This window comes from Panthera onca, chromosome F2 (assembly GCF_046562875.1).
Source record: "Panthera onca isolate mPanOnc1 chromosome F2, mPanOnc1 haplotype 2, whole genome shotgun sequence".
Lineage (NCBI taxonomy): Eukaryota > Metazoa > Chordata > Mammalia > Carnivora > Felidae > Panthera > Panthera onca.
This window is the reverse complement of record NC_138356.1, coordinates 66,632,675-66,776,853: the sequence shown is the minus strand read 5'-3', so window position 1 is coordinate 66,776,853 and position 144,179 is coordinate 66,632,675. Positions and strand designations below refer to the sequence as shown.

General features: G+C 39.5%; 3 protein-coding genes and 1 pseudogene across 10 annotated transcripts in view; 3 read left to right on the top strand and 1 right to left on the bottom strand.

Moving 5' to 3' along the window:
- Positions 1–22,976: 22,976 nt before the first annotated feature.
- Positions 22,977–42,597, bottom strand: NTAQ1 (N-terminal glutamine amidase 1). 4 transcript variants are annotated; one of them, XM_078441966.1, is made up of 8 exons: positions 42,246–42,357; positions 40,675–40,746; positions 39,428–39,501; positions 36,768–36,867; positions 35,635–35,685; positions 29,292–29,440; positions 28,523–28,647; positions 22,977–23,928 (listed from the first exon to the last, which is right to left on the bottom strand). In XM_078441966.1, exons 3-8 carry the CDS (start codon positions 39,499–39,501, stop codon positions 23,819–23,821), a joined length of 609 nt encoding a protein of 202 aa, XP_078298092.1. In that variant the 5' UTR covers positions 40,675–40,746; positions 42,246–42,357; the 3' UTR covers positions 22,977–23,818. The 4 variants fall into 4 exon arrangements, with proteins under 4 accessions (XP_078298092.1, XP_060467245.1, XP_060467244.1 ...); XM_060611262.2 differs by lacking the exon at positions 40,675–40,746 and having other exon boundaries at positions 42,246–42,597; XM_060611261.2 differs by lacking the exons at positions 39,428–39,501; positions 40,675–40,746 and having other exon boundaries at positions 42,246–42,445.
- Positions 42,598–52,743: 10,146 nt separating this feature from the next.
- On the top strand, positions 52,744–121,370 carry ATAD2 (ATPase family AAA domain containing 2). Of its 2 annotated transcripts, XM_060611251.2 has the most exons (29): positions 52,744–53,301; positions 63,733–63,881; positions 68,339–68,388; positions 69,739–69,904; positions 70,243–70,345; positions 70,681–70,768; positions 72,200–72,370; positions 72,987–73,104; positions 78,890–78,997; positions 82,144–82,252; positions 82,476–82,591; positions 91,367–91,541; positions 92,380–92,468; positions 98,215–98,374; positions 99,364–99,454; positions 100,142–100,456; positions 100,833–100,965; positions 101,311–101,497; positions 102,457–102,642; positions 109,495–109,630; positions 110,650–110,846; positions 111,394–111,553; positions 114,228–114,350; positions 114,476–114,619; positions 116,884–117,279; positions 118,877–119,010; positions 119,855–119,983; positions 120,722–120,773; positions 121,220–121,370. In XM_060611251.2, the coding sequence occupies exons 1-28, from the start codon at positions 53,134–53,136 to the stop codon at positions 120,764–120,766; spliced, it is 4,146 nt and encodes a 1,381-aa protein (XP_060467234.1). In that variant the 5' UTR covers positions 52,744–53,133; the 3' UTR covers positions 120,767–120,773; positions 121,220–121,370. The 2 variants fall into 2 exon arrangements, with proteins under 2 accessions (XP_060467234.1, XP_060467235.1); XM_060611252.3 differs by lacking the exon at positions 52,744–53,301 and adding an exon at positions 56,500–56,586 and having other exon boundaries at positions 120,722–121,370.
- Positions 85,037–86,837, top strand: LOC132664476 (phosphatidylinositol N-acetylglucosaminyltransferase subunit P pseudogene; annotated as a pseudogene).
- Positions 121,371–139,398: 18,028 nt separating the features above from the next.
- ZHX1 (zinc fingers and homeoboxes 1) overlaps positions 139,399–144,179 on the top strand; it is a 24,304-nt gene continuing 19,523 nt past the window's right edge. For 2 of the 4 annotated variants that reach the window (XR_009603696.3, XR_009603695.3), the window contains exon 1: positions 139,399–139,759. The gene's annotated coding sequence lies outside the window, so the exon portion shown is untranslated. The remainder of the gene's footprint in view (positions 139,760–144,179) is intronic. The other 2 variants (XM_078441779.2, XM_060611248.3) reach the window with 1 other exon arrangement.

Here is a 144,179-nt window from a genome sequence, read left to right as displayed (position 1 = left end):
TATGACCTATTAACCTCTTCTTGAGGAGGCTTCTAAGAGAGAGTTTCTTGGAAGTCCTACTGCCTTGTAGAGCATAGTTTGAAAAATACTGCCCTGACCTGTAGCCTTTAATCTTTGGTAAGAAACCATCTGACGTTTTTCTTACAAAACTATGCTTACTAACTGGAAAGTTGAAAGCAAAAAATAAATAAGAAAAAAAAACTCCTTGGCACAAAAACAGACACTCAGGTCAATGGAACAGAATACAGAACCCAGAAAGGGGCCCACAAACGTATGGCCAACTAATCGCTGACAAAGCAGGAAAGAATATCCAGTGAAATAAAGACAGTCTCTTCAGCAAATGGTGCTGAGAAAACTGGACAGCAACATGCAGAAAAATGAACCTGGACCACTTCTTACACCATACTCAAAAATACACTCAAAATGGACGAAAGACCTAAATGTACAGGAAGCCATCAAAATCCTAGAGAAGAGAGCAGGCAAAAACCTCTTTGACCTCGGCCACAGCAACTTTGTACTTAACACATCTCTGGAGGCAAGGGAAACAAAAGCAAAAATGAACTCTTGGGACCTCATCAAAATAAAAAGCTTCTGCACAGCGAAGGAAACAATTAGCAAAACTAAAAAGCAACCGACGGAATGGGAGAAGATATTTGCAACGACATATCAGATAAAGGGTTAGTATCCAAAATTTATAGAGAACTTCTCAAACTCAACACCCAAAAAACAAAGATTCCAGTGAAGAAATGGGCAAAAGACATGAAGAGACACTTCTCCAAAGAAGACATCCAGATGACCAACCGACACATGGAAAACATGCTCAACATCTCTCATCATCAGGGAAATACAAATCAAAACCACAATGAGATACCACCTCACACCTGTCAGAATGGCTAACATTAACAACTCAGGCAACAACGGATGTTGGCGAGGATGCGGAGAAAGAGGATCTCTTTTGCACTGCTGGTGGGAATGCAAACTGGTGCAGCCACTCTGGAAAACAGTATGGAGGTTCCTCAAAAATTAAAAATAGAACTACCCTACGACCCAGCAATTGCACTAGTAGGTATTTATCCAAGGGATACAGGTATGCTGTTTCAAAGGGACACATGCACCCCAATGTTTATATCAGCACTACCAACAATAGCCAAAGTATGGAAAGAGCCCAAACGCCCATCGATGGATGAATGGATAAAGAAGATGTGGTATAGATATATACAATGGAGTATTACTTGGCAATCAAAAAGAATGAAATCTTGCCATTTGCAACTACATGGATGGAACTAGAGGGTGTTATGCTAAGTGAAATTAGTCAGTCAGAAAAAGACAAATATGACTTCACTCATATGAGGACTTTAAGATACAAAACAGATGAACATAAGACGAGGGAAGCAAAATAATATAAAAACAGGGAGGGGGACAAAACAGAAGCGATTCTTAAATATGAAGAACTGAGGGTTGCTGGAGGGGTTGTGGAGGGGGGATGGGCAAAATGGGTAAGGGGCTTCAGGAATCTACTCCCGAAATCATTGTTGCACCATGTGTTAACTAACTTGGATGTAAATTATGAAAAATAAAGTATTAGATTTTTTAAAATAATAAAAAAGTTTTAAAAACTTAAAAAACTCCTTTTCAGGGATACATGCACTGAAAAGAACTATTTCACCAGTTACATTTCCTCATAAGTGATATTTAAGAAAATGGACATGTTGAGTTCTCCACCAATTTTTCTGCTCACCATTATGCCTCCTCTCCGTCTTCTGCTTCTGACAATCCAATCAGGGTCTCCCTCCAAGGTAAGTTACTCTCATGTCCCATGTCAAGATGCCAGGAGAATCTCTTTTTTGTTCCCCAAGGTCATGCACTCAATTGCCTACTCTTCTTTCTTCTGCCCTCTATCTCTTGCTCTATCTCTTCAACAAATCCTCATGGAGCATCTAGTCTCTGAAAGACACAGTTCTGGCTGGTCTTGGGTACAAAATTACCAAGACCATAGCTCCTGCCTTTTATGAGTGTATACTAGAGTCTACTAGCCAGACTCTAGTAGCAAAGCCAGCTATGTTAAAAAACAAAACAGGGGCGCCTGGGTGGCTCAGTCGGTTAAGTGGCCGACTTATGCTCAGGTCACGATCTCGCGGTCCGTGAGTTCGAGCCCCGCGTCGGGCTCTGTGCTGACAGCTCAGAGCCTGGAGCCTGTTTCGGATTCTGTGTCTCTCTCTCTCTCTGCCCCTCCCCTGTTCATGCTCTGTCTCTCTCTGTCTCAAAAATAAATAAACGTTAAAAAAAATTAAAAAAAAAAAAAAAAAAACAAGCAAAAACAGGGAGGCATTATAGCAAATACTAAACATGGCCTAGCAGACAATAAGATCAGGAACCCGGTGGGCTCAGGAGACCTGGATCAAAACCCTAGATTTGCTACAGATTTGATGTGTGAACTTGAACAAGTGAAATCACTTCTCTGGGCCTAGATAGTGTCATCTGTAAACTGCCTTAGGTTGGATTCCCCCAAAGTAGACCTTGAGCCAGGGATTAGGGTGTAAGTGGTTTATCTGAGAGGGGATCTTGGGAAGCACCAGCAAGGAGTGGGGAGGTGAGTCAGGAGAGGCAAGGAAGCAGGTTTCTGAGCAGGTGCCAAGCAGGTATGCCACGTGGGCAGCTGGAGACCAACTCTGCTGGGGACCCCAGGAGACCCGCAGCACCTCACGCAAGAATGGTAGCCTCTGAGGAACGAGAAAGTCGAAGCATTCCTCCACCAACTCCCGCACATCAGCTGCTACAGCCTACTCCGGGGCATATGAACTCTTCCACACTTCCGGCCAAGCCTGTTAGCACCAGGGAAAGCCTCTTGTGGAGGCTTACGTGCCTCCCTTAGTAAAGAAGACTAAGGGGGAGCTGGGTACTACAGGCGAGGTGGGGATTGGCAGCATCTGCCGTGCCTTCCAGAAGAACTGTTCAGGCAGACAAGTGATAGACCACGAAAGCCCTGAGCAGAGTTCCTGGCAGAAGCATTGAATGAACCAGAATGTAAAAATAGGGATAAAGGACCTCCTCGATGACCCATCCTTGCATGAGAACATGCTAACCGTGTTATTCTCTCCTTGCTTCCTTTTCAACCTTCCACTAGTACAAACCCTACCAAATCCTCAGGAAGAAACTGCCCAGATCCATCCTCCCACGTCCACAGCACCGTCCCTAGTCCTGACGCCATTAGTTTGTCTGCAGAAGTCTCTCCCCCCCGGGCTCCCCTCTCCCTCCTCTGCCAACCCCAACCTGCCAACTACAGTCAAAGGACACTTGCGCAAAACGCTGGTTTTCCCACAGCCTTTTCCTGCTCAAGAGCTTGCCACCACAGCCTCTTCAACAGGATTAAACCCTAAAGCTCATCTTGTGGTTCGAGGCTCTCTAGTAGTCAAGGCACCCCACGTGCCCAAGATAGGCCACCCCATTACTTCCTCAGGTTCTCAATTCTAGAATTCACCCCACTTCTCCAAGAACAGTGCCCTAATTTTGCCTTTGGATTTCTTCTAATGTACCTGCATTCATTTTATGAGGTATAATTCTGGAGTCAGACCCTGAGTCCAATCACATTCCTCCACGTATTAACTGTGCTACTTTGGGCAAGTTTCCCATGTCTGTTGCCTCATCTGAAAAATGGGGATAATAACAATTCCTACTTCATAGGCGTGTTGTAAAGATAATAACTTTATGCACTACAGGTAGCTTTCAGCAATGCCGGGTACAAAATGAGTGCCCAGTAAATGTTAGCTATCATTATGGCTTTCCTCTAGGTGTCAAGATTCTTAAAACAAGAAAACTACTGAGATTTTTTTCTCTTTGCGTGAGCTCATGGGCCTCCTGAGCCTTTCTGTACCCAAAGTGCAGCTCAAAGCCACATACGGCCCAGAAACACATGCCTTACCAGCACCCAAACGGCTCCTTAGCTGCTTAGCGACCTCACCTGCACTTGAGGCGGCAAAATCAAAGGTTAGAGCTGTAGACCAGAAGGCTAAGAGCTGTATAACGGAAGAACACTCGGGGCTTGTTTCCTCATTCCTCAGGCTCTCCTCGTGCAAGCACTACCTTCGAGCTCTCTAAGGATGCACCACACATCCTGATTTTTCCAGCTATTGGTTAAAGCAACTTTCACTACAGAGAGTACCTGAAGCTACTACCTGTTAAAAGTTATGTTTGTTTAACAAGACAAAACAAAAGTTACGTGGGTAAACGTGTGAGGGGAAAGTTGTGTGGGATTTTTAATGTTTATTTATTTTTGAGAGACAGAGAGGAACAGAGCATGAGCGGGAGGAGGGGCAGAGAGAGAGGGAGACACAGAATCCGAAGCAGGCTGCAGGCTCTGAGCTGTCAGCACAGAGCCCGATGCAGGGCTTGAACCCATAAACCGCGAGATCATGACCAGAGCCAAAGTCAACACTTAACCAACTGAGCCACCCAGGCACCACCTTTTTTTTTTTTTAATTTTAAATCTATTTCTAACAAGCAATATATTCAGAGAGATAACAACTCTTAAAAACAGAAAAGGGTACACGATGAAGTTTCCCTCACTGCCTGACCCAGCCACCTGGTTGTCCTCTCCACAGGCAACCAATATTATCAGTTTCTTTTGGACACTGGATATTCTTGTAGATAATCTGTACAAATACTAGCAAATACATATGTATTTTTCTCTCATAATACACATCGTTTCCTTTGCTTTTTAAACTTGACTTTACTAAATAAGTACTGCAAAGAATATAAGTTCATATAAAATAATATGGGGCACCCGAGTGGCTTAGTTGGTTGAGCGTGCAACTTCGGCACAGGGGCATGATCTCACAGTTCGTGGGTTCAAGCCCCATATCGGGCTATGCACTGACAGTGCAGAGCCTACCTGGGATTCTCGCTCTCTCCCTCTCTCTCTGTTCCTCCCCCACTTGTGCTCTCTTTCTCTCTCAAAATAAATAAACAAAAAATAAATAAATAAAAACATCACCACTCAGCTTAAAGAACAAGTTCCTCATTGATTCTCCCAGCTTCATAATATTTTCCTCTGCAGCGGCATTATAATTCATTCCATCAGTCCCCAGCAAACGAACAAGCCTACAGGTGGTTTCCAATCTTGCATTGTTATCCACATGCCACAATGAATAACTTTGTTTATCCGTCTCTTACATAAGTGCAGTATACCTGGAAGATAAATTCCCACCTGAGAATTACCTAAGTCAAAAAGTATATTCATGGGTCATTTTTAAAGATAAATATCCGGGGGCACCTGGGTGGCTCAGTTGGTTGGTATCAGCTCAGGTCACGATCTCACATTTTGTGAGATCGAGTCCCGCATCAGGCTCTGCGCTGACAGTATGGAGGCTGCTTGGGATTCTCTGTCTCCCTCTCTCTGTGCCCCTCCCTCCCCCACACACTCTTTCTCTCTCAAACTAAATAAATATTTATATATATATATAATTAATATAATATAATAATTAATAATATAATTAATATATTATTATATTATTATAATATTATATTATTATAATATATAATTATATTGATATAATATTAATTATTATTAATATAATTAATTAATATAATATGTTAATATATTATATATATTAATATTAATATATTATTATAATATATATATATGCATATATATATATATATCCGTGTATATATATATATATATATATATATATATATATATCCAAAGATGCCAGAACAGCATGGAAGTTTTTTTTTGCAACTCACATCCATGAAATACAGCCAGATCAACACTAAACCATCCTGCACACCTAGAAAACTGATTTTAGGATTAACACAACAATCTGCACAACCTGAACCACAGAACTCAGCAGGTACTCAGCGCAGAGAGGTGAACTGGGGAGAGAGAAGCCGCGGAGGGCAGGGAGCTGTTTTTGCCTACGGAGAGAGGATGAAGATGGGGGGGGGGGGGGAGGATATGGGAAAAGCACCCCCCCCCCCAAAAGCAGCTGGAGAGAAAGTGGAAAAGTGGAAACAGCCACAGGGACTGAACTAAAAAGGGAGAAAGGAGAAAGGAGAAAGGAGAGGGTGTAAATTCCATTAAGACTCTATAAACAGGGAGAAGGCAGAATTTGAAACTCTGCAGCTCGATACCTGGTGGTGCTCTGGTGGGAAGGGTGAATCCCCAGGAGCAGAGTGGGGTCCGGGAGGTCCTTGGGCCACATGGGGACAAGCGGTTCCACTGCTGGAAAGACATTTAGTAGAGGCTGTGCAGCCACCCGGTACCAGCAGACCCGAGAACCACATTCGCTGGTGCTGGAACAAAGTCATTAAGGGTGAAGCCCGGTGCCAGATGCGTGTTGTGATTTTCCATAATCCCTGAAACGCTGCCACTACACGATCGTGTGAACGTTTTCTGGGGCGGGCTGGCACCCGGCCGCAGTCTCTGGGCATCGGCAGCGGCACAGTCCCGCGAACGTTCCTGGGTGCGGCCGGCATCCGGCCGGTGCTGGTGAGACCCTCCCGCAGAGGATCTGAGCGGGGTCAAAGCCGTGGTCCCTCAGAAGTGAGGGGTCGGGAAACACAGCCGCGTCTGAAATAAAACTCAGGAGGGAGGTGCTGCCTGGCAACCTGACGGCTTGGTCACAGACGGTGTAAAAGCAGGGAATGGGTGGAAGCCAGAGAAGAAGGATGGGTGTGCGATTGCTGGTCAGGGAGAGTTCCAATACTAGAGACTGACGCCATTTTCACCCCTCCCACGCATGTGCATACACACCTACAAGCGCCAGAACAATCTACCCCAGTAAGCTAAGCAGAGCCATCTAGTAGAGAACAGAGCCGTTAAGCTAAGGCCTGCCCAACTGGGCCAATCTCGTTTTTCAGGAACACCACAAATCTCCCCTGCTTAGTTTATGGACTATAACGCGCTTCACAGACTTCCAGGGGAAAATGATGTAATTTCTATCATATTTCAGTCTGTTCGCTGGTCCATCTATTCAATATTCCTTCATTTTTCCTTTTTCATTTCTTTTTCTTGAATACAAAAATAGAAAAAATTTATTTTTATTTTCAATTTTTATTAAAAATATTTTTATTTTTTTCTACTATATTTTTAATTTTTTTGTAAATTTTTCAAATTTTATTTCACTTCCATCATTTCATTCTATTTCATTGTATTCATTTTCAATGTATTCATTCAAATTTTCAAACATTTTCCTTTTTTTTCTTTTTCTAGTTTTTCTTTATTTTTCCTCCCCCCCCCCTTTTTTTCTCTCATCTATCAAGCTCCTTTCAATAACGAGACCAAAACACACATAGGATCTAGGATCGTGTAACTGATTTCTGTGTGTGTGTGTTGTTTTTAATTTTCTAATTTTAATTTTTTTATCTGTATTTTTATCTTATTAATTCCTTTTCTTCCTTCTAATTGATGAAATGAAGGAATTCATTTCAAAAGAAAGAGCAGGAAGAAACAACAGCCAGGGACTTAATCAACACAGATACAAGCAAGGTGTCTGAACTAGAATTTAGAACCACGATAATAAGAACACTAGCCTGGGTCAAAAATAGATTAGAATCCTTTATGTGGAGATAAAAGAAGTAAAACCTAGTGGGGATGAAATAAAAAATGCTATAACTGAGCTGCAATCTTGAATGGATGCCATGGTGGCAAGGATGGATAAGGCAGAACAGTAAATCAGCAATATAGAGGAGAAATTTAAGGAGACTAATGAAGCACAAAAAAATGAGGGAGACTAAGGCAAAAGAGCACAATTTAAGAATTAGAGAAATGAGTGACTCGTTAAAAAGGAACATCAGAATCATAGCGGTCCTAGAAGATGAAGAGAGAGAAAAAGGGGTAGAAGGGTTATATGAGCAAATCATAGCTGAAAACTTTCCTAACCTGGGGAAAGACACAGATATCAAAATCCAGGAAGCACAGAGGACTCCAATAAGATTCAACAAAAACCAACCATCAGCAAGGCATTATCATAGTCAAATTCACAAAATACTCAAGCAAGGAAAGAATCATGAAAGCAGCAAGGGAAAAAAAGTCCTTAACCTACAAGGGAAGACAGATCAGGTTTGCAGCAGACCTATCCCCAGACACTTGGCAAGCCAGAAAGGAGTGGCAGGATATATTCAATGTGCCGAATGAGAAAAATATGCAGCCAAGAATTCTTTATCCATCAAGGCTATCATTCAAAATAGAAGGAGAGATCAAAAGTTTCCCAGACAAATTAAAGGAGTTCGTGACCACAAAACCAGCCCTGCAAGAAATTTTAAGGGGGACTCTCTGAGGAGAGAAAAGACAAAAGAACAAACAAAAAAACAAAAAAAACAAAAAGCAACAAAGACTAGAAAGGACCAGAGAACACCACCAGAAACTCCAACTCTACAAGAAACATAATGGCAATAAATTCATATCTTTCAGTACTCACGCTACACATCAATGGACTAAATGCTCCAATCAAAAGACATAGGGTAACAGAATGGATTAAAAAAACAAGATCCATCTAAATGTTGTTTACAAGAGACCTGCTTTAGACCTAAAGACACCTTCAGATTGAAAGTAAGGGGATGGAGAACCATCTATCATGCTAATGGTCAACAAAGAAAGCCAGAGTAGCCATACTTATACCAGACAATCCAGACTTTAAAATAAAGACTGTAACAAGAGATGAAGAAGGGAATTATATCATAATTAAGGGGTCTATCCACCAAGACCTAACAATTGTAAACATTTATGCTCCAAATGTGTGAGCACCCAAATATATAAATCAATTAAGCACAAACATAAAGAAATTCATTAATAATAATATCATAATACTAGAAGACTTCAACACCCCACTTACAACAATGGACAGATCATCGAAACAGAAAACCAACAAGGAAACAATGGCTTTGACACACTGAACCAGGTGGACTCAACAGATATACTCAGAACATTTCATCCTAAAGCAGCGGAATACACATTCTTCTCCAGTACACATGGAACATTCTCCAGAATAGATCACATATTGGGACACAAATCAGCCCTCAACAAGTACAAAAAGATTGAGATCATACCATTCATATTTTCAGACCACAATGCTATGAAACTTGAAATCAACCACAAGAAAAAATTTGGCAAGATAACAAATACTTGGAGACTAAAGAACATTCTACTAAAGAATGAATGGGCCAACCAAGAAGTTAAAGAGGAAATTAAAAAGTACATGGAAGCCAATGAAAATGATAACAGCACAGCCCAAAACCTCTGGGACACAGTAAAGGTGGTCATAAGAGGGAAGTATATAGCAATCCAGGCCTTCCAAAAGAAGGAATAAAGGTCTCAGATACAAAACCTAACCTTACACCTTAAAAGGCTGGAAAAAGAACAACAAATAAAACCCAAAACCATCAGAAGACAGGAAATAATAAAGAATAGAGCAGAAATCAATGCTATCAAAACCAGAAAAAAAAAAAAAAAAAAAAAAAAAAAAACAATAGAACAGATCAATAAAACCAGAATCTGGTTCTTTGAAAGAATTAACAAATTCATAAACCACTAGTCAGTTTGATCAAAAAGAAAAAGGAAAGGACCCAAATAAATAAAATCAAGAATGAAAGAGGAGAGATCACAACCAACAGAGCAGAAAGAAAAACAATAATAAGAGAATATTATGAGCAATTATACACCAATAAAATGGGCAATCTGGAAGAAATGAACAAATTCCTAGAAACATATAAACTACCAAAACTGAAACAGGAAGAAATAGAAAATTTGAACAGACCCATAACTGGTCAAGAAATCAAATTAGTAACCAAAAATCTCCCAAAACACAAGAGTCCAGGGACAGAATTCCAGGGGAATTCTACCAAACATTTAAGGAAGAGCTAATACGTATTCTCTTGAAGCTGTCCCAAAAATAGAAATGGAAGGAAAACTTCCAAACTCTTTCTATGAAGACAGCATTACCTTGATTCCAAAACCAGACAAAGACCCCACTAAAAAGGAGAACTATAGACCAATTTCCCTGATGAACATGGAGGCAAAAATCCTCAACAAAATATTAGCCAACCAGATCCAATAATATGTTAAAAAAAATTATTCACCACAACCAAGTGGGATTTATACCTGGATTGCAAGGCTGGTTCAATATCCACAAAATAATCATTCTGATACATCAGATCAATAAAAGAAACGATAAGAACCACAAGATCTTCTCAATAGATGCAGAGAAAGCATTTGACAAAATACAGCATCCTTTCTTGATAAAAACCCTTAAGAAAGTAGGGATAGAAGGATCATACCTCAAGATCATAAAATCCATATATGAAAGACCCAACACTAATATCATCCTCAATGAGGAAAAACTGACAGCTTTCCTCCTAAGGTCAGGAACAAGACAGGGATGTCCACTCTCACCACTGTTATTCAACACAGTATTGGAAGTCTTAGCCTCTGCACTCAGACAACACAGAGAAATAAAAGGCATCCAAATCGGCCAGGAGGAGGTCATACTTTCACTCTTCGCAGATGACATGATACTCTATATGGAAAACCCAAAAGATTCCACAAAAAAACTTCTAGAATTGATTCATGAATTCAGCAAAGTTGCAGGATATAAAATCAATGCACAGAAATCGATTGCATTCCTATACACCAATAATGAAGCGACAGAAAGGGAAATCAAGGAATCAATCCCATTTACAATTGCACCAAAACCCATAAAATACCTAGAAATAAATCTAACCAAAGAGGTGAAAAATCTATACACTGAAAAATATAGAAAGCTTATGAAAGAAACTGAAGAAGACAAAAAAATGGAAAAATATTCCATGCTCCTGGATAGGAAGAACAAATATCATTAAAATGTCCATACTACCCAAAACAATCCACATATTCAATGCAATCCCTATCAAAATAACACCAGCATTCTTCACAGAGCAGAAACAAACAATCCTAAAATTTGTATGGACTCAGAAAAGACCCCGGGGCGCCTGGGTGGCTCAGTCCCAGGTTGAGCATCCACCTTCGGCTCAGTGATCTCACAGTCTGTGGGTTCAAGCCCCGCGTCGGGCTCTGTGCTGACAGCTCAGAGCCTGGAGCCTGCTTCCGATCCTGTGTCTCCCTCCCTCTCTGCTCCTCCCCCACTCTCACTTTGTCTCACTCTGTCTCTCAAAAATAAATAAATGTAAAAAAAAATTAAAAAAAAAAAAAAAGAAAGAAAAGACCCCAAATAGCCAAAGCAATCTTGAAAACGAAAACCGAACAGGAGGCATCACAATCCCAGACTTCAAGCTGTATTACAAAGCTGTAATCATCAAGACAGTATGGTACTGGCACAAGAACAGACACTCAGATAAAAGGAACAAAACAGAGAACCCAGTAAGGGACCCACAAACATATGGACAACTAATCTTTAACAAAGCAGGAAAGAATATTCAATGGAATAGACAGTCCCTTCAGCAAGTGGTGCTGAGAAACTGGACAGCAACATGTAGAAAAATGAACCTGAACCATTTTCTTACACAATACACAAAAATACACTCAAAACGGATGAAAGACCTAAATGTACAGGAAGCCATCAAAATCCTAGAGGTGAAAGTAGGCAAAAACCTCTCTGACCTTGGCCACAGCAACTTCTTACTCAACACATCTCCGGAGGCAAGGGAAACAATAGCAAAAATGAACTATTGGGACCTCATCAAAATAAAAAGCTTCTGCACAGCGAAGGAAACAATCAGCAAAACTAAAAGGCAACCAACGGAATGGGAGAAGATATTTGCAACGACATATCAGATAAAGGGTTAGTATCCAAAATCTATAGAGAACTTCTCAAACTCAACACCCAAAAAACAGATTCCAGTGAAGAAATGGGCAAAAGACATGAATAGACACTTCTCCAAAGAAGACATCCAGATGACCAACGGACACATGAAAAAATTCTCAACATCTCTCATCATCAGGGAAATACAAATCAAAACCACACTGAGATACCACCTCACACCTGTCAGGATGGCCAAAATGAACAACTCAGGCAACAACAGATGTTGGAGAGGATGCACTTTTGCATGGCTGGTGGGTGTGCAAACGTGTGCAGCCACTCTGGGAAACAGTGTGGAGGTTCCTCAAAAATTAAAAATAGAACTACCCTACGACCCAGCAATTGCACTAGTAGGTATTTATCCAAGGGATAGAGGTGTGCTGTTTCGAAGGGACACATGCACCCCAATGTTTATATCAGCACTATCAACAATAGCCAAAGTATGGAAAGAGCCCAAACGCCCATCGATGGATGAATGGATAAAGAAGATGTGGTATAGATATATACAATGGAGTATTACTTGGCAATCAAAAAGAATGAAATCTTGCCATTTGCAACTACATGGGTGGAACTAGAGGTTATTATGCTAAGTGAAATTAGTCAATCAGAGAAAAGACAAATATCGTATGACTTCACTCATATGAGGACTTTAAGATACAAAATAGATGAACATAAGGGAAGGGAAATAAACATAATATAAAAACAGGGAGGGGGAAAAACATGAGACTCTTAAATATGGAGAACAAACAGAGGGTTACTGGAGGGGTTGTGGGAGGGGGGGATGGGCTAAATGGGGAAGGGGCATTAAAAAATCTACCCCTGAAATCATTGTTGTACTACATGTGAACTAACTTGGATGTAAATTTAAAAAATTAATTAAATAAATAAATATATATCCATCCAGATTACCCTCCATAGAGGTTGAACCAAATTGATTTAAGCTTCCATGATGCACAGAAGTCCAATAGATGGCAAAGTCATTTAAGTGACAGAGCTAAGAGAATGGGAAAGTAAAAGAATCACTTTAAAATGACATTAAGAGGGCGCCTGGGTGGCTCGGTCGGTTAAGTGTCCGACTTCGGCTCAGATCATGATCTTACGGTCCGTGGGTTCGAGCCCCGCGTCGGGCTCTGTGCTGACAGCTCAGAGCCTGGAGCCTGTTTCAGATTCTGTGTCTCCTCTCTCTGTGACCCTCCCCCGTTCATGTTCTGTCTCTCTCTGTCTCAAAAATAAATAAACGTTAAAAAAAATTTTAAAAAAAAAAGAAAAGAAAAAAAATAAAATAACATTAAGAAAAAATATATACTGCACATACTAGCCATGCAACGTGTTAGTTAACAATTTAAAACACTTTACCTTTCAGAGTATGAAACATTCTTTGTATCTCTGTCTCTGTCACACACACACATAATCTCAGAAAGTAACCTTCTTAAGCGCAGCATCCAAGTCCCAGAGATGTTAAGTGGCTTCCCCAAGGTAACACAGCAAGTGAGGAACAAAAAGCACAGCTGTACTGGGGACTACGAAGTGAAACCTGATTTTTCTTATACTCTGAGGGCAAGAACTACGCATCCTCTACACCTGGCCTTAAAGAGACCACACACAGCTGTGCACCCTGTGGGCCTTGAGTGGGAAGTGACTTCTCTATCGCCCATGGTTCTAGAAACAGTGTGTGCCAGAACAGTGTGAGTGTACTAACATTTTGTCCCTCAATTTTTTTCCAATGTTCTTCCCAGAAATTGCTCTAAAACACCAGGTCCCCATGGAAACCTCAGGAAAGACTGCCTGTTGACTCTAAGTGAAATTCAGCTACAACTGCTCCCTTGATAACAAATGGATGTTATTAAAAGCCTGGCCCCAACAGACGCCTGCCATAGCTCACAGCCAAAGTCCCATTCTTCTTGGCTGAGAGGGTGAATGAGATGGTCCATTCTGGTGTCAGACTGTGTGGTCAGCTCGGAAGAAAGGGGAACTACATCACCTGAACCCCACTTTCACGGTCAGACACAAGACAAGGTGTTTTCCACGTACATTTGTAATAGGCTGGAGTGACAAGCCCACTGAGAATGTGGCTGACGCTAATAAATCACCTCACGACGGTCCTGGCCACCTGCAGAACTCATTGGTGATGCACCGTCCAGACCAAGAAGTGAAAGAGGAAGGCCAGGGCTGAGAGTCTGGGAAAGAAAGCCACGTGGAAAAGGACAGCATCATCTAAAAAGGGAACAGAACGTAGTCAGAGCGAGGAATCCAAACAGCCAGAATTTAGCAGCATTTTTCTGGCATTATCTAGAGACCTGGTGGTTGGGGGGGCTTGACGTTCCTGACTCCATTGATAACAGGAATTGCTCCTTCTTGAAACAGTTGAAGAATACTTGCTGAGTACCTACAGGGTCAGACATGGGAGCGTGAATAAGGCAGAACTAGAGCTTACAGTCTGGTGGAAGGAGATAGGAAACTGGCTTTTAAATAAATATATACACACGGTCATTTGCATTAGTGACAACTGCTATGAAGGAAAGAAGTAATGAAGCAACGTGACCTTGATGGGTCAAGCAACTTGAATTAGCAGACTTGGAGCTAGGACCTAGATGACAGGGAGCAGTCAGCCCAGAGAAGGTACTGGAAAGAAGGGGCAAGTCTGGGCAAACAGAACGTAAGGACCTTCTGGAAGGAATGAGCTCAGCACGCTCTGCAACAGAAACCTCTTGGGGCAGCAGGATGGGGAATGGACCAGGGAGTCATGGAGCTGGAATCACAGAGGCAGCCACAGTCCAGACCACACATGGCCTTGAGGGCCTCAGAAAGGGCAGTGGATTTTATCTTAAGTTCATGTTGAAGCCATTGGAGAGTAGTGGTGGTGATTGCTTGTTGTTTTAAAGCCTGGGAGTGAGATGCTGTGGTTTATATTCTTCTTTTTTTTTTTTTAATATGTATTTATTTCTTCAGAGACAGAGCGTGAATCGAAGAGGGGCAGAGAGAGCGCGAGTCACAGATTCCAAAGCAGGTTCCAGGCTCAGAGCCCGATGTGGGGCTTGAACGCACAAACTGTGAGATCATGACCTGAGCCAAAGTTGGATGCTTAACCGACTGAGCCACCCAGGCGCCCCCTCTGGTTTATATTCTTAAAACACCACTCTGGCTGCTTTGTGGAGAATGTATTACAAGGTGGGAGGGAGACAAGATAAAAAAGCAGGGGGTCTTATTAGGGCTAGTGCCCAAGGTTTCTCCCTGACCTGGATGAAATACCCCCACAGGCCCTCCAGCATTCTTTCCGCCATGTCAATGCTCAAGAAAGATTGTATGAGCCAAGGGACAGATCTAGTCAAAGGGAATAACCCCCAGATCGAAAGCTGAGTCGTGTTAGCCCTGCGGGAGAGGAAGCAGACCTGAAGCACAGGTCTCTGACGTCAGCAGAGCTCTCTTTGGAGGGGTAGAAATGTTTCTTCTGTTCATAAAAGAAGAATTGCACAAGGGCCAGGGACACAGCAGTCTCTCCCTTGACCCCCATCCCAGCTCAGCACTGCCCCATTTCTCTGCTCCCTTTCCCACAGTACTCTGCCTCCTTCCTCCTATTCTCTCCTGATTCCATTCAATTCCTTCCATCCCCATCATGCCACTGAAATTGCTCTGAAGACCTCCATGTTGCCAAAGTCAACGGTCCCCTCAGTCCTCAGCTTACTCGACTGATTGGTAACATCCAATGTCACTGATTCTTCTCTTCCTCTGGAATCACATCTCCTCTGGATTTTCCTTGCTTTCTCCTCCTCCCCCAACCCATCCTTTCTGGTGCCTCCTTGTCTCCTGATGTCTAAATGTAAAAGCCCCCAGGGCTAAATCCCCAGACCTCTTCCCCATCTATACTCAGTGACTCCATGATCTCATAGAGCTCTGTGCCTTTAAATGCCATCTGATGTCTCCCAATTGTATATTCTCAGCCTGAACCTCTCCCCTGAACCCCAGACTCCTTTATCCAACTCTTATTTGACCTCTCCTTAGACATCCAACTGGCATCTCAAATTTAACATGTCCACAATGAAACCCCTGATCTCCCTCCCCCAAACTGCTCCCAAACTCAATAAATAGCATCCATCCTTCCACACATAGTATATGTTCTCTGTCTGTCTTCTCCACCAGAATGTCAGCTCTATGAGCACAGGAGCTTTGTGTTCTTCACTGCTGAATCACAGGGGCAGGAACAGTGCCTGGCACAGAGTAGGAGCTATCTGTTGAACGGATGAAGCATTTCCTCCAGGAAGGCTCCCCACCCCCTTTTAACCGGCTCTTTCTCCCATCATATGTCCACACGGAACTAATGCCTCTCCTTGACATCACGTTGCACATTGCAACTAGTCATTTACGTGATTCTTTGATTGACGTCAGTCTCCACCATCAGCCAGTAGCCTACAGGAAAGTAGGTGCTATTCTGGTTTTGGTTACCAGCATCTAACCTGGAGCCTGGCAGAGAGTGACCTCTCAGTAAGTAAAAATACTAATGAATATTTTTAAATGAATAAATAGGCAATAGAAGCTATTGGTCCTCTCTCCAGAAAAATGTGCTCATATAACCACACACAACGTGTGCTGGGACTCCAGGTTAGGAATTCTTGGTCTTAATCATTTCAGGCTACTGGAACAAAATACTACAGACTGAGCAGCTTAAAAATAACAAGGACTTACTGCTCACAGTTCTAGATACTAGAAGTCCAATCAGGGTGCCTAGATGGCCAGGTAGAGGTCATAGGTTGCACACTTACTGTGTCCTCATATGAGAAGGGGCCAGGGACACTTATGGGATCTCTTTCATAGAAGTGCTAATAATCGAGATCATGAGAGCTCTACCCTCATGAACCAATCATCTCCCAAAGGCCCCCACCTCCTAATACCATCACCTTTGTGGGTTAGGATTTTAACCTATAGGCAGAAGACATGAACAGACACTTTTCCACAGAAGACATCCAGATGGCTAACAGACACATGAAAAGATACTCAATATCACTCATCATCAGTGGTGATCAAATCAAATCCACAATACAAATCAAATCAAAATCACAATGAGATACCACCTTTACACATGTCAGAATAGCTAAAATTAACAACTCAGGAAACAGCACATGTTGGTGAGGATTCGGAGAAAGGAGAACCCTTTGCCCTGATGCTGGGAATCCAAACTGGTGCAGCCAGTTTCAATACTCTGGAAAATAGTATGGAGGTTCCTCAAAAATTAAAAATAGAACTACCCTAGGACCCAGCAATTGCACGAGTAGGTATTTACCAAAGGATAGAAAAATGCTGATTCGAAGGGGCACATGCACCCCAAATGTTTATAGCAGCACTATCAACAATAAGTAGCCAAAGTATGGAAAGAGCCCAAATGTCCATCGACTGATGAATGGATGAAGATGTGGTGTGTGTGTGTGTGTGTGTGTGTATATATATACATATACATATATATATATATATACATATATATACATATACATATATATACATATACATATATATACATATATATGTATATGTATATATATATTTTTTAAATATATATTTTTATATATATTTATACACACACACACACACACACACACACACACAATGGAGTATTGGAGAGCAAAAAGAATGAAATCTTGCCATTTGTAACAACATGGATGGAACTACAGTGTGTTATGCTAAGTGAAATAAGTCAGTCAGAGAAAGACAAATGTATGATTTCACTCCTATGTGGAATTTAAGAAGCAAAACAGATGAACATAGGGGAATAGAAGGAAAAATAAAATGAAAACAGAGAGGGAGACAAACCATACGAGACCCTTAAATACAGAAAACTGAGGGTTGCTGGGTGCAGGGGTGGGATGGGCTAAATGGACGACGGGCATTAAGGAGGACACTTGTTGGGATGAGCACTAGGTGTTACATGTTAAGTGATAAATCACTAAATTCTATTACTGAAGTAAAAAAATAAATATAAATAAATAAAATTCATGAACATGGGGGGGGGGGATATGGATTTGGGGGGAGGGAGAGGGACACAGACGTTCAGACTACAGCACCCTTGCTATGTTACAACAGGCTAAATTTACCCTGTGGTTTCAACCAGTATGAAATACAGGAATATCATCCCTTCTCTCTAAGTTCTTCAGCAGTGGCACACAGGGAAAGAGATCTCTTGACAGAATATTCTAATTAGTTGGGAATACTTTGAATGCTCTCAGAAATGGCACAGACAATGTGTAAACAAGACGGGTGGGGGAGCACAGAGGGACAAAGGGCAAAAGAATACCCCCAGAGCATTCTTGTCATTTCTTCATCAAGAGAAAATGACTCAGGTGATAAAGTTGTGTGTCCCACACCAAATTCAATCTAACCAACTGGCCACAATGTTTTGGGTACACAACTACATACCATTTCATTGACTTTATAATGAACACTGCTAACAGAAACACATGTAGAGAGCCTCAGAAACATACATTTGTTCCTTCAGGAAATGTTTATTGAGCATCCACCACGTGCCTCACACGGCAAGAGAATTTCATACGGGGGACTACTTAGCCCGCCTTGTCCCCTGTGAGCATGGGACACTGGACTGTAATAGCTCCAGTACTCAACCAGGATACTCACTGCAGTTACACCTGGAGAGCTTCTTTATCTCAAGTGTTCTATGGTGACAGGACTTGCTTGCAAAGACCGTTGTTAACTTCCAGAATGAGTACTGTATACTCAACACGTACACCTACATCCAACCACACGGAAGAAGCAGCAGGTGCCAATGAGTCTTCAGCAAGTCCTCGCTAGAGAACTGACGATAACCCCTAACCAGGGGTTACTAAGTGAATAATTGTGGTCCAGGCTCAACTTTTCTTTCTGATCCTAGGGTCTTCATATATTTCCAAATTTTCTGGTTCTATACCACCTGTACTACAACAGACACTTCCTTCCTTAAGGCCCTTTTAAGTAATTACAGGACAGTTCTTCAGTTTGGCTTACATATTTGTTCAAGTGCAATCTTCTAAGTGCCAAGTCTTTACCAAAAGATTTCTGTGGAACAGGCTCCACAAAGGCTGGCTCTCCGCTTACTTGCTAATGAGAGGGGTGTGGCAGCCCTCTGTCCCTTAACATGAGCACTCTGCATCTGTCTTCTTTTAGACAGTTCTGTCTCATTTGTCACGGCCCAAGTTTGCAAGTGGTAGGCATGCAATAGACCTGGAGTAAATGGACGGACGGACGGACGGATGGATGGATGGAGGGAAGATGGAGAGAAGGAGGCAGGGACAGAGGAAGGGAAACTACCTCCTTGTAACTTCTAACTCTGTTCTCCAAAACTTATTGAAGGCAAATGAGTAGGACTTCTTCCCTTAATGGGATGTGTCTGGTACGTCCCAGGCTTCCAACCACAAGTACAAACCCATTATATTTATAGTAATCCCAAACCTTGACGAATTCAACACATCTTCACTAAGTCCAGCTTTTTAGAAAAGCATTCTCCACTAGGAATTTCTGCGACCCATCAGGGGTGCTCACCATTACAAGCGGTGTGTACTCAAGCCCCCACTAGCCTGTGAGTCCCATGTAAGGTCATTTTCTACTTCAAAGTCATGGTGAAACAGGGGTTCAGAGAAGCAGAGCCACAGCCTCAGGCTACATCACACTGCTGCTCCGATGCTCTGAGCCAACCATTGAACCACCAAAATTCCAACCTTTGTCAGACTGCTGATCTCCTTCTGCCCAAGGCCAGGTCCCTCCAAGGTTCCCATGGAGCCATGCTGGGCCCCGATGGACAGTTCCCTCTTTTCACTCCCCAAAGACAGGGCTTTCAAGAGGATGGCGGAGGGAGGGCCAGAGTGCACGGCGAAGGGGGAGCAATGGGGAGGCATGCCTCACATTTTCAACTGCCACCTGAGATCCCTCCAACCTCCAGTCCTCATCATCCAGTCGGAGCCACTTGGCCACGTCTCCCCCACTCAGGTGTTATTCTCAGGAACCTGTTTGTCTCTCATCTAGCAAGGATTGCTTTCAGAGCTCCTAGGCTATCAGACGGTCCCGAACATGTCTGAACCATATATGAGAACAGGGCTCATGTGGCTTCTTTCCCACAAGGCTCGGAACCACACGCAAAACAAGAGGTACTAATGGACATCTGTTTTCAGTGTTCCTGAACATTCTGTGAAGGGCAATAATTCCACACACATTGTAGGACACTTAGAGGGTGGCTTGCACAAGCACACAGAAGATCTGACTCCACACAGAATATCACAATCTCTGACCCAGTCAAAAAATACCCTGTTACAAATGCCTAAATGGGCACTGTATTATTTAGGGAGAGCTAAACTGCTAAGTCAAGACTCGCCAATAATTCTGTGACTTAAAGAAACACCCAAGTTTGTCTCTGTGGATCAGTTCCACAATATACTTTTCAAATAGGCATGAGGCTCAGCTTCATAGGGCATTCAGGAATCCAGTCTGATGGTGCTCTGCTATCCTCAATGGACAGCTTCTGAGATCATTCTAGTCCTCAACCATTCATCAGTAGGGGGGAAAGGTGTGACGGACTGGGTAGGCAGTGTTTCACAAGTCAGCCCCTTACAATCCAATGGTGAGGACCTGATCACGTGGCCACAGCTAGCTGCAAAGGAGACTGGGAACTGCAGTCCCTGGCAAAGCAGCCACACACCAGCTACAACGCTTACTCTAGAACAAGGGACAGCAAATTATAGCCCAACGGTCAAATCCTTGAGTCCCCTGGCTTTATAAACAGAGTTTCACTGAAGCACAGCCAAACATATCCATTCGTTTACATACTGTCTATGGCTGCTTTCCAGTTACAAAGGCAGAGTTGAGCAGTTATGGCAAAGACCTTATGGCATGCAAAGTCTAAAGTATTTGCTATTTGGCCCTTTATAGATATTATTTACTATTCCCTTCTTTAGGAAAAAAAAAAAGGAGCATGCATACTATGGGACAACTAGCAGTCTACACTTTCAAAATTTATCTCGACAACTGTTAGAAAGACACATAGACAAAAAATATTCTGTCAAGCAGTTTTGTCATACCAAAAGACTAAAAACAACTTTAAAAGGACTGGGAAATTATGGGCCGTGCATACCACACAATACAATGCAACCCTTAAAAAGAATGAGGAAGTTCAACATGTACTGATTAGAAAATATCCAAGTGTATTAACTTTAAAAAGTAAAATGCAGAAAAATGTTTAGACTGGTGCCACTTGTGGGGAGGAAAAAAACCAGAACTTAATATATAATACCTACATGCATACATGGGCATAAAAATTCCTGAAAGAATACAAAAGAAACTGAAAATGAGCTGTTTCTGGACAGAGAGATCAGAAGATTGAAGCACAGAGGACTTTTTACTATACACTTTTATATATTTTGAATTTGTACAATGTGCATGCACCACCTATTTTTTTAAACAAAAATTAAACTGAGAAAACCACATACACAAAACAGGTTTTTACTTCCATTGCAAACCAACCCCTCTTCTGAAAGATATAGTCTTGCTTAAAAAACTATCTCCAATCAGATAGTCAGTTCTACTGACCTAGGAGCCATTTTCTATGGTGCTTCCCTGCTCCATCCCATGTCAGATTCTCAGAGATGCCTTATTTCTCTTATTTTCATAGTCAACTTACAAATTCTACAAATTCTTACAAATTCCCCTGTTCTTGAAAGTTCCTCTTTCCAAACACACAGGATTTATCAGTATTTTATTTAGTTCTCTCTCACAGGTTGAGTGTAATGAAAAGCTAATCTGACCTCAGAGAAACATTAAGCATAGAAAGACAAAAATACAGTTCCTGACAGTTTTCAAGAAAAGTCTTGAAAGGGAACTCACCTTTCAGTTAAAACTAATGGCCATCCAACTCACACAAGCTGAAGAGAAAAAGGAATCCACTAGTTTATGTAACTGGGAAGTTCAAAAGTTGTGGCCGACTTGAAGCACAGAAAGATCCAGGCGCTCCGAAATGCCCTCAGGGCTCCTGCTCTGCTCTCAGCTCTGCGGGGCTGCATTCTGCAGTTGGGCCCTTCGGAGGCAGTCAGGATGCCCTAAGCTCCCAGGCCCCTAGTTTAGCACTCCTCAGGGAGAGATTTTTTTCTCTCTCTGGACATCAATACAGCAAATCCAGAGAACACTGTGACAGGTCATTAGACTTGTCCAGAGTGGGCTCCAAGCCTGGCCCCGCTTAAGCTATATACCTGCATTTACAGGCCACAAGGACATGAAATGTACAAAGATGAATTCCCCAAAGGGAGCTGTAGGAGTGAGGAGTGGTAAGTAGAAAAGACAACAAACGTTCTCTATTCCTTCTAACAACTCAAAATTATGACCACTGGACATTTTAACAGGCTTAGAACTGTAAGCCTTGCTCCCAACACTGGCTAGAAGGGGTTTTCAATTTCAAGACAAAGGTGGCTGGGAAGTTTAAACTTACACACACACATTGTCTGATTGGACTGTACTAGACACAACTATGAATACCAGATTGGAAACCTGCTCATAAATTGGCAAACAAAACTAAACAAAACAAAACAAAACAAAACGCTCCAAAAATGCAATTTGTAAATCTGATTACAATCTTTGGTCCCTCTGAAATTCTCTGCTCAAGACAAAGTAGTTCCATCATTTTAGCCACATGCTTTTTAAGTGACCATCGAAAAGTCAAATAAAGATATGTAAGTGCGAGGTCTATAATTGGTTCTAAATTATAAAATAACTTAAGAGGTTGTGTTTGCATTCCTCTTACCAAAGGTTCATTCACTTTCTCCCAGAATCCTCCTGGTCAGCTGTACCAAACGGATACATGACATTTCCTCTGACTGATTCGTGACAACTGAGCTGTCCCTCCACAGCACAAGGCAGAAGATCTACATTAAGTGAAAGTTTCTCAATAAGCAGCAAACTCGTCTAAGACCAAAAACCTAGACATCCTTGCTTTAAGAAATCGCTCATTGTTATAGTAGAATCATAAAGACACGCATGCAAGTTGGTGCTATATGCCATGCCAGTTTAATGCCAAACATCTTTTATGTGGAATTATACGATGAAAGCCAAATTTCCAAAACACCTTCAAGAAGGGAGATTGATGCATGTATTTTAAAGCAATGGTCCCCATCTACAAGTGAGACACTCTTGGTTATCTCAGATCATCAACACAAAATCTTCAAAACAAAATTACTTTTAAATCAATTTTATTTAAAAACATGTATAAATAGGCCAAGTAACACTCAAGCCTGAGAGGGCTGCAGTCTTTTCTGAAGAACATCGTAGTCCAAAAAGACTAATACTTATTGCTGATTCAGCTCACAGTATCAGCCCTCTTCAAGCAGCAGCACAATCACCAGCAAACATTTTATGGGCACCTGCTGGGGGCATTAGAGGTTCATAGAGCAATGAGCCACCGCCCTGCCCTCAAGGAGCTGACAGGGCAATGGGAGAGGAAGGAAACATCCGAAACAGACATGAAATACACGCATCTATATCATAACAGAAGGAATGACTGGCATGAGTGGTCACATGTTTTAACAAATGAGCATTGGAATTTCTTAGCAAATAGACACTGCATCAAGTTTCAATCTGACATATCAAAAAAATTATTATTTTTAAAAGTTTTTTTAATGTTTATTTATTTTTGAGAGAGAGAGAGAAAGAGAGAGAGAGAGAAAAAGCATGAGTGGGGGAGGGGAGGCAGAGAGAGAGAGGGAAACACAGAATCCAAAGCAGGCTCCAGGCTCTGAGCTGTCAGCACAGAGCCCGACGCGGGGCTCAAACTCACGAACCATGAGATCACGACCTAAGCCAAAGTCAGAAGCTTAACCAACTGAGCCACCCAGGCACCCCTCAAAAAAATTATTTATTAATTTTTTTGTTCATTCATGTTTCAACTCAACTGAATTAAAAGAAGAAAATATAATTCCAAGCCAAATGTACCATAGTGTTTGCTGTCCCAAATGAAGAGATGGACTGGACTGTTCATGTCCTAGAATTTCTCCATAGTTTACATCCAGATGTCCCTTTCAGTAGTTCTGACTGCCAAACCGATGTACAAATTCAGACAGGGAGTAGACAGCTCCCCATCCTACCTCAGGATCCATGCTGATAAAATCATTCAGGTTCATTTTGGAATCTAAAAAATACATGAAAGAAATGTTCACTGAAAACACAATTGGTTTATTGGCTTAACAGCAATACAACAACCCAGAAGACCAAAAAAAGGGAAAACTATCCAGATGGAGAAGGGTTCAACATCACTTCTGTGGTATTCTTGTCTCAAATGCATAACCTCAATCTAATTATGACAAAACATCACAGAAACCCAAAGTGAGGGACACTCTACAAATAACTGACTCTTCAAAAGTGGAAAAGTTGTAAAAGGAAAGAAAACAAAACAAAACAAAACAAAACAAAGAAATTGCCAGGGATTGAAGGGGACTGAGGAGACGGGACAACTAAATGTAATATCCTGGGTTATGTTCAAAAGGCTGGAGAAAAACAGGAGCATAATGAAGAGAGAGAGAAATGAAAGGTATTAAATCAGTCCAAAATGGAATGTCTAGACATAAAAAAAATAAAATATGTAAAATGAAAAGAATGTGCTGGATGAAGTTAACAACAAAGTAGTTAATGCAGAAGATAAGAGCAGGATGCCTGGATGGCTCAGTCGGTTAAGCATCTGACTCTCGGTTTTGGCTTGGGTCACGATCTCATGGTTTCATGAGTTCAAGCCCTGTATCAGGCTCTGTGTTGATGGTGCGGAGCCTGTTTGGGATTCTCTCTCCCTCTCCCTCTGCCCCTCTCCCACCCATGCTGTCTCTCTCTAAATAAACAAACTTAAAAATTAAAAAAAAAAAGAACAATGAATTTGCAACAAAATAAAAGAATTATTCAAAATGAAGCGCATACATAAAATGTATGAAAAAAACAACCAGACCTACTGACCTCTGAGAATAATACCAAGCCATCTAACCAATGTGTAGCTGAAGGACACGAACTTAAAAAGGGGTCAGAAAAAATGTGAGGAAATAACGGCCAAATGTTCTCAAATTTGATGAAAACTATAAATCCATCAATCTAAAGATCTTAAAAAAAAACAAAAAACTCAAGTGGAATAAGCCTAAAGGAGACTACACTAGTCCATCATAATCAAATTGCTAAAAACCAGTGATAAAGAGAAAAACCTTAAAAAATATTCAGAGAAAAAAAGACACACTACATTCAGAGTAATGAATAAGAGATCAGAGCCTGTGCATGCAGAAAACAAGAGAGACGTCTTTAAAGAACTGACAGAAGAAAAACATGTAAATCTAGTATACGTTACCCAACACTGTATCTTTAAAAATGAAAGCAAGCACTTAGGATATAGAAAACTAGAAACAGATTCGCTAACACCTTTATAATGAAAAAGCTAAATAAACAACTTTTGTTGAAGTCCTCAGACAGCTAGGAACGCAACTGGAAATAAAGGTAAGACAGGCATCTGTCAGGTGAGATGGGGCGGAAGTTCTTGCTGACCTGGGTAGGTGTCAAACTCCATTAGAGCCCAGTAAGTCTGCGAACTTTTTTAACAAACTACTTTTAAAAAAATCTGTATTTGTTTTCTAAGAGTTTTTCCCCTCCCTCCCTTTTTTTGTTTTGTTTTCTAAGACTTTTTAATGTCATCAGAGAAAAAATGACTACTATCTGCAACCATTCATTGTGTACAAGATCAATGTATAAAAACAAAATTAAAAAAAATTTTTTTTTAATTTTTTTAATGTTTATTTATTTTTGAGACAGAGAGAGACAGAGCATGAATGGGGGAGGGTCAGAGAGAGGGAGACACAGAATCTGAAACAGGCTCCAGGCTCTGAGCTGTCAGCACAGTGCCCGACGCGGGGCTTGAACTCACGGACCTGAGCCAAAGTCGGCCGCTTAACCGACTGGGCCACCCAGGCGCCCCAAAAATAAAAATTTTTTAAAGATCAAGGCAAAACAAATAAACGTCTGCCTCTAATCTCCCCACGAGGCACTACAACATTTCTGTTCGTTTACTTAACACCGGTCCTCCAGCTTGGCTCAAAGTAGCCAGTGTTACCATACATTTGGAAGCGGGAGGATGAGAAGTGTATGTGGACCAGAGGCAGGAAAGGACTTAGAAAGAGAGGGGGAAATTTGGTGTACTCTATAGTTCAGCCTAAGAAAATGTCTTTTAAAACTGAGACATCAGTGGCTAGTGCTGGAACTGACTCTTCAGGGCAAGGCTATATGACCGTGAATTTCAGTTTCCTTCTCCTCAGAAAAAAAAAAGAGATCTTTTCTTTAAAACACATTAAACACGGAGTTGAAAATAGCGGTCTTGGGGTGTGTGGGTGGCTCAGTCAGTTAACCACTCAACTCTTGATTTCAGCTCAGGTCATCTCACAGTTCCTGGGTTCGAGCCCTGCACTCTGCACTGACAGTGTAAAGCCTACTTGGGATTTTCTCTCTCCTCCTTTCTCTGCTCCTCCCCCCATGTACTCTGTCTCAAAATAAATAAACTTAAAAAAAAAAAAAAAAAAGGACAGGGCATCTGGTGGTTCAGTTGGTTAAGCATCCAACTTCGGCTCAGGTCATGATCCCATGGCTCGTGAGTTCGAGCCCCACATCGGGCTGGGTTCTGTGCTGACAGTTCAGAGCCTGGAGCCTGATTCGGATTCTGTGTCTCCCTCTCTCTCTGCCCCCTCCCCTGCTCACGCTCTCTCTATCTCTCTCTAAAAAATAAACAAACATTAAAAAAAATTTTTTTTAAAAGAAAAGAAAACAGCGATCTTGCACACACATGGTCACCGAAATTATTAAACATATTATCCCAATATTCTACATATCAAATGTACTAAACTTTAAGTCATAAGAGTTAATTCCACAACTAAACTCAGGGTTCTGAGTGAAGCTGATATATATTAAAGTACCTAAAACATGCATTAAAATTTGGCACTTTCTTTAAAAAAACATTTTTTTTAACGTTAATTTTTTTCTGAGAGAGACAGAGAGAGTGTGTGCACACACATGAGAGAGGGAGACACAGAATCTGAAGTGGGCTCCAGGCTCCGAGCTGTCACCAGAGCCCGATGTGGGGCTCGAACCCACAAACCGAGAGATCATGACCTGAGCCGCAGTCAGATGCTTAACTGAGCCACATAAACACTCCAAAGTTGGATATTTTCTTGAACCATTTTTTATCCTGATTTTTTATAAAACACTACCAATTAGCTACACGTAAATCTCACTTATCCTAACTTCAAATACATTCCTTTGATAAACACAGGATTTGAAGTAATTAATTTACCACCTGACAGAACATCACGGTGTGGTTAAATTATGACATGAAAAACCAGTCAGTTTACCCCACACTTCAGAGCAGATTCTTTTGTTTCCACCCCAAGTTCAGGAGGTCCCTGATGAACTAACTACACACAAGGCAGAAAGAGACACCACCATCCCCCTCCTCATCCTCCCCAGCTGTGCATCGGAGGCAAAGGGCTCACTTAACCTTAATGCACTTAAATGCATGCATCTATCAAGTGAGGAAATTAAAGTTGGCCTGCGTTGTGGTAAAAATTAAGCTAATACGTAAAGCGACCAGCACAAAATAGCATCTACTGGGCAGCAGTCATCGAAACCGAAAGGAATGACCAGAAGAGGCTCGGGCTGGCGGGCTGGTGTTTACTGAGTGCCTGCCATGGGCTGGCTCTGCGTCGGTGCTCACGTCTAGAAGAGAAACGGGGGGTGGCTGAAGGCACACTGTCCCAGACCACAGCCTATATGACAGGCTGTCCGAGACTAGAAGGAAGACCTGTGATGCCCTCTCCCAACCCAGGAGCGATCCCATTTCTGACGCCCAGACTAGGAAGCAGGCTGGCGGACCAAAAAGCAGCTCTGAGATAAATTTTTAAAATCGTAACAGCCTTTCACAGAGGGCCTCAAACATCAGTTGAATCCTCTTTTGGTGTTCAGATACATCAACTATATTTACTTTCTTCCTTGCTGAGCTCCGAATGCTACTGCCCTATTTTTCTGGCACGCTGCACAGCTGACAAGAGCATTTCACACAGAAGGCTCATCCACGGGACGGGATGGCCTCCGCAAGAAATGGCGACAGTGCGAATTACTTACAATGTTTCAAGCTCGTGCCAACGCCAAACAACAGGAACAGGGTGAAGAACTCTTTATCTCCTTAAATCTCAGAAAATTATTAACTGGACTGATGCCTAAAAGCACATAAAGGAGATGAGTGGTACAAGAAAATCTGCTGGCTCTCCCTTCCTTCTACTGCAGGTCTTATCAGAGAGCCAGGGAAATGACATCTCACATACCGCAAGGATGCCCTAGGGGCTGCTGTCACCTTAACAGAAAACCCCACCAAGGCAAGGTGCTACTAGCTCCAGTGTTGAAGGACAAGCCCACAGACCTCCTGAAGCCCAGCGTCCTGGCAGCAGACCAACCTGCACTCTGGTGGTGTGCAAGTATCATGGTTCTGCTCCTGCACACCTCCCCTCTGCCGTGAGGTCTTGTGCCTTCCAGTCCCGTTCTCTGGGCTTCGATTCCTGAATCTAACAGATACGCACATCTATGCTCCCTCTCATCTTCTTACGACTCAGGGAGTTTCATACAAATACCAACACACAATTTTTGTCCTTGGTTAAGGGGCGATGCTGATGTGCATGGTGACCGGAAACCTCTCTGAGGAGGCACCTTTGGCTCACCTCCAGTTTCGATGCAGGGATATGATGGAGGAGGTTCTCTCCAGTTCCCACTGGAATCTTTCATGTGAGATCGGTCAGAAGCAAAGTTCTTCAAATACGAATCTGCACGGATCACTCGAAATTTCCTGCAAATAAAGCAACATTCATTTACATTAGCAAGGTTTCCCAGTGAAATTCTAACTCAATTTTTATACAGACTCATTTTCAATGACATACACGAAAGTACCCAGGCATTTTTGTACTACCAGTAATACACAAATATAGATGCAGCTTTATAACCTGTTAAAGAAGCCACAAGAAAGGATCAGCTGAAATAAAAAAACTACACAGGCACAGAAATACATCCAGTTGTCTTTATTTACTCGATTGTATGCCAGGGACAAAGGGCATAACCTTTAGGCACCACCATCACAGACCTCTCAATTGTGTCATCATTAAGGCCACACCCCACACACCCACACATACCCACAAACACACACACACACGAGAGAAATCCCCAAACTGGCTTTCAGAAAACACCTTGGATCTCATCACACACATTTTTAAAAGATGTCAACCTTTATATGTTGGACAACCTTTAAAACTTCAAAACACTTTGAATCTTCTGTGTAGCACATCATTTTCAAGTATCAACTCAATAGTGATGTCAAAACAAGTGATCTTTGCGAAACAAATGCCAAAAAAACCCACAAAATCTCACACACACACTCCATACAACTGTCAAGGTTTAACTTCAGAAAGTAGGTAAATCCATCCTAAATCTCCTCACCTTCTAAACTGTGGATGGATGTCCTCATCAGACTTAAATGCATCTTCCACATAAGTGTCAAAAGGACAGGGAAATGGCAGGACAGTGTCAAGATCATAAATGAAGCTCTGTCCACCACTTGAGACATGAAGCAGGACAACATGGTAATCCTAGAAATAAAAGTTGCTGAAGTTAACCAAGTTACTTCACCATCGTGAATACAGTGTTATAGGTTACAGTAATGATGGATTTTATGTTTTATATGTAATATATTTATATATATTTTATATATACCATTTAATGGTTTCATATATATACATATATTTTTATATATATACATATATATAAAACCATTAAAATGGTACATATAAAATATATACATATGAGATATATTATATACAAATATATATAAAACATAAAATGCATTATATATATATGTATATATATATATATATACATATATATATAACCATTAAAAATACAAAACTAACACAGTTCTTCTTATAGTAGCAAAATAAAGCAAATGCTAATCCCTAAAAAAAGACTAAACATCCGGTGATAGGGAACACTTCAATAAGTACTGAAAATGTTCATATATATTAAATGTATACCCTTTGACCTAGCAAGTTTACCTCTAGGAATCCATCCAACAGATAAAATGGCCATATGCATGTAAAGGTATATATGCAAAGAAAATCTCTGCAGCACTGTTTATAATAGTGAAAATTCAGAAACAGTCAAAAGTCCACTAGAGAGAAATAAACCACAACGCAGCTACTAAAAAGATTTAGGTAAATTTATGTAGAAAATGGAAAAAAAGTGGGGGCACCTGGGTGGCTCAGTCAGTTGAGTGTCCGACTTCAGCTTGGGTCATGATCTCACAGTTTGAGTTCAATCCCCATGTCAGGCTCTGTGCTGACAGCTCAGAGCCTGGAGCCTGCTTTGGATTCTGTGTCTCCTTCTCTCTCTGCCCCTCCCCCACTCATGCTCTCTTGTCTCTCAAAAATAAAATAAAAATAATTTTGAAAAAGGGGGGGGGGGGCGGCGCCTGGGTGGCTCAGTCGGTTGAGCGTCCGGCTTTGGCTCAGGTCATGATCTCGCGATCCGTGTGTTCGAGCCCCACGTCGGGCTCTGTGCTGACAGCTCAGAGCCTGGACCCTGTTTCAGATTCTGTGTATCCCTCTCTCTCTGACCCTCCCCCATTCATGCTCTGTCTCTCTCTATCTCAAAAATAAATAAACGTTAAAAAAAATTAAAAAAAAAAAAAAAAGAAAATGGAAAAAAGGGTATGTTACATAGTTGGATAGGAAAAATAAACTGCAAATATGTACTACATATTATTTTTTAAAAGCTATGTGTATACAAAAATAAACTCAAAATGGATGAAAGACCTAAATATAAGACAGGAAACCATCAAAATCCTAGAGGAGAAAAAAAACAGGCAACAACCTCTTTGACCTCAGATGAGCAAGGTTCTTCTTCTTACTAGACATGTCTCTGGGGGCAAGGCAGACAAAAGCAAAAATGAACTATTGGGACCTCATCAAAATAAAAAGCTTCTGCACAGTGAAGGAAACAATCAATAAAACTAAAAGGCAACCAGTGGAATGGGAGAAGATATTTGTAAATGACATATCGGATGAAGGGTTAGTATCCAAAATCTATAAAGAACTTATCCAGCTCAACACCCAAAAAACAAATAATCCACTGAAGAAATGGGCGAAAGACATGAATAGACACTTTTCCAAAGAACACATCCAGATGGCTAACAGATACGTGAAAGAATGCAGATGCTCAACATCACTCACCATCAGGGAAACAGAAATCAAAACCATAATGAGATACCACCTCACACCTGTCAGAATGGCTAAAATTAACAACTCAGGAAACAGCGGATGTTGGCAAGGATGCAGAGAAAGGGGAACCCTTTTGCACTGCTGGTGGCAATCCAAACTGGTACAGTCACTCTGGAAAACAGTATGGATGTTCCTCAAAATATTAAAAATAGGGTTACTCTATGACCCAGCAATTGTACTACTAGGAATTTACCCAAAGGATATAGAAAATGCTGATTTGAAGAGGCACATGTACTCCCATGTTTATAGCAGCACTATCAACAACAGCCAAAGTATGGGAAGAACCCAAATGTCCATCGACTGAGGAATGCATAAAGAAGATATGGTATACATATAAAATGGAGTATTACTTGGTGATCAAAAAGAACGAAATCTTGCCATCTGCAACAATGTAGACAGAACTAGAGGGTATTATGCTAAGGGAAATAAGTTAGAGAAAGATAAATACATGATCTCATTCTTATGTAGAACTTAAGAAACAAAACAGATGAACATAGGAGAAGGGAAAGAAAAATGAGATAAAAACAGAGGGAGGCAAACCATAAGAGACTCTTAAGTACAGAGAACAGGGTTTCTGGAAGGGAGGTTGGTAGGGGGATGGACATTAAGGAGGACACTTGGGATGAGCAGCAGTGTTACATGTAAGAGATAAATCACTAAATTCTACTCCTGAAATCATTACTATACTATATGTTAACTTGGATTTTAATAAAATAAAAAGCTGTGTATATATACACATGTACATTCTGACGTACACATGCATGTATACGCATTGAGGAAAAAGTATGCCAGGATATCCTCCAAACTTAACAAAGGGGATGGCTTGGGCTAGCCTAGAATGGGAAAGAAGGACTATACGATGTTGTTAAATCAACCAAGCCCTAATCTGTAGCCATTTAGGGGAAAGATGAAGACAGCTTCTCCTTTGTGGCTCAGCCATGGTATATCCCTCACTCCCAGACGGCAGGCACTGTCCAACACCAGTTAATGGCTAGAAGGGATGTCAGGGAAGTTATCGAGGGGCAGGAGGGCAGTCTGATGCTCTGAGTCCCTTGAAAGAAAAGCGCTCTCACAGAGAACAGCACTGGGAGATAAAAAGCTCAATCACATTAGTACCACATAAGTAACACCACCTTATATTTCTAGTACTTCGGAGCTTAAAGAGCACTTTCTCAAACGTTGTTTTATCGACCCTATGGAGGGGAGAGGGTGATTAATTAAGACTGGAGATGCTGTGCCATCAAAGCCTAAGAGCTTCCTTTGGCTCCAATGCTATCTTCATAAAGCAGAAATAGCATCAGAAATGGACGCTTCTGCCCTGCACGCCCCTTAATGCATCCTGCCCTCCAGAGAAATAAAGTAGGAGCAACCCACCTTCCAGCCCACACCTGGCTGTGTATGTGTTATTCCCATCCTTCTGCAGCAAACTTTTCCACCTCTCTCCCCATATCCATCCCTCGAGTGCCCGCTCACATGCTCACTTCCCATGAGTCTCCTACTTCCTGCCAGAAGCAGTCTCTGGCCTTGTCCCAAATCTGTTTCTCTCTTGACATCTTCTACCTCATATTACAGGGGTTTTGAAGAGTGCATACTCCCTTTTACTTGTAGTTAACAGTGCTACTGAAATATCAAAGATGCAAAGATGAGAAAGGTAAGTCCTGACCCCGAGGAGTCCGCACAGCAGAGTGTGAAACAGCCAAGTGCTACCGGAGGGACAGTGTGATGATGGCAGACAGCAGGGAGCCTTGCAGGCGAAGACATTCTGGTCAAACTTTGGCCCCTCCCCTTCCTCTTTTATAAAATGGAGCTAAGTGCACTGTCCACCTCAGTGTTGCTGAGACAATTAAGGAGATTATGTAAGTAAAAACTTTTTAAAAGCTAACCAAGAGGTGGGCATCTGGGTGGCTCAGTCGGTTGAGCGTCTGACTCTTGGTTTTGGCTCAGGTCATGATCCCACGGTCATGGGACTGAGCCCCATGTCAGGCTCTATGCTGAGCATGCAGCCTGCTTAAGATTCTCTCTCTCGGGGCGCCTGGGTGGCTCAGTCGGTTAAGCATCCGACTTCGGCTCAGGTCATGATCTCACGGTCCGTGAGTTCGAGCCCCACGTCGGGCTCTCTGCTGACAGCTCGGAGCCTGGAGCCTGTTTCAGATTCTGTGTCTCCCTCTCTCTCTGGCCCTCCCCTGTTCATGCTCTGTCTCTCTCTATCTCAAAAATAAATAAGTATTTAAAAAAAAAAAAAAAAAAAAAAAAAAAGATTCTCTCTCTCTCTCTCCCTCTGCCACCCTCCCCAGCTCTCTCTCTCTCTCAAATTTAAAAAAAAAAAAAAAAATTTATAAAAGCCAACCAAGAAACAGAGGGGAGGGGGGCCCAACAGCCAAGGAAGAGTTTCACTGAGGAAAGGCTGCCACTGTTGAGTCCTGCCTGAGGGGACAGTATTCCAGCAACAAAGTACAGCTTGTGGAAACGTATAAGCAATGAATACCCACAATCTCTCACTTAGTTTGGGTCCACATTCCTACATCCCAGATGGCTGATGAACTTGAGAAGGAAAGTAGGCCTCAACTCCAAGTCGCCTTTATAAGCACAGATGTGGAGTCAAGGAATACAGATCAAGCGGGAGCAGCCTCACTCTCCGAGTTGGGTTCAGCGCTTGCCCAGATGCCCGGAAAAGACCAAGCTGGGCTCAGGGAGGGAAGCCCACATAGAAGGTGATCCGCTTCTTGGGACTGGGTGTCTCCACCCACTCAGGGCCGCCTACCCACTTCCTACAACAAGACAGCCTTGCAGCAAAGATACATCTGCCAGAGGATGTTGGGGGGGGGGGGGGGGGACTTCTTGCAAGAGGAGTCGCCACCCTGGGCTGCCGTGAGATGCTGGGTTAGGGGGACATGACCACAGGCCCTTTCTCTTCAAGTTTGTCTAAAAGGAGAAGACCGTGACTCAAAATCAGCTGAGTGGTTCAGCGATGGAGACGACCTCTAGGGCCGATGGACAGTGTACAACAGGGGTCCTGTAGCCATCGTTGCTAACGAGGGAAGCTAACACTTCTCGAGCACCAGAACCAGACACCATACCCCGTGCCAGGATAATGCTTTACACGCATTATCTCACTTAAAAGACTCCCTACCCCACTAACCAGAGGAGGACACTGCACAAGGAAGGCAAGTAACATGTCCAGCTCACACAGCCACCAGTGGCAGTACTGGGAGTCAACCCCAGTTGGGCCTTAACTGGATTAACTGGGCCAAAACTGGATTTTGGCTTTAATGTTAGAGCAGCAAACCACCCGCTGGTGAAGGAGGCAAGAATGTGAGCTCTGTGAGGCCAGGGATTTTGGCCTATCTTGTGCCTGGCATATAACAGGCACTTAGTAAATACAAGTTAAATAAAGGAAAATGATGCCAATTCGAACAATATCTTATTTTAAATAAGTATCAGAAACAAGCTTTTCTTTTATTTTATCTTCATGTTACTAGCCCCATCAATTCTTCAGGGGATAGGTTAATGTAACACATAGATGTGTACTATAAAGGGCCTGGGCCTAAGACCTAGTCCTGCCACTGATCAGCTAGATAACCTTGAGCTTCTCACTTTGGCCTCTGGGCTCATTTCTTCACCTGAAAAATGAAACGGCTGGAGTAGATCTGGGTTTTTCAAATGCTAGTCATGCATGGTCACTTAGGAGTCTGCTAAGAACACTAACTCCTGAACCCTTCTCTATCTAGATCAACTAAATCAGAAACGTACATTTTTAAAAATTTTGTTTATTTATATTTGAGAGAGACAGAGAGAGACAGCACAAGCAGGGGAGGGGCAGAGAGAGACAGAGACAGAATATGAAGCAGGCTCCAGGATGAGCTGTCAGCACAGAGCCCGATGTGGGGCTCGAACCCATGAGCCAAGAAATCATGCCCTGAGCTGAAGTCAGACACTTAACCGACTGAGCCACCCAGGCGCCCCCAGAAACCTACTGTTTTAACACAATATCCAGATAATTCTAAAGTGCAGCTGAACTAGATATTGCTAAAGTTCCTTCCAGTATAATGAATAAGAGTCTAGGAGACCACAAATATATCTGCCTATAGGGGCGCCTGGGTGGCTCAGTTGATTAAGCATCTGGCTCTGGATTTCAGCTGAGGTCATGATCACATGGTTCATTAAGTTCAAGCGATACACAGAGCTCCTGCTGAAAGTGTGGAGCCTGCCTGGGATTCTCTCTTTCCCCCTCTCTTTGCCCCTTCCTCCCTCCCTCCCTCTCCCTCTCTCTCTCAAAATAAATAAATAAACTTAAAAAAATACATAAATAAAATCTTCCCTATAATAATAAAATTAAATGAAAACATGTCTATAAGTACTACCTTAGACAAAATAACATCTATTCCCAAAAGGTCAATTATTAATAATTATCAGAGCCAGTCTCTAACGCCCTGTCACTTCTGCTTTACCAAACCCCTCAGGGATTACAAGTACTAATGCACCAGAGGCTTCTGTATTGACCATCTTACCCAGATCACAGGTCCATCTCCAGGTCTTGCTTGTTGTTTCCAGATAGGTATCTATAAAATACAATCAATTTCATAAGCCACAACTGCAGTTAAACCACTACTGAATTCTTTAAAGCAATACATAAATTAAAAATATTTCCAAGCAACAAACAATCAAGGTAAAAGAATGAAGAAGAAATCTAAATCCTTCCAAGTGTCTTTAACAATGAAAACGCAAAAAATTAATTATCTGATGTTCTTTGGAAAGCAGAAAGAGGCCTCAACTGGGAATCAGAAGGCCGGCAGATTCAAGTCTTGCTTTCCCATCATTATTCAGGGGACCTCCATGGGTCTCTATTTCCTCATCTATAAAATGGAGCCAACTATCTGAACCCTGCCTACTTCACCATGTTTCTATAGCATCAAATGAAATGATGCTTACAGAAGTGCTTTATGGAGCTCCTGGCTGGCTCAAATGGTAGTACGTATGACTCTTGATCTTGGGGTTGTGAGTTCGAGCCCCACACTGGGTACAGGGATTACTTAAAAAAATCAGATCTTTAAAAAAAAAAAAAAAAGTACTTCACAAAATATTAAGGGCTTCCTTTATTTTTTTAAAGGCTTGCTTTTTTAATACCTCATGTAAGTTTACCATTAGTTTATTTACACTCCAGAGACAAACCTGACAGTATGTGGTTCTAGTCTCAGCAATTTTAAAAGCTCTAACCTAATACCTAAAGGGATTTAATCTATGTAAATATACCATCATCTATTTCTTGACCTACAAATAAGTGATTAAACTTTTCCAATTCAACTGTGCTCTGAAAGGAAAAAATATCTCATTCAAAAATAAATGTTAGGGGCAGATGGGTGGCTGAGCTGGTTAAGGTTCCAACTCTTTATTTCAGCTCAGTCATGATCTCATGCTCATGAGATCAAAGCCCATGCTCAGCACAGAACCTGCTTAAGATTCTGTCTCCCTCTCCTGCTCCTCTCCCCAGCTAGCACTGTCTCTTTCTCTCCAAAAACAAACTTTAAAATCTTGCTGTATTTTATAGAGCAGATTTTAGGACGGTGCTAACCCCATACTATATTGACTTTCTACTGTCATTCTAAATCTCTTGTTCTCTTTCTGCAATCACTCACCAACTTACCATCTTCCTCTCATTAGATATGAAGACAGCGTAGCACTCTTCTAAAGGATACTGGTCATGGTTTTTGATGTATTCACAAAGCTTCCAAATATTTTCTTCACTGAAACAAAAATAATAGTTTGATCAATATAATTAAACAGTAACGCTCCGTGTCATTCAAATTTGAACAGAAGACTGACGAGGACATAAAACAGTTGGAAGAGATTTTAAACACGATTTCATCCAGCAAAGGGCTGATGTTTGAGCCTCCTCTGAAACACCCTCAACAAGGTGTTACCTAACTGTGTGCTGACCTCTCTGCTAACACAGTGCTCATTACCTGCCCCAGCACTGCTCTGCACATGGAGGCATTTTACAACTGATAAAATGCTGCATCAATACTCCACAAGTTTTGGGTCCAGGGACTTGAGATACAAGTGGATTCCACTTATGGAATTTTCTGCCACTTACGAGGTAAGAAACTTTAGACATCTTCACCTGAGTATCTGCTTTTCTCATCTGTAAAATGGGGATAATCACATCACATTATAAACACTTGACAAATCTTAGTTAACACTGGTTCACTGCTCCCCTTAGGAATGGGGCAGGATGAGTGTTCTGGGTAGGTGGGCTTCCGGCTAGAAAAGACCAGGGGCAGCTATGTGATATGCTTAGGAATTCTTTCGGAGGGAGACTCTGTGAGTGGTATTCCCTGCGGCCCTCTGGTACAAGTCAGGCCCTGACTTTTACAAAGTTCTTTCTCATTCTGTGCTGAACCCCATCTTCTTATACTTCTGCCCCAGGTGAATCTCTTTTCTACATGACAGGTCTTCAGATATTTAAAGCAGTAGTCAGAACCACCTAAGTAAATCAATGCCCCGTGCATGAAACCAAGCCATCCTGACGGCCACAGGCACACGCCCACACAGACAAAAACAGTCATTGTTGTCAGTATTCGTAGCTCAGCCTCAGGATTGCTATCTTTTCCTAATGAGCCACACAGCACCTTTGTTCAAAATGAGCTACCTCAGTACTCAGCTCATACTTGTGACTCAATCTGTCAAAGCCTAATTTCCAAACACCTACACCATGCTACCTGAAAATGAAGGCAGGCATGAATGGCACTGATGAATGCCACCATTTTATGGCAATACAAACTTTCGATTCACAGTTTTGACCTTGTCTACCTGTCTCAACGCTCCATACAACTCCATGTAAAGTACTAAAGCTGAGTGTGGTTTTTTTCCTATGATTTTTTCTCTAAAATACCTAAGAAATCTCACAGAAAAAGTAGTGATAGAGGTAAAAACAGGAGATTGCCACCCACTACTTCCATAGGATATGTAGTATGGAATAGCAAAAATGTACTGTTTCGATATGACATAAACCATGTATTAACTAAATTTTCTTAAACCCGGATGTTCTAAGACCAAGTTTTCAGAAGACATTTGTTTGTCCAGCCTGCAGAAATTCTGGAGTTGCTCACAAACATCTTCAAGAGCCTGTGATGTAAAAAGCACTGTGCTAAGTGCTTGGAGGATATAATGATAAACTAGAGCTCACAGACAGTGAGAGGAGACATACAGATCCATAAATAAGCAAGCATCATAGATGGCCATAAAAGATGCATAGAAGAGGGAGTCATTAATTTTGAGGCACACAGGAAGATTGGGGAGGTATAGGTCAGTGGTTTCTCCTTGTTTGTTCCCCCACTCCCAGTCCCAAGGATGGGCAAAGAATTAACACAAAGACTTCGAGAATCCATGTATACCCCAAGAACTGTTGGCAGGCTGAATACGTATACGGCTGGACATACTCTGTCTTTTATTTTTCAAATATGTGTAAATGTTACACGGAGGAAAAAAATTAAATGTTAAGAGTTATTGAACCTATAGTCCTTTTTTATCATCAATTTTTTTTTCAAAAGTACAATTAATATCATGTAGGAGAATCTCAAGAAACATCTGACGCTTAAAAAAGGAGGGCCTTGGGGGCGCCTGGGTGGCTCAGTCGGTTGAGCGTCCGACTTCAGCTCAGGTCACGATCTCACCGACCGTGAGTTCGAGCCCCGCGTCGGGCTCTGGGCTGATGGCTCAGAGCCTGGAGCCTGCTTCCGATTCTGTGTCTCCCTCTCTCTCTGCCCCTCCCCTGTTCATGCTCTGTCTCTCTCTGTCTCAAAAATAAATAAATGTTAAAAAAAAAAAATTTAAAAAGGAGGGCCTTGGGACGCCTGGGTGGGTCGGTCGGTGGAGTATCCGACTTCAGCTCAGGTCATGATCTCTCAGTTCGGGGTTCAAGCTCCGCATCAGGCTCTGTGCTGACAGCTCAGAGCCTGGAGCCTGCTTCGGATTCTGTGTGTGTCTCTCTCTCTCTCTCTCTCTCTCTCTGCTCCTCCCCTGCTCGCACTCTCTCTCTCTTTCAAAAATAAACAAACAGTAAAAAAAATTTTTTTAATTAAATAAATGAAAATAAAAAAGGAGGGCCTTATACTTGGAAATGCTGGGAGTTGCTGTTGGAACAGGAAGAGCGCAGACTGGGTGTGAGCCCTAGCATCCATTTGACTGGTTTTAAAAACGGGCAGAGGGGGGATGGTGATAATAATGTTCCAACCTACTGGATGATTATTTTGGTAGCAGAAAGTCTAACAGAGCAGCATTAAAATAAGATTCTGCAAGGGTTACCGGTGATGGGCTGAGATCAGAGAAGCAGGCAGAAGGAAAGGACCCCTGGGGCACAGCAGGCACTCAGCCAACATCTGAAGAATACAAAACAATCACAACAGAATCAGATGTGCTCTGTAAAGAACATAGTGCCATACAAATATTGGTTACCACTATCAGCATTAAGCTGAGTCTTAACAGATCAGTAACAATTGACAGAAGCTAACTGAAGCAGAGAAGAGGCATTTATTTCAAGGTTTCACGGCAGAACCTACCTGAAAGGTTCTGACAGGGTAGAACACCGGTTCTCAACCAGCGGCAGTTTTGCTCCCCGGGGAACATGTGGCACTATCTGGAGACATTTTTGGTTGTCACAAATTGCGGGAGGGTGCTACAGGCATCTAGTGGGCGGAGGCCAGGGATGCTGCTATACACTCTCCAATACACAGGACAGCCCCCTCACAACATTAGCAAGCTCAAAATGTCGACAAAGCCCTGGCTGAGAAACCCTGGGGTAGAGCCCAGTAGGCAGGTTCAAAATGGGTTTGGAGAAACACATGGTGACCAGATCTTAAAGGACTTGCAATGCTCAGGAGACAAAATCGTCTATGCCTGTATTCCTCGAAATGGGATCAACGAACCAGCGTTAAGATTCCTCCACTGTAGAGTTCACACATCCAGACTCTCTAGAGTGGAGCCCTATGATGTGCATGCTTTACAAGCTCCTAGGCGATCTAGGGCTCATCTGAATTTAGAAAGGCTTTCAGCAGTGTGAAGCCCGCTAAGGTTCAGGACCTGAGGGGATAGGACAGATCTGGGCAGAGGCCTGTAAGGAAGGACCTGAACAGGCCCCTGATAGCCAAGGAGGGCCCGGGGCCAATGGCTAAAGGAACTTAAAGGAGAAATCTACTGAAGAGAAGCCCACCCCCTACCATTCTTCCACCAGATGGCTTCACTCCAATTGTGCCAGACATCTTATTCCTAGAATACTCCCGCACACTTTCTTCCCAGAGCCTTTGCACCAACTGCTCCCCCGCCTGCCATGATTTTCTTCCAAATGCACAAAGCCCCCACCCTTTTTTCCTTCAGATCTCTGCTCAAATACCTCTTTATCAACAATGCTTTCCTTAAATATCCATTATGAAATAGTGAATCACTGTCTCTTACCTAGCTTTATTTTTCTAGTAACACTTAACACCACCCAAATATGGTTTACTTGGCTTTGCTTGCTTTCCCTGAACCAAAACAGAAGAACCATGAGATCTTACCAGGGAATTTGTCTACTCTGTTCATCGCTGTATTCCAAGGGCCTAAAATGGTGCATCACACGATCCAATTGCCTAAAAAACATTTACTGACTGAATACATAAAACAATGAGTGGGCATTAGGGACAAGAACAGGATTCAGGTGAGAGGTAAGACAGAAACAAAGTGCAGTAACTAAGAAGCATGGACTCCTGGGGGTTCCTGAGTGGCTCAGTTGGATAAGTGTCTGACTTTAGCTCAGGTCATGAGATCACTGTTCGTGGGTTCGGGCCCTGCATTGGGCTCTGTGCTGACAGCTTCAAGCCTGCTTCGGATTCTCTGTCTCCCTCTCTCTCTGCCCCTACCCTGCTTGCATGTGCATTTTCTCAAAAATAAATAAATAAATAAATATATATATATATATATATATATACATGGAAGAAGCATGGACTCCTCTATTACAGAAGTTCCAGTTTCAGCACTGTCTCTTGCTAGATGTATGATCTTGGACACAGCCTCTCTGTGGCTCAGTCTTTTCATTAGTAAAATGAGGTAAATGATAAAACCTATCTCCTAGCCATGGAGGGAAACATTTAGCATTGGCCCTGACATGCAGTCAGAGCTGAACGAACGATAAACTCTTGGTAATGGCGGTTTGATGACCAGCTAAAGGAGGGAAAGGTAATTTTAGATGGCCCTAAGATTTCTTTTGCAGAGACTGGAAGTTGGGGAAGAAGTCATTACTCGGGGAAGGTAAGGATAGGTGTGGGAGTGGAAAAGACAAAGGTAGGAGTGCTGATTCAGCCACACAGGTGGCCTAGAATAGGGGTATAGTGTGTGGACTCCAGAGCCAAACCCTGCAGGTAAACCCCCATTCCTTCACTCACAAGATATGTGGCCTTAGGCAAATTAGTTGCGCCCCTCTGTGCCTGGGTGTTCTCATCTTTAAAATAGGGTAACAATAGTAGCTACCTCCTAGGATAATTGTGGGACTCAAATGAATTAGTTTACATAAACAAAACAATGTTTTGGCATGTAGCAAATGCTATGTAAATGTAACGGGTGTGATAACGACAACATGGTGGTTAAGCTCATGGTTTCTGGTTACAAGAAGGCCTGAACTGGATTCCTGGATGCTATTAGCTAACGACCTTGGGAAAGTTATTACAAAATCTCCGTTCTTCCACTCTCTTCCAAAATTAAAATGACTTTCCCATCAGTGTGAAACCACAAAGGCTTGAGCGGAGTAATTTGCAAAGATTCTCTACGCTCCACCCTCCGCCTCCACCTCCCCTTCCAGGCCCCCAAACCCTGAGATCTGCTGAGAAACGGCCAAGCGAAAAGCGCCGGCATTAGTAATGCACCACCGACCCTACCATTCCTGGGAATTCCGCCCACCCCACCCCCACCATCCAAAGTCTACACTCAAGAGACGAGAGCTGCCATTCCCTCTCCCTTCATCCCCCAAGCCAGAAAACCCGCCAGTCGAGGCCCAGAGCCCCCGGGGAGGAGCCGGGAGGAGGCGGGGCCTGGCTGCGACGCCAAGACCCAGAGAGCCAGGGAGACGCCGGGGGCTGCACCCGCGCCCCCTCACCAGTAGCAGCTGTTGTAGACACAGGCGTCCCGCGGGGGGCTGGCCGGCTGGTAGCAGGCGGCTGCAGCGGCGGGGACATCCCCCTCCATGGCAGGCTGGCTTCGGCCAGGGGACAGGCCAGAGGCGGACCCACTGGACCAGCCCCTTGTGCAGGATTCGGGGGAGGAGCCGGCGCAGGCCAGGCCGCGAGGGTTTTCGGGGCGGAGCCCGGGGCAGCTGGTGCAGTTCCCGGGTGGTGGAGCCAAGGTTGGGTAGGCGGAGTCTGGGCGGAGCGAGCGACGCAGGTTCCGGGCGCGCAGTGCTGAGGAGGGAGGTGCAAGTTCCGGGTGGATGGAGCCCGAGGCTACGCGGGTTTTGCAGATACAGGTAGGCGGAGCCCGGGCGGGAAACGCCGAGCTCTTCCGGGGGGGTGGAGCTAGAGCGAAGTGGGAGGATCCCGGGGGCGGGTGGCTGGTGAAAGGCGTGGATATCCAGTGGGCGGATGCCGGGACCCGGAGGATTGTGTAATTCCGGGTAGGCGGGGCCAGAGCAGGTGGGTGGACCAAGGGCGAGCGGCCTTGGGGGAGCTCGGGTCCATAGGGGCGGAGCCGGGCGAGCTCTGGGGGCCGGTAACCCTGAGGATCCGGTCAACTGGGGAGGACAGAGGTCGCCTGCGGGTGTCTTGCAGGAGTCCGGGGAGGGCGTGGAGTTTGCAAATCGCCCTATCCTGAACTCGGCTTCCACAGTGTCCCGGAGGCGTGTGAAACTCTCTTCCAACCCGGGGTTGAGGTTGCCGGCTGTGGAGGAACCAGAGGAGATGCGGAAAAGCAAGTGAAATGAGAGAACCGTGTATGTGAAAAACGAACCTTTAGCAGTTTTATCCTAGAAGCCGCGAAAGCCGGGGGAAGGAGGGGGAGTTAATTCCAAATATGTCCGCATCGGACGGTTTTAGAGAGGAATAGCACCCCCAAATCTCACCGTGTTGTAACATTTGATTTTAATAGAACTATGTGTATTGACTCAGAAGATACGTTGATCCCTTGATAGAGTAAGTTTTAAAAATTTTAAAAAGAATTCCTATGGCATTCATTTTGTGTTAATCATGTTTGCTGGCAATCTGGAAGGAAAGGCACCACATTATTAAAACAGTGTTTATGATGAGTTTATCACTTTATACTTAATAGCCTTCTGAATGGTCTTATATTTGTAATGAACAAATGTAACTGATCAGGGTACTTCCCATTATGAAAACTGAAATTCTTAGTTGGTTTATAGGCCATGTGCAGTCAGGTTTTTCCAGTCTCATGAGTTCAAAAGCCCATACATAAATCCTAAAGACTTTGAGCATAAGTCCTTGGTAAGTCATCAATTTATTGCCTCTCTGCTCTGAATACACCCTTCAATATAGGCTCTATGATAAATAACAGAATTCCTTTAAGCATTTCTCCTTTAAAGTAGGCGCCAAGGTAAGCCTTCTCAGTAAAGTGTGCTGGAGGAAGAAGCTTTCTGCAGTTTCTGGGAGGGTAGAAGAGTTTGTGGAGTGTGGTCCTAAGAACATCCAGTGGAGTCTGCCCCAGCCTTGGGCTCAGGCCTCTGTGACCTTACAGCTTTAGTTTGGCAATAACCTTCCTGCAGCCCTCTTCACACAGAAACCAGTCCCCTCCCCTGTGAGGCCTGCAGGCAGCCACTTGCCCATACTTCTTAGAGAAGCCCTTCATGGCCTATGCACAGTTACCTGTGGCTAGTACGGTCGGTCACATGCTGAGCAATCAGTCCTTCACCAAGCCTCCCTTTTTATGAAACTCAAGACAACAACCCTTCCATTCCCCCTACGCACTCTGAGAGCCTTCTATCCCAGCTGGCTCCCAGAGTACTAAGGTATCCCTACACCACTGGTTGGTGATTGCTCCCTCTACCCTCTTCTCTACTTAAAGGAAGTTGAATTTCAAGAATTAACTATGATAAAAGTGAAACCAAAAGACATAAGGAAACTATGGTACCTAGGGCTGAGGACAAGTACTCAAGAAAGATAAATTTGAAAGGGGTATGCACCCGGTTGGAGAAGGCTTGGGTTGCCTACCAGAGAGCAGAGAAGTCTGAGTAGCTGGGCAAACAATAGAGAAGGGGGTAAAGAAGAGCCAGGAGTCTCTGCTACAATGTGCTTTCTTTATGCTTCTATATGCTTCAAGCTTTCTCTTACAAGTAAGAACTTTTTGATTAAAAATATAGATCATTTTTAAAATTCATGTGATTTCATAGTAGAGACTATCAAAAAGCAATATGGTTTCAGAGGAATAAGGTTCTAATGCTTAGAACTAGATTCTGACCTGTAAACTCCAATGATCTAGATGAGGAAGAAATAAGAGTGCACTCAAAGAACCCAAAACCCAATGAAATAAGGATACCAAAGGGCTGTGTTTTACAGAAAAGGACACAGAACAAAGGAAAGTGTAAGAGGGCCACAGATGTGAAAGGGGAGATCAAGAAGCAGGCAGCACATGATACATTGAGGTTTAACCACAAAAAGAGTTTTTTAAATTGGGGGAGGAGGTATTTTTAATCCTCAATATTAAGAGCTAGAAGAAAAGAAAAAGAAAGATAATACTATCACCTGGGACCTTGTGATAAGGGACCATGTAAGTGAAAGAAAACCAACAGTCTATTTTGATTGTGTTTTCTCTCTTCTTTATCAAAGAAAATGACCCTCAGGCTGTAAAGAATAAGGGAAACAGTGGTGAGAGGAAATTAAAGATAGGTGCAGGGACAGAAAGCACCAATTTGCCTTACAAGGGTTACAACTCTTCAGGGTTACAAATCTTTGGACCCAGATGAGATACATCCCAGCATACTGAAAGCACTCTAGATTATGACCCCAAAGCCTTTATTATGGATCTTGGAGAAAATATGTTGGAGGAGATGACATAAGACTAAATATGAATACTTGCTGTCTTGAGTTTCATAAAAAGGAAAAATATGTATTCCAGATGCTATACTCTGTGAACTTGATGCCTATTCCCAGGATGAATTGTGACCATGAAGAAGAGGTGATAATTTAGGGGCCTTTAGTTAAGGTTTACCAAGCCCATTTCATGCCAAATGGACCTCATCGCATGCTGTTGAAAGAATTAATTGATCATTAGACTAGAATTATAGCATAAACCGTATAATTTGATTCTAACAAAGCAGCTGGCCCAGTATCAGTCATGACTCATTCAGATAGGAGTCAAGGCAGAAAGGCTGTTTATTAGCTAGTTTAATGGGAAGGACACTGAAGTGGCTCTCAGAGTCGAAAGATGAGCTGCAGAAACCAGGGTCTCAAGGGACCGGAAGCAGAATCCACTTCCCCAGGTCTTCTTTCCCCACAGTGTGCTTCTCAGTGCTCGGCTCCATCCTGAGGTGACTTCACTTCCTGCTGTGGGGAGGACGGCCACTGGCAGCCCCGTATTCCTATTTTCCAGGCTTGGCAACCCCAGTGGAAAGAGAAAACTCCCTTTTCCTCATAGCAATCACACAGAGCAACTTGTACCTTTATTTTTTACATTTCTGTGCTGCTCCGACGTTTTTACATGTGCAGTTGACCCTTGAACAACATACGTTTGAACTGCGTGGGTCCACTTATACGCAGTATTTACAGTACCGCAAATGTATTTTCTCTTACGGTTTTCTTAATTAACATTTTCTTTTCTCTTACTTTATCATAAGAATACAGTATATAGTACTATAATAAACAAAATAAGTGTTAACTGTTTATATTATCAATAAATCTTCTGGTCAACAGAAGACAATTAGTAGTTATGTTTTGTAGGAGTCAAAAGTTATATGCAGATTTTTTACTGCACTGGGGTTGGTGCCCCTAAGCCCCATGTTGTCCAACTGTATTACTTTGTAATAACAATTTTTTTAAATAAAGTCTTGGGGTGCCTGGGTGGCTCAGTCAGTTGAGCAACCGACTCTTGATTTCAGCTCAGTTCATGATCCCAGCATCACGGGATCGAGGCCCATATTGGGCTCCACACTTAGCATGGAGCCTGCTTAAGAGTCTCTTCCTCGCCCCCCTTCCATTTTTTTCTCTCTAAAAAATTTAAGTCAATAAATAAAGTCTTAAAAGTCAAATTTTTCAACACAAAGAGCTGCATGGACAGACTATGGTTCATTTAACTTTTCCCCTACTTTTGTATATTTAGTTTTCAGATCCTATTGTAAATAAAGCTGCACTTATCATTTTTGTACATAAATCTTGGTATATGCCTCGGATAACATTATGATGGAGTCTTAGAAGTGGTATTCCTGGGCCAATGGCTTTAAATATTTTCCAGGTCTCTTGATGCATGTCACTATATTGCTTTTATTTTTTTCAATGTTTGTTTATTTAGAGAGAGAGAGAAAGAATGCACACCCAACCCACAAAGTGGGGAGGGGCAGAATGAGAGGGAGAGAGAAAATCCTAAGAAGGCTCCCTGCTGTCAGCGCAGAGCCTGATGGAAGACTCAATCTCACGAACTGTAAGATCATCACCTGAGCCCAAATCAAGAGATGGAGCACCTGGGTGGCTCAGTTGGCTAAGCCAAGTCATGATCTCAGGGTTCATGGGTTCAAGCCCCATGTCAGGCTCTGTGCTGGCAGTCTGCTTGGGATTCTCTCCCTCTGCCCTTACCCTGCTTGTGCTCTCTCTCAAAATAAGTAAATAAACTTAAAAAAAAAAAAAAAGACGCTTGACTGAGCCACCCAGGTGCCCCTATGTTGCTGTTTTGGTTTTAAGAAATAGGCCTAGGGGCGCCTGGGTGGCTTAGGCAGTTGAGCATCTGACTTTGGCTCGGGTCATAACTTGCAGTTCCTGAGCTGGAGTCCTGTGTAGGGCTCTGTGCTGACAGCTTGGAGCCTGGAGCCTGCTTTAGTTTCTGGGTCTCCCTCTCTCTCTCTGCCCCTCCCTGCTCATGCTCTCTCTTTCTCTCAAAAATAAACATTAAAAATTTTTTTTACTAAGAGAAAGAAATACACCTATACTTAAATATCACATTTTTTTACATTGAGTATTATTTTTTTAAAAAGGCCCCTGAAAAAAATAAAATAAAATAAAATAAATAAAATAAAATAAAAAGGCCCCTGGGTGGCACAATCGATTAAGCATCCGACTCCTGATCTTGGCCCAGGTCACGATCTCACGGTTCATGAGTTTGAGCCCGCATCAGGCTATGCGCTGATGGCGCGGAGCCTGCTTAGGATTCTGTCTCTCCTTCTCTCTGCTCCTCCCCTGCTTGCGCTGTCTCTCAAAGTAAATAAATAAACTTAAAAAAGAAATAGGCAGAAAAACCCACCCCTGGAGTTCCCATTGTTATTTTTTCTGATTACTACTTTCCTGTGTTAAAGGGACCATTTCAATATAAAGTGCTAACTAAGGTGGCAATATACAGGGGGAGCTGGAAAGGGGGGGGCACCTCGCCATTAGGGGTGAGGAGCTGGGCTGGGTTGGAACGCAATACTACTATTTACTCACTCATCTTACTTAGAATGGGGTGGGAAGGAGGCAGTAATCCCAGGGCCCTCTGCAAGGCCCAGCCCGTGCCTGTGATGTTAGACTCAGGGCTGTGTACCCCACCTTAAGTGGGAAAACTGAGAAGTTTAAGTATATTCAGGGGACGCTGATAAAGAGAAAAAGTCTGAAAACCACATCACAAAATTATGAGATCTCTTCCCAGCTCACTTCCTGTGCCTGCATACCCGCTCTCCCAACCCTCTATCCCCCAGATCTGAAAGGGGTGTCTCACATGGCCTCCCAATATTCTTTTCGTCAGTGTCCATTGTAGGAAACCACAGGTCAAATTTTACCTTCTGACTCGAAGCCTCTATACCAGACGGAGTTCTTGTTTGCAAATGACAGAAATCATCTCTAGCTAACTGAAACAAGAAATCAAATTTACTGGGAGGATAGGAAAGAGGGAGGTTGGGCAGGGCTTGGAGGAGAGGAAGCACAGCCAGGTCACGCTGATCTAATTCTCCAAAATTCCAAGAATCGGCTGGTTAGGATGCCACCATTAATGCCACTGTCTCTGTACCATCTGCTGCTGCATGAATAATCTCTGCCCTTGCATCTTTGGGTCACTCCTTCAAGAGGCAATGAATGTTTGAGGTGGGAGCCGTCCATTGACTGAGCTGAGGTCACATGCCTGAGTCCTAGTTGCCAGGTTAACAGGGAAATGAAGTATCTGTCCCCGTAGGATTTCCATAAAAGGAGGGGGACCCTAACTAACCCAGACCCACTCAAAATCTCTGAAATAGATGTGGATGTGTCTGTTTAAATTCAGAGTAGTTAAAAAATGGCAAATGGCAACTATGACCCCCCCCCCCACGCTTCTATGTGATTAATGTTTTTTTCTTTTAATAGAAATCAATGAGATTAGCTATTGAATTGGGTAAGGTCACACTTACAACATTACTGAAAGAAATCCCTGTCCAAGTTGGTGTTTACTTTGTAACTTTGTTACCAAAGAACAGAAAGGGACCCACCTATAACCTCATTTGAAAATGAGGTAATGGAATTATGCTTAGCTCTTACCTCAGTCCTCTTTTCTTTCACATGTGAGGTAAAAACACTTGATCCTCTGTAAGCAGTCTGGGGCTGTGGGAAAGAACATGTTTCCACTGCCCCTTTTTTCCTAAATCAAGTAATTCCTTTCTACAATAGCTAAAATTAAAAGGAAAGAAATATCACCTGCCAAAGACCAATTCCAGACCAACCCATAAGTTTTCTAAGGCTGCTGTAACAAATTACTACAAACTAAGTGGCTTTAAAAAGAAAAAGGAAAGAGGGGCACCTGGGTGGCTCAGTTAGTTAAGTGTCTGACCTCAGCTCAGGGCATGACCTTGCAGTTCATGAGTTCGAGACCTGCACTGGGCTCTGTATTGACAGCTTAGAGCCTAGAGCTCTGCTTCGGATTGTGTATTTCCCTCTCTCTGCCCCTCCCCAACTCATACTCTGTCTCTCTGTCTCTCTCTCTCTCTCTCTCAAAAATAAGTAAAACATTTAAAAAAAGAAAAAAAAAAAGAAAACCCAGAAATTAATTCTCAGGAGGCCAGAAGCCTGATATCAAGGTGTCAGAAAGGTTGGTTCCTTCTGGAGGCTCTGGGGGAGAATCTGTTCTGTATCACTCTCCTAGCTTCTGGTGGTTGCTGGAAATCTTTAGCATTCATTGGCTTAGAGATGCATCATTCCAATTTCTATCTCTATCTTCACATTCTCTTCTTCTATGTGTGTGTTTATGTGTCAAACACCCCTTTCCTTTCTCTCACAATGGATACCAGTCACTGTGTTTAGGGTCTACCATAAACCAGGATGATCTCATTTCAAAGTCCTTAATTACATCTGCAAAGACCTTACTTCCATATAAGGTCACATTTACAGGTGTTGGAGTTTAGGGCTTGGACATCTCCTTTTGGGGTACACGGTTCAACTGACTACACCAGCCAAAGGCTGAAGCAAGTGTGGTTATTCTTAATATTGTTGGAGAGAGAATAAAGGAACAGAGAAAAACCTTTAGCTGTCTCTATCTCTTGGTGTTCTAAATTTCTATGCCTTATTTTATTATAAATCTTTTAAATGTTTATTTATTTTTGAGAGAGAGCAGGGGAGGGGCAGATAAAGAGGGAAACAGAATCTCAAGCAGGCTTTGCACTGTCAGCACAGAGAGCCCAATGAGAGGCCCAAACTCACAAACTGTGAGATCATGTCCTGAATTGAAATCAAGAGTCAGACACTTAATGGACTGACCCACCCAAGTGCCCCTTTACTTATTTTAAAAGAACTAAAATGACTGCTATAATTTCTGTGGAGGTCAATCTGGTGATATCTAACACAATCACAAATGCATATATGCCTTTTGGGTGGAAGTTCTTTTTATAAATTTTTATTGAGGTATAACATGCATAAAGAAAAGCGCACATAAGGGTAGACTATGCTACTCTAAATATTCTTTTCTCTTCCATTTATATTGGGTAAACAATCACCTTAAAACGTTTTTTCTATTATAAAAGTGACACATATTTACTGCAAAATCAGAAAAAATGAGAAAAGTGCAAACTATACAACAACCATAGTATTACCATCCAGAAATTAACCATTAACATTTTGTTATAGTTTATTCTGGTTTTTATTCCAATGTGAATACACAGACACACACACACATTTTAAGATTTTATTTTTAAGTAATCTCCATACCCAACATGGGGCCCGAAGGTCAAGAGTTGCATGTTCCAGGTGGCTCAGTCGGTTGAGCATCTGGCTTCGGCTCAGGTCATGATCTCGTGGTTTGTGAGTTCGAGCCTTGAGTCAGGCTCTGTGCTGACAGCGCAGAGTCTGGAGCCTGTTTCGGATTCTGTGTCTCCCTCTCTCTCTGCTCCTCCCCCGCTCATGCTCTGTCTCTTTCTCTCTCTCTCAAAAATAAATAAACATTAAAAAAATTAAAAAAAAAAAAAGAGTTGCATGTTCCGACTGAACCAGCCAGGCACCCCCACACACATACTTTCTTAAAACAAAGATGGAACCGTATGATGCTTCTTTGCAGTTTCTTAGCAAGCTATAATGCACTGTGCCCAACTTTTTATAGAATTAAATTAACAGAGTTACATAATTTTAATGACTGCATAGCATCCTTTTTTTTTTCTAGTGTTTACTTATTTTTCAGACAGAGACAGCACAAGCAGGAGACAGGCAGAGAGAGAGGGAGAGAGAGAATCCCAAGCAGGCTCCTTGCTGTCAGCACAGCGCCCTCTGTGGGGTTCCATCTCATGAACTGTGAGATCATGACCTGAGCCAAAACCACGAGTCAGCCGGAGGCTTAACCAACTGAGCCACCCACATGCCCCTGTATAACATCCTTCTTAAGTGAGGCTTCACTGAAGGACCTTTCCGTTTTCAGTTTTTCGACATTACAAATAATGCTGTGGTAAGCATAATGCATATATGTGTGAAAACTTTTTCAAAGGCCAAATTTTAAGTACAGAACATAGATAATATATAATAACTTGTCTATCTTAAGCGTGCATCAAAAGGAATTCCTGACATTCCCTCCAAATTTGCTTCTCCATCCCAGTTAAGTGCAGTGTCCTCTTTCCATTAGGTCAAAGCAAAAAATAAAAACAGTCATCCTTGATGCCTCGCTTTCTCTCACACCTAAATCCAATTAATCAGCAAATTCACTTGTCTCTTGACTTCAAATACACCCAGAATTCAACTAATTACCTCCACTGCTCTAACACTGGTCTGTGTCACCATCATCTCTTGCCTGAACAACTGCAGTGGCCTCCTAAGGAGGGCTGCCCAATATAGCAAATAAAAATACAGGACAGCCGTTGAAATCGGAAGTTCAGATAAACATTTTTTTTTTTTAGCTTAAATAAACCCAAAGATTGCATTTTCCATGTAGCAGCCAGAGGGATTCTTTGAAGAAGTCAGAAAAGGTCACACCTCTATTCAAAATGCTGTAATGTCTTTACATGTCACTTGTAATAAAAAGGAGCAAATCTTAAAGCTGAGGCCCACAGCCCTTCAGGATCTACTCATAAAGGCTCTTTCTTCTTTGGTGTCTAACTCCCTCTCCTCTCCCTTCTTCTCCTTTTCTTCAGGTCTTTGCTTACATTTATCCATGACACCCTCCTTAATCATCCTGTTTAAAATTGCACGCTTCCCTCTCCCCTTGCCCTTCCCTACTTTATATTTCTTTTCAACACTTATAGTAACAAACATTTACTTAGTTTCTTGTCTTTTTCCTTCCACCAGAATTTAAGTTCCACGAGGGCATTTTTGTTCTTTTTATTCATTGCTGCATCCCCGGTGTTTAGAATACTGCCTGGCACAAAATAGATTGTCAATAAATATTTAATAAGTGTCGAATTAAGGAAACGTAGTTATCCAAATCAATAAAGCTTTTTTCAGTTTCACCAGAACTCCTCTCTCACATTCTGATCATTCAGCATGTTATCTATTTCAAAGTAGTCAAGTAACTGCTGTATCTTAGAGAAGCCATTTTCTGTAATTGTTTAATAGTAGCAAACATTTATTGAGCTCTTCCTATGTGCAAACACGGTTCTAAAGTAGAATATCTTAAATCCACAGGTATTATTATTATTACTATTACTACTATTACAGTTAATTTACAGATGAGAAAATTAAGACCCACAAAGGAATAGTTTACTCAAGAGCGTATAGTTGGAATGCGGCAGCACTGGGTAGAGAATCTTTGGCCTCAACTGTAGCACTCTGCAGGCTAGCTTTTAGGTCCCTTTCTGTTTTCTTTTGCTAGGTAAATTGTTTTGGTTAAGCTATCTGTAAAAAGCTCTTAAGGATCAAAGTCAAAACCTGTTTAAGCCAAGGGTTTTATCCCGCTCCAGTCAAGGACTCAGCATTTTGCATTTGAATCCTGCGTGGCGGGAAGCTGAAGGCAGGTGACCGGCGGGGCTGGGAGGAGCCGCCAGACCCCTGCCAGCCAATCAGAACCGGAGGAGCCTCCCTAACCCCCCCCCCCCCTTGACATCCACGCGCCAAAATTCCAAACGGGACCTCGTGCCGCTACCGGCCGTCTCCCTCCGCTGAGTTCAGGGAGCCGGAACTATATAAAAAAAGAAGTCAGCATTCTCCCGCCACCGTCCGCTCATGTCCAGGTCACTGTCGGTGCAGGTCCTCCTCAACTTCGGCCCGAAGTCTTTCGCCCAGCGGATCGGCGGAAAGTTTCGAGTCCGCCGTTTTAGTGAGGCGGCGTGGGCGGGACAGGAGGCGGAGGGATTCCGGGTGCGCGCTCTGCGGCCGCTGGCGCGGAGCTTGTGGCGCCAGAATTCGTAGCGCGGAAGAGCCTGTGCGGCTGCCGGACCGACTGGACCCCGTCTCCCGCCGCGAACGCCCGGCGAGGAGAGAGGGAAGATGGTGGTCCTCCGCAGCAGCCTAGAGCTGCACAGCCACTCCGCCTCCTCGGCCACCGACCCCTTGGACCTGTCCAACGAGTTCCTCAGCCTGGAGCAGATCGGCCGCAGGCGGCTCCGCTCGGCCCGCGCCGCTGAGCAGTCCGCCGTCACCGCTACCGCGGCGGGCGTGAGTAGCGGCCGGGGCGGGCCCCTGGGGCCGGGCCTGCGGGACTGCCCGCGGCCGGTTGTCCGGGTGGGGCTTGGGGGTGGGCGGCGCGGTCCGGGTGACAGTTGGTGGGGGGTGGGGGGTGGGAGGAATGTTGCGGAGGACAAGTAAAATGGAAGGCTTCCTAAGATCGGAGCCCCGGTGGGTGTGGGTCGGGGCAAGAGATTGGGCCGTGTAGAAGAGGGCTCAGCAGTTCGACACTACCTCATTTCGCGAACGAGGAAACCGAAGCCCTCTGGAACCTTGATTTGTCGGGCTGCCCCCACCCCCATCTCACCCATCTCCCTAACCTATCGCCCAGGCGCCTGCCCTAGGTTCGCACGCGTTTACGGACGCCCTACTGGATGCACAATAGATGTTTTAGGGGCCACAGGAGTAGAAGGATGGTCATTCAGGTTCCCTGACCTTCATTTGCGATCCAGAGAGGTTCGGTAATAGCACAGCGAATAACACCGGGTTGCATAATGTGGAGGGACGGAGACCAACATTTCACGTACACCTTCTTCACTTAAGCGTCGTAACAGCTCCATGAAAATGGGTAGTTATGCCTATCTATCCTACAGACGAAAAAAATGGACTTTAGAAGGTAGCCAGTAAGCGGTAGATCTAAAATTGGAACTTGGATCCTCTGCCTCCAAAACCTTTCTTTCCCTTTCTGTTATATCATGCTGCAGTTATAAACGATGTCTATAGGGGAAGTTTCCAAGGGGGCGGAGCAATAAAGTCGTCTTGAAAGAATTGCTTCTCCTTCGAGATCTGGAGTACGATAGGATTTTCGATGTGTAGATTTAAGGCCAGGAGAGAGGGTCCCTCCACCCCCCTGCAGCAGCCTCTGGAGGAGGCGCAGGTGGAGGAGACAGCGTTAACAAAAGGGTGGAGAAGTTAAGGAAGCAACACTAGAAAACTTAAGGCAGCAGGAAGTAGTCTAGTTCTGTTTGAGGGAGGGTAGACATAGGGCCGAGAAAAATAGCACCAGAGAGAGGGTTAGGAGCTGGAAAGTCAGAGGCCAAGGGGGAGAGAGTGACAAAACATAGTTAAGGGAGTGATCGCGGTATGAGATTGGTTATCCGTATCTTTTGTAGGCACCCTGTACTAGTTCCTCTACGGAGGGGAGTGAAAAAGTCTGTTTAATCTCTGAAGTTGTGATTCTGAATTGAAAAAAAAATTTTTTTTTTCCTGACTTTCAGGATCTGTTTCTCAATCACAGACAGAGCTTGAGATCTGAGGAGGCCAGACACTTCTGCGCTGAACTTGGGTCACTTATTAACCTGTGTTCAGAAAATCTAATTATTTCAATAAATACTTACTGAATATTTATTGTCTTCTGAAAATGCTAGATCCTGTGGTTGTAATGACGTATTGAACATAAGTAATACAGGTGCTTAAGACAACTGTTAGTTTTGAATCTCAGCTTAGTAATAATCAGGTTTATAAACTTGTTAAGAGGTGATACTCACCACATGGGTAGTGAGGACTAAGTGTGATCATGCATGTAAGGAGATAACTTGAACACTTGGCATATAGTTAGGACTCAGTCACTGTCAGCAATTAAGACCACAGTCCATTTTGATGCTCACTCCATCTTTCCGGTTCTTCGGGCCAAAAACCTGAGACTCCTGACTCCTCATTTCAAATTGGTAAAATCTGTTGGCTCTACTTTCAAAATACAATCAGCATCTGACCACTTCTCAGCTCTTCCATTGTCACCATAGTAGCCCCAAGCCATTATCTCTTCCCTGCGTTGTTAAAATAGATTCTTGACTGGCCTCCTGGTTTTCCACCCTAGTTAGTGTATAATGATCCTCTTCCACAATCATCAGTTCTCAGTATAGCTTCCAGAGTGATCTTTGTAAAAGTCAGAAGCAGTTGATCACTTCTCTGCTCAAAAATCTCTAAAAGTTTTAAAAGTTTGGGTGCCCCTTTCTCTTTATGATGGCGTCTTCTCCCATTTTCCTTTTTGCAAAACCTAATGTATTCCAGTTACACTGCTCAACCTGCTCCTTGAATACCAGGGTCTTTATACTTTCTCTACCGTCTGTTGGGCGTACTCTTCCCCTGAATATCTGCATGACCCATTGCTTTACCTTTTACATTTTTTTTAATAAAAAGAATCTCAGAAATTATAGTACTTAACGTGTTCCAAGAATTTCACAACTGTCAACTCAATCCTCTTATGAGGTTGATATGATAATCTTTGTTTTTCAGATGAGAGAACTGAGGCAGAGAGACTAAAATAACTTGCTCAAATTCACCTTTATGATAAGCGATGTCACTCCAGGTTCTACACAGGAGAACCTGCCTCTTTCAAGTCTTTGCTAAAATTTCACCTTTTCAGTGATGCTTACTCTAACCACCTTATTAAAATTACAAGCCTCTCTTGGGGTACTTGGCTGCCTCTGTCAGTGGAACATATAACTCTTGATCTCAGGGTCATGCTTTCAAGCTCCACATTGGGCATGGAGCCTACTTAAAAACACACACACAAAATAATAAAATTACAGATCGCTCTCATCTCTCTCTTTACTCTGCTTTATGTTTCCTTATCACTTTCTGACATATTCTATTAATTTTCTACTTTTAAAACATTTTGTGTCTTGCTAAATCAGAATGTAACTCTGTACAGTTCAGGGTTTTGACCTTTTGTTCAGCATTGTTTTCCCAGGACCTAGAATAGAACCTAGAGTGTATTAGATACATAATAAATATTTATTGTTGACTGTCCTTGCTTTGAAGGAACTTAGTCTAGCAGAGGACACCTAACACATCAATGTACAGAACTATATGCCATAATTGCCATATCAGTGGTATGTGGTGGTTGAATAATTAGCACTCAGATGGATTTGGTAGAATGAAAAGGACTTTTTTCCCCAGGCCAGGATTTCTAGTAGGGATTATGCCTTTTTGAGCCATAGTATTCCTGTCTTCTATAAATTCTCCATAGACCAAATTATATTCTGAGGGTTACTTAGCATGGGATTGGCTCAAAAAAAAAAAAAAAAAAAAAAGGGTAGTCCTAAGGGCTAATGTATTCATCCTCACAAAGCCCACCAATACCAAAAATGAAACATACCTTTGTGATTGGAATATTTTCTAATTTGGGGGCTTACATTCAATATATTTGGTTCTATTACAGGTTGCTTTTGACATCAATCGTGCGTTTCAGAAACTTAACTTCTTGATCACTCTGAGTATTTTAGGTATTCTTGTCTTTTCAGCCACATATTTATTGACAGATCATTTCTTAGGGTAAGTTACTTTTAAAGATGATTAAATTTATTAATATTAATTTGTTAACTTGTATTTTCATCTCATCTCAGAAGCTGACCTTATTTTCGGTTTCTGAAGATACTTAATAGTCACCTATTTAAAACCACATTCTATATTCACATTTTGAATATTATCTCACTCAGCTGGGGTTTTTTTCTCCTGACTTGTATGTGTTCTCTGAAGTTTTGTTTAAATTTTTTTTTGTTTTTTAAGCTTTTATTTTCATCGTATTTGGATCACAAGATCTAGCATTTTCACCCATTCAGATGCCCTTTTTGTGGTTTCGTTTTCCCCCAGAGTCAGACTAGCCATTGCCTATTTCTGTGCTTTCACAGTTCCAAGGCTCTTTGATTCACGAAATTTAGGGTTGTTTCTTGCTAATAGTAGGGGATAGTATCTCATAGATAGTAGCAGGTAGATGATTATACATTACTTTTAGCTTGTGTTTACATTTTTGTTCTATATGTTAGGTAAAATAAAACGTGCTGTGGTATGTAGAAGGTACTTTTAAAGTCTGTTTATTTAAAAGTTTGAAAAGTACTGCAAATGACACTGATGTACAACATATGGAAGAGTTTTTAAAACTTGAAGTATAACACAACACAGAAAAATGGAAAGTGTACAGCTTAGTGAAGTATCCCAAAGCATGAATAGGGATATTTTGACATGTTGCAATGAATGTTGCACCCTGAAGTTGAATGACATGGCTGCTCTGAATTCAAGAGAGTATACTTGTTTTGAAGGAACAGTAGGTAGTCCATTTTTGTTAGTTCCTGTTAAAGACTGGCCCTTGATTTTATGCTTAGAAGTTGCAACTTTTGGAACAGGAATCTGATAAAATAGTGTTTAAGATGGATTATAATTGGGGTGCCTAGGTAGCTCAGTGGTTAAGCATCTGACCCTTGATTTCAGCTCAAGTCATGATCACACAGTTTGTGAGTTCAAGTCTTGCACTGTCAGTGTGGAGCCTACCTGGGATTCTCTTTCTCCTCTCTCTGTCCCTCCCCTGCTCATGGTCTGTCTGTCTCAAAATATATGAATAAACTTAAAAAAAAAAAAAAAGATGGATTATAGTCAACAAATCTGGAGTTTGGAAGACCAGTTAAAATATTATAATATTAATAGCTACCAGTTACACATAGCACTTGCTACGTGCCAGGCATGGTACGTAATATACACACATACATTTGCCTTATCAAGTAACTATTATTATCCTCGTTGCAGATATGGAAACCAAGGCACAAAGACCTTATGTAACTTGGACAAAATTGTACAGCTCTAAGTGACATGCCAAGAATCAATCCTAGACAGTCTGTCTTTAAGAGTTTGGGCTCTTGGGACGCCTGGGTGGCTCAGTTGCTTAAGCATCTGACTCTTGATCTCAGCTCAGGTCTTGATCTCAGAGTCATGTGTTCAAGGCCTGCACTGGGCTCTCTGCTGGGCATGAAGCCTACTTAAAAAAAGAGTTTGGGCTCCTAATTGGTACACTATTAATACAATAAACCAAAGCAGAGAAAACTAGAGGCTAAGTTAAAGTGATACTAGAAGGAACAGAGAGAAAAATGCCAAATTATACTGCAAGAAATCTGAGAGTTATTCGGATAGAGAGGGAAGGCAGTGTTTCCAGCGAAAGAGGTGTGCAGTAGACCCTTGGGAGTATGCTAGAGTTTGGGGAGAAGTTAGAACTATATATCTTTGGTAGTCAACCTGTATAGAAGTGATAGTTGAATTCTTGAAGCTGAATAGAAGACATAGCAAAACACAAATATATTTAAGAAGATCCGCAGTAATGGCTATATTTTAAGGATGAGAAGGGAATGAATTATGGTGTTTTGTTTTTTTTTAAGTATCATGTGAACCAAAGGATCAAAGCACTTAAAGAAGGGAGTGATCAACTCCATAGAAGTCAGTGGAGTAGAGCAGAGTCCATTGGATTTAGCTATTGGGAGATAGTTTTAGGTCTATTTTAAGAGCTGAAGAGGTAGAAATCAAATTGCTGGAGCTTGTGGAATAGATTCATGATGAAGACTGGACCCCACACACCTTTATTTAAAGATGAAGCTAAGGAGAGGGGTGCCTGGGTGGCGCAGTTCGTTGAGCGTCCAACTTTTCCCTGGGTCATGATCTCACGGTTCTTGGGTTTAAGTCCCACATTGGGTTCTGTGCTGATGGTGCACAGAGCCTGCTTTGGGTTCTCTGTCTCCCACTCTCGGTGCCCATTTCCTGCTAGTGTGCACACATACATTCTCTCCCTCTCCCTCTCCCTCTCCCTCTCCCTCTCCCTCTCCCTCTCCCTCTCCCTCTCCCTCTCCCTCTCCCTCCCCCTCCCTCCCCCTCCCTCCCCCTCCCCCTCTCTCCACCTCTCCCCACCTCTCCACCTCTCCCCCTCTCTCCACCTCTCCCCCTCTCTCCACCTCTCCCCCTCTCTCCACCTCTTCCCCTCTCTCCCTTCCTCCCTCTTTCTCTCAAAAATAAACATTAAAAAAAAAGATGAAGCTTAGGAGGGATATCACTGCTATACTAGGTATAACATGTGTACCATTGTGTATTAGAATATGCTGATCAAGCTTTCAAGGGGTCCTATGTCTAGATGAATACATTTTACGTCAGTATTTTGACTGTGATTTTAAAAATCCTGTTTACATTTCAGTGGTTGGATTGAGACTTGAATTGACTCAACCAACTGACCCACATACATATTTTTTGTTAGGAATTTAAAGGTTGGATGAGCTTGGTCTTTTGTGGGAAAACATATTAGAATATTTCTATTACGCAGTTGTATCTACTTTGGGGAAAAGCTTTTGTTCTGTTGTTGCTTCTTCCCTGAACTAACTTACTGATTCTGCAAGATTATAAGAGACTGAAAAATCTTAACAAAATATTTTTTTCCTCTTTTAAAACTCTACTTTAAAGAACTATCAGTGCTCTCATTATTTAAGTAGATTTAAAAAAAAAAATAAATGAGGACATTACATCTCCAGGTTTAGTTTTCAGATTCAGCACGTTTTCTCTTGGCTTTTTACTTCTTAGAAAATTTTTTTCTAGTAATACATGTTGTAAAATGTAAAAAATAGAAAGTGAAAGTACTCATTTCTATCATCAAATGTTAATGCACAGTTGGCATTTAACTTACCCCTTGAGAATTATTTTGATAAGCTATATTAAACTGTGACTTTGATTTAATAACTGTGCTAGTTTCCTTAGGAAATCAGATGTTTATAAGATAATCCATCTGGAAGTATTTATAACACGAAAAATTGCAGATAATTTAAATATAATTCATTAAGCAGTTTATTAAATTGATTCATGTAATGGCTGGAATACTAGTCATTCATTTTAGAAGATTTTTAGAATAGTATTTCAGGGCATGGGAAATGTTTTGTGTTACTAGAAAAAAGTTACAAAACATAAATAATAGTCCAATTTAAATATTGTGTGAATATGTTTGCATAGGAAAAGAATAGTTAATACACCAGAAGGTTGACATTTATCCTGGGTAGCTGGAATTAAAGGTGATGTTTTCATCTTTGTGCATTTCTTCATTTTCCAATTATAATGAGCATGTATTGCTTTTATTTTTATATTGTTTTTGTAAGAAACATTTTTGAAAACTGATATTTTAAAACTCCCCATTATGTACCTCTATGTAGGTGATTCCCCAAGAATCTGTTTTGTTTTGTTTTTTCTCCAAACAGTTAAGGAAAGCTTTTCTTGATGCCTAGCACTTATTTAGGGAGTATGAACGAAGCTACTCACTATGCAAATCAAAGATTGACTTATACCACTTACAAAATTAAGTCTTCCAAGTTTTTCAGGGAATCTTTTTTCCCAGTAGTTAGCACCTCCCTCCCTTTTTCCTATGGAAACAAACCTTTTTTATTATCTTCAGGAGTATGATGATACTACTTTCTTTTTTTGTTGTAATAAAACATTGATAACATAATATTATTTTGACCATTTTTAAGTGTACAGTTTTGTAGCCTTAAAGTACATTTTGTTCTGCAACCATCATCACCATCCATTTCTAGAATCTTTTATCTTCTAAAACTGAGACTCTGTACCCATTAAACAGTAACTCCCCATTCTTCCCTCCTCCCAGCACCTAGGAACTACCATTCTTTTCTGTCCCTATGAATTTGACTACCCTAGGAGCCTCACATAAGAGGAAACATACAATATTTGTCCTTTTGTGACTTATCTTACTTAGCCTAATGTCTTCAGGTTCATCCACATTATAGCAGTGTATTGAAATTTGCTTCCTTTTTAAAGGCTGGATAATATTCTACTGTAAGTACCACAGTTTTTTAATTCATTCATCATTGAACAGTTGGATTGCATCTACTTTTGGCTATTGTAAATAATGCTGCAGTGAATATGAGTATACAAATGGCTGCTTTCACTTCTTTTGAGTAAATACCCAGAAGCAGGATTGCTAGATCATATGGTAATTCTGTGTTTAATTTTTTGAGGAATTGCCATATCATTTTCCACAGTGGCTGTACCATTTTGCATCCCTACCACCAATGTACAGGGGTTCCAATTTCTCCACATACTTACCAATACTTATTTTCTCTTTTTTATAATAGCCATCCTAGCAAGTGTGAAGTGACATCTCATTTGTAGGTTGGCTTTGTGTTTCTCTGACTAGTTTGGTATCTTTTTGTGTTTATTGGCCGTTTGTATATATTCTTTAGAGAAATATCTATTCAAGTCTTCTTCCCATTTCTTTTATTGTTTTTTGTCGTTAAAATATAGGAGTTCTTTATATATTATGGATATCAATCCTTTGTCAGTTAATTGGATTTGTAAATATGTTCCCCTGTTCCATGGGTTTCCATTCACTCTGTGGATAGTATCCTTGGCACAAAAGTTTGTAATTTTGATTAATTCCAGATCTTTTTCTTTAGTTATCTGTATTTTCAGTGTCATATCTAAGAAATCATTGTCAAATCCAATGTTATGAAAGTTTTTGCCCATGTTTTATTCTAAGAGTTTCTCTGTATTCTCTTGTACTTTTAAAGGTTTCCCTTAAAATGGTTTTGCTATCTAAGGTTTATCCCATCCTGATTGGTTTAAGTAGTTAGGAAGGGGATCATTTCTGTCATCCTACAGTGCTGACATTAAAAAAATAAAACTACTACATCGGTCTTTTTATCCACTGGAATCTAAAAACCGTAGTTATTTAATATTTGTCTTGGACGTTAAAAAAATACATAAACACATTCCTTTAACAGCCAGAAATTTTATCTTAATTCTTTTTTTTCCTCTCTTTTAATTTGTATTCTCAATTCACTTAACCCACAGCATTTTATCTTGATAAACTTTTGTACTTAAAAGTAATTTAAGTGTCCTTTTGTACTTGTAAAAATTCGAAGTGTTTTACACTTTTTTGTGATCACAAGGCTATAAGAAATACAATCTATTAATATTCAATTGATTCAAACAGCAAAAACATACCTGTTTTGATTAAAAATGATTAAACATAGAAAGTAAGATTTCATTAGGATTTCATGTGGTTGAAGTCCCCCCACCCATATATCTGTGGAAGAATCTTACTGCTGAAGATCATGTTTGTCATTAGTTTCATTGTTTTTATAAATGCAAGCACTGAGAAATGAGAAACATTGTTCACATAAGTAAGTAGACAGTAATGAAAGGAGTTTAGCAGTGCCACTTGGTTTTTCTGGCTTGTATGCTGAAAAACACTAGCCCAAAAATTTTTTTCATGGTCTCTTAGCTTGATTAGGTCTCCTTTCAGTTTTGTTGAAAGCAGAAATTTAGAAACTACCTTACCTAACAAAGGATTTGTTGCCTTGCTTTGTCATTCACTTTCTTAACACCTGCACTAGTGTTTTTCTTTGGCTTTAGGAAGGTTTTTAAGGCCTTGAGGCAGTCCACAATGGTAAGATGGAGAATGGGTGAGAGACATGACTTTCTTTTGTAAAATGAGAGAGAGGTAAATGGAAGAGGATGCCTTCACGCAAATCAGTTTTGTTTTTTTTTTTAAGTACATATGGAAGTTGAGAATCTGGAAATAGATTCCCATAAAATTTTTCTTAGAAAGTCTTGTTATACTATACCCATCTAAGATGTAGCTGTTCATTTTAAAAATAAGACACCTACTTAAAAGTGTAAGGTATTCCTTTTTCAACCATCCTTACATGTAGGTACACTGATAAAAGTGGTATCACTTAACGTTTTATGAAGTACCCGCCTAATTCTTAACACAAATCCTTGTGGTTTACATATCCTTATTTTACTTGTGAACCAGTGCTCAAAGCAAAATTAAATGATCAAATGTCTTGATAAAACAAAATGAAATGACTGGGTAAAGCCAGCCTAAGGGGTTGGGGGTACACTAATGTTGCAGGTTTTTAAAAATACTGCCTGTTTTTCTAGAATTACCAATCTTCAGAGTAGTATGGCATGTAATTAGAGACTTGTTAGGTACTTTGGCCTTTTATTTTTATGTGAAAGTAGCCTTTATATGATTTCAGAGAGATATGTATGAACTTTTGAATACTTCATGACAAGCTCTGTAGCTCATAAAGCAGCTCACTAAGAGAAACTCTAGTCTATTGAGCAATAATAAAGTTACGTAGAGCACTATGGTTTTTATAACAGATTAACATACATAAACAATTTTTTAATTCAAGTGTTGCATCATCTGGGTGAAACTGTGAAAGAGATGGTAATAACTCCTTTTGTCATCCAAGCCCAAATTATAGTTCTGATGGTCCAGTTACCTTAAAGTTGCTGCCAGTGGTTGCATGACAGGCAATGGTTTGTGTGTGGGTCTTTCTGATTTCCATAGCCTAAAAGGAGCATTTGTTGTAAACTATATACTTTATTCCCTGGAGTACTTGCTATGAAATAGAGCCACAAACCATCAATAAATTTTATATTAGCTATTTCATAGATATTGGTATTTGTTTATCATGAAATTTGCTGGTATTTGTTTATCATGAAATGATTGTTTAGATACTATTGTAGTTTCTTGGGGAGATGCAGAATGATTCTGCACAAAAAGCAGTTGTTAAAAACTTGTAATCAAAGAAAACTCTTAGGAGTTTAACTAGAGAGTTTGAAGAAAAACTTAGATGGCTTTCTTAATTTTTCTTAAAGGATGGGTCTTCAGTTAAGGAAGTTGAAACCTACCACCGGACGCGTGCCTTAAGGTCTTTGAGAAAAAATGCACAGAATTCTTCAGATTCTAGTTTTGATAAGAATATGGAAATAACAGAGAAACGTGCTAATGGAAGGCATTTTACAAGGTAATACAAGATGGTTGAATTCCAATTCAAAATAGTTTTAAAGTAACTTAGGATTTGCATTTAATTTTTAAGTGTATTCTTGACCAATCATCAAGACGAAATGAAATTACCACAAATGAATATCATTGAATTAAAATTTTAATATGTACCAGGTTTGTTTTTATTTTCTTGTTCACAGAGAGTATTTGTGATATGTGTGAGTGCAGCTGACAAAGTTGCTTGAAACTATTTGAGTATATTTGTGACTTTTTCATTTTAACTTGTTTATGATATGTGGTTTTGTTCATAATTATACAAAGCCTTTATTCAGAATAGGAATTATATTTCTGTTTGCTTGCTATCAAGCAAATCAATTCTGAGTTATTTATGAATTTGTGTTAGTATGCTTCTAGAGCAGTCACATAGGAGACAGAACATGATTTTTTTTTTTTTACTTGTCTAAGGGGACTAGATGCTTTATACATACTTAAATTTCATTTCTCAAGAACCCTGAGGTAGGTGGCATGAATTCCATTTTAATACTCAAGGAATTAGTTTTAGTGAATTTAGATAGGTGATTCAGGGAACTTGGATTTGTTTGGTTAGGGGCAGATTTAAATTTAATTAGCTAAAAACCTTTACTTTTCCTCCCACTTTGGTGGGCCTAACATAAATGAGCGGGAAAGTGCTAATTAGAATAAATTTCTTTTGATGAAATAATTGTTTTATATATTAATTCTTTTCATAAATTTCTCATAATGACTTATAGGACTAGAACCCTCCTCTTAAGTTTATTTTGATTATTTTATGTAGCAGATTTTCCAGATAAATGACATCATGCCCTTTTAAATTTGTTTTTGTTACTATTTTTTTTGCTACTGTTGTTTAAATAGTCTTTCATTACACATTTTAAAATTTGCATCCATTTTTTCATCCATTATTTATGGCATGTTTACTACTGTATTTCATGGGATCCAAGATAGCAGCATTTTAAACACTCATTATTTCATGAGACAGTAAAAGAGAAAAAAAACACCGAAAGTTAAACATTCCATCAATTTTAAGACCCATCTCTAATTTCAGAGATGCTAAAGTGGGGGGAGAAATGTACAACTTACAGGATTGACATACAATTTAAACTACCCCAGTATTTCTGAAACTTCAAGTCTTCTTGGGGTGTGGGGAGTGGCCCATGGATTCTGTGTGAGAATTTTAAAATTTATTTCATGATCTGAAGTAAAAGTTGACATTCTGGATCATCTAAATTGCTACCTTGCAGAGAATAGTCATAAAATTTCAGGCCCTACATTTGTGCTTACAACTAGTTGGCAGTAACTAGTACTGCTTGAATTATCTCAGGCTCATGAGATAAAAACTGAGTCTGACCATAATACATAAATGATGCTTTGAAGAGAAAGCCATGGATGTGATGTCATGACCTGCTGTTGAAATGAAGGTTTGGAATACTTCAAAAAGAGAAGTGGATGAATTGAGTCATGACATAAAACAAACCAAATTTAAGAGAAACTGATAGCAGTCTGTACCATATTCACACAGCAAATGGCTATTTTATTTCAGCAAAACCTCATGTTAATATTTTTGTTAGTGTTCAGTTTCATAGTTTTATTTGTATAAAATGTAAATAAATCTATGTCTCGTTTGGCTTGTACATAGTCAAAAAAATTTAATGTTGGAAGTCCTTAAAGTCTTTATCTTTTAAAAAAATCTGTACCTTATTCAAGTTGTGAAACATGAATAAAAAATCTGTACCTTATTCAAGTTGTGCTGGACCTTATGTTCAAAATGTATAAAGGAATGTTTTAAAATAGGTACTTTTTTAATCTAGAATTAAAGATGAGTGACTTGGTATTTTTAAATTTGATTCCTTCTAAAATATATTGAATTCCTGTCTTTTCAGATTGTTTTTAAATAATAACTTTATGGAGATATAATTCACATACCATAAAATTCACAATTTTAAAATATATAGTTCAGTGGTTTTAGAATATTCACAATATTGTGTCACCATCGCTTACTGTCCAATTTCAGAACTTTTTCACCACCCCAGAAAGAAATCCTGTTATATTATCTCCCACCTCCTTCTCCCTCCCCACTGGCCCCTTAGGAACCATTAATCTACTTTCCATCTCCATGGATTTGCCTATTCTGGACATTTTATGAAAATGGAATCATATTTATGGCCTTATGTGTCTGGCTTCTTTCACTTGGTATGTTTTGAAGGTTCATTTTATTGTGTACCCATCAGCACTCCATTCTTTTTATTCCTGAATAAGATTCTGTTGCACAATGGACATTTGGATTGTTTCTACTTTGTGGCTGTTATGAATGATACTGTGAACATTCGTGTTCAGTTTGTGTGGACATAGGGTTTTGATTATTTGGGGTATATACCTAGGAGTGAATTGCTGGGACATTGGGGAACTGCTGAACAGTTGGCTAAAGCAGCTGTACCGTTTTACATTCCCACCAACAGTGTATCAGGGTTCCAGTTTTTCCACATCCTTGTCAACACTTGTCATAGTCCATCTTTTTTTGGTTTTAGCCGTTTTAGTGGGTGTGAAAGTATCTCATTGTTCTGATTTACATTTCCTTGATGGTTAATAACATTGAATATCTTTCCATGTGCTTATTGGCCATTTATATGCCTTCTGAGGGGAAGAATTTCTATCTTATATAATCTCTGAATTAAGATCATTATTACAAAGACTTATTTTACATAGTGATAACATCAGGATCTGTTTCTATAAGACTTAGATAAAGTGGCCTACAGTATTGTTGAATTTTGTTTTATGTAGTTTCCTGTTTCTTACCAGGGTGACCCTTTTTGTGTTGCTAGTTTGCCTGAGTGTAGTAATCTCTTTACTTCTTTCTATGTCCCTCCATCTCTTTTGTTTTCTCTCTGAGGCTCAAAGACCAGGGGACTAAGACTGTTAGACTAATATAGAAAGATTTGAGTAACTGTACCTTGAGGGCAGGATCTTTATTTCTTTGGTCCTGTAGTTCTTGATTATGGTCCAATAATCATAGTTTTCAGGGGGCATATGAAACCTCTGAAAGAAGATATAAACTTGTATGTGTATATGCAGTTTTCTAGGTAGAAAAGATCTGTAGCTTTTATCAGATTCGCAGGAGTTGAGAAAAGTCCAGACACCTGTTTTTGTAAATAGTTTCATTGGAACACAGCCATGCCCATTCATTCTATGGCTGCTTTCCTGCTTCGTTGTTAGAATTGTTTTTGTGAGTACTTGTGACAGAGACTATGACTCACAAGCCTAAAATATTTACTATCTAACTGTTTAAGAAAAAGTTTATCAACCCCTGCAAGGGGAGAGGTGCTCCCATTCCCCAACAGGCAGAGAAAAAAGAGAGGGAGGGAGGAAGGGAGGTGAGAAAGGGAGAAAGAGGAGGGAGAGGAGAGGAGGGGGCCAGAACATTGTTTTATCATTGTGTTCTAGCATTTAATAGGGACTAATAGGAAGTGCAGACCTGCATGGTATGGAGGGAGGGGTTCTTTTATGAGAAATGTCTATGAGCCTGTGAACAAGCTAGCCCTGACCTGTTGATGGATTGCTCAAATGTTTTTATTTTGTTCTTGGTTCTTACCAAAAGAGATAATGAGTTCATGATGACTTACATTATTGTGAGGACACATGATTTAACTTTTGGATAAGATGGTTCCACTTTATTTTAAAATGTCACATTTGAAATCCCATGTGTATAACCAGCCCACTTGCAAATAGCTTGACATATAGGTTGATTAATAGATGTAGCTATCTAGGTATGGAAAATTGTGTCCCTAAAAATAAGTTAATGAGATAAACTGTTTTGTTTGTTCAGTGGATTTTGGAAAAAATATTAGGGGAGGGTACTTGTTTTTTTTAAGCCTTTGAAAGTGTTTAATTTCCAACTCAGTAGATTCTGTCTGCCAGTTTGTAAGTGGGATATCTGATTCATAAATGGGACTGTTTCTGCAGGTGAATGATAATGCAGGTCATAAAGTTAGTAGCCAGCAAATGTTTTTAGAAGGAAATTAACAGACATTAGTTCTGTTTATAGTTACAAATATGTCAAGGATGTGCAATAACTATATTCCTATGATATAAAACACATTGTCTTGTTTTTGCACAATACTTACAGTTCAGTTATACCCCAGTACTTAGGTTAATGATATAATTTCTTGTTTTAACTAAGATACTTTGATTAATTCTGTTTAAGAGTTCATGCATGTATCATTGCATTTCACAACAGGCTTCTCAGAGTTTGTTTAGCCGTAACTAAACATACGTGAGCATAGATATTCTAAAGATTTTTATTTTTCAGTGTTTTTTAGCCTTTTACGTATCTTAGTATTCTCTAAGCTGATTTAACTTTTTACCCTATTTTTTAGTTATCATAAAATATGGGATTTAAAATTATGTCAATTATTTTAAAATTTTTAATATGTTTTTTTTATATAGGCAGTTGGCCAGACAGCAGGCTGATAAGAAAAAAGAAGAGTGCAAAGAAGGTAAATAATGTTAAAGTCATTTCAGATTTAAAACCTGTAGTTCATATTTTGTGTACAAATGTATTGAGATACATACAGTAAACTGTACATATTTAAAGTATACAGTTTGTTTGGTTTGACACAAATGTATGCTGTGAAACCACACCACAATTAGATGGTAAAGATAACTATCACTGCCAAAAACTTCCTCAGGCCTCTTTATGATCATACCCCCAGCTCCTCTCCAGGCTTTCCACACCCCAAGATTCCTGATCAATCACCAGTCTGCTTCCTATCACTATAGTTTAGTTTGCATCTTCTAGAGTTTTATGTAAATGAAATTATGCAGTATGCACTCTTTTTTGTCTGGCTTTCTTTTAGTATAATTACTTTTGAATATCATCCATGTTGTTGCATTTTCTTGCTGAGTATTCTGTTATATGAATATACCACAATTTGTGTATTTCCTCCAGCTTTATTGTGATATAATTGACATATAACATTGTGTACGTTTAAAGTGTACAGCAAATGTTAATTTGGTACATTTATATATTGCACAATGATTACTGTCATAGTTTTACCTAACACCAACATCATGTCATATAATTACTATTTCTTTTTTGTGGTGAGAACATTTAAGATCTACTCTCAGCAACTTTGAAGTATATAATACAATATATATTAATTATAATCTCTATACTGTACATTAAATCCTCAGAGCTTATATATTTTATAGCTGGAAATTTGTATTCTGACCAACATTGCCTCTTTTCTCTCACCTCCCAGGCCTTGGTAACCAACATCCTAATCTGTTTCTATGATTTTGGCTTTTTTTTAGATTCCACATTTAAGTGATATTAGACAGTATTTGTCTTTCACTGATTTCTTTCACTTAGCATAATGCCCTCAAGGTCCATCCATGGACCTTGGGTATTTGGAAGAATATCCAAACAACAGGATATTCTTCTTTCTCATGGCTGAATAGTATTCTTTTATGTGTGTATATTTTTACAATCTTCTTTATCCATTTATCCATTGATGGACACTTAGGTTATTTCCCACAATTTGTTTATTCATCTTTTGGTGGACATTAGGGTTGTTTCCAGTTTGGGGCTATCAGAAACCTGCCTTGAACACAAATCTTTGTACTATATATCTTTCCTTTTCTCTGGGGAGTGGAATGGCTGGATCGTATGGTAGGTGTATGCTGTAACTTTATTTTTGTTTCCTAATATTTTTAAGATAGGTCAGTTCAAGATATTATGATCTTGTTACATGAAAGTGTAGCTATTCAATTGTTCATTTTAGAACTGTTTTATAAATGCCATTATTTAAAATCTTTCCATTTATTTTCATTTACACATCTTGAAGACAAAGTGGTTCCGGTTACTCGGTCGTTGAGGACTAGAAACATTGTTCAAACTAAAGAACGCTTGCATGAAGAGAATGGTGATGTTGAAGTTCGCCGAAGTTGTAGGATTCGAAGTCGTTACAGTAGTGTGAACCAATCTGTGCTGTTTGACAAACTTATAACAAAGTAAGTAAAAATTATTTATATCAAGATGATTTAGGTGGCATAATTTGTTGTTGGGGAAGGATCATAAATTTCAACTAGCCTGAGTGTTTAGCCTGAGTGCATTCAGCTGTGTAAAGCAAAAGGGAGAAAGATTATTAGAGGACTTTGAATGATTCTATATAGATCTTTAAATTCTTGGAAAAAAATGATAGAATATTTTTACACAGGTAAATCAGTGCCTTGTATAGAGATATTTAAAATCCCAGCAATTAAAAAATATAATGGGAGAAAAATCAAGCTTTTAAAACTGTACCACTCTTTTACAGTTTTAGCTTATATTTATGTCAATTTTCTTAAAGCACTGCTGAAGCCGTACTTCAAAAAATGGATGACATGAAGAAGATGCGTAGACAGCGAATGAGGGAACTTGAAGACTTGGGAGTGTTTAATGAAACAGAAGAAGTAAATATTTCCTTCCTCACTCTGGAAACTAATGCAACATTGTGTGTCAGCTACACTTCAGTAAAAAAGAATATCTCCTCCTGTTTCACAGCTGATTTAGTGATCTCCAATTTAACCTTTTTTCTATAGTACCTATCCATTTTTGGTAAATTATTCATTGTTTTCAACATCTTTAAACTGTTCAGCATTTGTTTGATCAGTTACTAGATACTGCTGGAGTTTTAACAGTTTATAGCTATAAATATCTTCATTTTATTAAGCAAGATAGGAAGGTCCTACTGAATTTTTTAAATAAATATGCTAAATGTTAATGGTTTCCGTTTAAACATTTTTAGGAGAATCTTAATATGTACACAAGAGGAAAACAAAAAGGTATTCAAAGAACTGATGAGGAAACAACTGACAATCAAGAAGGCAGTGTGGGTTAGTCTTTTGTTTTACTTCTGGGTTTGAATTTCAGCACTTTTTATTTAGTAGAATATAGCTCAGCTCTTCTATTCAGAAGCTGTGACATTATTGGTATTTTGCGAGAGATCAAAGGATTGGTCATAATTTAAAAGTGAGAACAGGGGAGGGGCGCTTGGGTGTCTCAGTTGGTTGAGCGTCTTTTTTTTTTTTTAATTTTTTTTTTAAACGTTTATTTATTTTTGAGACAGAGACAGACAGAGCATGAATGGGGGAGGGTCAGAGAGAGAGGGAGACACAGAATCTGAAACAGGCTCCAGGCTCTGAGCTGTCAGCACAGAGCCCCACGCAGGGCTCAAACTCCCAGACCGCGATATCATGACCTGAGCCGAAGTCAGACAATTAACTGACTGAGCCACCCAGGCGCCCCGAGCGTCTAACTCTTAATTTCGGTTCAGGTCACGTGCTGAGCTGAGCATGGTGCCTGCTTAAGATTCTCTCTCTCTCTCTCTCTCTCTCTCTCTCTCTCTCAAATTAAAAAAAAAATGAAAAAATAAAATGAAATAAAAGTGAGGGCAGGGGAAAGCTTAAAAGGATAGTGTGTTTTGTTTGGGAAAGTACTTGAAATCTACAAATCTAAAGCAAATAAACCTGGTTTGCTTATATAATGCATTATAGACAACACATCTCTACCAATTTTAGTTGAAAGGTGATTAAAATTAAGTTTTGCTCTTCTGTTAGGAATTACAACTGTAATTTATTAGAACTTTTCTTGAGTGAAAACCGGTTTTCTGAAATGGATTTTAAATATTTGGTGAGGTGTTTTACATTTTTGTAAGTAGATATTTGAGTTATGCTCTGTGTAGCTCAGTGACAGCCAGAAGGGCTGGATGGAATTTAAAACTTAAGTTTAAAAGGCAAAAGTTGGAGTGCCTGGGTAGCTCAGTCAGTTGGGGATCCAACTCTTGATCTCAGCTTAGGTCTTGACCTCAGGGTCATGAGTTCGGGCCCTTGTGTTGGGCTCTGCACTGGGCGTGAAGCCTACTTAAAAAATTAAAATTAAAAATAAGTAAAAATGAAAAAATTAAAGGAAAAAGCTAAGTGAGGAGATACTTTAATTTGTCAACATGTTAAATTAACTTGGAAACTTAAGCATAGTCACTTATATTAATGAAATCAGCAGCAATACCATAAACTTTAGTTTGGTACTACTGACAGTAGCCTTTAAACATCTTTCCCTATTTCCTTTTTTCCTTCCTCTAGTTATTTTTAATTCTATAATTTACTTCATTTTTTAAAATCTTCATTTAATGCTGCGAAAGAATCATTTCTATGAGCAATCTAGAAGTAAATTTTTAAAGGAGGGTCTCTTTCTCTTTCAATTCCCCTTTATTAAAAATTGTTAACATTTTGGTGAGTATTCTGAAAGTAAATGTTTCTTAACTGTAGAATCATCTGAAGAGGGTGAAGACCAAGAAGATGAAGATGACGGTGAAGATGATGACGAAGATGATGAAGATGATGACGATGAAGATGAAGAAGATGGGGAAGAAGATAATCAGAAACGATATTATCTTAGACAGAGAAAAGCTACTGTTTATTACCAGGCTCCATTGGAAAGTAAGTGTTACATATATTTGTCCTAGGAGAAGATGTAATTATATTACTTTTATCTTTACTGCTTTTCCTTTGCTCTTATTTTTCATGTTTTCATTTTGTAGAATATCCATGGCTGTTGTCTTTCTTAAATTATCCTAAATGTGCAGGAAGTCATTACTTCAAGAAAGTTAGATGTTAGCCTTGACCAAAGCAAATAATTGGGCCATTTTGAAATTTCATGTCTGTCTTTACTTACTTTAGATTTTATAGCTTTCAACTTAGTTTATTTTTTCACTTTGTGTAAATAAGACTGCTTTTGATTTATGTTACAGTTGTGTTTCAGTCCTAATGAGCATATATATGCAGGGCTGATAACCAGCTGTTATGCATCAGTACAATCATAATGGTTGTTTATGGCCAGTGTGTGTTTTGGTTGGGTGGGTGTCTGTGCTTTATATAATTTTCAATAGCAACCCTGCAGACATAAATGACTTTAAACGTGGACAGTAAAATAGTCTGTGGTAGATATGTACTAGTATTTTCATGGAAGGCAGCACCTTTGTAAGTATTTAGATGAAGAACAAAATTATCTTCATAACTACTTAATATGTCACATACCTATAATTCTTCTTTTTAGAACCTCGTCACCAGAGAAAGCCCAACATATTTTACACTGGCCCAGCTTCTCCTGCAAGACCAAGATATAGATTATCTTCTGCGGGACCAAGAAGTCCTTATTGTAAACGAATGAACAGGTTTGGTTCTGAAGTACTGATTGATTTATAACAACGTAATTGTGGCTGTGATAGGTAGGATTCTAGAGTTTTAGGACTGGATGTATCCAGATAGAATTCTAGAATCCTGTATCTTGGAGAGTTCTCTCTATGCCTGTAGTGCTCTTATCCCTGCTACCACTGACTAGTTTTTGCTTTTGCTTCCATTACTAGGTAGTTAGTAACTACCATGGTAAGGTAGTTTATTTCGTTGTTCCACACTTTACTAATAGAGAGCTACCTTTGCTTCAGTGTTTACTGTATTCCTGGCTTGGTGTTAATAAGCATCTCACATAGACTGTTTTATTTAATCTTCACATTAAGTTAGAGTGTAGGTTAAGTCTACTATTTCACATAGTATCACAGACATATTTTCTTACTGTGACAAACGTTCTAAGTTACATAGCTTTCTAGACTTTTCACGATGCTAACCATCCTCTTCTGGATCTGGTTTTTTCCCTGAGGTTTTATTTCCACTTTAAAAAAATTTTTTTCTCATATAGTAAGAAACACTAATTTTCTTTGACTATTAAAATTATTTGTGGGTTTCTTTTCCTTCTACATCATAACACTTGCTGGTTGTCTGTCATATTTAAGTCCAAAGAGGTAGTTCTTGTTATTTCCTCATTTTCCCAAGTTAAAAAAGGCTTTCTGATTCATTAAAACTTTCTGGGTAATAATAACATTATAGTAGTTCATGAATGAGAGAGCTCGTGGTGAAGATTAAAGAGAGGGGGAAAAATGACATTTGTGTGGAAATGGTACTTTTTTCTAATATTAATTTCCTCAGAGGTGAGACTGAAATCCTATGAGACTTCAACTATTTGAACAGTTCTTGGAAGTCTCCTCATAGAAGCAGACTAATAACTGAAAGCAACACTTTTGTAAATACTGACATTCTTCTAGGAAAAATATGAAATACTGCTTGTGTCCCTAGGTCTTCTAATTTCATTTTCAGAGTGTCAAAATCACAAGCGTACATCCTAGATTTCCTGTTTCATCATCCCTTTCCATAAAACCAGAGCCCAGAAGGATGGAGGGTCAGGAGGGCAACTGTCAGAGCTGCCCAAGATAAACTGCACCTGAAAGGAGGCCACACTATCATTACTTTTCATAGGCCCCTTTGGAATATTGTTAAAGACCAGTATTTTGATAGTGAAATCTAATGATCTGCAGAAAAGGGGGGTAAAGTGTAACGTTCCCTGGAATCCCCACCAAGCATAAGGCCCAGGGCAGCTGTCTTGGTTGCCTGACTTAAAGGATAAACCTCTACTAGATCCAACAGAAGTGAAAAAGGCCAGCAGTTCCTTTGAGATTAAATTTCTTCTTCCATTTTTAATGGGTATATGTTTCTGGAAGTAATGTATTTAATGACTGCCTCTGTAGTCACCACCTATAATGGATCTTGCAGCAGGTAGGAATTTTTTTTTTTGCTCCTTTGGTGCTCAGGTTCCCATATTTGGTTCACAGAGTCTACCGTTTATTTATGTAAAGTGTCTCATACTTCTTTGGGTGCAGGACTTTTTTTTTCTCCAATTAACAAATGTTTGAGTACTACCATGTACTAAGCACTATGGATATAAAAATGACTTAAGTCAGGATTCCTGCCCTCAGATCTCATACACTAGTGGAAGATTTGACACATTTATTATTTTATTATGTATTTATGTATTTATTTATTTTTTATTTGCATGTAGTTGACACATGATGTTACATTAGTTTCAATTTTACAACATAGTTATTCAGCAACTGTATATGTTATGCTTTGGTCACCACAAGTGTAGCTACCATCTGTCACCGTAACAGCGGTATTAAAATAGTACTGACGATATATTCCCTATGCTGTACCTTTGCTCTTGTGACTTACTCATTCCATTACTGGAAGCCTTGTATGTTCCACTCCTGGTCACCCATTTTGCCCATCCTCCCTTACCACCCCCACCCCCCCACCACCCGTCTGACAACCATCAAGCTTATTCTCTGTACTTATTGGTCTGATTCTGCTTTTTGTTTGTTTATTCATTCTGACACATTTAAATTAAAGTATGAACTAAGATATTTAAATTGTACCCTGAGTCACATTATTTGACTTAATGACTGATTTTGGTTTTGATAGCTTTGTAAAAATTTTTTTCTTTTTGATAACACATTTATTGAGATGCAATTCACATGCCATATAGTTTACCTGTTTAAAATGTACAGTTCAAGGGGTTTTCACAGTTGTGCAGCTATAGCCACAAACGATTTTAGAACATTTTTCTTACCTCAGAAAGAAACCCTGTACTCTTTAGTTATCTCCAGTCCCTCCATCCCCCACAGCCCTGAGCAGCCACTAATCTTTTATCTGTCTCTGTAGATTTGCCTATTCTGAGTATTTCATACACGTGGACTCTTTTGTGAGTGACTTCTTTCACTTGGTACATTTTTAAGGTTCATCCACGTTTAGCATGTATCGGTACTTCCTTCTTTTTTATTGCCAAATAAGATTCCATTGTATAAATATACCATATTTTGGGGGTTGTTTCTACTTTTTGTGAATCATGCTACCATGACCATTTGTGAACAACTTTTTGTATGGACTTATGTGTTCACTTCTCTTAGGTATGTACCTAAAAATGGAATTGCTAGATCAAATGCTAACTATATTTACTGTTTCAGGGAATTGCTAAATTATTTTCCAGAATGGCTGCTTTATTTTACTTTCCCACAAGCAATGTATGCATGTTCCAATTTCTCCACATTTCAACTGTTAATATTATCTGACCTTTTGAATGTAGCCCTTTAAACCTTTTTTTTTTCCCCCTAACACTCTTACCAAGGTGATATGAACATCTCTTCCCCTTTAACACTGTAATGGTCATTTTGCTCAGCCTTTTTACTTTTTCTTAAAGAGACCAGCTTCTGTTTATATTCATGTCCTACTTCACCTACTTAGGCATGGGACCAGAGCACACATCCAGAGAATCATTTGGGCATTGCTCTCGGTACCCATGGCAAATGGTCGAAAAACCTTGCAGCCACAGTGCAGGATCTTCCAAGGGTTTTTTGGCGTGCTTACCATAACAGAGGTTCAGGAATGCTGCCTTTAAGCAGGATTTTCTTTCTTATGATTACTCACCTCTACTCATCTAAGGTGTATTCTTTAGTTTCAGTCTGCAATTTCTGGAACAAGCCCAATCCCTTTGAACCTGAAGGTAACCTAGTACCGTTGCTTCACCAGTATTCCAGAGTGCCCCTTACCTGGTGTCAAGGTGCTAGAACTGGCAACTCTAAACACTGATTAAGTTCACAGTGCTGGTCCAGCACTTGTCTATGCCAGAATTTCAAACAGTTTTAGTAAAATGAAAAATAAAGAGTGAGTGTGGGTGTGGGTGTTTAGAATCTCTTTAAAACTGAAAAAATGGCCTTTCTACAGTATAGAGTAATTGTGAAAACCCTGGACCCATGACTAGGACTGCTAGGTTTCAGGCCCAGCCCTACCACTTATTAATGACCTTTAGCAAGTTACTTAACCTCTCATTTCAGTTTTTTGACCCATAGAATGAGAATGATATTAGCTGTCTCACAGTAATGTGAGAATTAGATGAGTTAATACACGAAAAGCATTTAAACTACTATTTGGCATGTATTGAGTGCTCTATGTCTTTGTTATAACTACAATGCTTAAAAACCCTACTTTTCAGGGGCGCCTGGGTGGCTCAGTCGGTTAGGCGTCCGACTTCAGCTCAGGTCATGATCTCGCAGTTCATGAGTTCAGGCCCCATGTCGGGCTCTGTGCTGACAGCTCAGGGCCTAGAGCCTGCTTCGGATTCTGTGTTTCCGTCTCTCTCTGCGCCGCCCCCCCCCCCCATCCCCCACTCCTGCTCACACTTTGTCTCAAAAATAAACATTAAAAAAATTTTCTTTTAATTCCTTTTCAAACATTGGAAAATTTATTTCAGTCCACAGGTTTTGTTGTTTGCTTATAATTCTTTTGGTTTGTGAAATAAACAACTGGAAATTACCAGTGTATATAGAAAGTGGGTTTTTTGAATAGACAAAGGTTTGAGTTCTGACACCATCGTTGCCTAATTCTAATATTTTAAGCAAGTTATTTAAACTACGAGCCAGTTACATTGGCTGCAACTCTAAAGTGAGCCTGCTGATATGTACTTGTCCAGAGCTTTAATTAAGACTCAGTGGGATAATGTATCTACTATCTGGTACAAGAAGCATTTAATAAATGTTAGTCCTTTTTATTGTGAAGTTAGTCTTCATTATGTGAATACATACGGAATTCACTTACAGTTTTGTGAATTATGTGCCTCCAGGTTAGAGTTGTTTTGTAATATTAATGGTAATATTAAATAAGTTAGTCTTTCATATAAAATTGCAGACTTGTACTAGATAGTTTTAGTTTCAAGCCAATCATAAGAATAGTCTTGGGCATGTTTGGGGAGGTGGACATTGGAGGATTATTTTCTCATTTATATATCTGTGAGAAACCCCTTATCCAAAACCTGTGGGGCCATTTGTGTTTCATAATTCAGACTGGGGTGAAGGGGGAATTACAAAGGTAATGTATAACATTAACATCTCTAGGAGTGTCTGGGCCAGCACTGCCTAGTCAAATGTGTAATAGCAGAACATATGAATAATCATAGTAAGTGGGACAAATAGAGACTGAATTTCCTTTACAACATTTCATTTTTTTTAATGAATATAATTTATTGTCAAATTGGCTTACATACAACACCCAGTGCTCATCCCAACAAGTGTCCTCCTCAATGCCCATCACCCATTTTCCCCTCCCCCCCATCTTTATGACATTTCAGATCCTGGTAAGTGAATAGTGGAAAAACTTATTCTCAGAGTATAAGATTCTGCACCTATGTTATGGAAATAATAGACTGTGAACCTTTAATATTTTTGGAAATATCTACTTACTGTGATTGCACTCTGACTCAGGAAAAGCTCTAGACCCTGAGCCAATGATTAAAGGTTTTCCCAGCTAGATTCTGTTTTTCCTATGGGTGTTTTGCAACAAATGCAAAGGTAGAAGTGATTGAAATTTTTTTTCAGTATTTGTAGCACTTGGTGTCTTATTTAGTACTACCAACCAGCCTAAGAATTTGATTATATCCTTACCTCCTTTTTGTGAGAAAATTAAGGCTTATATGGGTTAAGTAATACATCCATATTGACACAGCAGTAAATGACAGTTGTAAATTTACAGGTGATGGTACTGTAGATAAAAGGTCATCTTATTTCTCACTGTATTCCTAGTATTTTTTAAACTCTTCTTGATCCTTTTTGGTTTGCATAAAAATTCTCCTGTTCTCCTTTTAAGATTGACATTTCAAAAGGTGAAATTATATATAGTATAATATTACAAATGTGAAGCTATATGTGGTATAATATTGAAAATGCTTTCTGAAGTTATAGTCCCAAAGAGTTTAATATCCTCTTTTTCCCACCTTTCTCTTTGAGGGTAACTGATTTACATCAAGACTAAGAAGTCATTGTGCTTGGACCATATTCTATCATAACGAACATTTGATTGTCAGCTCTATCACAGCCACCTATCTCTTTCCCTTCCTCTCAGTTATCCATGTATTATATTCCTTCCAAAAGATTGAACCATCAAAGCCTACTCCATTGCTTCAGCAAATGTATTAATTTTTTGATAAATCTTTTTGGATCCTTAGGTAATTCTGATGTTTGCATCTTATGCCTCTGTTTTTCCTGCCCTCCTTCGTCATGATTTCAGTTTTGCTCTTTACTTTAGGCGAAGGCATGCAATCCACAGTAGTGACTCTACTTCGTCTTCCTCTTCTGAAGATGAACAGCACTTTGAGAGACGGAGGAAAAGGAGCCGCAATAGAGCTATCAACAGGTAAGTCTTCTACTGATGCTTTTTAATACTATAAGCTATTTTTTTGTAAGTGGTGAGAAGGCTGAATAATTTGGGAGCAGATACAGCTTGACCAAATTTAAAATTTTGGGATACCTGGGTGGCTCAGTCAGTTAAGCATCCGGCTCTTGATTCCGGCTCAGGTCATGATCTCACAGTTCATGGGATCGAGCCCCACGTCAGGTCGACACTGACAGCACAGAGCCTGCTGGGGATGCTCTCTCTCCCTCTCTCTCTGCCCCCCCCCCCCCCAATAAATAAACATGTACAAATTTTTACAAAAAGTTAATGTATAAATTAGAATGCCATCTTGTTTGAAACATCTATATTTGAAACTTAAAATACATTAGAACATTTTCTTTTACAGCCATTGTATAGCTCAAATGGTGCTTGACAAACATGGACTTGAGGAAACTTGAAATTTTTTCACTTCAAATACATTTTTTTCTGTTTATAATAATTATAATAATACATTCTTATAGAACTCTTTAGGAAAATGGGTTTACTTATTTCATAACTTTTTGTAATATAAGTTCGTGTAAGTTCATATATAAGTTTATAGCAAGGATCATACCCATTTTACAGATGTGGTCAGGGGAGTGAAAAAAATGCAGGGCTTGTATCCTAATAAAGTAATATTCTCATAGAGTAAAAACTGCATGGTGAAGCAATTAGAAACATAATAATTGAAGGGACGTGCAAACCGACCATTCTTTGTATCCTAAGCTCTATTCTTTTACCACATTAGCTCTGCCCTAGTATGGTAGCCACTAGTTACATGTGGCTATTAAGCACTTGAAATGTACCTAATCTGAATTGAGAAATATTGTAAAATTTTGTAAAAAAAAAAAAAAAAACACATTCTTGGATTTCAAAGACTTAGTATAAGAAAGAATGTAAAATATCTCAGTTTTTTAAATATTTATTTTGCATATTGAGATGGTATGTTTTAGATAAGTTGGGTAAGTGAAATATATTATTACTTTTTCTTTGTTTAGTGTATCTAATAGAAAATTTTAAATTACATCTTTGACTTACATTTCATTTCTGTTGGCAGCACTGAGTTAGATCATCGAAAACCTGTATTACTTAGACTGATGTTTCTTTGCCTTCATTCATAGAAATGTACATCTAATCCTGTAGTTTCTATATCATGCAGTTATATTTCTATTAAGAACTATAACTTAGTCAGTTAGCGTCCAACTTCAGCTCATGTCATGATCTCACGGTTTGTGGGTTCAAGCCCTGTACCGGGCTCTGCACTGACAGGTCAGAGCCTGGAGCCTCCTTCACATTCTTTGTCTCCCTCTCTCTGCCCCTCCCCCACTCATGCTCTGTCGAAAATAAATAAATAAATGTAAATAAATAAATAAATAAATAAGTTATTTGAGAAATACCTTTTAAAAAGCCACAATTGAAAACGTGTTCATCTTAGATTTCACAGTATAAATTCCTTGTGGAGTCTGGAGATACCAAGACTTGTCACTTGGGGTGAGTTTGGTGTGCTTTTACTTGTGTTCAGTTGTATTTCTTTTCTTAGGCATTCCAACGTGTCTTAACCTCTAACATAAGCAGTTTCCACTCTCCATCTATAAAACAAGCAGGTACTTCTAGGTGTATTTTTTATAATCTACTGTAACTGTTTTTGAAAGTAGTTAGGAAAGTAGTGATTCATTCTTGCTTGAGATGGTTGATGTGGATCCAAGATGCTTGGTGGACTATGAATATTTTGCTGAGAGGTACTGTAGCAGAGTTATTGCAGGTCTGGAGACACTGCTTTGGTTTGAGTCCAGGAACTGACACTTAACCAGTTGTGACTTTGTGCATTTCAGTTAATCTTTTTGTGCCTCGGGTTTTTTTTAAGGTTTATTTATTTATTTTGAGAGAGAGAGCATAAGCAGAGGAGGGGCAAAGAGAGAATCCCAAGCAGGCTCCATGCTGTCAGCATGCGGGGCTCAAACTCATGAACTGCGAGATGATGCCCTGAGCCAAAACCAAGAGTCAGAGCCACCCAGGCACCCCATCAGTTTTCTTTTAAAATAGGAGAAATAGTAGCTACTCAATAAATGACTGTTTTGAGGATTTCATGGACTGTTACATATAAAGCACCTAAAACAGCCTGACAAGTAGTAAATACTCTGTATATGTTAAGCACAGTCATTATAAAGTATATTGATACAGTCTGAATTGCTAACCATGAATTACTTTACGATGCTGTGGCATCTTGAACGCTGGTACTTCGTTTGACTGTATATCTCTAATAATAAAACTTTAGGTATAAATATTGCTAACATTAAAGTTCTCAACCTGTAAAGAAAATGAAGTTGAAATACATAATTTCACAGTTGCTGATTGAAATTTAACTTTTTAAATTTTTTAAATTATTTTTTATAATGTTCATTGATTTATTTTGAGAGACAGAGAAAACAAACAGGGAAGAGGCAGAGAGAGGGAGAGAGAATCCCAAGCAGGCCCCACGTTGCCAACATGGAGCCTGATGCAGGGTCTGAAACTCACAAACCACAAGTTCATGACCTGAGCTGAAACCAAGAGTCAGATGCTTAGCTGACTGTGCCACCCAAGTACCCCAACTTGTTTTTAAATTTTTAGGAAAAATGTCCATATTCTGACATAGAATTTGGGGGATAAAGTGAACTGATAGGAGTTTTATTTTTATTTTATTTTTATTGTCTTTTTTTTTTTTTTTTTTTTTTTTTTTTAAGAGAGAAAGAGAGCATGAGTGGTAGAGGGAGATAGAATCTTAAGTGGGCTCCATACCCAGAATGGAGCCCAAAGTGGGCTTGATCCCACAACCTCGAGGTCATGACCTGAACCAAAATCAAGAGTTGGATGCTTGGGGTGCCTGGGTGGCTCAGTCGGTTAAGCGCCAGACTTCAGCTTAGGTCATGATCTTACAGTTTGTGGGTTCAAGCCCCACATCAGCCTGGAGCAGCCTGGAGCCTGTTTTGGTTTCTGTGTCTCCCTCTCTTTCTCTCTGTCCCTCCCCTGTTCACCCTCTGTCTCTCTCTCTTTCTCTCAAAAATAAACAAACAAACAAAAAAAGTTGAAAGCTCAACCGAGCTACCCAACACCCTAATGGGTGTTTCTTTTTAATTTTTTAAAAATAGGTGCCTCCCACTAAATTTTCGGAAAGATGAATTAAAAGGAATTTATAAAGATAGAATGAAGATTGGAGCAAGTCTTGCAGATGTTGATCCAATGCAACTAGATTCTTCAGTGAGTACGATCTTGTATGCTTGAACTTACATACTGTTTTAATTTAGTTTTAAAGTTTAACCAATTTTTCTTTAAATCCGAAACTTTACAGACTTTTTCAGGCTGCAACTAAAATGCTGTTACTCAGTTGGCTGTGTATAGGTTGAGCCTAGTATAGAAATGGAGTGATATTTTAATTTTGATTCCAAATCTGAGAATGTCCATGTTTCCCTTCCATTATCAGGTACGATTTGATAGCATTGGTGGCCTGTCGAATCATATTGCAGCTCTAAAAGAGATGGTGGTGTTTCCATTACTTTATCCAGAAGTCTTTGAAAAATTCAAAATTCAACCTCCAAGGTAATTTAATAATTTTATTTTAGCCAAAATGTGGGCTGTGCTGCTGTTGTCCAGAAAGATAACATTTCTCCATTGAAATGTTTTAGGTCTACAGTAATTTATTGTGCTTTTCTGGGTACTTCAAATATTTTTACTTTTCTAATATTTAACTTGAAAAATGGTTTCAAAATTGATCCTCCACGAAAAGAAAAATAATTTCCAATGCTTTTCATATATTTACTGAAATTTCTCCTATACTTTTTAGTTTTTTCTTTCACTTTTACAATTTTGTTTCAGGTCTGTATCAAAGTAATATATGTACATACTTTTAATACTTTTTAAAGTTTTGTTTATTTTAAGAGAGAGCGCGCAATCGGGGGAGGGATGGAGAGAGAATCCCAAGCAGGATCCGTGCTGGCGGCATAGAGCCCAATCTCATGAACCATGAGATCATGACCAGAACCCAGATCAAGAGTCGGATACTTAACCGACTGAGCCACCCAGGCACCCCATACATAATTTTAAGTCATATAAGTACTGTAAGTCTTACAAACAAAAAAATGGTAGTGGCAGTAGTCCTCCCACTACTCTTCCTCCTCCAGTTCAATTCCCACTTTCCAAAGCCAACTGTTTTCAACTCCTTTAGCTGTTAGGTATTTACCTATATAGATTTAAATAATATGCTTATACTGTAATTTTTGTTTTTTTCTGTTTTAGACAGAATTCTGTAGGGTTCTAACATGAATAGTGACTATTTGGTTCTTTTGCTTTCCCCACTCTCCATATATACACATTGTTTTCGTGTCCTCATATGCTCCCAGTAGCTTCTTTATGCACAAATATAAGTGTTGAATCAATTTTCAGTGTGTGCTTTATGATTATGTAAATGTAAATGTTTTTTTTACAGCTGAGCCATATATAGTATATCATGACTATTCTCTTTTTTACAACCCTGCTCTTTCCCCTCAGCGTTAATACTCTTTGCCTGTGGGTGAGGGGTTTTTTTTTTTTGCTCTTTATAGAGTTTTTAAAATAATTTTATATGTGCTTATCAGTTCATCCACAGAGTTTGCTAGAGAGAAAACTCTTCAGTATAGTTAAACATATCAAATAATTTATTGACTCCTCATTTTTCTAGACACATCTTGTTGGAGCTTTTGTTCTCTTGCTTCCATCCATACGGGTTATTCTTAGTCTTGTAGCACAACTAAACTTCGGGACTTCTCATCACCATCAGTGAGATTTCCTTTATGTACCTTTTAGTGCTGGATTCCCTGCTTCCTGGATTCAACTAAGACCCCTTTTTTAGTATTAGTATTATTTTTAAGATTTTTAAAAAATTATTTTTAATTTACATACCCAACATGGGGCTCAAAACCACAAACTCAAGATCAAGAGTTTCATGCTCCACCAACTGAGCCAACCAGGTGCCCTACGACCTTTTTTTACAGCTGTGTTTTGATGGAGTACAATCTGGGAATATCTTAAGAAAAAAGAGTGCACAAGAGGTTATTTTTATTTTCTTTCTGAGGATGGTCATGTAACCACACTCTGCTGATGCATCTTTTTCCCCTCCTGCTTTCATTGTGCTATTATATACTTCTGGAAAAATGTCTGGTTTGTGGGAAGGTTTTTTTGTATCACTTCTTCAATAATTTTCTGCTCCATTTTTCCTTTTCCCTCAATTCATGTCAGTTGATTGTTGGACTTTCTAGATTAATGTACTTTTCTTTTTCTTTTCTTGTTTTCATCCCTCTTGATCTTAGGGGCTTTCTGTGTCTAGTGATCCTTGGCTTTCTGTTAATATTTAATTTATTTTTAAAAGCTCACTAGTAGGGCTTGTTAATTTGTAGGCCTCACCTTAGGGTGATTGGTGGATGGTGATTTTTTTTTTTTTTTAACTTTTTATTTATTTTTAAGAGAGAGTGTGAGCGGGGGAGAGGGAGACAAAAGCAGGCTCCAGGCTTTGAGCTGTCAGCACAGCTGGAACCCATGAGCCATGATATCATGACCTGAGTTGAAGTTGGAGGCTTAACCCACTGAGCCATCCAGGCGCCCCCATGGATGCTGATTCTTTTACCAGAAGTCCTCAAAGTCAGTATCTAGTCGGGCCTTTTTTCCCCCCAGAGACAAATCCTCCAGTTTTCTCTTGGAAGCTTATGAACTTGGCTGCCAGAATTTTAGCAGTAGGCCTGAGCAAAGGTTAGTAGTCTCCTCTTCAGTATGGAGTTTTGTTTTTTTTTTTTTTAAATTTTTTTTAACGTTTATTTATTTTTGAGACAGAGAGAGACAGAGCATGAACGGGGGAGGGTCAGAGAGAGGGAGACACAGAATCTGAAACAGGCTCCAGGCTCTGAGCTGTCAGCACAGAGCCCGACGTGGGGCTTGAACTCACGGACTGTGAGATCATGACCTGAGCCGAAGTTGGCCGCTCAACCGACTGAGCCACCCAGGCGCCCCCAGTATGGAGTTTTTAACTTAATTTCTGCAGCATCTCATCTTGTGTAATACCAGAAAGTAAACTATCCAAGCAAGTTGCCTGTGTGGAGTAGTAAAAGGGATCAGGGTGGTCTCAGTGATTTTTTGTTTGTTTTTAGTTTATTTGTTTTGAGGGAGCGCGTGAGGGAGGGGCAGAGAGAGAGGGAGACCGTGAATCCCAAACAGGCATCACGCTGTTAGTGTGGAGCCCAAATTGGGGCTTGATCTCATGAACCATGATATCATGACCTGAGCCAAAATCAAGAGTCAGATGCTTAACGGACGGAGGCACCCAGGGCCCCAATTTTGGTCCTTTTCTTTCTAGTGTTTATATCTCACTTATTAACCCATTTTTTAAAATTTAAAGTTAGTGAACATACAGTGTAGTCTTGGCTTCAGGAGTAGAACCCGGTGATTCGTCTCTTACATAAGACACCCAGTGTTCATCTCAAAAAGTGCCCTTCTTAATGCCCATCACCTGTTTACCCACATTCCCCCACCCTTTTATAAACCCTAGTCCTTGATTCCTTTTTCCTTGTGCAACTTTTCCTGAATCACCTGTATAGAAATGTTAATTTAAGTACACTTTTTTAGATTGGTAAGCTTTGTTGCTTTTCCATTATAAAAGTTATGTAGCATACATCAATCACAGTTAAACATTGGTGAATTAAAAACAATTTTTTTAACTAGAAAGATACTGATACTAAATAATAGCATTTGCTTTCTAGAAGAAGCATTGGAAGCACCTAGAGTAATTTAGTAAGTGCGAAGAGGGGTGCCATTGTGACTTAGCTTGTTCCTCAGTTTTCCCTCTTTAACCCCTTCTGCAGCTTCCTTGTTGGTGCTTGGACAGGGGACTCACCATTGAGGTGGCCAAGCTGTCAGGAGGGGCCTGAGTGGTCATTTCAGGGACCCAAGATTGTCTGAAGTCACAGTGAAAATGGTGGAAAATTCATCATTGCCATTGCCACAGAGAGTGATTTGTGGCTTTTTTCTTTTCTTAAGCTCCCAATTTGGCTTCATACTATATTTTGTGTGGGCTTTTATTCCTGAATATCGAGTAAACTCCTTAGGTTTAACCTGTTGGCCTCAAAAATACAGGGCAGTCGCATTGCCTGTCTGCCTCCTCATTACTATAGTTATGTACTCTTACTTAGAGTACCTCATGATATCATGAGTACCTCTCTCCACTCCATTCATACAATTATAAATAACTGTGCTAAAAATCAACAGCAGAACAAATACCAAGAAGAAGCTATCCCAGCATTAAATGCGGATATTCCTATTAGAGAAGTAAACCAAATGTTCTCCTTGCAGCCAAAGAACTTTATGCCAAAAACTGAATTGTATTTAGACTAACATCAAGCATTTATTGTAAGTTTTTGACATAGTAATTTTGACCATATTTTTCCTCTTACTGATACCTGATATTGAAATGTAAAAAAAAAAGTAAGTCAAGGGGCGCCTGGGTTGCTCAGTTTGTTGAGCATCTGACTCTTGATTTCAGCTTAGGTCATAATCTCACAGTTTCATGTGTTTGAGCCCCACATCAGGCTTTGTGCTGGCAAAGCCTGGGATTCTCTCTCTCCCTCTCTTTCTGCTCCTCCCCTGCTCTCCCTCCCTCTCAAAATAAATAAATAAACCTTAAAAAGTAAGTCCATAGGTCATGATCCCTCACTTCGGGGGTTCAGATCCCACATCATGTGCTGACATCGCGGAGTCTGCTTGGGATTTTCTGTCTCTCTCCCTGTCTCTCTGCCCCTTCCATTCTCTTTCTCTGTCTCTCAAAATAAATAAACTTTAAAAAAAAAAAGTAAGTCAAACTTCTCTTAGATTAAGTTCCATTAATATAAATGCTCTCAAATATTAGTTATTAATGGAATAAAATACTGTATTACTGTAAAAAAAAAGTAATTTAGTAAATATGAAAAAAAAAACTCTCCCGATGTTTTCTCATTTCTCCTTCCTTACAACAAACATTTCCCCTTATAATAAATTTATAATTGTATTAACCTGCTGTTTTCATGTGGTTCTCTTTCTGTTTTAATAGCTGAATAATATACCATAATGTGGATGTATCATTTTTTATTTTATTTTATTTTTTTTTTTTTTAATTTTTTTTTTTTTTCAACGTTTTTTATTTATTTTTGGGACAGAGAGAGACAGAGCATGAACGGGGGAGGGGCAGAGAGAGAGGGAGACACAGAATCGGAAACAGGCTCCAGGCTCCGAGCCATCAGCCCAGAGCCTGACGCGGGGCTCGAACTCACAGACCGCGAGATCATGACCTGGCTGAAGTCGGACGCTTAACCGACTGCGCCACCCAGGCGCCCTGGATGTATCATTTTTTAAAATCAATTCTGCTATTGCTGACTATGTTGATTTTTTTTTATTATTGTCACAAATGTTAATATGAATATCTCATTGCTTCCTCTTTGTATGAATCCTCAATTACCTCTTAAGATACAGCCTCACAAATAGCATTGTTAGCTCAGTACACACATTCTTAAATTCTTTTCCTGCCTTCGTTTTTGTATGTTGAAATTTTCATTTATTTATTCAATTTGTTTGGTGGTTAAACAGTTGCTTTGTTTTTTTTCTCTCTGCATTTGATCATGTCAATTTCTTACTATTTTTTATATTTTATTCTTTTTTACTATTTATTTTTGAGACAGAGTGCATGTGTGCACATGCTCACAAGGGGTAGAGAGGCAGAAAGAGAGGGAGAGAGAATCTCAAGCAGGCTCCACACTCAGCTCGAAGCCCAGTGGGAGATTTGATCTCACGACCGTGAGTTCACAACCTGAGCCAATGTCAATAGATGCTGAACCAACTGAGCCACCCAGGCACCCCTCTTTTGTATTTTATTCTTAACTTCTAATAGATTTCATCCATCACATGTGAAATTTTTCCCACCATTTCTGCTTTTCTGGAATCTTAATGTTTCTTTTCTTTTTTTTAATTTATGTATTTATTTTTTTTAACTTTTGTTTTTTATTTTTTTTAATTTACATCCAAATTAGCATATAGTGCAACGATGATTTTAGGAGTAGATTCCTTAGTGCCCTTTACCCATTTAGCCCATCCCCCCTCCCACAACCCCTCCCATAACCCTCAGTTTGTTCTCCATATTTATGAGTCTCTTCTGTTTTGTCCCCCTCCCTGTTTTTATATTATTTTTCCCTTCCCTTATGTTCATCTGTTTTGTTTCTTAAGGTCCTCATGTGAGTGAAGTCCTATGATTTTTGTCTTTCTCTGACTAATTTCTCTTAGCACAATACCCTCCAATTCCATCCACGTAGTTGCAAATGGCAAGATTTCGTTCTTTTTGATTGCCGAGTAATACTCCCATTATATATATATACTACATCTTCTTTATCCATTCATCCATCGATGGGCATTTGGGCTCTTTCCATACTTTGGCTATTGTTGATAGTGCTGCTATAATCATGGGGGTGCATATGTCCTTCGAAACAGCACACCTATATCCCTTGGATAAATACCTACTAGTGCAATTGCTGGGTTGTAGGGTAGTTCTATTTTTAATTTTTTGAGGAACCTCCATCTTGTTTTCCAGAGTGGCTGCACCAGCTTGCATCGCCACCAACAATGCAAAAGAGATTCTCTTTCTCCGCATCTTCGCCAACATATATTGTCTGAGTTGTTAATGTTAGCCATTCTGACAGGTGTAAGGTGGTATCTCATTGTGGTTTTGATTTGTATTTCCCTGATGATGAGTGATGGTGAGCATTTTTTCATGTGTCGGTTGGCCATCTGGATGTCTTCTTTGGAGAAGTGTCTATTCATGTCTTTTGCCCATTTCTTCACTGGAATCTTTGTTTTTTGGGTGTTGAGTTTGAGAAGTTCTCTATAGATTTTGGATACTAACCCTTTATTTGATATGTCATTTGCAAATATCTTCTCCCATTTTGTCGGTTGCCTTTTAGTTTTGCTGATTGTTTCCTTTGCTGTGCAGAAGCTTTTTATTTTGATGAGGTCCCAGTAGTTCATTTTTGCTTTTGTTTCCCTTGCCTCTGGAGACGTTCAATAAGAAGTTGCTGCGGTCAAGATCGAAGAGATTTTTGCCTGCTTTCTCTGCGAGGATTTTGATGGGTTCTTATCTTACATTGAGGTCTTTCATCCATTTTGAGTTTATTTTTGTGTGTGGTATAAGAAAGTGGTCCAGGTTCATTCTTCTGCATGTCGCTGTCCAGTTTTCCCAGCACCATTTGCTAAAGAGACTGTCTTTATTCCATTGGATATTCTTTCCTGCTTTATCAAAAATTAGTTGGCCTTATGTTTGTGGGTCCGTTTCTGGGTTCTCTTTCTGTTCCATTGATCTGAGTGTCTGTTCTTGTGCCAGTACCATACTGTCTTGATGATTACAGCTTTGTAGTATAGCTTGAAGTCTGGAATTGTGATGCCTCCTGCTTTGGTTTTCTTTTTTAAGATTCCTTTGGCTATTCGGGGTCTTTTCTGATTCCATACAAATTTTAGGATTATTTGTTCTAGCTCTGTGAAGAATGCTGGTGTTATTTTGATAGGGATTGCATTGAGTATGTAGATTGCTTTGGGTAGTATCGACATTTTAACAATATTTGTTCTTCCTATCCAGGAGTATGGAAATCTTTTTTCATTTTTTTGTGTCTTCAATTTCTTTCATAAGCTTTCTGTAGTTTTCAGTGTATAGATTTTTCACCTCTTTGGTTAGATTTATTTCTAGGTATTTTATGGGTTTTGGTATAATTGCAAATGGGATCGATTCCTTGATTTCTCTTTCTGTCGCTTCATTGTTGGTGTATTAGGAATGCAACCGATTTCTGTGCGTTGATTTTATATCCTGCAACTTTGCTGAATTCATGAATCAATTCTAGCAGTTTTTTTGTGGAATATTTTGGGTTTTCCATATAGAGTATCATGTCATCTGCAAAGAGTGAAAGTTTGACCTCCTCCTGGCTGATTTGGATGCCTTTTATTTCTCTGGGTTGTCTGAGTGCAGAGGCTAAGACTTCCAATACTATGTTGAATAACAGTGGCGAGAGCGGACATCCCAGTCTTGTTCCTGACCTTAGGGGGAAAGCTGTCAGTTTTTCCCCATTGAGGATGATATTAGCGTTGGGTCGTTCATATATGGCTTTTATCCTTAGTGTTTCTTTTCAAGAGCAGTTATATGGTGATCTGAAATTGATTATTTCATGTTACTTTGGTAGCACTTAATCCATGACATGTTCTATTTCTATATACTTTTTACATTTCTAACAAGAATTAAGAGTATAGGGGTGCCTGGGTGGCTCAGTCATTTAAGCGTCCAACTTCAGCTCAGATCATGATCCCGCAGTTCACAAGTTTGGGCCCCATATCAGGCTCTGTGCTGACAGCTCAGAGCCTGGAGCCTGCTTCAGATTCTTTGTTTCCCTCTCTTTCTGCCCCTCCCCCACTACGCTCTGTCTCTTTCTCTCAAAAATAAATACTAAAAATAAGTCTTGAAAAAAGAGTTATGGATATAGCCCATTTTTTTTAAGAATTCTATTCTAAGAGCAATGAATAACTTTAGAAATAAATGAAAAATTATACATTACCCCATGACAGTGATGTCACCAAGAATGATGTCAGATTATTTACATTGTCCTAATCTCTACCACCTAAACACCACAATTATTTCTTAAAGCTCTCTCTTTTTTACTTTACTTTCTCTTCTGTTCATTCCCAACATGTTTTCTTGCACAACTTTTGGTGTTGTGTTACTGACGCTGAGACCAAAGGTTGTAGATGAAATGTATTCTTTCCCTTGGTATGTCACAAAAGTAAACTATCAAGTCTTTTTAAGCTTGACTTCTATGCAAGGTAAAGTAATATGATGGGCATGATGAATGACTAAAAGAAAATTTATTTTGGGGCACCTGGATGGCTCAGTTAAGTACTGACTCTTGATATTAGCTTGGGTCATAATTGAGCCCCATGTGGGGCTCTGTGCTGAGCATGGAGCTGGTTTGGGATTCTGTCCCTTTGCTCCTCCCCTGCTCACACACATGCACGTGCTCTCTTAAAATAAATAAATAAATAAATAAATAAATAAATAAATAAATAAATAAATAAATTTTTAAAAAAGAAAATGTTTAAAATAAAGGGTTTTATTTAGTTTCAATATTAATTTTGTAGTATCAGTATTAATTTTCAGGTTTTAAGTTGTGCTTTGTGGATTGAAACAATAGTTGTCTTACTTTATTTACTAATTTGTATTCATGAAATTGGTTTCTAATTTAGTTTAAATAGTCTACTTTTTAATGTAGTACTAAAATAACACTTATTCTTCTATAGAGGTTGTTTGTTTTATGGCCCACCTGGAACTGGAAAAACTATGGTTGCTAGAGCACTTGCCAATGAGTGCAGTCAAGGGGATAAAAGAGTAGCATTCTTCATGAGGAAAGGTGCTGATTGTCTGAGTAAATGGGTAGGAGAGTCTGAAAGACAGCTACGATTGCTATTTGATCAGGTATGATATTAAAATTTCGCTATATAGATCTGTAATCAATGTGGGTGTAAGTATGTAAGGATTAGATAGGTGTGGCATTTAATCACTTTTCAGAAAAATTAGACCAAATAATCTTTATTAAGATAATACTGACTTATGATAGGCAGTTTTATAGGAAGAAGAGAAAGGAATAATAAGATCTAAGTTCTTTGGAGTCTTATGTCTCATATCCAGAGAGAGGCTGGTAGTCTCATACTTAACAGTAGTGAGTTATGTCTCAGTATGTGAGTTGAAGATTAGTTCTGCCCTAGACTAGCTTTCAATTTCATATCCCAGATTGTATTGACAGCACATTGTAAGATAATACATTCTGATCTACTAAGGCATATTGCTGCAGATGCTTTTAAATCTCTTTATAGAACACACTGAGTTTCTTTAACTTAACTGAAATAGACTTTAAAAAAAAAAAAATGGCATCTTGCTAAGTGTTTTCCCATCCTGACATGGAGGAAGGCTATGTCATTGTCTTCTGTTCTTTGTCTTGTTTTAGCAGTTGATTTTAAATATATATTTTGTGTGTCCCAATAACTATAGCTATATGAAATCCAAGGTATATGACCAGTGGAGTATGTATTTTGAATAATTCCAATGGAGAATGCAAAAAAATTAAATTGTTTGCATTATATTTTTGGATATGTAAGTTCTTAAAATATAGTTCTTAGATTTATGTTTAGATTTACAAATTAGAAATTAATTCTCCTAAGCAAGTTAGAATGAAAACAGATTAAAATGGTTCATATTAAGTGTATATATTTGAAGTTTTTCATATTAACATGCAACCACTGGACCTGCTTTCTAGGCTTATCAGATGCGCCCATCCATTATTTTTTTTGATGAAATTGATGGTCTGGCTCCTGTACGATCAAGCAGGCAAGATCAAATTCACAGGTAAAATTTGTTTAATAGCACTTCTGTCTTTCTTCCTGTTTTCTGAGCTGTACTGATACTGCATAAGGGATAGAATATTAAAATAGTGAAAGATACTTCACAAACCAGCAGTTTCCTCTTCTTGGTAGAACCCCAATATATAGTACAAAAAGAAAAATGAACCTGTTCTGAATGGCAGGGTATTCACAAGCACAGTATTAAAATCTTGGTTACAGGTTTAATTCATGATACAAACTTAAATGTCCACTGGCTAGTGAGGTGTAAGGCAAATGAAATGAGTGAGGCAAGCCAGTAGTAAGAGTGGGACTATGGTTTGGAGTGTGGCTGAGCATCTAATCATAAGAGCATAGCCAGTTGTTTTTAGCCCAAACCTATTATTGAAGTGCAGAAGTTGACTCAGACTTGAAAAATAAATTTGCACTTTCTTAAATGTTACATTCAAATTTTTGTGTTAAATATCTTTTAAATGTTGCCAACTAATTCAGATCTTTTTAAGATACTGCTTTGGCCAAACAAAATATGTCTTAGTGCATGACTACTAGTTTGAGATTCAGTTATTAGCCCAACTTTTTAATTTTCAGAACGAGAGAATTGCATCTCCTCTATGATAAACTGACTGCCAAGGTGGGGGCACTTGTCCTTAGTGACACTGCCTCAACTTGAATCTAAATTTTAATCCTAGTTCATCTTCAGTTTTTCAGAACCCTCTTTTCAAATTGTCTCAAGTATTATCTGTAATTGCTTAATTCATTTTGGATACTTTAAAGCAAATGTTGACATGTCTTCATATATGCCAGTATTGTTTTTTATTATAAATAATATGAAGAGGAATAAGACATAATAATGTGAGAAGTAGGTTTTTATTTTCTTAACAGCTAACAATATTTACTGTAGTCTGGTGGTCTTTGACTTGATACTATATGCTATTTCATTTGTTGCTCTTAGTAAATCAAAATGTTAAGTGCTATGGTAAAAATAGTTGTGTCTGCAATAACTTACAGTAATCATACAGACTTTTTATATATGACAAATTTCATCAGCAGCCATATTGTATTCATTGTATTGGTAGGATCAAACATATTTAACAATACTACCATTACTTTGCAACCAAATAATTGAGTACTATGTTTTGGAATAGTTCTAAAAGGAATTAGAAATTTTAGCAACAAAAATTATAATTTGGGAAGCACATGCCTTCTCAAGTACATACATGTATTTAATTGAAGGATAGTTGACCTACAGTGTTACTAGTTTAAGGTGTAAAACATAATGATTCAGCAATTCTATATATTAAGCTATGCTCATACAAGGTAAGTGTAGTTGTCATCTGTCACCATACAGCATTATTACAATATTCACTATATTCCCAATGCTACACTTTTCATTCTCATGACTTACTTTATAACTGTAAGTTTGTACCTCTTAATCTTCACCCATTCTGCCCACACCCCCAATCTCCCTTCCTCTGGCAGTTACCAGTTTGTTCTATATTTATGGTTCTGTTTCTGTGGTGTTTATTTGTTTTGTTTTTAGATTCCACATGTAACTGAAATAATTTGTTATTTGTCTTTGAATGACTTATTTCATTTAGTGTAACATCCTCTAGGTTGCCTCAGATGGCAAGATCCCATTCTTTTTTATGGCTGATATTCCATTGTATACATATATAGCACATCGTCTTTACCCATCTATCATCTATTGATGGACAGTTAGGTTGCTTTCATATCTTGGCTATTGTAAATAATGCTGCAATAAACATAGAAGTACATGTATCTTTTCCAGGTAGCGTTTTTGTTTTGGGGGGGGGGGGTAATAAACAGTAGTGGATTATATGGTGTTTTTATTTTTAACTTATTGAAGAACCACCATCCTATTTTCTATAGTGGCTGTAACAATTTATATTCCCAGCAACAGTGCATGAGGGTCTTCTTTTCTCCACATCTTTACCAACACTTGTTATTTCTTGTCTTTTGATGTTACCATTCTGACAGATATAAGATGGTACCTTATTGTGGTTTTGATTTTCATTTCCCTGATGGCTAGTTGAATATCTTTTCACATGTCTTTCGGTTATCTGTATGTCTTCTTTAGAAAAGTGTTTGCTCTTTCAAAGAATGTGCTCTGCCCATTTTTTAAATAGATTATTTGGTAATTTTTTTTTTTTTTTTTTGGTTTTGAGTTGTGTAAGTTCTTTATATATTTTGGATATTAATGCCTTATTGGATACATCATTTGTAGAGGTCTTCTCCCATTCAGTAGGTTGCCTTTTTGTTTTGTTGATACCTTCCTTTGCTTTGCAAAAGGTTTTTATTTTGATACAGTCCCAATAGTTTAACTTTGCTTTTGTTTCCTTTGTCTAAGAAGACACATCTAGAAAACTGTTGCTAATAAGGCCAGTGTCCAAGAGATTATTCCCTATGTTTTCTTTAAGAAGTTTTATGGTTTTTGGTCTCACATGTAGGTCTTTAATCCATTTTGAGTTTGTTTTTGTGAATTGTGTAAGAAAATGGTCCAGTTTCAAAGATTGCCAAAGCAATCCTGAGGAAGAGCAAAGGTGGAGGTATCACAATCCCAGATTTCAAGATATGCTACAAAACTATGGTAATTAGAACAGTATAGCACTGGCACAAAAATAGATCAACAGAATAGGATAGAGAGCCCATAAATAAACCCACATTTTATATATGATCAATTAATCTCTGATAAAAGCAGGAATATGCAGTGGGGATATTGTACACAAGAATATAGACAGTTTCTTCAGTAAATGGTGTTGGGAAACTGGGTGGCTTATATATTGATATGAGAAACTTAATGTGCAATTTTTTAACCAAAGATTTAAAATATCTGAGCATAAACATTTTTGTTAAATTAAGCATTTTTAAAAGTTAGCACATTGAACATTATTAAACTGTAATTTTTATCTGTTAGTAATAATATTGAAAGAGAATACAAGTAAGTATGTGAATGCCATAGAAAATACGATTTTTAGCTTAAGAAAGGATATAAATATAAAATAAATTAAAACCCTAAAATCTTTACTTTGAATTGGGAGTATCAATATGAATTCATGATGATTGATTTTTTTTTTTTTTTTTTTTTTTTTTACTTTTAACTTTATTTATTTTGAGAGTGAGTAAGAGTGGGAGGGGGCAGAGAGAGGGGGGAAGAGAGAGAATCCCAAGCAGGCTCTGCACTGTCAGCTTGAACTCATGAACCACGAGATCATGTTCTGAGCCAAAGTCAGACGCTTAACTGACTGAGCCGCCCAGGTGCCTCTCAGGATGAATTTTTTTAAGAAAAAATAGTTTGTAGCTCTGGACACTTAAAAATGCCTAGGAGTTACTACAACCCAGTAGCAGTTCACACCCCTGGCACCCAAAATGTGGTACTAGCACTTAGAGGAGAGATGGTGGATAATAGAAATGAGTTTGGAAATAAGCAAGACTAGCCTGGAATATCTTGTGATGCCTGGAAGCAAAGAAGCAATTGAAAACTACTAGGGTCATAACAGAATGACATAGTCAGTTTTGAAAGTTTCAGTTGGCCAAGATGGGATAATTAGAGCATCAAAAATAATAATGACTATAGGGGCGCCTGGGTGGCTCAGTCGGTTAAGTGTCTGACTTCGGCTCAGGTCATGATCTCATAGTCTGTGAGTTCAAGCCCCACGTCAGGCTCTGTACTGACCGCTCAGAGCCTGGAGCCTGCTTTGGATTCTGTGTCTCCCTCTCTCTCTGCCCCTCCCCTGCTCATGCTCTGTCTTAAAAATAAATAAAAACATCAAAAGAAATTTTTTTAAAAAATAATAATGATTATAATAGAGCGAAAAGCATCAAATACATAAAAACTGTCAGTTTTTAATGATCGTTTTTTAAAAAATAAAAACTTAATTGGTCACTCCAAAGGGTGCTAAAACAGTGACTCATTACTCTGAAAATTGATAAACAAAATGAATCAGGCATTTCTTTTTCCTGTCCTGTAACTATGATTCATGCCATGATTGAGAGTAATTGATGAAGTAACGTTGTTCTTTATAGGGAAATCATAGGTAATAAATACAGAGGAAATTATGAAATAGAAAAATCACCATTTTGCAACCCCTTATGACATAGTAGATCTAGCCATGTGGTTTTCAACTGAGAGTAGATTTTGCCCCCCATGGGACAAATGTCTGGAGACATTTTTGATTGTGACAAATTGGAGGCGAGTGATGTATCACTGGCATCTAGTGGGTGAAAACTACAGATGTTGTTAAACATTCTACAGTGCCAAGGACAGCTCTGTACAACAGATAATTACCTGACCCAAATGCCATTTGTGCCAAGATTGAGAAAACTTGATCTAAGCAATAATTGTAAGTGGCTACAAAAATAGTAAAGTAAAAAGGTTGATGGCGAAGTTTAGGATGAATGTAGTAAGCTGATAACCCCTCTTGTAAACCCAATCCCCTGATGTTAAATGAGAAACTGATATTATGTACCTGCTGAGTATACAATAGGAAGTACATGGAATACTCCTATCATATATGCTATCCTAAGTAGTTTAACCTGCATCTATTAAGCTTCTAGATCTAACTGCCAGTTTGTAGGAAATATGAACGATATAGGACAAGTTAATGACCCTATCAGGAAACAAGTTAGCCTAATCCAGAATGTGGGAAGGAAATTTTACAAGGCAAAGACCCAGTTTCTTCCAACAAATAAAAGGCATGAAGGCAAAAAAAGAAGGTTCAATGGGGACTATTAAGGAATTGAGGGACATTTGACCCCAAGGTGTGTGGATCTTGGCTTAAAAACATCAAATGTAGAAAAGATATTTTGAAACAATTAGGAAAATTAAATATTAGGTGATATTAAGGAATTATTGTCATTTCCATTGGTGTCCTGGTACTGTGGGAGTTTTTAAAAGTCCTTATCTTAGAAATAAATACATGAAGTATTTAATATGAAATATTTATGGATTAAATGATCTGTGGAAAGTTTTTGGGGTTTTCTTTAAAATCTGTTGGATGGAGAAAAACACAATTGGGTGAAGTCATAAAAAAGCGACACTGATAACTTTTTTTAAATTCTTATTTATTTTTGAGAGAGAAAAAGTGTGAGCAGGGGAGGGGCAGAGAGAGAGGGAGACGCAGAATCTGAGGCAGGCCCCAGGCTCTGAGCTGTCAGTACAGAGCCTGATGCCGGGCTCAAACCCACAAGCCGTAAGATCATGACCTGAGCCGAACTTGGACGTTTAACCAACTGAGCCACCCAGGCGCCCTGAAAGGACATTAATAATTATTAAAAAGGGGTGATGAAAATGTGGAGATTGTTTTACTATTCTCTCTCCATAATTAAAATGTAATTAAAGTTCTTTTTCTTTCAATGCTTTATGTATATTCTATTTTATTTGGGCATTCTTTGTTGATAATGTGTATACAATGGACCACTTTTTAGATACAGTTTATCTAGTATTTTTTTTTTTGAAGTATCCTTTTTGAGGAACTCTTAAGTTCTATGTGAAGTTACGCTTTATGAAATGTCTTCCATTAGTGGCATTCTAAAAACCATTTATGTTTTTCATTGATTTTAACCTCTACATGCCATTTAGTATGTTATTTTACAAGGTTTTTAAATCTGTGGGAAGTAATGGCATGCTCTGAGAATATGTGTTCACATGTTTAATATATTAAGTCTTAGCACAAGAAGGAATAATATATTCAGCATCATATGTTTAATCTCTTGTCGTTTATTTTTACATTTAGTTCCATTGTTTCCACCTTGCTAGCTCTTATGGATGGATTGGACAGCAGAGGAGAAATTGTGGTCATTGGTGCTACCAACAGACTGGATTCTATCGATCCTGCTTTGCGAAGGCCTGGTCGCTTTGACAGAGAATTCCTTTTCAGCCTACCTGACAAAGATGTAGGAATTTAACATTATTCAGAATTTGACAGACTATGTTGCTCTTATCATAGGAAATCTTGGCACAGTGAAAATTTGAAGTTTGAGTTTTGTATGTTCTAAAGCAAAGTCAAATGTGATTAACATCCAAAGAGGTAATGTATGTATTCTTAGGGAGGTTTTATTTTATTTAAAGAAAAGAATATGGATTTTTTTAATTCTTTTTTTTTCTAATTAAAATAATGCCCCCCTAAATGCACTTTTACATTTTTCTCAATTTGAGCATAGCCTTTGAATGTTACCATATGACTTTATTTTGCTTCAGAGCATGTAGCCTAATAATGAACAGTTAATCCTTAGTCAATTTATTAGCCTTGACTTTTGCATGGACACTACCATACAATCCTACCTAGTTGTTTTAAAGCCACTTAATCTCTTGAGAACCAAGGAGGAAAACATGAGTAGTGCTGTCAGTACTCTTAAACAATTCTTTTTTTTTTTTTTAAATTTTTTTTTCCAACGTTTTTTATTTATTTTTGGGACAGAGAGAGACAGAGCATGAACGGGGGAGGGGCAGAGAGAGAGGGAGACACAGAATCGGGAACAGGCTCCAGGCTCCGAGCCATCAGCCCAGAGCCTGACGCGGGGCTCGAACTCACAGACCGCGAGATCGTGACCTGGCTGAAGTCGGACGCTTTTAACCGACTGCGCCACCCAGGCGCCCCGAACAATTCTTAATATAGACCAGAATGAACAATAGTTCCATCATTATTAATTTTTCTCATTCACATTTATGATGCCTAGAACTTAAGCACTAGAAATACGAATCTTCTTTAACATAAATTCCTTAAATGCTTACAAGTGCATCTTTTTCTTTTTACTTTTACTGTTTTTTGTTATAGTAGGTATTGATTTCTTTATGATTTTTAGATAAAACTATTTTAAATTGAAATTATTCAAATCTGAATAGCGCCTTATTATAAAAAAATTAAAATTGTTCTTATTTACAGGCTCGAAAAGAAATTCTTAAGATTCATACAAGAGATTGGAATCCTAAACCACTGGACATATTTCTAGAAGAACTAGCAGAAAACTGTGTTGGTAAACATTGCTTTAGGCATTAAAAGATAAAATGCATGCATTTCAGAAATTAAGTTGTAGTCTTGGGCAAGGTTATGTTTAAAGAAATACAGATTTTGTTTGTTTCTGGTCTCTTATTTGTGGCATGTTTTCTTTAAAAATCCTGGATATTAAATAGAGATATTTGATGATTGGCTATTGGGGAATTTGAGAGCAATGTTAGACAATAATAATAATAGCTGTCTTTTGCTGTTTACATTTTCTAGTCATTCTGTTAAGTATTTTATATATGTTATTTCGAGAAATTCTCACATCAGTCCTGCAGGTAGCATTATCCCCAATTTACAGATGTAGAAATGTTAATGTAGGAATTTAACATAGATGCTCTTAACAAAGAGCATAAATGATTCTCCAAAGATCATATGTGCAGTAAATGAAAAACTGGAGTTTGAACTTAGTCTGTCCTTTTAAAACTCTTGTTCTTGACCGCTGTGCTACATTTAGTGTTTGTACATTTCACTTGCAAAAGTTGATTGATTTGTTGATGGTTATTAACCGTTACAAGTTTACTGAGTGGATGAGAGATTTTATCCTTACTCTGAATATTTTACTATATTTCTATGTTGAGTTTTAATTTTCTTTTAACCATAGTCATGCTCATAGGATGATGATTTACTTTAAAACATTTTTTTTGGTTGCCTTGGATAGGATACTGTGGTGCAGATATTAAGTCAATATGCTCTGAGGCCGCTTTATGTGCTCTGCGTCGACGCTACCCACAAATTTATACCACTAGTGAGAAACTACAGTTGGATCTCTCTTCAATTACCATCTCAGCTAAGGATTTTGAGGTAGCCATGCAAAAGATGATACCAGCTGCCCAAAGAGCTGTGACATCACCTGGGCAGGCATTGTCCACTGTTGTGAAACCACTCCTACAAAGTACTGTTCACCAGATCTTAGAAGCCCTGCAGAGAGTATTTCCGCATGCAGAAATCAGAACAAATAAAGCTTTAGACTCAGGTATGATACTTGATCGGCCATTTAATAATCAGGAAAACTAAATGTTTTATACATCCCAGAAATGTTTTGTGGTTGGTTTTTTTGTGTGGGTTTTTTTTTGTTTTTTGTTTTTTTTTAGAAAACAGCCTCTTGAAAGGAATTTAGTCCTGCCTTGCCTGGATGTTTGAAGGAAACTTACTTCAAAGATTGCCCTTAATTAGATCTGTTTGAATTTGAAGTGCATTTATATTTGTTATTCATATCTACACAAATGTCTTTGATTCTTAAATTTTGTTCTACATTTCATGGACATTGATTTGCTAACTAATGCATTACATAAACGTTTGCTTTTTGCAATCCAGAAAAGTTACTAATGTACAATTTTTTTGTTTTGTAGATATTTCTTGTCCTCTGCTAGAAAGTGACTTGGCATACAGTGATGATGATGTTCCATCCGTATATGAAAATGGGCTTTCTCAAAAATCCTTTAATAAGGCAAAAGAAAATTTTAATTTTCTTCATTTGAATAGGTATATTTCCCTTGCAAATGAATATATATAATTTCTTGTGTGTAAATTCCTAAAAACTAAAAGATGGTGGTTGAAAATATAAGAATGCTAACTGATCTTCTTTTTTTAAGTTAAAATATCAAAAATTTTTTGGTATTACAGTTGTCACCATAATAGAAATTACACTGTATAAAGTAGTCCTAAAATCTGTGGAGGTTGATATTTTCCAAAGACCACTTGAACCATACTGTTATGGATTGACCAGCCATATAGTCAAAAATTTTGCCTTAAGAAAGTTAAAAATTGGTAATTTAGGAGGAAAATTTTAACTTTTGCTTTTTCTAAAATACAGCTAATTTCTTTCAGAAATGCATGTTATCAACCTATGTCTTTTCGACCAAGAATATTGATAGTGGGAGAGCCAGGATTTGGGCAAGGTTCTCATTTGGCACCAGCTGTCATCCACGCTTTGGAAAAATTTGCAGTATATACCTTAGACATTCCTGTTCTTTTTGGAGTCAGCGCTACATCTCCTGAAGAAACGTGTGCCCAGGTAATTCATTATTGCCCAGACAAGTAAGCTGTAAGAGAAGCAGTCTTCCAGAGACACAGTCTAGAATTGCTTATCTGTTTTGAACTTTTTTTTTATCTTTCTGATTTCTACCTCCAGGTTTATGAAATAGAACTATATGTAATTGCTTAGTCATTAAAGAGTATGGGTTTAAATCACATTTCCACCATTTAATATCTGTGTGACCTAGGAAAGTTATTAGATCTCTGCCTTGTTTCCCCCATTTGCAAAATGGAGATAATAATAGTATTTACCTTGTATGGCTGCTGTGAGGATTAAGTGGGTAGAGTATTTAAAACAGTGACTGTTGGGACGCCTGGGTGGCTCAGTCGGTTGAGCGACCGACTTCAGCTTAGGCCATGATCTCACGGTTTGTGAGTTCGAGCCCCGAGTCTGGCTCTGTGCTGACAGCTCGGAGCCTGGAGCCTGCTTTGGATTCTGTGTCTCCCTCTTTCTCTGCCCCTCCCTGACTCACGCTCTGTCTCTCTCTGTCTCAGAAATAAACATTTAAAAAAAAAATAAAATAAAACAGTGACTGCTGCATGGTAAGCACTCAGATATTCTGCTGCTTCTGTTTTTGCTATCTTTATATTAAAATTTTTCAAATCTAAGTTTTCTATTTTTGCATTTAACAGAAGTCTTCTAGATGTATTAAGCTGTTTTCTTCCTAATTGCTTAAAGCAATTATGTTTTCCTAAAAATAAGACTTTTAATACTCTGATTTCTCTTCATATCGCATAAATCTTTTGCCTCTTACTAGAACTTTACAAGACTTTTACAAAACATTTAAAAATAAGACCGAAACGGGAAAGCATTTTAAAATCTTGAGGGTTTTATATAATAATTCTGGGAAGTTAAACATTGTTCCAGACCAATAAAAAGCAAGCATTACTAACATACTAACTCTTTAACTGAATATAATTTTTTTCCCTCTCTACTAGATGATTCGTGAAGCTAAGAGAACAGCACCAAGTATAGTATATGTTCCTCATATCCACTTGTGGTGGGAAATAGTTGGACCAACACTGAAAGCCACATTTATTACATTGTTACAGAATATTCCTTCATTTGCTCCAGTTTTACTACTTGCAACTTCTGACAAACCCCATTCTGCTCTGCCAGAAGAGGTAATTTGTAGAGGGGAAAGTCACTGTACATATGATATATGGGCTTGTTGGGAAGGATGGTGGGTGTATTTATATGTGTGTATAGTAAGGCTGCATTATAAATCTTTTTCTCTTCCAAAAACGGGGTTATATAATGCATACTATTCTGCAACTTGCCATATATATGTGTATGTGTGTGTGTATACACACACACTTTTTTTTTTTTTTTTTAATACACAGTCTCATTCCTTTTTTTTTTTTTAAATTTTTTTTTTTTTTTTCAACGTTTTTTTATTTATTTTTGGGACAGAGAGAGACAGAGCATGAACGGGGGAGGGGCAGAGAGGGAGGGAGACACAGAATCGGAAACAGGCTCCAGGCTCCGAGCCATCAGCCCAGAGCCTGACGCGGGGCTCGAACTCACAGACCGCGAGATCGTGACCTGGCTGAAGTCGGACGCTCAACCGACTGCGCCACCCAGGCGCCCCCCCAGTCTCATTCCTTTTAAAAGCAGCATGGCTTTTTCCATTGTCTTGATGTACCCAAATTTATCTAGATTCTTGTTCATAGGTATTTTGGTTGTTTTTTAGTTTTTGTTTCTATTGAACTGTTAGAGTGAGCATCCTTGGGCTTTTTTTTTTTTTTTTTTAAATGTTTATTTTGAGAGAGAGAGAGTATAAGCAGGGGAGGATCAGAGAGAGACGGAGAGAGAGAATCCCAAGCAGGGACAAGTCTTGATCTCATGAACCATGAGATCATGACCTGAGCCAAAGTCAAGAGTCAGACACTTAAATGACTAAGCCACCCAGGTGCCCCTGAGCTTATTTTGTATGAGCATTACTATGTGGATTTTTCTAGCATCCATTCCTAAAAGTGGAATAACTGTAGCTTAGTTGAAGAGTATGCACATTTAGAATTTTTGTTTGTACCAAATTACTGTATTTTCAAGTTAGTGCCTGTTTAGACAGCTACCATGGACAAAAGTTCATGCTTTTTCTGCCTGAAATACTCTTCTAGATGTTTGCCTGTTGTGATCCTTTATTTTTCTCAGGTCTCTGCCCAGGTGTCACCTCAGAGTGGCCTTCCCTGATCAGTTTCTCAATTATAGTGATTAGCTCCTCTGCCCATCACTCTCTTTTCCCTTACTGTATTTTGTTTTTATCACTGCTTGCCATTAAATATTTATGTTTGCCTGTCTGTCTCCTAGTGAAATGTAAAATACATGAAGAGACTTTTTTCTCCACCTTTCAATTCTCAGAGTACATAATAAGTATATTGTAGGCTTCTCTGTGGTTTGTTTTGTTTTTAATGACTGAATTTAATGAGTTTTCCATATCTTTGACAAAATTGGTTTGCATATTTTAGAACGTGAGTAGGAAGATAAATTCAAATATTTTATTAAAGAGATATTATTGAGTGCTTATTCTGTGTCAGGCATAGTTCTGGGTAATGGAGTATAGCGTTGAAAAATACAAAAATTTCTCTATCTTCCTAGGGCTCACACACACCTTAGTTGAGAAAGTAAAAATAAATAGATAAAATGTATAATATTAACCTATTGCTATGGAGAAAAATTTAGCTAAGCAATGCCAAGAGAGTGTGGTAGGGTCACAGTGTTAAATAAATAGTCTTAAGTAAGGCCTAAGAAGATGACTTTTGAGCAAAGACCTGAAAAAGGTAAAATAGTAACCCATTTGGGGTATCTGAGGGACAAAGGTTCTTGGCAGAAGAAAAGCAAGTGCAAAGACCCTGAGGCAAAAGTGTGTTTGATGTGTTAGAAAAATAGCTTAAGAAGACCAGGGTGGCTAGAGCCAAGTGAGTAGAGAGCAGAGTAGAAGGAAATGAGATTGAGTTATCCGAGGACAAGAATGATGTCCCTGATGGCCCTGTTTTAATAGTTAATTGTGAGGTATTCAGCTGGAATTTGAGCAAGCTGGGAAACAGATATTAAGTGTATGTTATAGACTCTTAATGGCTTCTAGTTTAGTTAATTTAGTTCTGGACTCTTCCTTTATACTTGATCTTTTATGTGGATATTCCACTTTTGGTGAAACACTTTCTTCACTATTCAGTTCGTTAGCTCTGATTCCTAAAAAATCAACTTATTTTGAGAGGCTTCCATTTCTTTATCTGTTTTCTGAGTGCTATCTAGAACCTGTCAAGTCTGTTTTCATCATGACAACTCTTTGTATATTCGAATGCTCTATTATGTTTATTTGCATCTCCCCACTCTGACTCAAACTTCTTCACACTAAACATTTCTTCTGTGATAACAGTATATTCCTTAGGGTTGTTAATATAGTAGAAATTTATTTCTCACTCGCTTAACTATACTATGCAGGTGACTACATTCAGGTCTTAGCCTCCTCCCATGTAGTCATTCCAGACATTCAGGCTGAGAGAACTTTCGAAGTTTCATCACGTGACTTTGCAGCCTGCTTTTACTCCACCCCACTGAAAGGAGTGGCCCATTTATGTGCCTAATCCGAAAGATATGTATCATTTTCTCTCCCATTCCATTGGCTGAACCTCACATGGCTGTACCTAACAGCAAGGGAGACTAAGAAGTATGACAGAGCAGTGTGCCTAAGAAGAAGAGGACATGGGCCTGATAATAGGCTCTGCCACACATCACATATTTTTAGTTTCTTCAGAATTCTGTCACTCTCCTGAATGTCTTTATATTCCCTTTGAAAAGCTGTACCCAGAATGAATTAAGTACTCTAGCAGTGTTCTGCTTAACAAAGTAAAGAAGAATTACTATTTAGTAGCCACATTATACCATTGGCTTATTGTACTCACTGTCAGTTAAAACATTGTTAATCATTTTGAAATTTGGAAGATAATTTTATACTCTTGATAACAAGACAAAATAGCTGAGTGTTCTTAATATGGATGTAGAGAGGTTGAAAATCTGCAGTCCGTTTAATCTGAGATAACTTTGTCAAGAATGTGGGAATTCTGCACTTAAAGATCTTTCTTTGAAGAATAGTTTCTCTGTTTTGGGGGGGTAATATTTCTTAAGCATATAATTGTAAACTGAGTAAAGCATCCCAGTATCACACTGCATGGTAGGGGGAGTGGGCACAGGACCATGGATTGCTTATTTTAGAAAATGAATAATGTAATTTATAAGCAAGTCCACTTTGAGCCTTATATAGTTTTTAGTGGTTCATTGATACTGTCTGTATAGCATTGGGCTATATAATAAATGAGAACACCGTGTGTACCATTTTAGCTACATTGGAGCTTGTCCATCTCAGAATTGTAGTCAGAGTACCTATATCCATGAGCACTAGTGAACCCTTAACAATTTAGCAGCATGGGAAAAATGAGAAAGAATGTTCTGAATAGATTAGCAACTTTCATGAACCCATGAAAGAGCAGTGGGGATTAGATTGATGAGGGTTACCACAGTTCAAAGCATGTGCATGAGAGGACTGCTTTCCAAGATGGGAATGGTTTCTAGCACTGAGGCAATGCTGGAAAGGAATTGAAAGAGCCCTTGGACAACTTTTAGTTAATTAGTTTTCTTCACTTCTGGCCATACCAGGCAGAAGTCAGCAAAGCTGTTCATCCTCAGCTAGAGCAGTGAGGTTGGGCCCAAAGACTACTGTGTCAGAACAGTGACTATCTGTGGCTGTCAAGATCAGGAGGAATGGGAAAACCCTGTGCTCAGAAAGCAAATTACAGGTAAATTTTATTTCTAGTATAGGCTAGCTTCTTCATATAATCACTGGGAGTAGAAGCTAGAATAGCTTGACAGCTATGGACAGTCAAGAATTCAAAGGCAGGCAAAGAGGAGCTTATAAATAAGCATTTGAGAAGGACAGCTCAATGAATAATCATATCCATGTATCACCAACAGACTGTTGTAGAAAAGAACCAAATGGAGATGTTATAAATGAAGTAACTCTCCGCACCCCCAAGTAAAAAACTCTGTGAGGCTTTTGAAAAAGAGCAGACACAGATAAAGAGTGAATTAGCAAGATGGGAGATCGTGACACCGGGAATTCTTACCCTATCTGATACAAAAGGACAGAGATTTGAAAAATCAGGAAAAAAAGTTAGAATACAGGAGATCAATTCAGGTCTAACACCTGTTTAATGGGCTTTATGATAGGGAAGGGAAAGTAAATGTAGAAGAGAAAATGTAAGTACAGAGGAAAATTTTTAAATCTTCTGAGAGAAAAAATACTACTAGAAAGGACTAAAAATCAAATTGCTTCTACCTTCTCATTGGTAACACTAGCTACTAAGGAGACAACTGAGCTATAGTTTCAAAGTTTTGAAAGAAAATAATTTTAAACCTTAATTTCCTTCCCAACAAAGTTAGCATTTGAATGAGAGAGCAAAACAAAGATATTTTTGAATATGCAGTGCCTAAGAAACTATGACCAATGACTCAAACCTTTGATTGAAAGAATTATTAAAGGATTATTTGTCTTGGATTTTTATTTTGTAGAAGTGGCATATAAGAAGCAGTGAACAAAGAAAACAGTAAAACTTATTGTCACAAAATTGTGATAGAAAAAATTTTTTAAGGAATGTGAAACTAAATCTAAGTTGGTCTTAGTCTGAACTTGATAATGGCAAGAACGATATAGCAATGGAGAATAAGGAAATAAAAGCACATTCAGATTTTTGTCTGATATCTAGATATTGATTAACCTTACAGTTTGCTAGAAAAAAGAAACTTAGGTATTTCTGTTAACAGTTCTAACAATAAAAAATAGAAATACAGCATATATCTTACAATCCATGAGAGAGGGGGAAAGGGTACAAATTCCAACAAAATAGGTGGATTCTAAAATTCAATAGAGAAGGAATAAGTGCTTGAATTTCCAAGAAAATGTTGAAAAACCAATGAGGAGGTTCTAAGACCATCAAATATTAAAGCATACCACAAAATTAAAAATTAGAACTGTGGAATTTGGGCTAGCATGGACAAATTAATGTAACATAGTCCACTGGTAGACTCTTGTTTACATAGTAATTTAGTAAATGAATTAATAATAAAGACATTTCATAAATGACGTTGGGACAACAGGAGGAAAGTTTCATATAACATACTAGGAACATTTTCATAAATATGGGAGCGTGGAAGACCCTGCGAATCAGGTTATGCAAAAGCTATGAATGTAAACTTCTAGATGTCAAAGATACACAAAACAAGGTGCATAAGCATCGCACAAGGAATAAATATTATTCTCTAATAATACTGGAAAGGGTTGAGAGGTTGGCTAGAAACATCCTTTGGGGATCTCTTTTGCCCTTTTTTTGGCAGTAAAATATGCAGTGTGCTTTGTCACTGAACTGTACACTAACGCCTTTTAAGTGTGCAGTTCAGTGACAAAGTACATTGCATTAAGTACATTCACAGTGTTGTACAGCCATCACCAATATCCATTTCCAGAACGTTTTCATCATCCCAAACAGAAACTCTATACCCCGTAAGCAGTTACTCTCCATATCCTCCTTTCCCAAACCCCCCCAGTAACTTCTGTTATAATAACTTGCTGTCTCTATGAATTTACCTATTCTACATATCTGTGTAAGTGGAATAATATGGTATTTGTCCTTTTGTGACTGGCTTATTTCACTTAGCATGTTTTCAGATTTTGTCCATGTTGTAGCGTGCGTTAAAATTTCACTCCCTTTTGGGGCACCTGGGTGGCTCAGCCAGTTAAGTGTCCGACTTTGGCCCGAGTCATGATCTCTTGGTTCGTGGGTTCAAGCCTTGCGTCGGGCTCTCTCCTGACAGCTTAGAGCCTGGACCTGCTTCAGATTCTGTGTCTTCCTCTCTCTCTGCCCCTTTCCTGCTCATACTCTGTCTTTCAAAAATAAATAAATGTTAAAAGAGATTTTTTAAATTTCACTCCTTTTTAAGGCTGAGTAATATGCCATTGTATTTATGTATCACATTTTTATCCATTCATCTGATGATGAACATTTGGATTGTCTCTTTTTGCCTACTATGAATAATCCTGCTATGATTATTGGTATACAAGTATCAGGTTGCGTGGTGGTTTTTTTACCCCCAATTCTTCTGTGCTGGATTACGTGGTAACTCCGTGTTTTCCACAATGGCTGCACCATTTTAACATTCATACCACCACAGAGGTTCTAATTTCTCCACATCCTCACTAGCACTTGTTAATTTCTAGCCTTTATTATTTTTTTTATTATTATTTGTAAGTACTCTCTACACCCAACGTGGGGCTCGAACTCACAACCCCAAGATCAAGAGTTGCATACTCCACTGACTGAGCCAGCCAGGTGCCACTAGCCTTTTTTTTTTCAATTTTTTTTTAAAATTCATTTCTTTTGAGAGAGAGAAAGCGCACACATGCGCAGAGGAAGAGGGGGGGAGAGAGAATCCCAAACAGGTACCTTGCTGTTAGCACAGAACCCGACACGGGACTCAAATTCACAAACTGAGATCGTGACCTGAGCCAAAATCAAGAGTCCACATGACACTGAACTGCCTGAGCCACCCAGATACCCTATGCGAAGTTATAGCCTTTATTTTTACTGAACAACCACTCCTTCTCCTATCTCACTTTGGGTTGTGAAAGTGAATTAATTGATCTCAACAAAACCCTGGAAATAAAACATTGCCATGTCAGTTACCACGTGAACTTCGGAGTCTTGAGTTTTAAAGAAGATCCCATATTTTTTAGTTGCTAATCTGTGCATACACGATTTATATGTAACTCCAGCGTACGTAAAAGATCTGTGTTTTAAAAACATCTCTTTATTGCATAGTTCAGGTTATTAAAAATATGTGTATAATAACCTACTGTTGCATTGATTAATACATACACAGTATTGTGTATTCACATATATAATGCATGTATTTTCTCTTTTAAGGTGCAAGAATTATTTATCCGTGATTATGGAGAAATTTTTAATGTCCAGTTACCTGGTAAAGAAGAACGGACAAAATTTTTTGAAGATTTAATTCTAAAGCAAGCTGCTAAGCCTCCTGTATCAAAAAAGAAAGCAGGTTAGTTTCTCTGTCAAAGTTTAATATATAATAATTCCGAGGCAGTGGGAATAAAATATTAATAGCATCGTCATCTTCTAACACAAACTCAAAACCTCAGTCATTAGGTTGATACCTCTACTGCTTATAAATCTCTGTGCTTCCCATTAAAGTAGACTGAAGATCTTAAAGCATACAAGGCCTTTCTTTCCTAGTATACTCCCAGTCCATGTAGAATTGCAGCTGGAATTCATAGTAAAGCCCCAGCCCATTTTCGGCACTTTCGTTCTCCCCTCCTTCCCCCACCTCCTTCTTTGCAAAGCACTCTAACTTTACACCACATGCAACATATTCCTGCCTTTTCTAATTCCATTCATTCTTTCGCTCCCTTTCAGTAATGCTTCTATCCCCATTTGCCTATCTCTGCCTAAGGACCCATTTGTCCTACTACTGTAACTCATTTTTCACTCCTTAACATATCTAGGCAAAACTAATTTTCTATCATTATGACCCACTGTACTTTTTTCATACTACTAATATCACATTACAGAGATGTGATAATTATCTGTTACTTACTCCTTTAGTAGATTGCCAGTTTATTAGGGCAGCACTCTCATACTCCTTTTTTAATCCTGAGTACTTGTACATATCTGTTTAAACAAAATTAAACTTGTTACATTTGAAACATAACACAATTTTTTATTACTTTAAAAATTAACTAGTAAAAAGCTTTTTTTTTAGTAGAATATTCTTGTTCTGAAAATAATGCATTTTCAAAGTTTTAATAGCCTCATAAGTGATCTTAAAATGGAAAAGAGGTAATGACTTAGGAATTCGCATTCCAAATTACAAGTTACCAATTATTGTAGGAAGGGATGTAGGGATAGAGATTATGGTAACAATTTAGTGTTTCAAATCCTCTATTCCTGGGGTCTATAAGGAGGATAACCCCTGAAAGCCTGGCTACTGTGTGCACCAAATTATTTGTCGTCCTTGATATGATGAGAGAGTAGTAACTAAAATCTTCCATTCATGTGAAGTTTTGCAGGCCTTGGAGGTTCTCCCTGTGGCACCACCACCTGAGCCAAGACCTCTGACAGCAGAAGAAGTGAAACGACTAGAAGAACAAGAAGAAGATACGTTTAGAGAACTGAGGATTTTCTTGAGAAATGTTACACATAGGCTTGCTATTGACAAGCGATTCAGAGTATTTACTAAACCTGTTGACCCTGATGAGGTATTGATTTAATCTTTGGATCAAATGTGTTCTAAACTATAATATTATTAGAGAATATTTGAATAGTTTATGTGGTTCCCTGTCTACACTCTGAACTTCTTTCCTTTATGTGGAATATATGGAGTAGTGTCCTAAGCACATGGAGACTTCAGAACTATGTAACACATTTTTCTTTCCTCCAGAGAGTAGCCAATGAACTTTGTGATTTAAGAATGACTTAATGCTACATGATATTATTGTAACCTACACGGTTTAGAATGAGCTGAAATAATAATAAGCTGAATAAGTGAAATCTTAAGTTGACATTGAAGGATGGGTGGCGTTTGGACAAGGAAAGAGGTATAAGATATTACTGGAGATATGGGTGCCCAAGAACAAGAGTAAATACAAAATAAAACCAGCTTTAAATACAGTCAAAGGTTTAATACTAATATATTATCGTTACTTCTTATAGATTTATTCTCTCACCCCTGTATTGCCTGGCAGAGCAACTAGACTCCAGTGTTTTTATGTTCAGAGTTCATTTAGTGATTTGCTTGAATTTTAGGTTCCTGATTATGTCACTGTGATAAAGCAACCAATGGACCTTTCATCTGTAATCAGTAAAATTGATCTCCACAAGTATCTGACTGTGAAAGACTATTTGAGTGATATTGATCTGATCTGTAGTAATGCTTTAGAATACAATCCGGATAGGGATCCTGGAGGTAAGCATTAGTGGGTTTTTTCCCCAGGGAGGGGGCAGGAACAGGGGCTGCTAACATTTAGTGAGGGTTGACTGTATGCCAGGTAATATACTATAAACATTTTACATTCACAATGCCATTGAATACAGCATTATTCTCATTTTACAGTTGAGGAAAATGACGTTAGGTTAGAAAACTTATTCAGGATCATACTGCCAGGAAGTGACAGAGGCAAAATTTGAATGCATGTTTCTTTGATGCCAAAATGCCTATATTTATTAACTGTTGCGTGATGTATCCTCTAATGAGACACAGAATCACTAACAACCTCACTTCTTTCATTTGTTTATCAGTGTTGTCTCGAAGTAGAAAATAAACACCCTGTAATAAAAAAGGTTCAAAAGAATTTTCTTAGTTTAGACCATTGCAGTTTTTATTACAAAAGTAATATATAATACTTGCTAATAATTTTTTTAAATTTTTTTACGTTTATTTATTTTTACGTTTATTTATTTTTGAGACAGAGAGAGACAGAGCATGAAGAGGGGAAGGGCAGAGAGAGAGGGAGAAACAGGATCTGAAACAGGCTCCAGGCTCTGAGCGGTCAGCACAGAGCCTGACGCGGGGCTCGAACTCACGGACCGTGAGATCATGACCTGAGCCGAAGTCGGACGCCTAACCGACCAAACCACCCAGGCGCCCCTAACGTTTATTTAGTTTTGAGACAGAGACAGCATGAATGGGGGAGGGTCAGAGAGAGAGAGGGAGACACAGAATCTGAAACAGGCTGCAGGCTCCGAGCTGTCAGCACAGAGCCCAATGTGGGGCTTGAACTCACGAACCACGAGATCATGACCTGAGCCGAAGTCAGACGCTTAACCAACTGAGCCACCCAGGTGCCCCTATATTTTTAAAACCAAGCCTCCTAGATTTATTATGATGATCACTTCATAATGTATATAAATATTGAATTACTGTGTTGTACACTTGAAACTAATATAATATTCTAAGTTAACTACACTTCAATAAAAAATAAGTCGCCCATTTTCTCTCTCCAAAGGTGGACACTACTAAGTTTGGGGATAACTTTTTTAGATCTTTTCTATACATATACTCATTCTGTCCTCACCTACACAGGCAATTAAAAAATAAAATTTGTAAGGGCACCTGGCTGGCTTAGTCGGTAGAGCATGTGACTCTTCATCTGGGGATTGTGGGTTTGAGTCTCACATTGGGTGCAGAGATTACTTAAAAACAAAGTCTTTAAAAAATAAATAAAATTTATAAAATAAGGGAATTTTTAATGACACTTGTTCATATATGTAATATATCTATCTATATATCTGATATAAACTTACTCATATCCAAAAATATTCTTTCTTAGGTGCTTCTTTTTCTTAGCTTCCTATTTTTCTTTTGTGGCTAGTGTCCTTTACCCTCAGTGGATAGTTTTGGTTTTTCTTTTAATAGTCCTGTTAACTCTCTCCCCAGTACATTGGCTTTCTGTTTTCTAATTGGAAGTGTTTATAAATTGGCCTGATTAGCACAGGGACCTACTGAGAGTTTGTTCAACAACTGAAAAGCTCTCTGTTCTTCCCCTCCCAGTCCTTACCCTCATCTTCCCTACAGGCATTTCCCTGTAATTCAGAATTCTATAGGTAAACCCTGGGAAACAGGTTACCAACCTGAGAAGACCTCTTAATTGTCGAAAGAAGGAAGCATTTACAGTGAAGGCTGAGGACTTTTTCTGTTTCATTGCAGTCATACTGCTGCTGCTGCTGCTTCTGTCCATCATGACAATCTAAAATTACTTGAGACCAGTGGTGTTGAAACTTTAGCAGGCAATCAGTGTCTCCTAGAGGACTTGTTAAGATGCAGCTTGTAGGGCCCCATCTCCATGGTTTCTGATTCTGTAGATGTAGGGTAGGGCCTGAGAATTTACATTTCTGACAAGGTTCCAAGTGATGCTCATGCTACCATAGTTGGGGAATCAGTGCTTAGACTTTTGCCTCTGCCCGAATTAGAAATCCCCTGAGGAATCTTTCTGATATTATAGCTATTGCTGTCAGCTCTTAACCTGGGTGTGAATATTGCCTATTGCCTTATGAGGGAATTGATCCAGGTGTTCAAGCAATTTTACATTCAGTTATTACCTGCCGTCTGCCTCAAAGCATATTCCAGTTTTTAGTGCTTGGGCTCTGAGTTTAGGGGGCTTTTCCAGCGTTTCCTGTATAGGGTTGCTATTTAATTGTCTTTCTGTTTAGTTTCTCTGTCAATGCAGTAACATCGTCTCTATAGCTTCTAAAGTTCTTTTACATCCCTGGCTCACTAATGATACAGCCTTCCTTGCTGTTTTTGTTGTTGTCCTGTTGTTATATAGTCTTCCTGTTGATTGATTCTTCTATTTTTTTCTGATATTTCACAGGGAGCTAGATAGGACAGAGCAATAAAATTGTTTGGGGTTAGTCTGCTGAATTAAATCTGGCATCCAGAACATTAGATTAACAGCAAAAACAGAACAATACAATTCCAGTAACTTTTAGTCTTCCTGGTAAAAGTAAAAAAGGAATTTTGATTTTATTTTCTTTTTCTTCCCTCCCCCCCCCCCCCACAATTTTAGCCCAACATGTTGAGTTTATTTTTGGAAAATTATTAAAAAGAAATTTTAAAATTATATTCTTTGTTCATTTCTCAGATCGTCTAATTAGGCATAGAGCTTGTGCTTTAAGAGATACTGCCTATGCAATAATTAAAGAAGAACTTGATGAAGACTTTGAGCAGCTTTGTGAAGAAATTCAGGAATCTAGAAAGAAGAGAGGTAGGAAAATGATTTGGCATCAGAAAAAGATGCTTCTCATTTAGTGTATTGAGTTCTTTTAATTAATCCTTCGTGTAATTTTGAGATCTGGACATTTGACTCGATATTCCATGTCTACTTATAAGGTTGTAGCTCCTCCAAATACGCCCCATCTTACTATCATGTGATGCCAAAGCAAAATTCCACCTCTGTTGGTGATAAAAGATCAGAATCAGAGCAGAATGATAAACTAAAGACACCCAGTACTCCTGTGGCTTGCAGTACTCCTGGTAAGTGCACTTGGATAATTTTTACTTATGAAACTAGCCTTTATTCTCTACTGATGCCATTTACTTTCTCTTTAGTTTTCTCTATTTATATTAATGTGGTGAATTACCTTGATTTTGTTAGTATTAAGGCAACTTTGCATTGTTGAAATACATCCAGGTTTATAGTGATATACCGCTTGTAGTCCCAGTTCACCTTCATCTAATTGCAGGATTGACTGATTTGAAATTGAGTTTCATTTCTGTAAATTCCAGTTTGTGTCCCTTTCCTCCTTATTCTTAGGGTATAACTCCACCAGGCACTAATCCAAAGCCTATGGGTTTTCCCAGGGCCTCCCTTCCTTGGAAGGCTCTTATTAATTCTAATTTTTGTTGTTTGAGCCCCATGAATGTCTGACTGTCCTCAGATCTTAGATTCTCAGTTATTCGTTTGTTCTCCCAGATTCCGGTGCCATAATTCCTCAGTGCCTTGTTAGATCTCAGATGCTTTTAAACAAAATTTTTAAAACTCTGTGTGTGTGTGTGTGTGTGTGTGTGTGTGTGTGTGTGTGTGTGTGTGTTTTGCAGGGGTTGGGATGTTCCCTTATTGTATTGCCGGTTAGCCTATCCTGGGGTAAGTGATTTGAGATAGAGTAACCCCTTCTTTTGTAAAAATGTGAGGAGGCAGCTGGGAAAAAGAGGATGAGAAAGGCAAACCAGCAAGAAAGGTGACCTACCAGAATGCTCTTGGTCAAATGAGTTTTGAGTGTGTGTGTGTGTGTGTGTGTGTGTGTGTGGAAATTGAGGACGTGGAAAATGTCTTCTTTAAAACAACCCATTCCTAGCTATATACCCATCAGGAATGCATACATTATGTTCACCAAAAGACATGTATAAGAATGTTCATGGAACTAGTATTCATAATAGTCCAACACTGGGAGCAATCCAGATGTCCATCAACAATAGAATGGGGGTGTGCCTGGGTGGCTCAGTCCTTTGAGCGGCCTGGCTGACTCTTGATTTCAGCTCAGGTCATGATCTTTTGGTTTGTGGGTTGGAGCCCCACATTGGGCTCTGTGCTGACAATGTGGAGCCTGCTTGGGCTCTCTCTCTCTCCTCTCTCTCTGCCCCTTCCCCGCTTGCACTCTCTTTCAAAATAAATAAACATTTAAAATATATATAAAAAATAAATACTAAAAAAGCCACAATAGAATGGGAAATATGAATTATTGTACAACAGTGAGAATGACTAAACTTGGAAGTGTGTGCCACAGTATGGATGCATCTCCCAAGCATAATAATATTTCAGTGTAGGTATCCTGCCTCTAGCCCAAACAGAATGTTTAATCTCTGTATATCTTTAGTTTCTTCAGCTGTAAAATGATGTTGATAATGGTCGCAAACCTGATCAGGTTAAAGTGGGATTTCGGTGAGTCAGTACACACATAAAGAGCTTGGAAGGTATTACTCAGCAATCAAAAAGAATGAAATCTTGCCATTTGCAACAACATGGATGGAACTGGAGGGTATTATGCTAAGCGAAATAAGTTCGAGAAAGACAAATAATCTTATGATTTCACTCATATGTGGAATTTAAGAAACCAAACAGATGAACACAGGGGAAGAGAAGGAAAAATAAGATAAAAACAGGGAGGGAGGCAAACCATAAAAGACTCTTAAATACAGAGAATAAACTGAGGGTTGCTGGAGGGGTGTTGGTAGGGGGAGGGGTTAAATGGGCAATGGGCATTAAGGAGGGCCCTTGTTGGGATGAGCACTGGGTGTTCTAGATAAGTGATGAATCATTAAATTCTGCTCCTGAAACCATTACTATACTATGTGTTAACTAACTTGGATTTAAATTAAAAAAAAAAAAAAAAAAAAAAAGCTTGGAAGAGTTCCCACTATATGGTAGGCACTATAAGTATAGGCTGTTTTTAGTCTTGCCCTCCCTTCCTCCACTTCATTCTTCATACTCCTCCCACAATGATTTTTGTAATACAGTCATTGGACAATTCATATAATTGCCCTTCTTAAAATTATTCAAGATTTTAAAAAAATTATTCAGGGTAAAATCCAAGCTCCTTAGAGTGACAGGTGATTGCCCTCTTTTGGCCTTCTTCTTACAGTGCTCTCTACCTTTGTTTCTGTGTTCCAATCATACAAGACTGTAGTGGCTTCTCAAGCTCTCTACCCTCTTATATATCAGGAGGTATTTTTTCCCCACTTACTTGGACTTTAGAAAATTGCTGAATGTTCTTCTATTCTTTTCTTTAAATTCTTTGAAGCTCAGTTGAAGAGGAAAATCCGCAAAAAGTCAAAGTGGTACTTAGGCACCATAACAAAACGAAGGAGGATTTCACAGGTGAAAGATGAGAGCCAAAATGTCACAGATGACAAAATTGAGAGTGATACAGAGGAAAATCAAGACACAAGTGTAGACCACAATGAGACTGGAAACACAGGAGAGTCCTCAGTGGAAGAAAATGAGAAACAGCAAAATGCCTCTGAAAGCAAAATAGAATTGGGGAATAATAACTCAAGTATTTGTGATATTGAGCATGAACTTGAAGAATCTGGGAAAACTACAGCATGCACAGAACTGAGGAAAGATAAAATTGTTTGCAACGGAGATGCTTCTGGCTCTCAGATAATAGATATTTCTGATGAAAATGAAGCTAAAGGTAAGGCTTTCTCAAGCAACTTACTAATTATAATTTTAAAAGATGTTTCACTCAAAGTTCTTAAATGACTGATTACCATTTCAGTTTATTCCTTTTCCTTTTCTTTCAGAATGCAGGTGTTAATTAGAAACAAATTAGCATTAACTTTACTTGCTATTTAGCTTGTAAATTACTGCTAAAACTATAGTGTGGCATCATATAGACCTGGAATTGAACCCCTAGTCCACTACTTAGTAGCTTGTGACCTTGGGCAAGGTCTTGACCTATCAGTCTCAGTTTTCTCATCGGCAAAATTGGGGTGGATGGTAGTCAGGTAATGAAATACTTTGAGACTTGAATAAAAGAATTCATCTAAAGCATGTAGCAAAGTACTTGGCTACACAGTTTTTAAAAACTGGCAGGATACCCTCTTCTTTTTAAGCAAGAGAAGCAGTTTTCTGTGATCCTAGCTGAGTGGTGTAGAACATCACTCACCCCCATCATTCCTCTGCTTCTCTTAAAGGTTAAGTCCAAGATTATTTCTATTTATTGTAATGATCCTGCTCCCAAAGTTATTCATTTAGAATTGTCTTCTGTCTGAATCTTCTTGGATCTTTAGCAGTAGATTTGTTTGGGTTTTGGAAAAGCCAAACGTTATTTAGTCTTAAAAAGCAAAAAGAGGGGTAAGAGAGTCAAAATTTATTTTGGTCAAAAACAAGTATTGAGAATGTTAATGAGACTTTTTTTTTCCCAGTGGCTTATAGGCTGTAGGGAAACCTTTTATCAAGCAATTCCTTGAAATGAGTTCTAGTGTGTTTGAGTAACCGTAGCATAATGGACTAGGATATAGCCTTTCCAGTGTGGATATTTTAGGTGTTAGTCCTCTGGCTATATGACGCAGTATGTTTTATGTGGATTCAGAGTTTTCTTTTTCTTTTATCATCTTTTTAAAAAGAATACTATTTAATGGGGTACAGGTACTTGTTTACATATCAGCAGATTTGGGTTCTTGTCCTAGCTCTTAACGACAATTAGGTATGTTGACCTTAGAAAAGTCTCTTCACCTCTCTTGACCTCATTTTTCCTATCTATCAGTGAGTAGGTTATTCTAGGTTGGAGATAGGCAAACTTTTTCTATAAAGAGACAGATAGTAAATAGCCATACAGCCTCTGTCACAACTAGTCCACTCTGTTAGAAAAGTAACATTGACATACATATGTAAAATGGGCATGGTTGTGTTCTAATAAGTTCTAATAAGATTTTATTTATAGCCGTAGGGCAGATTAGGCCTATGGGTGGTAGTTTGCAATTCTTAGATTACTGGGGTCCCTTCCAGCTCTTAAAGTCTATGAATCTTGTATCTAAGTATAGAATAGTTCAACCTGTTGAGGATGCTTTGAAAAACTCAATTTGAGAAGTACTTCTCTCTCCTTTTTTTTTTTTTTTTTTTTTCTTTTTTGAGTGTGTAAGTGGCAGCATCTTAATTTTACAGTAAAGCGAATCAACCAGAATCAGTGTCTGTATTTAGTAAATATGTCCTGCTAGGTAATCTGCCTAATATTTATGTTAAGCATTATAATGTCTGTGAACCAAATAATAGTTCATTTTTCATCCTAGAAATGTGCATTCTGCGAATGACTCGAGCTAGGCGTTCCCAAGTAGAGCAACAGCAACTCATCAGTGTTGAAAAGGCTTTGGCAATTCTTTCCCAGCCTACACCCTCACTTGTTGTGGACCAGGAGCGATTAAAAGTATGCAAATTGAAATCGTAATGCTTTCATTGTGCAATTAGTAACATAACCCACCAAAAATGACTTGTAATAGTATATTTTATCAATTTGGCAATAAATAATGACCTTTTATGAAAGGATGAACTTGGTATGGAATAACTTTCATAAAAGCAGTAGTTAGAGATGGCTAGTGTATTGATATTGTAGTTCTTAACATACTTGTCTGCATTATTGATCCTATACATTGTTTTTATGGCCATCACCAGTGAGCATTTTAGTTGGTTTTTACTTAACTCTACTGGCATTTTTTTGGTTAACTGAGGGGTCATGGCATATTCTTGTAGGGCCAGACTTGAAGCATCACAGATACCCAGTGAGTCCATTCCAGTCATAAGAAAAAACATTGAGCAAATATGAAACAGCCTTTTTATAAGAAAAAAAACTGAAGTAGTGAGGTAGTTCACCGTTTATGTGCTCTTTTTGTTTCACTTTATAAGGTACCTACAGTGCCATAAAATACCCTGCAAAAATGTTGCTTTTTTGCTTATTAACCTTTGAGATTTCTTTGACATATTTTAGTTTGTCCGTAGAGATTTCTAGCTAAAGTTGCAATTGGACACCTCCTCAGCCACAGTTTTTAGGATGGGAGTTCCCCAGGGCAGAGGCCAGGATTGCAGAACGATGATGCTGAGTTAACTGTTGCTAACGGTCAGAGCCACTAGCAGTGTCACCACGTCTCACCAGATAGTTAGGTCTGCCCTCACTCTGGCTTACATGCTAAAAATTCCCCACATCTTCAAAAATACGGTATCTTGTCTCATGGAATTTATCTTTCATATATATAAACACTCGTGTTTTCTTTTAGAATCTTTTGAAGACTGTTGTTAAAAAAAGTCGAGAATACAATATTTTTCAGTTGGAGAATCTATATGCAGTAATCAGCCAATGTATTTATCAGCATCGCATGGACTATGACAAAACGGCACTTATTCAGGTAAACCAATCTATATAAGGAATTATAAGATGATAAGAATTTTTAAAGACCATTTTTTAATATGTGGATTATGGACTATTTCTAGACACAGCCAAGTTCTGTGCTTTTTGAAATCTGGCACTTCACTAGTTTCTGTTTCTTCAAAAATCATTGCAATTATTGTATTAGAAGACTATGAAAAATCTCTATTTTGTGTGTGCATTGATGAAGATATAAAGCTCTTTTAAAGATAAGACTTAAGATGGATCAATCTGTGTCTTTACCTACTCTTTATAGTGAGCATTGGTACTAATTTTTAAAAATAGATATTGGATGATAATATAGTATACTATACACACTACTGGTACCTACTAGTATAGCTACTAGTATATAATATACTTAGTAATTAGTATATCTACTAAGTATAACATGGTACCTAAATAGCATAATATGTATGTAACGTTAGTACCTACAAAATATGAAATATTAATACCTAGAAATACACTAGTGCCTTGATTATAACTATTTGAACTTAACATAAGACGAATGCATCTCAGACTCATTTCAAAGGGATTTAAATGAAGTCCCATTGGTGATATCAGTTTGTGTGATATTCCTAAATACTGAACTAAATTTCTATTTTCACTATCATATATGGGTTAATAATATTCTTGAGGTTGTTGACAAAATAGATGTAATGTTTCTTTAGCTTTTTTCATGTTGAAAAGTTACTATTTTTCCTTCTTACTCTTTATCTAGAAAATGGAGCAAGAGGTAGAAAACTTCAGTTGTTCCAGATCATGATGTCTTGGTATCAAATATTCTTTATATTCAGTTCCTATTTAATTCACCTTTGTTGTGTCCGTATAACTGGTGCGAGATGAAATCCTGCATCTTTAAGGAAAAGATTAAAATAGTAAATAAAAATATTTAAGCTTTCTTGGTATTTATGTACATGTGTAAGATAAATTACAGAGATAACTGATAAATATTGAAAGTTTGATTGAAAAAGGCACTGTAGTAATAGTAATTCTGTAGCATATGAAGTGTGGCCAACTCTTAATAAAAGTAATTTTGATAACTAATGTTTTATGGCACTTAAGAGTAATTAGTGACATTGATATTTTTTGTTTTGAGCACTTTTAAGTTTTTTCCTTCCTAAAAATAGTTTCTTGTATCAGACTAGAAACTTAATCATTGTGTCTTTGCCATTCTTTTTTTTTTTTTTTTAAATTCCCATCTCTCGTTTTCCTTTAGCTTTCTTTGCCCAGTTACTTAAAAGCCAGGATTCAAGTCATGATTTGTGGGAAGGTCCTTGAACAACTTCTGTACATGAATGTCAAAATTGATGCTTTTTAGATAAACATTTTTATAATTCTAATTTGGGTTAATAAAGATTTTAAATATTTTTGGTTTATTTTTATGATTATACACACAAATGTATTAATAATTTGTTGAATATCTTTTTAATAGAACAAAAGTTTTATATTTGAAAACTCTTTATATCCTTCTAAGTTTGTGTTTAGGTTGTATTCTATAGATAGCTTTTATATACAATTATATAAATATTATAAATTTTGTATTAATGATACCAAAAATAAATTTCTTCCTTAAAGCAATAAAACTATTCACTACCGTGCATATTCTTTTGTTTTGTTCTTTTAAAGAGACATTCTAGTTTGTAAAAATAGTTGGAAACTTCTTTAGAGGGGAATAGGAGATAATGATCTCCTATGAGAGATTCTGAATTCTAAAACAGTTTCAGGGGCACCTGGGTGGTTCAGTTAGTTCAGTGTTCGACTCTTGATTTTGGCTCAGGTTATGATCTCATGGTTTGTGAGATCAAGCCTCGCGTCAGGTTCTGCCCTGTCAGTGCAGACCGTGCTTGGGATATTGCAGACCCTCCTCCCTCCCTCTTTCTCTCTCTCTCTCTTTCTCTCTCCCTCCCTCAGCTTGCACGCGTGCCCACACACGCACACACATATTCTTGCTCTCTTTCTCTCAAAATAAACATTTTTTAAAAGGGGGGTCGGTGGTGCCTGGGTGGCTCAGTCAGTTAAGCGTCTGACTTTGGCTCAGGTCATGATCTCATAGTTTGGGAGTTCAAGCCCTGCATCGGGCTGTGCTGATAGCCCAGAGCCTGGAGCCTGCTTCAGATTCTGTGTCTCCCTCTCTTTCTGCCCTCCCCCCTCCCACCCCCCCCCCCATGCTCTGTCTTTCTCTCTCTCCCAAGAATAAATGACCATGTAAAAAAATTTTTTTTTAAATAAAAGTTTCAGAGGTGAGTTGCCTTTTGTTGATTTATCAGCATACTGTATTTAAATTAAGCCTTTTAAAACCCAGTAATTTAGATACCTTAATTAATAGATACTGTCTATATAATGCATAACACAATGCCAGTCACTGAAAAAATGTAAAGTAGCATATATTTCTGGACTTAAGTATACACACATACACATATACTCATTTTTATTAAAGCTTATTATAACTTACTCCAGATGCATCTTCTGTAACTCCAGATGCATCATTTTTTATGTATAGCTTCGGTAGTAAATTTTAAAGGTGAAAATTGCTTCTCAGACTTGCTTCTATTTCTTCATTATTTCAAAATATCCTAAAGATAATCCAGTGTAAACAAGTACAAAATCTATTACTGTGCATAGTTTAAAATGCTGTTCACACTGGAATGTTGATATGATCTTTGTACTTTAGCTACAAAGATGAACATACTTCCTGTCCTTTTCATGACACACTGTCTATGGACAGGGAAATAATTTGTTTATGTTTCCTATTCAGACTTTCAAAACTATGCTGAAATTGCAAGCCTAGGATGTTTTATCTTTTTTGTTTTGTTTTTGTTTTTTGTTTTCTGTGGGGTTTTTTTGCTTAAAAGTGCAATCAGTCTGTAGTAATTAGGGCAAGAAAAAGAAATAAAAGGCATCCAAATGGGAGAGGAAGAAGTAAAGCTATTCATAAATGGCATGATTTTGTATGTACAAATTTCTAAAGAATTCACAAAATATCTGTTAGAACTAATAAATTCCGCAAAGTGGCAGAATAGGTCAACATAAAAATCAGTTGTATTTTGATATACTAGCAATGAACAATCCGAAAAGAAAATTAAGAAAGCAATTCCATTTACAATAGCGTCTGAGATAATAAAACACCTTGGAATAAATTTAACCAAGGAAGTACAAGACTTGTACACTTACAGTACAAAATTTTGATGAAAGAAATTGAATAAGACCTACATAAATGGAAAGACATCCTGTATTCAAGTATTGGAAGACTTAATGTCAAAATGGCAGTATTCACCAAAAGAATCTACAGATTCAGTTTAATACCTATCAAAATCCCAATGGTTTTTTGCAGAAATAGGAAAGTCAGTCCTATATTCATAATGTAATTGCAAGGGACCCTGAATAGCCAAAACAATCTTGAAAAAAGTAGAGAAAGTTGGGAGACTCACACCTCCCAATTCCAAAACTTAACACAAAGTTATATACAAAACAGGTGATGCTAGCATACAGGATAGCTATAAGATCAATGGGATAGAATTGAGAGTCCAGAAATAAATCCATTTATCTATGGTCAATTGATTTTTGAAAATGATGTCTAAGACCATTCAATAGGGGAAGAATAGTCCCTTCAACAAATGGTGTGCTGGGAAAGCTGGATATCCACATGCAAAAGAATGAGTTTGGACCTCTACATCACACCATGTACAAAAATGAACACAAATGGATCAGAGACCTGAATTTAATAGCTAAAACATAAAACTCATTGGGGCGCCTGGGTGGCTCAGTCGGTTAAGCGTCCGACTTCAGCTCAGGTCACGATCTTGCGGTCCGCGAGTTCGAGCCCCGTGTCGGGCTCTGTGCTGACGGCTCAGAGCCTGGAGCTTGCTTCCGATTCTGTGTCTTCTCTCTCTGCCCCTCCCCCGTTCATGCTGTGTCTCTCTCTGTCTCAAAAATAAATAAACATTAAAAAAAAATTTATAAAACATAAAACTCATAGAAGAAAACGAGGACAAATCTTTATGACCTTGAATTTGGCAATGATTTCTTAAATGTGGCAAAAAACACTAGCAACAAAAAGAAAATTAGATAAATCAGACTTCATCACAATGAAAACCTTCATGTCTCTTGTACAAATACTATCATCTCAAAGGATTATTAAAGCTCACCAACCAAAAGACAATTCGGTAATAGATGGGGATGTTTTTGATGACTTAACAATTTTGAGGAGTGTCCTGGTCAAATATTTGGAAGATGCCCCTCTGCTGGAATTAGCCTGTTTTTCTCATGATTAGACTGGGATTACAGATTTGGGGGAGGAAGATCACAAAAGTAAAGTGATTATATCAGGTTACACACTATCAATGTGATTTATGGCTGTTGATTGGCCTTGACCACCTGGCAGAAATCGTGTTTCTCGGGTTTCTCCATTGTAAAGTAACTTCTTTCCCTTTCAGTACTGTACTCTGGAAGATCACTGTGCACAGCCCACTCCTAAGGATTGGGGGCCTGTCTCCCCTTTTGCCTTTCTTAAAACTGATCTTTTCAGGGATCCCGATTGGTATGCACTGTAGGATTAGTTGATGTTATTTCAGATTTACTTGTCTTCTCCCTGCTACCCTCCCACCCACACATGTACATTACTTCTTTGCAATTGAGAGATTGCCCCTAACTTTGTTAGGACCTGAGGAACGACCTCTTGCTGAGGGATACTGTGGGGATAAAAAGTACCTCTATATTAGGACATAGAGGAAATGATAGGCATTTTGCCTCCTAATATCCATTCTCTCTGCTTATCACAATACCCAGAGCAATCTGTCCTGGGAGATTATGTTTGCTAACGCTGAAGCAAAATGTGGCCATGTGACCACATGAGATACAAAGGGAAGTGTGCACGATTTCTAGGAGAGCTGCTAGGAAGGGAGGGGGTACCCCGAGAACACTTCCTGACCTGTGCTTCATTTTACCTGCTGCCTAGAATATATACATAAAATGGCTAGAACTCCAAAAGCTATCTTGGACCATGAGGTGACCTTAAAGATGGAACCCATGCCCTGCTTCATAGAAGTATAAGATGAAAGAACCTTGCTCATAATAACTTTAGGGGATTGCTATTCAAGTCCTTAACTACGTCTGGGCTTTTTTTTTTTTTTTCCAATCTGGACTTCTTGAGAGAGAAATTCTTGTTTATCTTTTTTCTTTTTTCTTTTCTTTTCTTTTTTTTTTTTTTTAGAGAGAGAAAAAACGTGAGTGGCAGAGAGAAAGAGAAGCGGGACTCACCTGAAGTGGGGGCTCGTGTTTTTACTCAAAGTGGGGCTCACGTTTTTACCTGAAGCGGAGCTTGAGCTACCCAATGTGGGACTTGAACTCACGAACCGTGAGATCATGACCTGAGCCAAAGTCAGACACTTAACCAACTGAGGTACCCAGGTGCCCCAACCTCCTCATTTTCTGAGGAAAACTCATCCTGACTTTTTACGTCAGGAACTATTTTTGTTTTATGATTATAGATCCAGAACTTACATAATGTCCATATTTGCCACTAAATAAGAATCAACTGACCTAATGACTGGGTAATGGATAAGGAAAGCAGGACATTAAGGAGCAGGATAGGAAGATAACAAAGCTGACAGAAAATAGAGGTCCTTGGGGGTTATAGAGAAGGGAAGCCCATACCTCAGACAAAGAGTAGGATGTAGCTAATAGCATCTAATTTTCAAAAAGATACAGAATCATCTTCATTATATTTTTAGAAGTTGCATCTGTTAGATTTATCCAGCTCCAAGGCTGTAAAAGAACAGATTTTTCACTTCAGTTTGCTAACAGTTAATTGTTCACATATTGGGCATTCTCATGAGATTGAAACCCATCTAACTAATGATTCTATCTTAGCTTTGCAACTGATGATAACAGTTCATCGGTACAATGACTGGAAAGACTGAAAGGAAGATTGTGGGGATTTTCATTTTGTTTTTCACTAGCTCTAGAATATTTACATATTTAAAATAATATTCACATTTAATATGTTATGTTTATGCATACACCAGAATTCACATGTAATTAAATTGTTGTATATGTATTTAAAAATTATGTTTATATATAAATATTGATGAGAGAGAGCAGTTAAACCAGTTAAAGTGTCGAATTAACAGATGGGTTTTCGGAAAACTGGACGGTGACATGCAGAAGAATGAAACTAGACCACTTTCTTACACCATACACAAAAGTAAATTCAAAATGGATGAAAGACCTGAATGTGAGACAGAAAACCATCAAAATCCTAGAGGAGAACACAGGCAGCAACATCTTTGACCTCAGCTGGAACAGCTTATTGCTAGACACATCACGGAGGGAAGGAAAACAAAAGCAAACATGAACTATTGGGACTTCATCAGATAAAAAGCTTCTGCACGACAAAGGAAACAACCAACAAAACTAAAAGGCAGCCTACGGAATGGGAGAAGATATTTGCAAATGGCATATCTAGTAAACGGTTCGTATCCAAAATCTATAAAGAACTTATCAAACTCAACACCCAAAAATAATAAACCCAGTTAAGAAATGGACAGAAGAGGAGCGCCTGGGTGACCCATTTGGTTCAGTATCTGACTCTTGATTTTTGGCTTAAGTCATGATCCCAGGGTAGTGGGATCAATCCCCATGTCAAGCTCCGTGCTGAGCATGGAGCCTGCTTAAGATTCTCTCCCTCTGCCCCCTCCCCTGCTTGCACTCTCTCAAAATAAAATAAAGTAAAATAAAATAAAATAAAAATCATTAAAAACAAAAAGAAATGGGCAAAAGACATGAATAGACACTTTTCTAACAGACACATGAAAAGATGTTCAACATCACTCATCATCAGGAAAATACAAATCAAAATCAGGAGATACCATTTCACACCTGTCAGAATGGCTAAAATTAATAACACGAAAAAACAATACAAGTTGGTGAGGATGCAAAGAAAAGGGAACCCTCTTGCGCTTGGTTGAATGCAAAGTGGTGCAGCCACTCTGGAGAACAATATGGAGGTTCCTCAAAAAACTAAAAATAGAACTACCCTATGACCCGACAAATGCCCTATTAGGTATTTACCCAAAGGATACAAAAATACAGATTTGAAAGGCTACATGCACCCCAATGTTTATAGCAGCACTGTCAAAAATAGCCAAATTATGGAAAGAGCCCAAATGTCCATTGACTGATAAATGGATAAATTAGATGTGGTAGATATGTGTATATATATATATAGATATATATATATATATATATATATACACACACACACACACACACACACACATACATACATATACACACATACACACAATGGATATTACTCGGCCATCAAAAAGAATGAAATCTTGCCACTTGCAATGACGGAGCTAGAATATATTATGCTAAGTGAAATAAGTCAATCAAAGACAAATACCATATGATTTCACTTATGTGGAATTTAAGAAAACAGATGAACGTATGGAAGGGAGGGGGAAGAAAAGAGGGAAACAAATAACACTCTTAATGATAGAGAACAAACTGAGGGTTGATGGAGGGAGGTGGGTGGGAGATGGAGTAAATGGGTGATGGGTATTAAGGAGGGCACTTGTGATGAGCATTGAGTGTTGTAAGTGTTGAATCACTGAATTCTACTCCTGAAACCAATATTGCACTATGTTAACTAAAATTTAAATTTAAAAAACAGATGGTTTTTACTGGTTAAGATTCTTTTGATTGCAAGCAACAGAAATTCTCTTTGGCTAACTTTAGCAAAAAGGCATATATTTTTGCGGTGCCTGGGTGGCTCAGTTAGTTAAGCGTCCGACTCTTGATTTCAGCTTAGGTCATGATCTCAGTTTGTGAGTTCAAGCCCTGCATCGGGCTCTGCACTGACAGTGTGGAGAAGGTTTAGGATTGTCCCTCTCCCCTCTTTCTCTGCCCCTACCCTGCTTGCTCTCTCCCTCAAAATAAATAACTAAACTTAAAAAAAAAAAAGGCATATATTTTTGAAAAGATGTAAGTTACCTCACGGGTGGTCTTAACCAAGTCAGTGGAGAGAACCAGGGCTGTTCCAAGCTCTTGCAGGAGTTTTTAAAATAGTTGCTATTAATATAATTCAACAAAGACACCCACGCTTATTGATTCCACTTTAATGTGTTTTTTAAATTTATTTTTGAGAGAGTGCAAGTGGGGGAGGGGCGGACAGGGAGACAGAGGACCTGATGCGGGCTCTGCGCTGATGGCAGTGAACCTGATATGGGGCTCAAACTCACAGTCCATGAGATCATGACCTGAGCCAGACGGACGCTCAATCGACTGAGCCACCCAGGTGCCCCTCATTGATTCCATTTTGGATTTCAGAGTTCCCCCCACCAAAGAATTGGATTGGTCTTAATGTTCCCCCTAACTATGGCCAGAAGCCAGGGTCACATAATTTAGACACTGTTAAAGAAAATCGCCATTACAAGGAAGTGCCAACCCAGAAGCCACCCCAAGAGGCTGTCATAAAGCTTAACAAAGTCACAATTTACTGACATAATTTCTAATGCGCATTTGAGCCAGTTAATACATATGGTTAACTCTCACCTTGTATGTAATGTACATGCAGTATTTTATTTAATCCTTAGAATGACCTTAGGAGGTATATTCTATGTTATTTTCATTTTACAAGTTTAATGGGTAGATAGGTAATTTATTCAATTTCACACATTAGTGGCAAAAGCAGGATTCTATTAGGTGTGTATGGTTGAAACCTATGTTCTTAACTACCTCCCCTAAACAGACACTGTGGTGCCCTACGCCTATGCTCTTGGCATTCAACATTCTGGCATGTGCCATTGGCAACCTCCTGCAAACATCTGTAACCCCACCCGAGGGTGTTTTCGTGATCCATGCTGGATGTAGGCTGAAAGTGACAGAAAGTATAACATCCCTGGGATCAGCTGCCAACAAGACATAGGTAGAAACTGATGAATAATAACACCCCGGCTCCCTTGCTCCTGAGGTGTCTTCTACACTGTCTCTAGTCTCCACTGGGGTTGAGCCCTAGATCCTGAAACTGAGGGCTATTCAAGCCCCAGACTGCTTAAAACTGCACTCTATCCTTGTAGCTTCCTTCCCTGTCTCATTTCTCTCCCCTGCCCGTACTTCTTGGCATCGCCTTCCACATAACCATTTACTCTCACATTTCTTTATTCAGGGTCTCCTTTAAGGAGAACTGAATCTATGACACTCCCTTTATATATAAAGTGAAAGAAAAATATGAAAATTCCCTAAACAACGACTATAAGTTTTTTATGTTTCTCAGCTGTTATTGAACCTTACAAATCAGCATTCATTTCCTCAGTATTGTGACAGCTTAACAATTTTCAAATTTATTCCCATTTCAAAGATTGTCATAATTGTTTTGTAGTCATGTTAAATTATGTCTCTATTCTGTTTTCAAGAGGAAAAATCTGGAAGCTTCATGTTTGGGCTATGTAATTTTAGTATGCAAAGGTTGGAAATGAAATCATTACATTTGAGCAATCAACCCTGCCAACATCCAAGCTCTGGCTGGGAGTCAGAGAACAGCACTTAACATGCAGTGAGAGGGCTCTTGGAATACCACTACCTTCAGACCACATGCCAAATCGAAATGATTTAAACATCCAAAATATATGGGACTAAAACATTTACTGGATCGAAGAGTGCCAAACATGGGCACCCTGGACATGAGGACGCTGTGAGCTACAAATATTGGTTTAAAAGACCATTGTGAAACTTCAGCTTGCTTAAAGATTGACTTGGGGGGGAAGGAGGGGGGCCTGTTGCAATAGATAATGTATTCATGAAATAATTTGGAAACTGATTACGTGTGATGAATCTTAATTATAGCTATTTACTGTGGTGAATGTTTAGGAAAATCAGGGTCTTAAAAAAAGACACAAGCTTTTGCTTTAATTATTTAGGAAGAAAAATAAGTTACCCCAATCTTATGTTCTGTAATTACTTTTTTCATTCAATTTACATGTTTTATATTTAGGACCAGAGCATATGTCTCTTTTCTGTTTCTTACTTAAATTTTTCCTAAGTCTCCTTCCCCACCCCACTAGGGAGAAAATGTAATTTACCATCATCACTCAAATGAATTCCCTGGTTTCTTCCGAACCTTCACCTCACAGCTGTTGCACGAAATATAATCACTGAAATACTAGCTAAATGAAAATGTCTATCCAAAATGACAGTTTTCTAATATTATTACATGAAATAACCTTGCAGAAGAAGAAACAAAGATAACATTTTCTCTCATCTAAAAATAGCTAATCTGGAAATACACCAAAATGCTAATAGTAGTTAGGGAGAACTGTAGATGGGTTCTTACCTCTGTTTTTTCTTTTTTGAAGTGTTTGCAAAGTTATTATATTCCTTTGGTAGTGCAAATATAAAAATTTAAAAGTTGTTTTCATAATTCTTGATTATGAAACGTGGAGGCAAAATCTAAAGGGAGGCAAAAATCAGAAAAAATCTTGTGTGTCTAAACTGAAAAAATGCGTATTTCTTATATTTTTATATTGTTCCTCAATGGTCTTTGGGCAAGTATTTCTCAAAAAGTTGCTAAAAGTCAGCATATCTCTGCATGATCAGAAAAGAGGTGTTGAACCTCTGGGTATGTGCATAATATAAGCATGGCAGTGTATCACCTTGCTGGCTATAAAAGGCATTCCTCTCACCCAGCTATGAAACAGGAAGGAAAGAAGTGTAAGGAGGAGGTAGATTATAAAATATCTGACCTACAAACCAGCCGAGAAATTAATGAGAAGCCCAAGCTGATTGGTGGATGTGTTCAATTTATGACATTCATAAATAAAATGAGATAATGGTATAGTTAAAGTACATTACAAATGACAAGACACAAAACCAGTATATTATTATTAGGGTATCTTAATTGTAGTCATGAGGGCAGAGACTCGGTCTGTCTTGTCCAATTAATATTTGCTGAATTTATGCTTATGTGCACATACATACTATTATTAAGGACTTACTGCGTACAATGCATTAGAGGAGAGAAAAATGATGTGTGGTCTCTGCCTCATAAGAAAGGTATAATACGACAAAATCACATGTCAACACGCCTAAAGTGCCCCCTACCTCAGTAAAGAATTTAGGTTTGCTTTTACTTTCTTTACCATCCATGGCACAGAAGAATGGACTGTGCAGTGGAAAAGGAGGGCCTGTGGAGTCAAACATGGGTTCCAATCTTCTTGAACATGTTCTCCAAAAAAAGAGATGCCTTTTGTTAAGGTAACATGGCAGCAACACTTGTTGCATAAGTCGTGGAAATCCCTTTTCCTCCTACGTCGGCAAACTAGAAGACATGTATTCCCAAAGGCACAGCCAAAAAGAGGGGTTAGCCTGGATCCCTGAGCCACCGCTTGGCAGGAGGTGACCCAGAGGTCACTGAGAGCTATAAGAAAACTTGATGAATGAGAAATAAATCATGATGTGTTCAATAAACCAAGGTTTATTTGGGTTTGTTAACAGCAGCACAGCCTTGTCTGTTCTGACAAACAGATACTATATTCCCTTGATGGTTGTTGAGCCTGTGGTGGAAGAATCAATGTGAGGGTAAAACAGACCTGTTTTTAAAAAGTGGCCAAAAATTGTTGGGATGTCTGGGTGGCTCAGTCGGTTAAGCGTCTGACTTGAGCTCAGGTCATGATCTCGAGGTTAGTGGGATCAAGCCCTGCATCAGGCTCTGTGCTGGCAGCTTGGAGCCTGCTTGAGATTCTCTCTCTCTCTCTCTCTCTCTCTCTCTCTCTCTCTCTCTCTCTCCCCCACCCCTGCTTGTGCTTTCTCTCTCTCTCTCAAAATAAATAAACTTAGAAAAAAAAATGGCCAAAAATTTGGGCTCAATTATTGTGTCTCCCTCAGAATTTATAAGGTGAAGTTCTAACCTAGTCAGAATGTGACTATATTTGGAGATAGATCTTTGCAGAGGTAATTAGGTAAAATGAGGGCTCAAACCCACTCTGTGCTGATTGTCTCTCCAGTGTAAAAGCCCTGACCAGCCTCTAGGCCTATCTAGGCTCCTGCTACCCAGTATTTAAACCTGAATAACCCTTTGCCTCCACAGCTTGTGGGACTTGAGTAAGGCAATCTTCTTGAGCCTAGTTTTCTTGTCTATACAATTGAGGATGTAGCACTAATACTCCTAGGATTATTTTGAAAATTAAATTACAGAGCAAAGCACCTAGCTCAGGGCCGGACAGGCAGAGGTGCTTTCTAAGAGTTGTTTGCCTCCCCTAAGCTTTATCTGAAGCCAATGGTTCTTAACACTGACTTTATTTTAGAATCATTTGGGAATCTTCTTTTTTTTTTTTTTTTAATTAGTGCCTGTATCCCAACCTAAACCAAATCATCAGAATCTTTGGAGATAGGACTGGTGAGGGGTACAGGGGTGGGAGGTGGAGACTGTTTTTTAAAAGCACCAGATGATTCTATTGTCTAACCAGAGTTGAGAACCATTTTCTTAGGCAACGTATAAACAAAATGCTATTTGATGACAGAGTTTTTTTTTCAAAAGTGACTTCAAAAGTACACAGTATGACCACTTTTTCACAGACTTGGAGCTTTAAAGAAGGCTTATTTATAAATGACAGACGAAAAGAGTCAATAAGTAGTTACTGGATGCTCTCAGGGGCTGAAGGGCATTCCGATAAGCAGAACTGTAGATAAGACCAGGGATGTTGCAATGGAACAGGCTCAGCTACCATTGACATTGTTTATAGTAATGACTGTTTTCATGCTGTCATGGGCTCAATTATTGTGTCTCCCTCAGAATTTATAAGGTGAAGTTCTAACCTAGTCAGAATGTGACTATATTTGGAGATAGATCTTTGCAGAGGTAATTAGGTAAAATGAGGGCTCAAACCCACCTAATCCTATATGATTGGTATTCTTATAAGGGAGGAATTTGGAGGTGCCTGTGTGGCTCAGTTGGTTAAGCGTCCGACTTTGGCTCAGGTCATGGCCTCACGGTCCATGAGTTCGAGCCCCGCGTCGGGCTCTGTGCTGACAGCTCAGAGCCTGGAGCCTGTTTCAGATTCTGTGTCTCCCTCTCTCTCTGACCCTCCCCCATTCATGTTCTGTCTCTCTCTGTCTCAAAAATAAATAAACGTTAAAAAAAAATTTTTTTTTAATTTTAAAGAGGAATTTGAACACAGACATGTACGAAGGGAAGATGGTAAGAACACCCTGGAAAAAGACCCCCATCTACAAGTCAAAGAGAGAAACATGGAATAGGTCTGGGGTACCTGGGTGGCTCAGTTGGTTAAGCATCCAATTTTGGCCTGGGTCATAATCTCACAGTTCTCGAGTTCAAGCCCTGCATCCATGTGTCTCCCTCTCTCTCTACCCCTCCCCCATTCACACTTTCTCTCAAAAATAAACATATAAAAAAAACCCACCATGAAACATCTCTCTCTCTTAAAACCTTCAGAAGAAACTAATCCTGCTGACACCTTGGCCTCCAGATTTATGGCCTCTGCAACTGTGAGAAAAATAAACTTCCGTTGTTTAAGCTACCTCGTCTGTGGTACTTTGTTACAGCAGCCCTAAAAAAAGGAATACACCTCTGCTTACAGCGAAAGCATGTGGTAGGTTTTTGGTGAGTGAGTGGGAGAAAGAGCCACCTACCTCCACTTCATTAAGAGCTATTCAGAGAGGAGATGGATCTTTATCAAGTCCTTGAAATTGTGTACTTCAGCTGTTTGATGGGAAGGTAATTGAACATACTAGAGAAGGCTGCCTGTGTCCAGGAAATGTGAATCACTGTGTCTGCTGGCTCACAGCCATCTCCTGAAGGAACTGCTCTTGCTCACAGCCTCTGCTGCCCACATAAAGCTGCCCCTTCTCCCCAAGACTGCCCACCCCTCCTGCCATGGCAGAGTAGACTAAACTGACCTTTTGCGAAGAGAAGTGCTGGACCAAGCAGTTTCTCTCTTTAGATTTTGGAATCGGGACACTGAGAACCAGGCCATTGAGCTCTAATGAACAAAGCTGAACAGTCATATCGGATTCCAGGGCTAAGGCTGCTTGGCTGAGGCATGTTCTAGAGGAGTCTTAAAAGGAGAGTCGAGGGAGGAAAAGATGGAGTGAACATGCAGGGGACAAACGGGAGCTGTGGCTTCTTTAATTGAGCTAGCTTGAATGGGTTTCTGTACCACAACCAGAAGAGTACTAAGTGGGGCAGCATGAAATCAACAAAAAAAAATCAGGTCCAAAGTCCTGCCCTGCGAGGTCATCAAAAAATCAGCCTACTGTCTCTGCCATGCAGACTCATAAGACTTTCAGGCTAGAAAGGCCCCAGAGGACAGCATCAGCATTCTCGTGGCCAATATTGTCTGAAAAATTAATGCAAGCCAGGCCTCTTGCGTGAGCTATCAACCCTTTGAGATAGGGCACAACAATTGTAATATCTTCATTTTGCAGATGAGTAGAAATAGAAGTTGAGAAACGTGCCTTGAGTCATATAGTTATTGTGGTAAATCGATTATAAAAATGGCCACAACTGTTTGCCCCTCCTGTATCTTCAGGCTTTGCAGTGTGACTTTGCATCTGTTCCCCTCAAGAGGTGGAATCTGGGCTGGCCCTGTGATGCTTTGACTAGTAGACTATGGCAGAAATGACAGGGTGTCAGTTCTGAGGCTAGCCTTAAGAAGTCTCAAACACTGCTTCTCAGTTTCTTATAACTTTTTGCACGTGAAGGAATCCAGGCTATTTTCTCCTGGAAGATGAGACACATGTGGCTCAGTCACCCCTATGATCAATAGCCAGACACCCACTGGAGGTATTGACTGAGGCCATCCTAGATGGCCAGCACCTAGATGATCCACTGACCATCAGCCAACTTCCAGCTACATGAATGAGTCTATCTTGGACCAGGCAGCCTCCAGACGACCCACCTGCTGACCACGATGCATGAGTGAGGCCAGTCAAGATCAGCCAAACCTGGCCCAGATCAGCAGAACCACCCAGCTGACCCACAGACTTATGGGCTAAATAACTGCTTGGGCTTTCAAGCCGCTAAGTTTGTGTGGTCTGTTATGAAGCAACAGTTGCTGATGCAGAGGATTTGGGACTTGAACAGAAAGAAGACTGTCTGACTTCAACACAAGGGAAGGCCTTCAAATTCTGTGCACACTGTAGCCTGGCTAATGCAATACCCTCTTTCTGAGAAAGGGTTTATGGAGCATCTTCATTAGACTTTAGGAAGGGTCAAGGTGGGTTCAAAACCCTTTACCTTGTAGGTAACTGGGCAACCGACTGGCAGCTTAACCTCTCCAAACCTTGGCATCCTCATTATGTTAACTTCAAGCAAAACCAACTACTTCACAGAGACACCAGGAAGGTGAAATAGTCTATCTAAAGTGCCCAGGGTTTACTGAGTCGCATGAGTTTGCCTGGAAGATGGACGTCTGTAATGGATTTAAAGGTTCTTGAAGACCGAAGTAGAATTTCCCTTCCAGTGCTGATGTCCAACCAACTGACAGCTTTAGAATATCTCTTCTTAGAGATAATGACTTGGTAGTTTATAACCCTTAGTTCTACAAGAATGCAGTAAGTTTTTCCTCAATTATAAGCATTTTGCTAGATCACTATTTCTCAAAGTGAAGCCTACGGGTCACCTAGGTGAGGGTCACCAGCTGCCTGCCAAAGGTAGATTCATGACCTCACCCCAGACCTACTGAATTAGACTCTCCCAGGAGCAGAGTCTGAGAAGCTACATTGTATTGTATTGTATTGTATTGTATTATATTGTATCGTATGTATGTATGTATGTATGCATTTATGTATTTATTTATTTACTTACTTATATATAGAGAGAGTGGGTGAGTTGGGGAGAAGGGCAGAGGGAGAGAGAATCTTAAGCAGGTTCTACACTCAGCACAGAGCCTGATGTGGGGCTCAATCCCATGACTCTGGGATCATGACTAGAGCTGAAATCAAGAGTCAGTCACTCAAACAACTGAGCCACCCAGGTGCCCCTGAGAAGCTACATTTTAAAGTTCCCAGGGAATCTCCACGCCCATTAAAGTTTAGGAACCGCTGCCCTAGACTCCTCCACTAAGTCTTTGAAAACCAGTGAAGGGTTGCATCTTCCCACTGTAGCAAGTTGGGTGTTCCTCTAGAGTTACTTGTGTCCTAAGACTTTAGGTCAAAAAAGATAACACTGGCACCATTTTTTTTTTTCAGAGATAGCGTTGACAGAGCCACTAAAGTGTAACAGCATGTTATTCCTTGAATAAATACTGGAAAGTCAGTTTTTCCTGCTTTTCTTGTTTTGCATCTGTGGTCCCATAGTCCTACATGCAGTCTTATGCTAGATACAGAAACCAGGGAGGAGTGGAATGGGGAGGGCATTATTTAGAATACTACCTTGCTTTTACTGTTGTTATTAACAACATTCCCATTTTTACAAGGCAAGCATTGAGAGGAATAAGAAATGAGTTGACCCTAAATTAACTTTAAAAGTTTGTTAAGTCTTGGGCGCTTGCGTGGCTCAGTCGATTAAGCGTCTGACTTCGGCTCAGGTCATGATCTCCCAGTTCATGGGCTCGAGCCCTTGCCAGACTCTGTGCTGACAGCTCAGAGCCTGAAGCCTCCTTCGGATTCTGTGTCTCCCTCTCTCTTTGCCCCTCCCCCGCTCATGCTCTGTCTCTCCCAAAAATAAACATTAAAAAAAGAAAGGAAGTTTGTTAAGTCTGAGCTAGCTTTAGCAAGAACGTTTTTGTTTACCTTCTGAACTAGCCATTGGAGAGAATTGTGGGAGCATTTCACTAGGTCAAAATTCTTGAGTTCACCTACCTGTAATTAAAAGCTTAAAGCGTCTTTGTTTGATGTCTTTTAGGCTGATCTGTTTTCATGATATGTTTTTTAGAAGACTTGCTCACCAAAAGAAGAAAAAGGAGAAAAATAATAACAGAAGGAAACTACTACCAAAAGTGCTGTTGGAAGCCTATTCCTCTTCAGATGACACCAGTGCTGAGAACTTTTGATTCAAAGCTCTTCATTTCCTACAAATATTTTTTTCACTGTTCCAAATATGGAAGAGACTCTGAATAGCAAAAGTGCTGTGCTTTTTAAAACCTGCTGGACAACTTTTCATCTCTAGCAGTACTGAAGTTTTGCCATAGCAGACTGTGTGTGACAAACTGCAAAACATATGCATAAAAAAATCTAGACTCTTCTAACTGTGCCAATCCATGGCTAAAAACTTACTTCTGGAGCCACACAGCTGTTGAAATCAGTCATATTTACAATTTTTACAAATGAGTTTATTTTAATAAAAACAAGTTACTCTGAGCATGATCTCTAAACAGATTTATGTGGGCTGGCACAATCTGCTATGTTAAACATATATTCATATTGCTTAGGACTGCAACCAGTTTTGTGTGTGTGTGTGTGTGTGTGCGTGTGCGTGTTTGAGGGTGATAACAGTCTTGCTTTGTTCAAGGATACCAAATAATTGGCAGCAATTCAGCCAAGGACACTGTTCTAAGCACCGTGCTATTGAAGTTGTTTTCCTGGACAGAATTGCCCTGTGGGCATGGCCCTAAACTGAGAGGACTCTGGGCTGCTGGCACTGGGCAGCGAACCAGGCAGACAGCTTCTAGTGAGAAGGAGGTGACTCTATAAACTGATGCTAAAGAAGATGAGGAGGAGGAGAAAAGGAAGGAAGGGAAGGAGGGAGAGAAGGGAGAAGGAGAAAGAGGAAAAGAGAAAAGAGGGAGATAGCAAAGGTGAGATTTCTGTTCATCAGCCCGTACCCTTAAAGGGATCTCTTTTTGAATCCCACCTTGATCTCTTCTCACTTCTCACCTTGGTTGATGTTTTCATGCTCATGTTTTTTGCTGGGTTACTAGACTGTAGTCTTCTTGAAGACAAAAATATTGCCGGACTCAGTTTTCATCTCCCACAGTGCCTGGCATATGCTGGTGCTCAAAAACCTAGCTGTTTAATGTATGAACAAGAGAATGAATTTCTGTAGCTCAAGCATTTCCTTTCCTCAGAAAGAAGTCCTAAGCAGTTTCTCAGTGGGCACAGTACTGCCCCCTAGGGGGCGTCTTGAGATTTTGTGGGGGCAGTTTTTGTTCCGTAGTTCTCACTGGGGCTAAAGTATTTACATAGTGCAACACATATTATTTTTATAGGTATTAGTATAGTATTTTAGAATAAACTACTTTCTCTTTTTCCACCTTTATAACATACACTGGTTTATTGAACTTATTTGTGTAGTTTACATTATCTGCAAATTTAATTCCAGGAGAGCAAAGTGGTGGTACATTTTTGTTGTAAATACAGGATGTTGAGTATGGTAGGGTTGAGTACCTCTGTTTATAAGATCATTAAGCTTTACTTGCTTCTGTTTCCCCAAGTTCTAGGATTCTAAGACAAAACATATAAATAAAAAGAAACTGCTGCATATCGATTTCAACAATCAGGGTTGTACTTTAAGCAACTGCACATTTTAGGATTAATGTGGCTCAGTGGAGTACTACTGTCAAAGCACAGAGGGTTGAGCGTCCAGGCCCATGAATCTGTGCAGAGCAGCTTGGAAGGTGAGACGTTTCTCTCCGCTTTGGTTTGCACGTTTCATAATTTTAAAAAGGATGTGGGGGTGGGGGGAAGGGAAGCGGAGGTGAGGAGGGGCGGTGACGCCGTCCGGTTTTCCCCAAAGCCTGGGTCCTTGGCTGGCATCTTCTTCGGGACTAGCTCCCATTGAAGCTGTCCGGTGAAGACCATATCTTTAAAAGAAAGCCCTTCAGCGGAGAGGCTCGTGAGCGGGGCGGCGGGTGGGGGGAGAGGGGGGAGGGGGCAGGCATGGGGGGAAAGGAGGACTTTGGGAAGCAAAGGGTGGTTCCGTCTTCAACTGCAGTTCGAAGTGAGGCTGAACTGAACTTTCGGTGTCAGCGGGTGGAGCTGCGGTTTGTGCTGGGGTAGGCACCCGCAGGCGAGAAGAGGCGGGCCGGCGGTTGACAGAAAGTGGGGTTTCGGGCTGGAATCCAGACTGGTCTCAGCAAGGCGGGGCTTCTTTTGACAGTAGGCGGGGATTCCGATGAAGGGGGCGGGGCTTGGGTGGACTGCCACCAGGAGATGGGGCTTAAGATGACAAGGGGCGTTTCTTAGGATCCGGCGGTGACATTAGCAAGGCAGAGCGCCCGGAGGGCAGGGCCACAAGTGACAGAAGGCGGGGACTGACCTGAGTAAAGACAAGTCTTCTGTTGGTGGGTGGAGCTACCGCCCGCAAGGGGCGGGGCCGCTTCGAGACCTGGAGGAGGCGAGGCTTCTGCTGACAGAGGGCGGGGCTTCCGAGCCGGCCGGGGCGGGGATTCTGTTGACAGAGGGGCGGGGCGGTTCCCTACCTCCCCGTGCGCCAATCCAGAGGGTATAGAGACCCCGGTCGAACCCCAGGGGAGCAGCCGGGTCCGTGAGTAGAGAGCCTGGCGCGGAGCGGGGTGGGGGCGCGCGGACGGCGCGCGCGCGGGAGGGCCCCGCCTCGGCCGGCTCCTTCCCTCCCTCCCCGCCCCCGGTCGGCCGCTGGGGCGCGCGCCTCGCCTCGCACCCCCACCCCCGACCCTCCACGCTCTGCAGGGCCCGCCGAGCTGCCTAGGCCGTGTGCCGGCCCGCCGAGCGGTTCCGGGTGTAGGGTTCACAGGTCAGAGTTGACTCCCTGAAAAGTGCAGCCGGTTTGAAATGCAAGATGGCGGCGGCGGGGCGCTGAGAGGCGCGGCGGCCCCTGCAGGTAGCGGCACGAGCCGACTCCGCCACGAGTGGGCCGGGACGCCCGGGGACTGCGGGTGGGAACCGGCAGCGCAGAGCTCGCGAGCGGCGCGGCGGCCGGGGAAGGCGAGCGCCGCGCGGGCCGGCCGGAGGAGGGCGGCCCCAGGGCTGAGACCCCGGGGGCTGAGCGCGCCGGCGGCGGCGGGCGGCGGGGCGGACCCGGCGCGGGGCGTCCGAGGGGGAGGGACCCGGCCTGCTGGCCCCGGGGGTATCGCCGCCGAGGGACAGACCCCCGAGGGTCCTTCGCGATTTCGGGGTGTCTGCGGCCGTGGAAGGAGCTGCGGGTGGGCTCTGTAGGGGAATATACCAGCCCCGGTCCTTATGAGAGCACCGAACAACTTGGGACTGTTGAGGGGAGTGAAGACGGGGCTTCCTGGGGCGGGGTGGGGGGGGGGTGGTGGTGAGGGGGGGAGAGGAGAGGGCGCCGCACGGACGGAGGACCCCAGCGATGTTAAGGGTCCTAGGGGAGGTCGGAAGGCCTGCCCTGCGGGGGGCCCGTGGCCTCGTGGGGACTGTCTCTCGGAGAGTAAGGAAAGATCGTCTTGCTGGAGCTGAGCGCATTGGCATTGGGGTTGGAGCCCCGGGAAACCTTTCCGGCGAGGTTGTACCCCACTTCGGAGAAGACTGGGCATCCATTTCGGGGTCAGGCCGTTCCCCCTCTTCGGGGCAAGACTCAGAATGGAGTCTTTAAGAACTGTATTCCGTTTTGAGGAAGACTGGGAGAAGTTAATTAAAGAGAATGGAGATGTTATCCGTCCCTTTCAGAAGGGAGACTGAGAGGCCGACCAGGGACTCCTCCGAGCCTTGGGGCCTAACGGGAACCATCTCCCAATCTTGGCGGGGAATGAAGTGCTGGGAAGGAGCTGTGAGGGGAACGGGAGCGGGGTCTAATGGCCAAGAAGACCTCTGGCGGGTGCCCTTTCCCTGTGGATTTACGCCAAAGTTGTAGGTACAGGGACTTGAAATTCTTTGTTTCGTGCATCTCCCTCCACCTCTCCCCTCCGTAGGTAGCAGTAAGAAAAGAGCAAAAGCCCAGAGGAGGAGAAGGTTCCGTTTGATATCCTTAGTTTAGGTTAGCGAAGGAACAAGCTCTGGCAAGGCTTCAGTGAAAGACTCAGGGGAGGGGAAGTGGGAAGCGGGGAAAGGGGTGGATAGAGGAGGGATACAGGATAGAGATGGGGCAGAGTGGGAATTCTGCGGCGCTTTTCTATCACACCCCGGAGCTGAAGAAACACATGAGGAGGAGCTGATCTTTTGCGGGGTGGGGGGGTGGGGGGGGGGTGGGGGGATGGGGGGGGAGGGGGCTGATAAAGAAAGGGTGATAGTTTGTAATGTGATTAGGTTGGGATTCCATGTAACTTGAAAGGAAAAAGCAGTTCTCTTGGAGGCCAAGAGGACAGCAGAAAAGGGGGGGAGCGGAAATCAGAGGATTGGAAAATACAGGGTTCACAGTTAGGAAGAAGCAGTCTTCCCTCCAGGAATAGTGCCTGTTTGTGGGTTTGGAGTGTGTGTGTGTGTGTGTGTGTGTGTGTGTGTGTACGTGCCTACATAAGTGCACCTTTAGATTTGTTGGTATTGGTCATTGTTTCTTAGTCTTTGTCTGAAAGCTTTAACTGGTGTTATATGGTGTTACGTGAATTACCTTTGTTTCTGAAAAATTACCCCCAAAAAGTCATTTGTTCTTATGCCAACAGTGAGGATGAATGAACGTTGTTTCTCACAGGGATGTTGGCCTCAGTATATCCATAGATTTTTAAAAATTTTCTCAAGTAGCAATTCTGACTCTTGATTTCAAGCAAAAGAAATGTGGGCGCTGTGAAAGACAGTAACGCATAACAGGATGTAAAAGGGCCTTCACGAATGTTTTTCCCCCTTAATCTGTCCCTCCTTGCTCTAAGCATTTTAGGGCAAAGCTGATTAATCTTGTGCAAAATGCAAAATAAAATGTAAAATCTTATGGTCTTTCAATATGGAATTGGTAGAATTTCACTTATCAGTGAATCTTTGTAGAAGTACGTCTTCAAATGCTCTATTTCATGATCGCGAATAAAATGAGAAAAAAAGAAAGTAAGACTTGGATAACTGATGACAGCTATGATTCATACAGGTTTTTTGAACCATTCTAGTATTTTTAAGAGCCTTAACGTCTGTCAGGGAAATGGCTTCTCAAACACATTTCAAGTATAAACTAGTTGAGAGCTGTGCATTTGGAGTATTATTATACATGTGAGCTGTTCTTTGGTGTCCCCAAAGTGCATGTAGCTCTAGTTTTGTATTCAGTTCTGAACAGATGAGGCTGGATGAACCAGAGTGGCACTGATGCCAGATGGTTTGAAAATATGCTAGGATTGAAAACATAAATGCGCTTGTGCTGGTGAGCACTCATTAGTAGTAGATGTCTCTCCCTTATAGTGAGCTTGTTATGTCCCTGGATTTGGAGGACTGTCCATTGATGATTTCACAATTATTTCACCTTCGATGATACTTACAGGGTTTTTTTTTTTCAATAAATGTGAATAAAGTTTTATGTTATTTATTTTTATTTTTATTTTTTAACATTTATTTATTTTTGAGACAGAGACAGAGCATGAGCAGGGGAGGGTCAGAGAGAGAGGGAGACACAGAATCCTAAACAGGCTCCAGGCTCTGAGCGGTCAGCCCAGAGCCCGATGCGGGACTCGAACTCACGGACTGCGAGATCATGACCTGAGCCGAAGTCGGACACCCAACCGACTGAGCCACCCAGGCGCCCCAAGTTTTATGTTATTTTATTAATGAACTTAATAGCATAGGTGAGGTGGCTCATTTTGCAGTTTCTCCCTTTTTTATTATATTTTACATTAAGACTGAAAGGTGATGTAATAATGTATTTGTTTTCTTCCTTATAATGTTAATTGGGCACAAAAATAGGTTATTTGGGACTTAGTTTGACGTAAATCATGGTTTTATATTTAAATGGAAGTACTCTTAAAATTACTAAAGTGATTACAAATGCAGCTGAGGAAATAACCTTTTTATGTACATTGCATCATTGTGGATTTGGGCTCAAGAGACTCTACTTATTTGAATATTAGCCATGTTAAAACTTCAGTGCCTAAGCTAGGTTTTAATCTAATATCATATTCATTAATTCATGGAGGTATTTGGAAATATCTATTGCATTGTTTATGGTAGTAGCTAGTAGCCAGTGTAGCACATTCACTTTTACATCTAAATTTTTTCTAACCTAAAATCCTTCTAAATCATCCTATGTAATCTCAGAAGTAATTTAAATTACACTTAATTGAAGGGGGGAAAAAAACCCTGTGCTGATAGCCTTTGAATAATAGCCGATGTTTCCATAATATTACTGATCTGTTTTATCGTATCCTTGTTGCTCTGATATATTTATGGTTGTGAGTGACCAAATTTGCCTGACTGAGACTGCTGATTTAGATTATTAATCAGGATATACATGTGAGTTTACATTTTGGAGACCTGTATTTCATACAGATAATTTTTAAAGTAAATATTTATGTAAATTTTTAGGTAGTTGCCAGGTTTTGGTCTTAAAGGATGCTGAATTTTTGTAGCTTATATAATCAGTATTCTATGATGCATTCAAGAGATACAAAAATATATACCTTTGATCTAAACAAATATGATGATGTACTTTAAAAAAGAAGTTTTATGAGCAGTTTAAGAATGACATTCAAGGCAGTCAGAATTTTTATGAAGGATGTTTGTTTTCAGTTTTTAGATTTTTAAAAAATAATATTTTCAAAATCTAAAACATCAAAACATTAAAGTAATAGACATAACATATTTATCATTTTAAGTAAAAGAACTTTGTCATTAAATTTTAGTGATTTCATATTTCCTATGGGATTTCTGACTCCCTTTTCTCCCTTTCTAAAGGCCTTTCTTTCTCTTTTTTGTTTGGTTCTTGTGAGGAATGAAAAGAGATGGAAAGATTTTGATATTTCTGAGTACTTCACTCATAATGATGTTTTTCTTCTATATTTAGTCTATTCCCTTTTACCTTCCAATATTGTCAAAAAGAATTGTGTTAAAACTTTACTGGGCGTGGACTGTCCTGGAGAGTGAGGGCATGGTGAGGACAGAACAATTTCTCTTCATGAGAAATTCTACAGTTAGATGATTTATATCAGAGCTTTGTTAGTTCTGTGAAACACCTTTTAAAATGAGTCATATATTAATGATTGTCCTTGAAGCTAAGGTCAGAGAAAGTATGTGTATGTTGGAGTGGGGGGTATAAAATTATGATTGATTAATGTCTATCTGTTAAAGCCAACTTGTAGCATTGCTAAATATGCTCAAAGGTACGAAATGGAAATAAAATTGATTGATTGTTGCCTAAACTTTTAAAATATTTCATAATG

What these genes read in the sequence shown, in the direction of transcription:
- NTAQ1 (XM_060611261.2), bottom strand. Translation starts at nt 42,334, where the DNA reads ATGGAGGGGGATGTCCCCGCCGCTGCAGCCGCCTGCTACCAGCCGGCC. An exon ending in TATCTAATGAGAGGAAGATG is followed by an intron (nt 35,686 to 36,767) that starts GTAAGTTGGTGA and finishes TGTATTTTATAG; the next exon opens with ATACCTATCTGGAAACAACA. An exon ending in GAGATGGACCTGTGATCTGG is followed by an intron (nt 29,441 to 35,634) that starts GTAAGATGGTCA and finishes TTTTATTTCTAG; the next exon opens with GATTACCATGTTGTCCTGCT.
- ATAD2 (XM_060611251.2), top strand. Translation starts at nt 53,134, where the DNA reads ATGGTGGTCCTCCGCAGCAGCCTAGAGCTGCACAGCCACTCCGCCTCC. An exon ending in TCAGCCTACCTGACAAAGAT is followed by an intron (nt 98,375 to 99,363) that starts GTAGGAATTTAA and finishes TCTTATTTACAG; the next exon opens with GCTCGAAAAGAAATTCTTAA. An exon ending in AAATAAAGCTTTAGACTCAG is followed by an intron (nt 100,457 to 100,832) that starts GTATGATACTTG and finishes TTTGTTTTGTAG; the next exon opens with ATATTTCTTGTCCTCTGCTA.